At 35.6% G+C, this 144179-nt stretch overlaps 2 protein-coding genes across 8 annotated transcripts in view; one reads left to right on the forward strand and one right to left on the reverse strand.

The window, feature by feature from the left end:
* Positions 1-9151, forward strand: part of Lar (tyrosine-protein phosphatase Lar) — a 652517-nt gene extending 643366 nt beyond the window's left edge. For all 7 annotated transcript variants that reach the window (XM_069846106.1, XM_069846110.1, XM_069846112.1 and 4 more), the window contains 2 exons: positions 1000-1135; positions 6880-9151. In XM_069846106.1, the coding sequence (XP_069702207.1) occupies positions 1000-1135; positions 6880-6948 (205 nt within the window). In that variant the 3' untranslated portion in view covers positions 6949-9151. The remainder of the gene's footprint in view (positions 1-999; positions 1136-6879) is intronic.
* Positions 9152-39885: 30734 nt separating this feature from the next.
* On the reverse strand, positions 39886-114676 carry LOC138713963 (uncharacterized). The gene is made up of 5 exons (XM_069846543.1): positions 114485-114676; positions 106576-106688; positions 80401-82512; positions 45541-45806; positions 39886-40963 (listed from the first exon to the last, which is right to left on the reverse strand). Exons 1-5 carry the CDS (start codon positions 114674-114676, stop codon positions 40731-40733), a joined length of 2916 nt encoding a protein of 971 aa, XP_069702644.1. The 3' UTR covers positions 39886-40730.
* Between the last annotated feature and the right edge of the window lie 29503 nt (positions 114677-144179).

Below are 144179 nucleotides of genomic sequence, written 5' to 3' on the forward strand. Positions count from 1 at the left end.
TATAGAGAGTTAGTTGGGAGGCCGGAGGGAAAAAGACCTTTGGGGAGGCCGAGACGTAGATGGGAGGATAATATTAAAATGGATTTGGGGGAGGTGGGGTATGATGATAGAGACTGGATTAATCTTGCTCAGAATAGGGACCAATGGTGGGCTTATGTGAGGTTCCTTAAAAGCCATTTGTAAGTAAGTAAGTAGTTTTAGTATTCAAAATGTGACTAAAAGAAATGTCTTGAACGTTTGGAACCTCCTAACTTATTCCAGTGAGTAACTTCAATTCAGTAATTTAGCTATAGGCAGAGCAGAGTTCGATCCCTAGTAGATATCATGGAGATTTTTGGTTTTCTCCGATACTTCTATTCTTAGAGGATCAGCCTTAAAGAAAACTATTAATGAATTAAATACTATTATAGTCACAATCATGCCATGGTATGAAAGAAAAATTTCACAACCTCGAGCGGGAATCGAACCTGCGACTTCCTGTTCTCCGGTCAGGCGCTCTACCACTGAGCTATCGAGTTCGTCTCACGCCAAAGGCTCGGAATTATCCTTTCATACTGGCGACTCTGTTATAGAGTACTGTCCATAGCGTCTGATCTTAGCACTGCTTATGGATGGAAAGAAACTTTACAAATGTAATCTTCATCTTACGATGTTTGGATGATGTATATACGTCCGTTGATGTGACATATTAATGAATTAAATACTATTATAGTCACAATTATGCCATGGTATGAAAGAAAAATTTCACAACCTCGAGTGGGAATCGAACCTGCGACTTCCTGTTCTCCGGTCAGGCTCTCTACCACTGAGCTATCGAGTTCGTCTCACACCAAAGGCTCATTCTAGGAGTGGAGAACCTTGGGGAAAAAAATCTTGCATACAAGGGACTCGTTCCTTTCATAAAATAAAATTTTAATTTGAGGCTCCACAATATGTAATTGGACATTTATGTTCTGATTCATAATCTCTAACATTATTTTGTATGTTTCTTGCTAACAGCGCTGGAGTGGGGCGCACAGGAGTATTCATCACATTAAGCATAGTATTGGAACGTATGCAATATGAAGGAGTTGTGGATGTGTTCCAAACTGTACGCATCCTGCGCACACAGCGCCCAGCCATGGTCCAGACAGAGGTATGATATGCAACTATGATCAGACTTCCCAAGAACTCTTGTATATTTTTATTTATGTGTTATTCCTCCATAAGTATTTTGCCCATGCTTTAATTAGTTTTGATAAAACTTCATAGGAATTTATAGTACAGAGTGTCTGATTCAAGCCATTCGTAAAAATCAGTGGCGAAGCTCTTAAGAGGCTTTTGAATCTTAGCCTACCCAAAAAATTTGAGTTATTGTATCTAATAACAGTATAAGTTCGTAATAACGATGTATTGTAACACTTGATTTCACTCCCATCCTTCCATATGAAGAGTTTGCGGGAAAAACGATGAATGCCACAGTTTTCTTAAGATTGATGTCATTATCTAATTCAATGGATCACTGCGAAATTTAATGTTGTTCTTATGAAAGATGGTAAAAAGGAGAATTATCACCATGAATACAGTAATCCTTTCCTTTATTTTCTATAAAAACAGCACTACATCTTGCAGTTATAGACACAATTAGATCATTATCTAATCCTTAACAGAAATGTGACATTCATCGTTTTTCCCGCGAACTCTTCATATGTTAAATTCACTGTTGGCAGTCATTCCAGCATGGACAGTTCAGTGCCAGGCTTATGGCAGAAGCCTCATAGCGAGGCGTGATGGCCTCCCTCACATGTAGCAGCATTCACAAGCTTGAGGGGAGGCAGGGGAGGAGGGTGTAATGATTCGTTATGACTCACTAGTAGGAAGCGGGATTAGCCTCAACTGCAATATAATATGCTACTCTATATTGGTGTTCTGTAAATGTGCTGCATTGTTGAGTGTTAGTTTAATAAAAAGTGCATGCATGTGTTACATACTAATTTTGTGTAAAATGTCTCATACTGAGAGAACATTGAGGTTATTATTTGCAGAATTAAAAGAGAAACCGTTTTAAATTTGAGCATATGAAACAAAATGAGTTTACAAAGATAGGACATCGACACTTCATTTACATATTAAAATAGTGGATAGAGGAAGACAAAACATAACATTTCAATTGTCGTGGTATAAGAAATATCCTTGACTAACAGGGTGCTCTGAGGCAAAATAAGTTATGTTGTTATATCTGTATTCTGTTTGGAGGGTGAAAATGAGTGGTCATCATCACCTTCTGGGGTCTGTGTCACAAAAAAATTTAATAGAAAAGCCGAGAATGTTGGATATCTTTTGGGCACTTTAAATTATAAATTTCGTAAAAAGAATAAACATTTATCTTGAAAAACATTGATTTCGAATAAATTCGTGATAAAACAAACATATCATTTATACACAATATTTCACATTGTTTAGCGAATTTGTTGTTGTTTAGTCAACTGTCCCAAGACAGGTCTGAACCTCACAAGTGACATCAAGAAGGCACACTTACGAGGCAACTAGGCCAGGAGATAATGGGTAGGGTGGCCAGTTTCTTTCCCCCTCCATTGCATACATCGCCGACTAGATACATATTACACTAGTCAGACTTCAGATGCATACAAACTACAATTATTGTTCTTCCTCTGATACATATCAAGTGAGATGTACTGCCTGATAAATAATAAATGTACATGTCAGCCAGAACCTCAATCAGAGAATGTTCGCGAATTTAAATGTATGATATTTTGACCTGAAAAGGCTTGTAACATAAAAATTTTGCTTTATTAGCTGGAAAACCATTATTTCGCAAATCCGTGGTTTGAGAAAACTAGGTATCTCTAGTGATTGTATTGTACATCTCCAGTTCTTACTTTCAGTTGTAGATGGCTGTACTGACTAATTCCCAATTAAAATAATAATAATAATAATAATAATAATAATAATAATAATAATAATAATAATTTATTTTTAATTTATTTTTCATTTACTTATATTTAATGTGCTGTACAACAGCCAGAGGCCAATTACAGTTCAGCACAAACAATGTAACAAAAACATTAGCAATAATTTACAATAAAAGTACAAAGAAATAATTAAATTAATGGCAATTAATTAAAATGATCATTACAAATGAAATAATGGAATCATGAATGAAGAATGGAATCATATAAAATAATATTACAAAGATATACAAGATTATAATACAACGACAATAATGACAATGAATGGACGGGATAAAATGGATGACTAAACTACATAGCATAATGAGCGAGAATAATATTAAAATACATATTTAAACAAAAGATATAAATGAAAACTGATATAAAACTTCAAAATATATACTACACATTAAATGGATCCAAGCTTGATCCATGCAAATAAGCATATTTTATACATCTGCAGACCGGAGAGAGAGATTTAGAATTTCTATTGTAAAACATTTTATGATATCTGAAACCCTTAGCAGGAATACGAAGACTGATATTGCTTAGGAAAGATTCACAATCAATATCACCCTTAAGAACTTTACAAAAAAATAAGTAATCAAGATAATAATAATAATAATAATAATAATAATAATAATAATAATAATAATAATAATAATAATAATAAATGTATTGCTAGAACAAAGATAAATTTCGTTTTTTATATAAAAAATCTCTCTGGTACCCCTAGAAAGAGTGCATACTCGTACTCAGGGGGCATCCCACAAACATTTTAAAATAAATATTTTATTAATCAGCAGAATAAAAAGTAAAAAAGAAGAAGAAAACAGAGATATTACAATAATTTACTAAAACTTTATATTTTCTCTCTAAACAATCATTTTCAAATTGATTTTTTAAAGTACCTAAGGAGCACTAGCAATAATTGTATGTTTAGGAACTTAGCTATTATCTTGTTTTAAAGCCTTGGACCGAAGTTGCTACTGTGATTATAAGCTACAGTTGTAATACATTTAGGTTCTGTCAAGCATATGTTGTCTGATCTTTTAGTTTTATATTATTTATGTGAGTACAAATTAAATATATTTCGGTTTTTGTGTACGACATTGTTATAAATCTGATGGATATCAAATACTTTAAATTCAGAATACAACAGTTCTGAGGGATAATCAAAAGACTTATTAAGACATGTTTTTATTATTTTTTTCTGTAGCAGTGTTATTGGCAAGAGGGAGGTACTAAAGTACAACTCCGTACCATAATTCCCAATGGTGCCCCCAGGTATCTAAATATAAAAAATGTGGAAAGATATCGTGTATTCAAATTTGAATTTAGAATTCATTTTAATAAAGCTGTCAAATAAGTCGAATTACAATGAAGAAATAATATAATTTTAGTTTTGTTTCCGTCTTGACTTATTGTAATGTTAACCCAACAATATATTAACACATTTTAATACTTTACTTGTGAACGTTTTCGCCCATTTTGGGCATTTTCAGACCATAAAGATATCTGTACATAATTGCATAATACATATTGAAATTCTACAAACAATTAATGGAAATTTATAATTACACTAGAAACATTTTCAAAAAAATTACACTAAATACAGCAACAATTGGTAGTTGTATGATAAATATGCATATTTAATGTCATATTATAATCATTCATGACAATTAGAGATCGCGAACGAGTTATTATATTGGAACAATAAACTGTATAATGACTCAAAGATGAATACTTGTTTAACAATAAGGCTCTTAGGTTAAATGTGCATATTTTACAAGTATTCATCTTTGAGTCATTATACAGTTTATTGTTCCAATATAATAACTCGTTCGCGATCTCTAATTGTCATGAATGATTATAATATGACATTAAATATGCATATTTATCATACAACTACCAATTGTTGCTGTATTTAGTGTAATTTTTTAGAAAATGTTTCTAGTGTAATTATAAATTTCCATTAATTGTTTGTAGAATTTCAATATGTATTATGCAATTATGTACAGATATCTTTATGGTCTGAAGATGCCCAAAATGGGCGAAAACGTTCACAAGTCAAGTATTAAAATGTGTTAACAAATATATTGTTGGGTTAACATTACAATAAGTCAAGACGGAAACAAAACTATAGTCCCGATGCTGTTATTTCCGGCGTGACTCCGCCTCTCTGCTTACGTCTTAGAAAGTGAAGGCTCTATAAAGTCTAGGTAGGTAGTATCATGCGCCATTTTTGGTCTTACGTTGCCGAGCTACCATACGAGGAATCTATTTGGCACACCGTTAAACATTATCATGTCGTAGCTCCTATGATAATAAATCAAACGCAATGTAATTCAGCAAATTATTGAGCGGCAAATAACGTCTTCGTGTGCTTTCTGCGAACGCCAACAAAAGAGCTAAAATGGCGGGCGATTATATTAAGTATTTATCGAGCCTTAAGAAATGAATCAGCGAATCACAAGACGCACACGTTCAAATGTAGCCGACCTGCAACACAATTGGCTGCCAGAAATTAGAGCGACGGGACTATAGTCTACCACTGGTATTAGTGTTTAGAATTGATGAGAAAGACAATTTATTTTGTGAGGGAATTGCCTATTCGCTTGTCGATGTTTGATCTTCCTCCATAGCTAACAAAAGGAATACTGAAAAGACCGATGTATTGAACGTAGGATAGTACTTGTAGGACCACCCACTTTCCCTCTCTGCGTCTCGCCCCGCAAATAAACAGCTCAGGAAGAGAGACACGAGCAGTACAACCCCATCACTTCAGGTGCCCCCAGGTATCTGAATGTAAAAAGATGTGGAAAGATATTGTGTATTCAGTTATAGTCCCGTCGCTCTAATTTCTGGCAGCCAATCACGTTGCAGGTCGGCTACATTTAAACGTGTGCGTCTTGTGATTCGCTGATGAAGAAATTATGCATTTCCTAAGGCTGGATAAATACTTAATAAAATCACCCGCCATTTTGGCTCTTTCGTTGGCGTTCGTAGAAAGTACATGAGAACGTTATTTGCCGTTCAATTATTTGCTGAATTACAGTGCATTTGATTTATTATCATAGGAACTGCGACATGATGTATAATGGTGTGGCAAATAGATCCCTCGGCTGGTAGCTCGGCAACGAAAGAACAAAAAATGGCGAACGATACTACCTACCTAACCTACATTTCACACAAGTTGAGAGGATGCGAAGGCATTTCTTTCTCCTTCTACTTGCCCTGAGTCCGTCAGCGACAGACCAGTAGCTGTTACTTCTTATACCTGCACCCCCCAAACTGTACACAAGAAAATAAAATATTAAATAAAGTACATTAGTGAATATAAAATACAGTGACACAGATGTTTGACTATTATATGTTTGAGTATATTTTAGTGTCGTTCTTACAATATTTTCAACTAATAATTAAATTAAGGAATGTTAGTTTGTATTATGAAGTCAGGGAGGAGTGACACAGTCCAGATTGTTCCATTGTGTATGCTGTAGAGTAGCAACTAGCGGTGGAGAAAACATTTATCTTCTGCTCGTAGTAGCTTTTTAATGTGCCAGTTGATATAAACAGCAATAAAATTAAATATAAACGCTTAGTATAGACTTTTGAAATGTAGACTACCGGTAAACACTTTCGATAATAAAATTTGTCACTATGTTGAAAGTCAAGTAGTTGAACGTTTGTGAGCTGGACAGTAGCATCTTCCCCTTCACTGATGGTAGAGAGTGTGAGTAGAGGGGAAAGCCTACCAACCAAACTGAAATGAGGATTAGACTTTATAGAGGCTTCACTTCCTAAGACGTAAGCAAAGAGGAGGAGTCATGCCGGGAATAACAGCATCGCGACTATAGTAATAGATGAACACGAAGTGTTAAGTGCTGGACTATAACAAGAGGTGTTGATGGGTTTGTGTTGCTTTCAGGACCAATATCAATTCTGTTACCGAGCCGCCCTCGAGTACCTGGGCTCCTTCGACCACTACGCGAACTGACGCTAGTGCCCGTCCCGCCCCAGCCCACTGCCCGCCCACTGCCTGGAGGAGCGTTACCGACTCGAGAGTGTGCATGAGAGTGCGTTGTAGAGAAGTGATTGTTTGTGTAGTTGTGTTGTATCGGCAAATGTTAGGCATCTCGAGAGTACAATAGGAAAGAAAAAAAAGAAAAAGACAATATTTTAAATGACAGTGATGTGAAAGATATTACAAAAAGAAAGAAACAAATGCTGTAGTTTTTATGAACCCTGCCCTACCCTTTCTCCTCTACCCTCGAGCCCTTTTCACGTATTGACAATAACATGCCGAATCTTCATATTTTAAATGAAATGGATATTGATTTGCAAATTCAATCTGAGTCGGACATTTAAATTTTTTTTTTTATGTAATTACCGCCTCGAGAACATGGTGCCATCCGTGATATTGAAAGAATTACATAATTGGTTTCCATGACTCGCTCACAAGAACAGAAGAAGATGGAGAAGAAGGCTTCCTCACCCCCATTTGTTGGTTGCCGTGCGGCATATTTTTCCAAGGTGCCTACTTAAAGCAACAAGCAGCTATCCACACTCAACATGATTACAAGTGGGAAGAACATATTTGGAAAACAACGCACATCATCATCGTCGTCGTACATACAATCAGTGTGGAGGTTACAAATTCATAATTTTTTATTGACAGATTTTTGGTTTATTGTTGATCTTGCATTTCTGTACTTCATTGTATTTACCTTTGCGTTGTTTTAACTGTACATGCTCATGTAATGCCCATTTACAAGTTTAAAAGGCAGAGAAGAGAAGCTTCTGTAAGTTATGATATCGAGTTATAAAAATACATTTCATTATTGCATGCGTTTGTTTAAAAGTGTAACTTAAAATCATGAATCACAGATTTTTTTATATATATTATTTTATATTTAAATATTTTTTACAAGGATTTTTAGAAAAGTTGTATATTTTTTTGTCAGTTTTTAAATCAGACTAACTTAAATCTAGAAAATTCACTTGAAATTATTGGCAAATGAAATGTAATTCTGTGAACTACAAATGGCATCTTTTCTATTATTTCATTATTTTATATTATTATTTGTCTTTCTTTTAAAGAAGTGCTAATATAACTTTTTTAATATTCAGTATCAAGTAATAGATACTTAAGACATTTGCGGGAATACATATTTTAAAGACTAACAAATAAAAACATTTGTAATTTTTTGTGTAATTTATATATAAAATTGTATCTAATATTACAAAATCACTTCAGGACCGTGTCAATCAAGTATGACATAGAATTTAAGTATAATATATTTTTTGTCAGTTTTTAAATCAGACTAACTTAAATCTAGAAAGTTCACATGAAATTATTGGCAAATGAAATGTAATTCTGTGAACTACAAATGGCATCCTTTTTATTATTTCATTATTTTATATTATTATTTGTCTTTGTTTTAAAGAGGTGCTAATATAACTTTTTTAATATTCAGTATCAAGTAATAGATACTTAAGTCATTGCGGGAATACATATTTTAAAGACTAACAAATAAAAACATTTGTAATTTTTTGTGTAATTTATATATAAAATTGTATCTAATATTACAAAATCACTTCAGGACCGTGTTAATCAAGTATGACATAGAATTTAAGTATGATATTATTTTATTGAGCATGTTAAGTAATTTAGTAATTCCTCTGGATGAAGTACTATTATATTATTGTATTCTGACACCCGGGAGGTGAAATGAAGGGGGTTGCATTGTGTAGAGATTGTCTGTTTGGCAGGTATCACATTAAATTGCTGTGAAACGATGTGCATCTTTTACGTGAGCAAGTACAGTAACTTACTCCATTGTGTTTTATTAATTATTTGTGGTGCTTAGCAGTTACACTGCATGCGTATCTAAACACTGATAGCTATCTCATAAGGACATTATATTTTCTAAATGAGCCAAGAATTTAGACTGAAAAGTTATGATTTTTAAAAGAAAATATTTTTATTGACTCCCTCCTTTTTTATGATTATGTATGATTTTATTTTATACATTATTTTGTACTTGTAGATGAATTTGAAAACTTTTTATGGGATATTGATTTCAAGTATTGTTAACATATCGTGTCCAACATCCACACACCCATGACTTTATGTACATGTGACTTATCTTTCTGTGGAAACTCTTATTGTAGTAAATATGCTGTATGGTTTTCTTTGAGAGAGTTTATTTCTTTATAACCAATGTTCACACATTTTCCTCCATAAAATAAATTGAATGAATTTTTTCATGGAATTATTAATGGTAGTTACCAACACGAAATAAGATTAGATACTGACTTTTTCAATAGTGAGATAAACACAGGACCACATTGTATGAAATGAATACAACTCATAGACAGAGTCTTGCTTGTTTTATGATTCTTGTTGTACCATTAGCTTAATGTTTGTAATACTGGCTTTTGACACTGAAGATCTGGGTTTAAATTTTGTCAAGATTAAATTAAATTTGTGATGGACAAAGACGGTGTTGGGGGCAGGCTTTCTCAAGGCACTTCAGTTTCTCTTGCAACCATATCACATTTTTTTCATTGATACGAAAGTGTTGCTGTTATTCTTCTGTGCCTCTAGATGTATGCATCTATAGCAGCGGTTACTTTTCTTCAAGGACCAAATAGAAACTTTAGTGTTCAGACGTGAGTTAGAAGACGGAAACAATCATTTAATATACAGGGTGTAAACCATATAATCTGCCAAAAAAAATACTGGTGATAGAGAATGAATTACTGAACAAAAAAGTCCCATAAAATTTTTCTGTAACTTTTGTGGTTTCCCTAGAAAAAAATGTTATCTGTGAATCTGATGTATTTGGAAAAGATAGTAGACTGTCATTATTTACTTCGGTCCGCCACATACATTGCAACTGTGATGATTAGGGAGCGGATTCCTATGTAATTAAATATTATTTTTGCGTGTGATAAAACACAATTAACAAAGTTAAAAATTCCGAACATGAAGTTTCAAGTTTAAAACCCGAATTTTATTTCACATAAAAACACATATTTTCACAAAAAAAATTACGTAAATACATATTTTCAGGAAATCTATCATAAACACATAAATCTTGGAGTTTTTTTTACTTAAATAATTTTTTTACAAGATCTTTCAAATATTTTAAAACTAAATCAATTATGTCACTCAGAAGTACGTTATCTTTTTTTAAGAATTCTCCTTTGCTTCGTGTTTCTAAGCGCTGTGTGGTGTATCCATGATACATTTTCGTAATAGTATCGCCTCAAGTTCTGAGAACTGCTAGGCAGCATATCAATGTTATTATTAGAGAATAAATTAACATGTACAAGGAGGAGAGATCTTGTAACACATAATTAGGAATGTTTATTGTTGCTGAAGATGATTTCATTCCCTGCTTTGTTTGTGAAACACAACAGATAAGAGCTCGGGTATGAACATTATTTAATTTAAACAAATCTCTCGCCTCTCGCTCATGTCTATCAAGTAAGGCAATATATCTTGTTGTGATTCCCTGTTATTGGGCTTCGTCAATCGATATCCTTCAAGATGTACTGAAAGATGGTTATTTAAAAAACGATTTGGCCTTCCTATTAGCAAATTTAAGCTTTTTGTGTGACCCCATAAAAAAACCGGAAACATCCAAAAACCTGTTGTCTGAAACAGGGAGGTGCTTGCCGTGGAAATTAAACTAGACTTGCTACCAGGTTCAGAAGCACAATTACTAAGGGACAAATTCCAGAATGTGTTTGGGAAAAACAGTGGATATAAAAAAAATGTGTAAAGTTGGAGTATTGGAGGATGTGTCTGTAGGTGAAATTGACGTTGTATGTGTTTGTGACATTTCTCTCTTTAAATATGCACGTCTGACGTCCTGTAATGTGGAAAGATCGTTTTCACAGTATAAGTCGTTGTTCAGAGATAATCGGCATGCATTTGTGATGGAGAATTTGGAGATGACCTTTGTTGTTCACTGCAATTCTCGGCCAACTACTAGCACTCAAGTGTGGTTGGTGAGTACCTAGTAACATTTTTTTTTTCAAGCTAAATAAGGTATTTTGTCATACCGGTACTTAAAAAAAATATATATATTTTTTTATACTTAGCAAATATTTTCGTACTTTTTAGCACATAAAAATAAATATATTTAAATTTTTTAGCACATAAAAATCCGCTCCCTAGTGATGATATCCTTGTTTACAAATCAGGGTACTCTGTTGTCTCTATATTGTTGTGGTGTTAGCGTGTGTTGGCTGGAATGACGTTCACATTTACTCGAACAATAAATGTTAGATGCTCTCAATCCTAAAAACATGATATTTTAGGAACAAAAAACAAAAATGTAAGCAAAAACAAAATTTCACTGCACATCACGTTTAGTAGACCGAGATGTATAGTCTATATAATTTTGGCAGTTTATGTCGTTGACACCCTGTATTTATTTTATTTAAATGCTTGAGGAAAAATTGTTTGTATTTTTGGTTAATAACAATTTTGAAAATGTTTTTCTTCTCGCCTTATATTTATTAGAAATAACTTTTAATTCGATGTTAATAAGTTTGTTAACAAACATTTTTACATAGGTATTTAAATTGACTTAAAAGCATCTTACTCCGAGATGTAAACATTCTGTTCATTAGAGATTTTATGTAAGGGGTGAATAATCTCAAAACCTATAAAAGACAGCTGTCTGAAAGATCCATTTCTGTAACATTTTTTTATATTGCTCATGTCAGAGAAGCTTGATTCGCATCTAAGTTGATGCAAACATTAACAAAACGTAAAATGTAAGTTTCTTGCAATTTGGAAAATTATCCACCTATTTTTGCCCAAAAACAGGAATATCATAAATTTAAAATTGTAAACTACCTTGATCAATTGTAAATAACATTGTCTTGCTTCTGCAGAAACATTGTTTATCTGTGAGGGTGTTAAAATGTCTGCCAAATTATTTGTGCCAGTAAAATGAATTTGAAAAATTATCGGAAGATTTTCACTTAACTTCGTAGTTTTGGAAACAACTTCATTTCGAGTCTCTCCATCATCTGACTTTCTCTCTTCACAAATGCTTGCTGTGTAGACTGGAACTAAACCTTTGGGAATTGCTTATCTAAAGTACGAGGGGGATCCAGGAAATAACGACCGTTCGCGCATACCCGCCACGCAGCTGACTTCCCTTCCTTGTTTGAAGGTCAACTGGCTTCCTTAACATGTGTTCTCATAATGTTGTGAGTACTGGTTGCAACAAGTCGCTATTGTGCATTTTGTGTTACTTCAAAATGAACAACGTGATTGATAATCCCGCTGACTGTGAGGTGAGGAGTGTGAGTCGATTTTTGAATGCCCGACATTTGAAACCTGCAGAAATTTACCGGAAATTGAAAGAAGTGTATGGTGATACTGTAATGAATAAAAGAAATGTGAGAAAATGGTGCGAGTTTCATCGTGGACATTTGTTCGCCCATTGTTGAACACCATTTTCTCACATTTCTTTCATTCATTACAGTATCACCATACACTTCTTTCAATTGCCGGTAAATTTCTGCAGGTTTCAAATGTCGGGCATTCAAAGTCGAATCACACTCCTCACCTCACAGTCGGCGGGATTATCAATCACGTCGTTCATTTTGAAGTAACACAAAATGCACAATGGCGACTTGTTGCAACCAGTACTCACAACATTATGAGAACACATGTTAAGGAAGCCAGTTGACCTTCAAACAAGGAAGGGGAGTCAGCTGCGCGGCGGGTATGCGCGAACGGTCGTTATTTCCTGGATCCCCCTCGTATATGCAGCAGTTTTTTTTATCATAGGAAGGCTTTCAAGGTGTGATTTAATATGTCGTGGGTGTAAGTTTTTTTTTTGCAATTTTTTTTTTTAACACATAGCTCAGTTACTCCATGAGTGCGTTGAGGGTATGACTTTGGCAGCCTCTCTTTTAAGGTTCGAGAACGAGAAATGGAGAGTAAAATAGACAAGTAGGCCTACCGGTAGTACACACAAAAAAAAAAACTGAGAAGTCTGCACTCGCAAATTTCGTTGTCATGACGTCACATAACATTTACGGAGGCAGGCTCCTGCCCCCAAATGCACTTGTTTCCAGGTTATAGGAAAGATTTTCCCATTTCCTTTCAGTTGAGAGCGATGATTTATTAGTTTTACTCGGAAAATATGCATGTTTATGTGTTTTTTATGAGTGGAGTAAATGATAAGGAACTGGGATATAATTTTTTACATGATGAAAAAATTAAGGGAAAAAGACATTTTGAATTGTGGGCGGCCCACTGATATTCTCGATATATCGGTTAAAAGAGAAAATAAGAAACCCGGAAATGATGTAATATAACGTTTAAAAAATCTTGGTTTGTTGAATTCACTTGACTGTGCAGTGGTCACAGCTTGCAAACATTGTTCTGTTGGCCTTGTTCACTGTTTAACAATAAAAACAAAGTGTTGAGCAAAGAAGGGTTTGACTTTATTAATATAACCCTTTCTCTTCATAAGTTGTTGTTTTCTAATGCCAGGCGTTTGACAGTAAAGTCATTTGACCTCTTGCACTCCAATATTTTTCAAAGATATTATCATGGTCAGCCACTGAAGCACAGATTTTGAGGTGTTCCGAATCCATTTCTTGGTTTGAGTTGTACAATGGGCAGTTAGGGGACTGATATATTCCGATTCTATGCAGGTGTTTGGCCAAACAATCATGGCCTGTTGCCAATCTAAATGCAGCTTCTCTTCATAAGTACGAAGATTCAATTGAGGATTTTAAGTGCAAATTTCAGCTGAGCGTTTCTGAGAAAAACATACACACTATATAGTCCACACCTGTGGAGTAACGGTCAGCGCATCTGGCCGCGAAACCAGGTGGCCCGGGTTCGAATCCCGGTCGGGGCAAGTTACCTGGTTGAGGTTTTTTCCGGGGTTTTCCCCTCAACCCAATACGAGCAAATGCTGGGTAACTTTCGGTGCTGGACCCCGGACTCATTTCACCGGCATTATCACCTTCATATCATTCAGACGCTAAATAACCTAGATGTTGATACAGCGTCGTAAAATAACCTAATAAAATAAAAAATACACACTATAGTTGATATCCCGCAGAAAAATAACAGACTTTTTCATATAAAGTTCAATCAGAATGTACGATTAAAGACGTTTTTACTTCAGTTTGTATCTGATGTTACAGTGTATTTCTGCGAAAATTTGAAAGGGAAATCATAAGGAAAATATATGGCCCAGTGAAAGAAGGCAAAACTTGGAGAATTCGTAATAATAATGAGATAAACACGATATTACAGGGCAAAGACATTGTTAGATTTATAAAGTCAGCTAGACTCTCATGGTTGGAACACGTACATAAAATGGACGATACAAGACTCCCAAAACGTATGTTGAATGGAAGAATATTGAGTGTGGCTAGACGTGGTGGTTCCAAGATATCTTGGATGATTTGAAGAGGTTACGTATATCTGGGTGGTGGGAGAAAGCGAAAAGAAGAGATGAATAGAGGCGGATAGTTGAGGAAGAACTTCACCAGTCTCTTCCTTAGTTCTTTTGCCAGAGATCCGCAGAAGATGCTCCTTTTTCTATTAAAAGCTTCCTTGGCCATTGCTATCCTTTTGACTTCCTGGCAGCATCTCACGTTCCTGCTTATAGTACACCCCAATTATTTGAAGCTGTCCACTTGCTCTACTACCTCATAAACGCAAATTTGTTACATGGTGTAAATGTAATATCAGGACACAATCGGACTGCAAAAATAATTTGGGACGAAGCATCTGAAATAATTTTGTGTGTTAAATTTGGGCCTCAAACAAAGTTATCTTATTTTAAAGCGTCGTATAATTTCTGTGAGTGTTAGTGGCATTCCAACAATTTTTCATAGTTTGGCGAAGCTAACACACGTGGTTTTCAGTGATAATAATTTTAGCTTAACTGATCTTACGATGAAAGAGTAATGGAACAGAGAAAAATTCTCTCCGGCACCAGGATTTGAACCCGGGCTTTCAGCTCTACGTGCTGACGCTTTATCCACTAAGCCACACCGGATTCCACCCCGGCGTCGGAAGAATCGTCTCAGTTTTAAGTTCCAACTCTTGGGTTCCCTCTAGTGGCCGCCCTCTGCACTACGTCATAGATATCTATGAACCTAGGACTGAAGTCCACACATGTGCTGAGGTGCACTCGTAATGAGTGACTAGTTGGCCGGGATCCGACGGAATAACTGAGACGATTCTTCCGACGCCGGGGTGGAATCCGGTGTGACTTAGTGGATAAAGCGTCAGCACGTAGAGCTGAAAAACCCTGGGTTCAAATCCCGGCGCCGGAGAGAATTTTTCTCCGTTCCATTACTCTTTCATCGTATGATGACGCAGAATATCTGCATGGAAATATCATATGTACTTCGGTACATTAAAATAATATATTTAACTGATCTTACTTTCGATATTATTTACCAATCAATGAACATCAGTTACCGCAACTAGACCCAAGAGTATGAACAATATACTGAAACTAGAGAGTAGAAAGGCTAGGAATAGAGCTATTGCAGAACGTTGTTTGAAAACGCCGCCAATATCACCAGTGCATCTACGGGAAAAATATTTTTTCGCAATTATAAGATCTTATATCCATTGGCAGACCTCAAAAGAGGTGGCCAGATATCAGGATGATGATGATTGGTCAACTGTCGGAATACAGGTCTGAACCTCACAAGTGGTACCAAGAAGGCACCACTTATGAGGCAACTAGGCCAGGAAATAATGAGGTAGGGTGGCCAGTTCCTTTCCCCCCTCTTGCATACATCGCCGACTAGCTACATACTTTGTCAGACTTCAAATGATAAGATCTTATATTCTTAAGACAATATTCTGATGAAAATAAGTTTGCGATTTAAAGAGAGTAAAAAATTGCAGTTTAAACAGTATAGTTATTTTCCGGGATGTGTCGTTACGACTTCCCATACCTTCCCCAGTCTTGCATTTACGTGACGTCATGTGTTACGTAATTTGTGGCGGAACATGTGTTCTAAGTACCGATATGTGTCGTGTGGTGGCGGTACATGTTCGTCCACGCAGTCTAGTATATACAGTCACGAAACTTGAGTTGTTGAGGGTACTAGGAACAATAGACTGTGCCGGTATTATTTCGCATTGTCTGTAATGGGGCGATAGTAGCGATCCTACTGGTTAGCAACTATCTATGGATGCATATTTACTACATATTGAGCTTCGTGACTGTATATACTAGACTGTGGTTCACGTCAAATGTGTGCTGTGCTGCTAGCTAGAAGGTTGGGGTAATAGACAGCACCGTATTCGATGAAATTTGTAAAGTTACGGTTTGTTAAGCTCTTAGCGACAGAAATCTAGTTATGGAACGGTGTGTTACGAACGGTTTATTGCCTATTTGAGATCCAAATAGTGTTTTGTGTGATACTGTAAGAACAGTTACGTTAGTTGCCAAAGAGATTTAGGAATCTTAATTTTCCGTAATGTACGAAGTGCAAAGCTTAAAATGGAGACATCACTTGTGAAAGACGTTTGATGTGAGAATATTAGGCTAAATTGACTGTGTTACAGTGTTTATCGTTGGCTTATTCATGGTTGATAGAGGTTAATGTTGCTAATGCGTGCATTAAAGCAGAAATCTCATGGTATAATAGTTGATTAACACATTAATTTACTCAGAATGTTAGGAGAATTTGAGTATCTTTAACAAATTATAAAAAAATGACGATCGACCCAACGAAAGTGATGATTTTTATAATGTTTGAAATTTGGACTGTCAAATGGAGGGGTTTGCTTGAAGATCTACGGCAGGAAATATGTTCATTGCATTCGTTAGTAACATCGCCAAAGTCTACCCAAGATACGGCTTGGAAGCTCTAGGACCGGAAACTTATACAGGAGGAACAAAAATTAAGGTATGTTTGTTGTCTATGATGTTAACAAGGTGCGAGGTGTATCCTCATAGAAGTTTCTTAGTCTGCCGCATTGAGATTTGTGAGTTGCTAGCTGTGGGTTTGGGAGTGATTTCTGTTGTTTAGAGACGTCCTATTCAACCATTATGACCCGAATTTTAACGTCTATGTTAATTGATATTGAGAAACTAAAAAGTCTTTAAATATATAATGTATAACTGTCACTATTACTAATAATAATCATGCAAGTATAACATTAGGCCTACTGGTATGTAAAACAACTATTACATTACGGACACCAGAATGACTATTGACCGCTATTGTTGTGTTCCGATGGGGATGATGGGGAGGAGGGGTGAAATTGGTTACGTTTTGTCAATTTGACAGTAAATTGATACTATGAATATCAGTTCTTTACAGGATTTTCCAGTTTTATTACATTGATAATATAATAATTATTATCCTGATAATGTAATAATAATTATTATTATTACCGTCGCTATTAATATTAATATTTTTATTAATATTATTATTATCATCATTATTATTTATTATTTATTATTATTATTATTATTATTATTATTATTACTATTACTGTTATTGGCCCCTGGCTGTTGTACAGCACGGTAAATAAATAAATAAAATTATCATGATTATAGGCCTAGTTACTAATATTATTAATAATAATAATTATTATTATTATCCTTACTATTATTATTTATTATTATTATTATTATCCTTACTACTATTAATATTATTATTACTATCGTTACTATTATTAATATTTTTTATTATTAATAATATTTTTATTAATATTACTGTTACTATTATTAATATTTTTACTAATATTATTACTATTACTATTGTTATTATCATCATCATCATCATCATTGTTTATTAATTCATTTAGTGTTCTGCCCAAGGACAGGTCTTTCACTGCAAATCCAGCTTTCTCCAGTCTTTCCTATTTTCTGCCTTCCTCTTTGTCGCATATGATCCATATATTTTAATGTTATTATTATTATTATTATTATTATTATTATTATTATTATTATAGGACTATAAAATCATATTTTTGTATACGCGATTTAGAATTTCAGTGGGGGTACAAAGAAGAATGTTAGCCACTTTTATTCAGCTGGCCAGTGTTAGATATTGCCGTTCCTGTTACGTTTGAATTTATACACAAGCCGTTGTAAACAGATGGGGTAGCGGTGGGAATGTGCTATTCGTGGTTTTTAGATTAATGTTCAACCATTATGTTCATATGCACTATAATCTGCATTCTCTTGAAAACGGCTGACCGAGCTCGTCGATCAGCCCTCAGTTGTAAAGAAGGCAGCCCAGAAATGATACGTTGTAGCGCGAATTTGTAACCGTTCGGTTGAAACGCTTACTCAGTCGGTCGCGAGCGTTAGTGGTTGTTGCATTACAATTATTACGTCACCTTTTAATGCTTGATACCCAAAACAGCATACCTAAAAAGATTACCATTTTGTTTTTATTTCAGTTAGCACGAAAATTAGGAAGTATTTGAACATTTAAACAAGGAAACATAATTTTTAAATAATACAATTATTTAAATGAAATAATGTTTTATATTAAGCCTATCAATAATGTTATTCAGCATCCAACTTATCTAACTCATTATATCAGTAACGAAAATGTTTAATGTAACTTGGTAAATATATGATTATATTAAAAAAAGATATAGATTTTGTGATGCATGTCAAATTCCTTCAAAAGCATACATATTTCAGTCACAGTATTTAATAAGAATAAATCTAATCTACATGTTCACTTTGCTTAACAGTTTTGCAATAATGTATAGTATTAAGAGATGCTTAATCGCAGATGATTGACGTTAGAGCTACTTACGGTAAGGTGGATGCATATTCTATTATTCCACATTCAGCGACATATCACGAAATATCAAGGATGCAGCAAACAAAATTCATGCAGAAGTTATTTCAAACTTAAAAGACTCAATGGAAAAATCGCCATTTGATTTTAAAATTAATAATTTTTGTTCAATCTTGTCTAGAATTTCCTTTAATGTAGACCTATTTTCTTTTGTCCTGTGCCATTACGAATATAACACTGTTACAAAATATAAGTTAGCTGTTCCGTTCAACTAGAGAATAAAGGCTAACATATTTTTTAATTTTTTTTTAGTGCTGCTTATATTTTATATTTCTTATAGACAACATAGTTTGTTCAAATTTTATTTTATTTTATTGATTTATTAATTTTTTATTTAAATATTTTATTGTAATTTTTATGCAATCTGATAACCTGTATACCTACTAGTTCACTAATCAGGTGATAGGTCATCATACAGTTTAATAATTTCCATAGTGCATACTGTAAACACATCGATAAAAGACAGTTTTCAGTCTATGATACCCTTCAAACGATCGAAATGATCGGTCGGCCGTGATGCGTCATCGGGTGTTTTGCTTTCTGCGGAGTCAGGACACGCGGCAGCCAGCCTGCTGCGTATAAGGCTACGTACACGTTGGAGCAACGATAAACGATAAAAGAAACGATCTAGCGACGCTTTGGTATTAGCAAAGAATCAAGTGTTTATATCGGAGCAACGACGACGCGGGAAGCGAACATTTTGATTTAACAGTAGAAGATATTCTATGCATTCACTTAATGAAAGAAGATATATAGGAAATATCAGCTGCTAAGTTCAAGGTTAATATAACGTAAATACGTACAAAATTAAACCAGTTTCTCATCCCAAAGATAGTATAAATTCGTTGTGTTGTGATTGGTTCTTGTGATCACATAACATATGACGAATAAATGCACAACTGATCAATTTGCCAATATCTACAATAATTAATTTAATATGCCGAAATAATAATAAATCAATTAATATTCGGATATATTGATAACCACCGGTAATTATACAGATTAATATTATCTTAATCAGAGATCATATGAACGACAAGAGCGAAGAAAATGAAACTTTTCTTTTTCGTCGCTTTTATCGTGTATCTTCGCTTTTATCGTTACTCCAATATGCACACCTCAATAACAATGCATGCCTCAATTCTCTCTGATATAGCATCGCTGCTTCTTTTATCGTTTATCGTCGCTCCAACGTCTACGTACCCTAATACGAAGCGAGAGACCGACCGCGCGTATATCATGACTCTCGGTCGGTGGTTCTTAATTAAATGCAGGGCTCCAATATGCACACGTTAAACCAAAAACCATTTGTGGTATGTGCAAATGGTTAAACATTTAATTTATATAATTATATCCTGATACACTGTGCGTTCTAAAATAAGATGTTTCACTTTGGACTTGAAAGCGTTTAAGGTAGGGCAGCCCCTAACATCTTGTGGTTTGGTCAACTGTTCGAAAACAGGTAAAATTCTATGTAGCACTGATTTGCAACCGCCTAGCTTTTTTTGTTTTTGTATGTTCATTGAACAGCGAACTTTAACTAAGTAGAGTTGGATGACGTCAAGCTATACTCCATATATACCTACATCGTTATGGGTTGCTTGGAGGCTTTAGGCAGGGTGCGAATTAAGATTTCTGATGAGGGGGGGATAGAATCCTAAATAGAGAATTCCATACATAAAATCATTATTATCCTCATTTAATACGGCTCAACGCTTGGTCGCACTGAGTTGCTTGTCTTGCATCTTGATCATAATAATAATAATAATAATAATAATAATAATAATAATATTCATGAGCAGGCTTAAGATAAGATGTGTAATTCGTAAGTTATTGATTATTGTCAGCTTGCCGGTGATGATAATACATCAATATTATTTTCTTTGCTTACTTTATACTGTACTTCATAAAGTATACTTGTATTAAAACAATTATATTTTGTGAGAAGGGATAGAAGTTATCCCTGGCAGGGATGTTAATATGAATTTATGAGAAGGGGATAACATTCCAATAGGGGGGAAATCCCCCATCCCCCCCGTTAATTCGCACCCTGGCTTTCGGTAACCAAACGCAGGACTCTTAGTAATAAGATTATAAGATACTAGAACATGTTGATTCGCCATTGATCCAACTCAAGATAAATCAAAACCTCTAGTGAGATTACTTACTTACTTACTTACTGAATTTTTAAGGCCGCCCTCACATAAGCCCGCCATTGGTCCCTATCCTGAGCAAGATTATTCCATTCTCTATCATCATATCCCACCTCCCTCAAATCCATTTTAATATTATCTTTCCATCTACGTTTCGGCCTCCCTAAAGGTCTTTTTCCCTCCGGCCTCCCAACTAACACTCTATATGCATTTCTGGATTCGCCCATATGTGCTACATGCCCTGCCCATCTCAAACGTCTGGATTTAATGTTCCTAATTATGTCAGGTGAAGAATACAATGCGTGTAGTTCTGTGTTGTGTAACGTTCTCCATTCTCCTTTAACTTCATCCCTCTTAGCAGCAAATATTTTCCTAAGCACCTTATTCTCAAACACCCTTAACCTATGTTCCTCTCTCAAAGTGAGAGTGCAAGTTTCACAATCATAAAGAACAACCGGTAATATAACTGTTTTATAAATTCTAACTTTCAGATTTTTTGACAGCAGACTGGATGATAAAAGCTTCTCAACCGAATAATAACAGGCATTTCCCATATTTATTCTGTGTTTAATTTCCTCCCGAGTATCATTTATACAGGGACATCATTTTATTTTTACTAACATATTTAATATTAACCTAGGTATACCTTTCTATTAACGATTGAAACAGGAAACACCGTTTGCTACCCCTTCCACTACTGCAGTTCGATGATACCGGCGTAAAATACAAATCACTTTACTAGGTATAGGAGGGAAGAAAAGTAGTTCATCCATTTATGTAAACTAGGAAATACCGCAATTTTTGAGTTTGATAATTTTCATTAGGTTTTTGTTTAATCAAAATACAGTACTGTATTAACACTTAGTGCTTTTACTCACGAATTGAGCTATCCATTCGGAAGTATTCATTATGCAGTGTATATTGTACTGTTACAGCACATTAGCGTACATTATAGAGAATGGATTTAAATTGAAAAATAATCATAATATGGATATTTAAACACATTTTTGAAAATGGTGGCCGTTTATTTCGATACAGGCTTCAGTTCTTTTGTGCATATTATCGCATTACCTAATTCCAATTACCAGTTTCGTCCTTCGTACGAGTAACTCATGTTGAAATAATTCTGTACCTACTCTATAAAAGAATACCTTACGTACTGTAAATTCAATCTTCACTTCTGCCCGATTCGAAAAGTTAAAATTACTCAGAAATGCTATCTACTGTCCGTTCAAATGATTTTGTCGCAGGGTCGTGGAAAGGGGGGGGATCACGTGACAGTTAATTACTTAACGAGGCCCTTTTATTTAAGTTATTTTAAACACTTGTATAATATTACATAGACGTCCAATTCCTAACAGAAATTAATATTTTCAGAAAAGAGCTAAGATAGCCCAGCTACTAGACTTGACAGAGGGGCTAATTGAAGCAGGTGGTGGAAACCGGGATGCGACGTAGGCAAACGGACGACAGTACCTGTACGAAAATATGATTCAATATTGAAAGCTCTTTCGTCACTGGAAAACGCTAACATATTTCTGGAACGTACTATACTCACTAACTCAGTACTGCTTACGCGCCCTCGGCTCTGTGTCGTGAATGGTTGGAAGTTTACCAGTAGAAGGGGTGGGAGTGAAGTACATTAAAAAACTCAGGTACAATAAAAATTGAAGTAAAAATAAAATGATGTTCCTGTATTTGTTACTGTTGCTCTAAGATATTTGAACTTCTCCACCTCTTCAAAAGATAAATTTCCAATTTTTATATTTCCATTTCGTATAGTATTCTCGTCACGAGACATAATCATATACTTTGTCTTTTCGGGATTTACTTCCAAACCTATCTCTTCTAGTAAAATTCCCGTGTTTTCCCTAATCGTTTGTGGATATTCTCCTAACATATTCACGTCATCCGCATAGACAAGCAGCTGATGTAGTGAAATTACTGTAGATAAAAACAAATGTTTGCATCCTTTTGAATGTTTATGAGTAGACTTCGTGGAATTGCCACGAGAATCGCAAGGTTTACTATGCTCGCGGTATAGACTGTATGAGAAGGGGACGTGCAACGGATGGAGTATGCCTCTGATGTAAACACTGAGGAGTATACTGCGGTTACAATAAAACCTGTATCCTGTGTTCAAGAAATATAATGAATGGTCATTGAAGTAGGAAATGTCTAAACATGTAAGTACACAATTATTTTATAGTGAGATATATTAACTCTTAAAATTTAATGTAAGATAAATCATTCTTGAATATGTGCATTGCAGTGAAGAGTTACGTACATTTTGAGCGACTGCAAAGTGAACCTCCTCCGATGGCCAATCAAACAGTTCTTACATTGGGAAAATGTACGTTTAATATCATACGATGTAATACGTGCAGATTTGAAGAACGGGAAGTCACTACTTTTTAGTACACCAACTTCAAACGTCTTGTCATAACCTGATAGCACATCATTTATAATACGAAGTTGTAAATAGGAGAATTTTTAGCAATAATGTTTCCCAACTTACATTTGACTTTTTCTGAAATTAGTGAATTGTTATTTTGGATAACGGTTTGTGATACGTTATACACTATATTAAGGGCTTCTGAGAGTTGTAGTTTAGACGATTCTAACAGGGTGATGCTTTTGGACACGATTTTAAAATTAGAATCAATGAACAGAATATCTTCCAATAGCTGTTCAGAAGGCAATGATTTTACAGCTGCAACAGCGGAGCTGTCTGTGCTATCCAATGCATCAATTACCTCCATTATTTTGCCGTAATATTCTGCATAATAATTAACAGCATGCAACCACGCTATCCAAAGGGTCAAGACTGGCTGCGGGGGTAAGGGTATTCCAGGGGCAATTGTTTGGAACAGCAACACTCTCATTGTAGTATGTGTGTTTGAATTCTTGTCTGTACTGAACAGATGTTAAGCGTTGACTATTCCAACCACAGTTTGCAAAACAAGTGCTTACATAGGTATATATTGGCTGTAGTTGATCTGTTTGGACCGGTCACAACTCTTAACATGAATGCTTATACTACGAGACCGGGAGGTCGCTCACCTCCTCTATAATACCGTACATCGGCAACCTGATTGCATGCTGCGTGTGGCAATTCAACGAAGTCTATTTATGAGTGTTGATAGGAACATATAGGCCTACTGTACATGCCACCTACTCGAAACACTTACCTACATCTGAATTACACGTTCATAAGTACCTGTAATAGAACAAATACTACATCTAATTATTCAGAAGGTATTAACTACAACAATTACAGAATTTTAATTGCTTTATTTGTCATTTCCAAACATCATATTCACATAATTCCTTAACCCATGGAAGTATTTGCAGTATAGAATGCAATAAAGGTTAATCTCAAAGTTTCGTCATTCTAACGACATTCATAGGATAGTTCTGCACAAAATTTCTCAAAGATCGTTTTAAAGGAATTGGCAGTGTAGTCGCTTCTCTTGATGGCAGCATGTTAGGGGATGTAAAAAGGCTGATGACACCTGACTACACTCAACTTCATATTCTCTCATAATATTGAAGGTTTATATCTCATATTGCGAATATTTAATATTCTGATAATAATGTAACATTACCTTGTTATAATAACTCTCTACATTGACAACGTTTTCATAATATGATAATCTCTTTCCTTTACAGTAACACGGTAAACACCTTTTTATACGAACAATGTTTTTCATACCATGACATTCTCTTGTTATTAACAGTAATTCTATATTTATATGAACGTTGAGCAGAAAGCAACAAACACTGCAACAATTATGTTACAATATAAATTTGACCATCAAATTATTTCCACATTGAAATGTCTTGCCTTCTGAGATTTTTCACTTTTCATTTACAAAGCAATGCAATAAATTTCAAATGCAACGTGTAAATGAAACACTGTCACTGTAAAAACAAAACGTAAGCAGTATAGACAATGTCTTTGAAAATTAATCCAAATCTGTCTAAATGAATAATTTTCAGTTCAGTGTTTCTTTGACACAACAAATGGAATCCATACTACGCCATAAATTGCAGTAGAAGTTTTAATTCGGTAGAAAACGTTGGTCAATATGGCGGACACCATCAAAGAATCAGGTTCGGTTTGTTCAGGCGTTTGGTATGTCTACCAATAAACGTATATGCAAGGCGTACCAAAAACCTTAACAAACCAAACCTAACCTGTCACTGATCTTCGATGTCATTGTTGTCGGTTGTATTGACCAACGTTTCCTACCGAATTATCAATATTTCTTACATGAAGCAAGTCAAAATGTCTCAATCTCTTTTACTGGAAACCAATGGCTTCGCGACATAGCATTAGGGGAGAAGTCTCCAGTAATTTAGGTGTATTTAGTTTCCTACCGAATTATCAATATTTCTTACATGAAGCAAGTCAGAATGTCTCAATCTCTTTTACTGGAAACCAATGGCTTCGCGACATAGCATTAGGGGGGAAGTCTCCAGTAATTTAGGTGTATTTAGTTTCATTTAATAATTATTATTTCAGATTATGATGATAGAAATTATGCATTTAAATAAAAAAAGAAAATATAATGTACATTGTAAAGCGGATTTATACTGATTACAGTATAAAGGCCCATTCACAATGAAAATTAAACATAACCGTAACATAAACACAGAAGTTTGCGCCCAGGCTACCAAATGGGATCATTCACAATGATTCACATAAACATTGACATAAACATTACCGTAAGACGTTAACTTGAAAGTTTGCAAACTCCAAACTTTCATGCTTATGCTTACGTGATTTACAAACAGAACACAATCGTGGAGCGCTGAAGTATACGACAGAATATGAGGAAATGGCGTCGTTGTTATGTTTTCATGGTTACCAAGTATGTTTGCTGTTATGTTTATGTTCCCATCGTGAATGATGGTATGACTTTTTGATTTTACCGTAACGTTTATATTCTTAAGTTAACGCTTACGACGTTATGTTTAATTTTCATTGTGAATGAGCCTTAATTCTGAATGTTGAGGCTTTAATGCTCCGCCAAGCGAAAAAGCTTCTTTAACTCGCTGTGACTCGGAAACCAGTAAATATTATGAGTAGCGACACTTTTAAAAGTAATTTCCATTCTTTCTCAACATTTATTTCTTTTCGACCCTCATCTAAAGTGAAAAATAAAAAAGGTTTGCCGCTTACCAACTTTTAAAGGTGTAAATGTCTAATCTGAACAGATCGAAGTTAGTATTTTTTCTCACTTTTCAAAAAAGATTTTCATTTCGAATTTTTTTCTATGCTTTCATTAGATATTGAACTATCAATTAAAACATAGAGTACGATTGATTATCATAAGAGATACGACATGATAAATCTTTAATGAAGCAAGAGATATATTTACGTTAAAGGAATATGTGCGCCAATCCCTTACAATTTTTTCCGAAGTTTTACATTAACATACGTCACCAAATAAGGCACTACTGACGTCAATACAGCGTTAGATGCTTAGCCGATGACGAGGGCGCGAAAATTCTCTATTATTTTGAAACGTAACTCAAACACTGAATTAGAGAGGCTTAAAGACAAGGTTACGTGAAGGTTTCGAAATACAGTTTAAAACGCATCACAGTATACTGAAATTTCGTGGCTGTGTTGGTAGTGCATAGCCCAGGGATGCAAAACTGTGCTACAATTGTGGTGCACGTAACAAACCGTAAAGGCTGGTTCACAATAAACCGGGAACGAGAACCAGAATGAAAACGAGAAGCAGAGGGCGTAATATGAAAATTTTTTACTCACAATAAATCGAGAACGTAGACGACTATGCATATCGATATTCATGTCAATAACGATATCTAAAGTCGATATTACGCATTCTGACGTTATTTGTGTATAATTGACCAATGGCGTTCTCTCATGAGTCAAGGCAGCCAACATAAACACAGGTTAACCAACTTCGAAATTTCAACTGAAACAATTAATTAGGTACGGTACTATAAATATGCCCATGCATCTTTATTATCACAACCTATTTTAAGTCTACCATAACGTAAAATAATTATAGAAGAAACATTTGTAATAGAACAAAAATGAACACAACAGTAGTTATTGAATTGAAGCATGAATATGTAGTGTGTAATACAACCAATACAGTAATAAAATATGATTCACTTACGATCGGTGTTAAGAGACGTATTCTCCTTCATTTTCTCATCTTTATACGAGGCGCGCCGCTTATCGTAAACGTGAGGATTTTCCTCAACACTCAATATTAGAATGTCATCAAATAAAACTTGCTCCATGATGCACAGCACAGAACAAAATAATGCATAGGTTATGTCACGGTCTTCTTGCTACAAAATATACGATGACAAAATAGCTTTTAGATGGCAATAGAATGAATCTAGTGGGCTGTGATCGGAAACGTGAACGCCAAAGTTGAAACTTGACCAACTCTCCGTTCCCGATCCCGGGCTCCGGCAAGCTTTTAGTTAATTGTGAATGCTCACGTTTAAATGTACACATTTCAACAATGTTACCGTTTTCGTTTTCGTTCCGATTCTCGTTTCCGGTTTATTGTGAACCAGCCTTAACACGTCACTCATCCCTTCCTTTCACCTCACGCGTCATTGGACATGGTAGGAGGAGAGAAGATATGAAATCAGTGTGCTTGCGGTACGTCACAGATACGTAATTCAAGGCCGGGGGATTGTGGACGGGGAACAAACTCTTTCCCCATGCTTCCACCCCTCTCTTTCCCTGTTCTGCATCCTTGTTATAGCCTGTAGCTTGGAATCTTCCCGCTGTTGAGCTAACGTACATTACGTCAATGTAGTAATTACATTGCTTCTAAACCTCGGTAAGCAAGACACAATTCTCTATACATTACATTCTACGAATTTACATCTTTTTGAACTGAATATTACGGTTTCACAATTGAGAATGACAGGTAATGAATGTAACATGTTGTTGGTGCAAAATTTCTTGACCAAGTTTATATCTTGATATTCTGTATTAAAATATCAGAAATTCTTCACCATCTTTTCTTAAGTTCAATAAACGGTATTAAATCCTATATGCATTGTCACAATTGAGGCGTTCTTTGGAAGAGGAGGACTAGTTTTACTTAGAATCTTTTTGGAAGAACTTTATAAATTACACTGAACAACAAATTTACTTTTTGTCTTGCTCCGAAATAAAAATAGGTGAATATTATTAAAGTGTGTTCCCCAAATCTGAATTTAAAATACAAAATTGCCCCATCACGTACTATTTTCCGGGGAAAGTGAATTGAATATTTCATGAAAAAACTTATTATTTTTTTTTTCACTGGTACTGGTAAAATTACAACACACTAGGGATTCAAAATGCTTCATGATACTTGAAAAATGTGCACTGGATACAAAAATGACGTTATATAGTTTAAAACACAACAACAATAAAAATATTTCATGCGTAGGTATAATAAAAAAAATCTCGGTATTTGAACTTACATTTAAAAGAATTTTCTGGATGACTTCTGTTTATAACTAGACCCGGGACTGTCTTTTACAAGCAACCCAACAATAGTCTGCAAGCATGCTGGATGATAATCTTCCTTTATATCGCCTTTCCATTTCAGATATTTCTTGATGAAATCTTTTCCCGCGCTCGTCGCTTACCGCTCCAAGGTTAGGAAGAAAGAAATCCAAATGAGAATGTAAAAAGTGTATTTTGAGATAAATATTACACCCAATTTTCTCATATTCTCTTGGCATGGTTTCCACAACAAGTTCTATATACAATCTTTTCGCTGTAAGAAAAATCCTAATGTAAACAATAGCACGTGACTGAAGTGAGGCTTCATTGGCCACTGTTTGGCGCCATAGATTCTCAGTACGTGTTCCCGCCTACAGTTGTACATTCTGTTCCATGTTAAAACATTTCCCGTTACTCGTCAAGTAGGCCTAACCTCACTACTATGCATTCGTTTGCTTAGGAAACATTTAATTTATAATTGCTGCAATTAAATTATTTTTAAGTATTATGTCTTCACAATGGACAGTTGAGGAACAGAAGCTATATTTCAGTACCACGTGCTTACGTAAACTACTACGAGCTCAAGTGACGCCAGCTTGTTACAAGAACAGACTACGTCGGTATTACTGTTGGTATTCATCCGCGTTCATAGTACATAACAAAATATAAAAGTAGCTTTTCTTTTACATAGCGTTTACACATGAGTGAAGTTAAATGTTTCATCGTATTTAACAACTAGAATTCAATTTATTTTCAGATAATACAAGATTATGCTTTCCAAATACGAACTATATTTTCCTGCTTCATGTGAGTGTTTCGACTGAGAGCCAATCACGGGTATGACAGCAACGTGCTTATGTTTACATTAGGAGTTTTCTTACAGCGAAAACAGTATAGTTGTCTGCCCTAGAATTTCCAAGGAAATTTGAGCAAACATCTTCGAAAGCTCGCCATGCCATTTTTTTCTGTAACAAAAAGTTTTTCCTCAAACAAAAAGTCAGCCATAATTTTGTGAATTTGTGGACTGATGAAAATGCCCTCTTTTAATTTGACTTCACTCAAAATGGTAAACTTTTCTTTTAAATATTGAAAACCACACCCTTGTTTGTTCATTGCGTAGATCTCACTTTGAACTGTTATGAATTTACTGGATAGAAGGGACCAATATCTGTTTATTTATTATAAGTACAAAAGAATATGCCAACAACCATAAGAAAGCGGAAATAAAACCATAAACCCATAAAATGCATTAGCTTTTGTTTTGGTTTACAACCCCCAACACGCGCCAGATTTTCCTGGGGGAGCACTTATCGAAAAGTGAAATAGCATATCTTAAAAACTTACGTGATACGAAGAAAAGCTATGCATTTTCGGATTCAGCGCACACTAAACCATAAGGGACACATTATTTTAAGTCGGAGTAAAATTCTTGTTGTTCAGTATTATCAGAGTTATAAGACAGATATTATAAATAGACTGCTATAAATTAAACACAGAGACACGTAAATCTTTGAGGAGAAGAATAATTTAAAACAGAGGTCTCCAAAAAGCGTATCGTCATTCGTGCTCTCGATGCTGCCCGCCGAACACAGTGTGCTGTAAGGCTAGAGAAGGGGAAGAGACACGTACCTCAACAGATGGAAGCGGTCAGTGGGGGATCGCGGCAACGGTCTGCTTAGGTTTAAAACTAATAACATCAAAAGAATAAGACATATCATACGTTTGTATACTATTTTGACATACTATGAAGCTGGAGCCCCGTCTGTTGCTATTGACACAAGTCATTGCAAATTCAACCTTTTCTGTTCTATGGTGCCTTTCAGTATCTGGAAAAGATCTTCTCCAGTTATATTTTGTAATTACATCTAGAAGACATTCAGGCACAGTAAAATGTTCATTAACTCCTCGGATGAAAATGGCTAGGTGAGCTTCGTCATTTCTATCTGTGCTTTCGTCCAATGCAAGTGAGTAAGCTACAAACTGGTTAATTGTGGTTTCGACTTCGGATTCAATTATATTTACAATCTTGAAATTCCTTCTCTGAACTGTAATTGGAAACAATTTAATTTTCATAAACTTTGACTTTGTTCTGGACACAGTATTTTAGTAGCGTTCTGTATGCACGATTTTACAAATGATGCTTCTGTAAAGGGCTTCATTGATTTTCCAATATTCCAAGCTAGAACATAGCTAGCAAGAAGCTTTTTTTGTTTAAGACTGAGAACACGTGTTTGATTTGTGTTTGTATTTTCTTGTTTTATATTTATAAAAATATTTGTAGGCCTAAGCATTTCACCTAAAATTAAACAAAAAAACTGTAAGTATGTCATGCGGAGCTGAGTGCAAACGTATTGTAATATACTGATTATTATGTATAACCAACAGTTATACAGATAGCCCCAAAATGAATTCTTTTCACATGTCCAACATGCCTGTAATTGTATGATATTCTTTGTGAAGAGTCGAGTATTGTCCTCGCATGTTGAATTTTAACACACCCTTAAGAATTTTCGAACAAATTAAGCATTTCACATTGTCCCCACTAACACAAAATATTTCTCTTCCCTTTCATCCTTGAATGTACTACGTCCATCATTAGGAGACATTGTGAAACGGTGGAACACTCCGACCAACACAATGATAATGACAGTCCGCCACTGCTCTTCGTTTGCGCATAAACACTGAGTACAGTACAGTGGGGATGGGTGAGGCGGAGCGCGCTCGTTACGTACTGGCTTCGGTTCCGTTCAGGGGCTTACTCGCGAGTACGGTTTTGGAGACGTCTGATTTAAAATATCAAAATCGAAATTTTTTGCTGCAGCAAAAAAGTCAGTTATCAGTTCATTTAGTCATAGAACTCCTCAATTATTTCCTGCGATTACATTAATTTTATTATCATCATCATATCTTAATTTCTTTACTCATTAAAAATAAGTACTGCATAGTAACGTTAATATAATTCTAACGTATAATTTTCCATAACAATCATGATATTGTAATGTCTATTTACACAAACATCATCTCAACATTGCTCAACATGTATAGCATCCAATAGATTTTAGGTTTGTTGTAGGAATAGCTTCTGGAAGATGAAAATTCATACAGTTTAATGATGATTTCTTAGAACCTGGTGTCATAAGTGAATCTGCTGCCATGTTTATCATTGAAAACTATGTAAATGCACGTGAAAGGACAGCATTCAGTATGCCAGGCGGGATCTGATACATTAAGCTTCTTACGCATAATGTTACGATGTTATTAGGATGACACTCCGAATAAGATCAACGTGTAACAACCTATACAGTCCACAGGTATCAATAGAGGTTGGGATTTTGGCGTGTTATAGCTAGGTCATAAGATTTTTTTGTTGCTCTTTGATCTTACGATATTTTTTGTGACTGGTCATTACGCTATATTGTGATAGCTGATGGTGTATAGGAGTGTCAAGAGATTAGACTACAATAGGATGCTTTCAGGAAGTGAAGTTTGCGGCTTGTAACTGGTAAAGATAGCTCGTTTTAATAAAGGCACATCAACTAAGCTTAAAGTTGCTACTGTTTAGGGTTATGTTAAGTAAAATATAGTCATTTTTGTAGGAGACATACTGCTCAATTTCAACATAAAAGACTATCTTGTGAGACAATGTTATACAAAGTTAATTTACGCTTTCAACTAGTTTTGAACGTGAAAATTATAATTATTCTTATATAAATTATTTATTTTCTACACAACTAAGAACCTCGCATTTTGCCGCGTTATTGTAGCTTTCTTTACCACTCGAGTGGTTGTGATGTAATTGTATTTTGCCCGATATATAGTAAATAAGTGAAGATATTAACGTTATGTAGGTTATAACGCCATCTAATATTTTGTTTTTAGTGTGAGTTTAATAACTTGAAACTAAAGTTCGCGCTTGAGCTAAAGTAAGTACAGATAATTATTGAATCTGAAATATAGTGATTAATGAAATGTTACGAGAAATTCGTTTATACAGAGACATCATTTTATTTTTACTTCAATTTTGATTGTACCTGAGTTTCTTTAATGTACTTCACTCCCACCGCCTCTACTAGTAAACTTCCAACCGTCCTCCACACAGAACCAAGGCCGCGTATGCAGTTAAAGTCGCCTTACGGTCATAGTAAACAGTACTGAGTTAGTGAGTATAGTACGTTCCAGAATCATCTAAGAACCCCTTTCAGCACTTTGAACTACCCCCAGTTTGAGAACCACTGCTCATTTTTATTCCACACATCAGTGCAACATTCTCCGTGCATCTGTGAAAGTTTTACACTTAACTGAAGTATTAAAATACTTCAAATATTTTCGTTTTACGCCTCTTGAAAATTTCAGTAGAAATTTATTTTAACTCATTGAGAATACTATTGCAGAAGCTTGATTTCAATACATTATTTCCAAAGTTCGACGATAAGCTTCTCACGTCAGTTGTATTGGATGGTATCAGGTAATTTTGAAACGAAAACGAAGTAATATATATTAACACACATTTTATAATAATCCTTCTTTCATCGGTAATGAACACATTTAACGTGATAGAATATTGAGGCTATTATGAAGAAAATATAGTTAGCCAAAATTCGAGTCTGTGTTACCATAGCAACGCTCAGTTCATAAGAAAATGGCATATAAGTAATGAATTTGTTTCTATCTAGCGAGATTTAATTAGAAAAAAGTTATTAAAATCGGACGGAGTGTGAAGGTGGTTATAATCTGCAGTACTGTACAGATGTTTACTATGGACCGGATGCATTCTATATGCATCTATAATGAAATAGGAAAACCTTTCACATTACTTCTAATCTCGCTACTGACGAAAAGAATTCGTGGAGTAAAGTGTTGAACGTTTGTCAATGGAAGGTCACATAAGAGTAACATAGTCTTAAGAATAGATTTCACTGATGACATATGATCTGAATTCGCGAGATCAATAGATGTTTAAGGAACGAAATAATCCTTCGCGTGATTTTCCTCGGGTGTGTTACAATTTTAAGACATGTAAAAGAACAAAATTGTCGGCTAACTACTTCTTACTTCATCAACTTTCCTGCAACGAAGACATATCTCTGTAGGTCAGTGTCTATTAAGACTACAGATGTTGTTACAAGACGTCTCGTGACATTTCGGAGATCTATGACGGGATAGAGAAACAAAATGAAGTTAAATTGAATGCGATCACCAAAATGTTAGATACCTTAATAGGTAAATTGAGTCGGGATGTTCAGATGTACATTTTTTTACTTTACGCAATATTGTATTTATATACGTCCATTAATATTAGTCCTACATTTTATCAATAAATTAGTCTTTCTCAAGAATGGACATTATGTCTATTGGACATCCCACAAATACAATTTTTTTTGTGGACTCCAGAAATTATGAAGTTCTACTATATGTAGTTGACCTCATTTAAGAATCGAAAAAAACCACGTTCAAAACTTGCCAGAAAGCGTAAGTAAATCTCAAAAGAATAGCAAATTCTGTGTAATTCAATCAAAATATATTTGAGACAGATTAAAATCATAATATGACTGTAGTTTCTACATCAGTTACTGTTTTTTAACTAATAAATATGTCAAACTGGAGTAAAACTGCATAGAGCAGAACTTTAAGGCAACTGTCTTCGATTGGCAGTCATTGTGAAGATGGTTCATTGCTCCATTTGACTTCTAATAGAGAACATACAGTAGTTGATTGTACTGTGACGACACGAAGTTAGGCCTTTATACTAGAATAAGATCGAGGTAAAGCATCATTGTACCACATAGATATGAAGAGACAGGTTTCAGGTATTATAGAATCATTGTACAGATTATAACAAAACCATGCGGAATAAATCAAGGAATATTTTTAAGTTGAAGGAGATGCTATTAGAATTTGTATGCAGAAACACTTCATCTCCTAATAGGTCAACGTATAGAGCAATTTATAATAAATAATTTCAAGGGAAAAATTGTTCCGGGGCCGGGTATCGATCCCGGGACCTCTGGTTGAACGTACCAGCGCTCTCCCAACTGAGCCACCCGCGAACTTCACCCGACATCGTCTCAACTTTTCCCTTTATATCCACACAATTCGCGTGGGCTGACGAAACGCCAGAGACCCACATCGAGTGCACACAAACTTTGTGTGACTTGGAAATGTGGTTTTCTGTTAACGTACACAGTGACGTATATATTATGCAAATCTAGTCTTTCAGGTGAAGCTTCCTGTAAAGCAGATTTGAATAGAATAATTTCAAGAGAAAAATTGTTCCGGGGCCGGGTATCGATCCCGGGACCTCTGGTTGAACGTACCAGCGCTCTACCACTGAGCTACCCGGGAACTCCACCGGACACCGTCTCAACTTTTCCCTTTATATTCACACAACTCGCGTGGGCTGACGAAACGCCAGAGACCCACGAGTGCACACAATCTCTGTGTGACTTGGAATTGTGGTTTTCCGTTAACGTACACAGTAACGTATATATTATGCAAATCTAGTCTTTCAGGTGAAGCTCCCTGTAAAGCAGATTTGAATAATTATTAGTTGCATTTATTATTAATTGTCATTATTGAGTGTAATTAATTACCACTGCCACCGGGTATATACTCATTTGCAGTGTGAATAAATACATACACATATGGTCTTACTAATAAAAACTCTTTATACAGACGTTTAACTGTCTTATACTTATACAACGAGTAGCTCATTTATACGTCGTGTGTAAATTCCTTACTAATAATCACTCCATACATCGTGTATAACAGTATAACTGTTACACAGCTACGTCATAGTTTCGTCATTACTTCGTTACGAAAGGTAATAGAATATCTGAGGTTCTCTACTGGATCCGGTAGAGCGCTCTAGTGTGGCGTATTAAATATCGATAGTACAACTGGCTCTAATCGATTACCACACTACATTTTGGTCAAAGAGTACAAGCTACAGCAATATTATTCTAATAATTCTATGATCTTTGGTTTGTTCTTCTGTGGTTACAAGGTAAACATCATCATAAAATCACAGTCGATACGAACAGCTGTTAAAGGGGCGGCCATTTTTTTCCTATATACAACGCTTAAACAAGGGGTTTCGTGTATATAACTACTGCAAAGCAATTCCCATTGTATAGTTATAGCCTGTTTATACGTCCATAGCTTATTCACGGTTTATTAGTAACGTTTTCTGTCTCAACTCTGCATAAGTCTCGTATAAAAACTATACACGGTTTATTAGTAAGACTGATAATGTTTGGCCTAAATGGAAGAAGGAAAAAAATGTGATGGCGAATAGTGACGGGAAAATCAAATTGGTGAAAAAATATGGTGGTGACAAAAGTGAATCGGTGACAAAATGTTACAGTGGCAAAATGTAATATGTGACGAAATTACCGGTTGACGAAAAATCGGTGACGAAAATTTCGGACCCGTGGCTGAAAATATTGCTTTTTTAACTCAAAACCATGATTTTTTTTCAGTGTTAAGTTTTCATTCAAATTCAGCACCACAAATGCTTAGCCTACTTATTATAAAAGTTATTAAGCATCGTGTCCGTCAACTATTAAAACTTTGATACCCGGCCCCGGAACAATTTTTCTCTTGAAATTATTCAAATCTGCTTAACAGGGAGCTTCACCTGAAAGACTAGATTTGCATAATATATACGTTACTATGTACGTTAACAGAAAACCACAATTCCAAGTCATACAGAGATTGTGTGCACTCGTGGGTCTCTGGCGTTTCGTCAGCCCACGCGAGTTGTGTGGATATAAAGGGAAAAGTTGAGACGGTGTCGGGTGGAGTTCCCGGGTAGCTCAGTGGTAGAGCGCTGGTACGTTCAACCAGAGGTCCCGGGATCGATACCCGGCCCCGGAACAATTTTTTCCTTGAAATTATTCAAATCTGATTTACAGGGAGCTTCACCTGAAATACTAGATTTGCAGATTTGAATAATTATTATTGAAATCTGCTTTACAGGAAGCTTCACCTGAAAGACTAGATTTGTATAATTTATAATGTTTCGAAGTTAAACCACGTAATCGAAGTGAGATCTCGGTTATAAATAGTGTATAGTTTTTCGGAAAGATTTAGCCAATACAGCGACAGCGATACAGGTTATGGATGAGGAAGTTTAACTTACAGTTTCAACTAGACTCGAGGAACATTTCTCCTTACCGTGAATTTGTTAAGATCTATATATTCGTATACATTGTGTAGTGCGACTTATATTCGATAACCAAAGGAGTCATAGGATATGGTTTCATGCCTATTTTCGTGATACCCCTAATCCCGTGATACGTTTTTAAAATTGTATGTCAGTCAAAGCTTTGCCATTCGGCAATAGCACCAGATATCTTTCTCGAAAGATTGCATCTTTCGTCTACTTTTGAGACATCGGTGAACTTCCTAGCAAGATATCCGACCCCGTGACATTCAGTGAAAAAGAAACGTATCACGGAATTAGGCAACTTCACCCTACTTCAGTTTTCGCCACGTATCTTATTCCACAATTGCTCCAGTCTCAGTATCACGTTATAAGACGCTGAAGGAACAGAATAGTAGTACAGGGACATCATTTCATTTTTACTTCAAATTTTATTGTACCTGAGTTTTGGAATGTACTTCACTCCCACCCCTTCTACTAGTAAACTTCCAACCGTTCACGACACAGAGCCGAGGGCGCGTAAGCAGTACTGAGTTACTGAGTATAGTACGTTTCAGAAATATGTTAGCGTTTTCCAGCGACGAAAGAGCTTCCAATATTGAATCATATTTTCGTACGGATACTGTCGTCCGTTTCCCTATGTCGCATCCCGGTTTCCCCCACCTGCTTCTGTTCGCCCCTTTGTAAAGTCTAGTAGCTGGGCTATCTTAGCTCTTTTCCGAAAACATTAATTTCTGTTAGGAATTGGACGTCTACGTAATATTATTCAAGTGTTTAAAATAACTTAAAGAAAAGGGCCTCGTTAAGTAAGTAACTGTCACGTGATCCCCCCCCCCTTTCTACAACCCTGCGACAAAACCATTTGAACGGACAGTAGATAGCATTTCTGAGTGATTTTATCTTTTCGGATCGGGCAGAAGTGAAGATTGAATTTACAGTACGTAAGGTATTCTTTTATAGAGTAGGTACAGAATTATTTCAACATGAGTTACTCGTACGAAGGACGAAACTGGTAATTGGAATTAGGTACAATAGTCTATAGTGCGATAATATGGACAAAAGAACTGAAGCCTGTATCGAAATGAACGGCCACCATTTTCGAAAATGTGTTTAAATATCCATATTATAATTATTTTTCAATTTAACTTCATTCTCTATATAGTACGCTAATGTGCTGTAACAGTACAATATACACTGTATAATTAATACTTCCGAATGGATAGCTCAATTCGTGTGTAAAACACTAAGTGTTAATACAGTATTGTATTTTGATTAAACAAAAACCTAATGAAAATCATCAAACTCAAAATTGCGATATTTCCTAGTTTACATAAATGGATGAACTACTTTTCTTCCCTCCTATACCTAGTAAAGTGATTTGTATTTTACGCCAGTGTCATCGAACTCCGTCGTGGAAATTGTAGCAAACGGTGTTTCCTGTATAGCCAGGTTAATATTAAAAATGTTAGAAAAAATATAATGATGTCCCTGTAGTAGTAATACACACAGTTCGCTTACATAATGTAGGTCGACCGGACGGCGCGCGACCGGCACGAAAGCAACCATACAACACGTGACAAATCGTCTCCCGCACGTTAGGCAGTCCAGTTCATCTCTCTGTAAGAGTGGTTGTGTTGACGTTAGATTGCGTGTTATTCTTCTGACTGTGTTTTTTTAAATTTGGTTATTTAATGACGTTGTATCAACTACTAGGTTATTTAGCATCGATAGAATTGGTGATAGCGAGATGGTATTTGGCGAGATGAGACCGAGGATTTACCATGAATTACCTGATATTTGCCTCACTGTTGGGGAAAGCTTCGGAAGAAACTAACCGGGTAATCGAACCCACGCCCGAGCGCAACTTCAAGTCAGCAGGCAAGCGCCTCAGCCCACCGAGCTACGCCGGTGGCTTCTGGTTGTGTTAGTGAAGTGTTTAGATTTAGGAGTGGTTGTGTTTACGTTAGATTGCATGTTATTCTTCTGATTGTGTTGGTACATTGTTTAAATTTAGAATGATTTAGAAGTGGTCTTTTGCTGCTATTTTACGTGGAACGGTAACATTAGGAAATTTGCTTGCAGATCGTCTTTTTACTTTTCCGTAATCACACTTTTTCAGATAAGTCTCTACCATGAAAATAATTTGTTCTGATGTAAATTTCTGTGATGCATGTGTTGGGTTTAGAACATTTTCGGATTATCCGAAATCATTTTTGGAACATAGCAAGACTGTCCGAATAAGAGTCTTTTCAACATGTAGCTGGAAATATTACTTCTTAAAACAAGGGATCTGTTTAATGTACAGTACTAATGAACTCGTGTAAGTTTAAATTAGCGAGATTATTTAAACATGAGGTCGGCATAGCGTTAGAGCACCGAATGGGAGATGAACTCCAGTTTTCTATCCATTAATGGGACCTGAACCTGTTCTATTTATAAACACGAGCGCTGTCGCTATGAAAAAAAATTCAAATGAATGAATGAGTTGATGGGTGGATGGAATGAGTGGATAGGTGGGTGAAATGAGTGGACGGTGGGTGGAATGACTGGATGGGTGGGTGGAATGAATGGATGGATGGGTGGAATGAGTGGGTGGATGGGTGGAATGAGTGGATGGATGGGTGGAATGAGTGGGTGGGTGGATGGATGGAATGAGTGGGTGGATGGGTGGAATGAGTGGGTGGATGGGTGGAATGAGTGGGTGGGTGGGTGGAATGAGTGGGTGGGTGGGTGGATGGAATGAGTGGGTGGATGGGTGGAATGAGTGGATGGATGGGTGGAATGAGTGGGTGGATGGGTGGAATGAGTGGGTGGATGGGTAGAATGAGTGGATGGATGGGTGGAATGAGTGGGTGGATGGGTGGATGGATGGGTAGAATGAGTGGGTGGATGGGTGGAATGAGTGGGTGGATGGGTGGAATGAGTGGGTGGATGGGTGGAATGAATGGATGGGTAGATGGATGGGTGGAATGAGTGGGTGGATGGGTGGAATGAGTGTATGGATGGGTGGATGGATGGGTAGAATGAGTGGGTGGATGGGTGGAATGAGTGGATGGATGGGTGGGTGGATGGGTGGAATGAGTGGGTGGATGGGTGGAATGAGTGGATGGATGGGTGGAATGAGTGGATGGATGGGTGGAATGAGTGGGTGGGTGGGTGAAATGAGTGGATGGAGGGTGGAATGAGTGGATGGATGGGTAGAATGGGTGGGTGGATGGGTGGAATGAGTGGATGGATGGGTGGAATGAGTGGGTGGAATGAGTGGATGGATGGGTGGAATGAGTGGATGGATGGGTGGAATGAGTGAGTGGATGGGTGGAATGAGTGGGTGGATGGATGAAATGAGTGGATGGAGGGTGGAATGACTGGATGGGTGGGTGGAATGAGTGGGTGGATGGGTGGAATGAGTGGATGGATGGGTGGAATGAGTGGGTGGAATAAGTGGATGGATGGGTGGATGGGTGAAATGAGTGGATGGAGGGTGGAATGACTGGATGGGTGGGTGGAATGAGTGGGTGAATGGGTGGAATGAGTGAGTGGATGGGTGGAATGAATGGATTGATGGAGTAAATGGACGGATGGAATGGGATGGATGGTTGAATGGATGGATGGAATGGAATGAATGGAATTGACAAATAAATAAGTAAATGAATGAGTGAATAAATATACGTATATGTAACTACTTTTCCCCTCAATGCCTATAATAAATAAACCAATATAGGCCCTACCTCAATGTTTATAATTCAAATAATTGAAAATAAATAAACATAGAAATAAAATATAAATAACGTGAAGGGACTATTAGGCCTATACATAGATCTATTTAGATCTAATTCGTTGATGAAAGTGTTTCCATAAATTTCTTGTTTGAATCCTCTATTATTCCACAGAATTTTGTTATCTTCTGTACAAATAGAAAGTGAAGTTCTCTAGGAGCTGAAGTCTGTAACGATAAAATGGACAGACTCCCTATAGGTTATCCAGCTTCTTTATTTGAAGAAGGGACGTACCCATTAAAATCGTTGGACAGGGGAACATCGAGTAATAAGCGGTTGGTTCCTAGGAAACGTGACAGACTAGCACCAGTAGATATGAGGGGATTAGATGGAGGTGGGGGCGTCGTGCCACGGGGGCATCCAGTTGACATGGCCGCCGCCGCCGCCTCGCCGGGACTGCTGCTTGGGCGGGATGTCCAGGAAGTTGCTGCGCGGGATGGCCGTGGTGGCTTGCGAGTAGTGGTTGTTGTTGTTCAGGTCGTCCAGCACCACGAACGCGGGGTTGTTGTTTTGCTCCATCTGGTGCAGCGGGTACTGAACGGGTTGCTGCACCACGACTGCAACACACCAACAGCGCACTCGTGAATTCAACATCAAATCTTTGTACAGAGTAACCTGTCATTGCGTGAAACCAATATCCTTTTACTTTCCCATTATTAAAGACTGCATTTCCATGCAAATGCATGTTTATATTTTTTCCGTTCGTATTTAAATGCTTACCTTTTTAGTGACTATTTCGTTTATATGACTTCATTCCATTTTCGGCCAGTGAAGTGTAATGAAATTCTGAATTCCAACTAATCACAGTCATACATTGCGATAATTTCTGCAGCTCGATTTGTCACTATCAATTTAACGCATGGTGTTCTTTTGTTTAGTCAGTGTCGCATGAATCCATTGTACTAAATAAAGTGCGAAATCTTACTTCCACATCTACACCTTCATCTTCTAATTACATGTCCAATGTATCTAAAGAAAATGACACTTCTTCATAACAATTGTTCATTTAATTAATGTATTATTTAGGTTATTTGTTATACTATAAAATGTTTAAATTAAATTATGATTTCAGTAGATAATGAAAACGTATTTCTGTTATAATAACAAGAGAAAAGCGCAGTACATGTAATTAACACTTTTAAACCTGTATTTCGCTTTTCTCAATTGGCATTACTGAATAACATGCAATTCCTTTATTGCAGTACTCGTTATTCATCTATTTCGAGTTCACAATGTCGGAATAGGTTAAGAATTCATAAATATACAATTATGAACATTTTATGAGGGAATTTTAGGGATATATTATTTACATTTTTATTTTATTCTCGAAATAGTCCTAATAAATGTCACTCGACGTCTGAGATTTCCCAAATAAATCTACTCGCATCGCTCGTGGATTTATCGGCAAATCTCACACCTCTTGTGACATTACTATAGATAAATTCATGTACAATATAGGTCTTTAAGATTTTACGTTTAATAAAGCATACTTACAGGTTTATCTTGCATATTACGCCTATTTTTATAATTTTAGTGCACTTAGTTGTCCCGTAAGTGATGTCTTTTTGGTGTCACTTCTGAGGTTCAAACCTGTCTTTGGACAGCTGACTAAACAACAATATTGCATTTTATATTATATTGCACAGGGGCGTAGTCGTAAATAAAAGATGTACCAAAGCGCTTCACGAAAAGTTTATTATTATTATTATTATTATTATTATTATTATTATTATTATTATTATTATTATTATGGTAAAACATCGACAAGATGTTGGTCAAGAATCACGTGTAAGCCGCGTATTTACAGGGACTACGTACTGGGGGGGGGATATTCTAATTTTGACTTATACAGGATGAACGGTCAGTAATGTCATTAATTTCAAGGGACTCTTTGAAATATTTAAAAAAAAAGAAGTTTGATAAAATTTTTCTCGTGTTTACTTATTTTTCAAGATAAAAATTATTTTATATAAAACATTTCATTGCGTGTTTTGGGAAAGCCATTGATTTAATTCCCAATATGCTCAGTCAACTTAAGAAAGAAGTGTATGAAGATGATAAATGATTGAAAAAAAATAGTTTTGTCCTTTAAATATACAGAAATTTGATTCGAACAAATGCAACATTTTTAAATTTCTTTGCAGAACGAAAAGTTACATTTTCTCGGATCAAATTTCTGCACATTTAAAGGACAAAACTAAAATTCTTTCAATGATTTACTATCATAGAACACTGCTCTCCTAAATTGACTGACCATAAAGGGAATTACATCAATGGCTTTCCCAAAACACGCTATGAAATGTTTCATATAAACCAGTTTTTATCTCGAAAAGAAATCAAAAGCGAGCGAAATTGTATGAAACTTCTTGTTTCAAATATCTGGAAGAATAACCCCTTGAAACGAATGACATCACTTACGGTTTATCCGGTATACAATATATGTTATCATTTTCATATTGAATTACATGATTCATGGACATAGTATAGTGTTACCCCATTATGTAATACGTATTTATAATAGCCAACAAAATTGAACTGAACGTACTTGAAATTGACTCGCTTGAAAAGATTTGAGGATACTGAACCGAACATGATGCGTCTACTTGATCCTTTGTGAAATTAATTCTCTTTAAACAAAATCGGAAAAAGAAACTGACACTTAAATCAGGTTACTCGAGTGTGCACTGTCCTTGTTATTCTTTGCATTTCCAAGTCTAAAAAGAGAAAAGAAACGCAGCTGTTTTCGTTAGAAATCCGTTAACTCGATTTCATTTCCTTTCCCTCACTTCGTCTACCCCACCCACCAGCTTGTTTTTGCTCCTGTAAGTTTTCTCTGTTCAAGTACGGATTACTTACGTACAGAAAAATCGTATTTCTTAGAAGAGCCGCAAATTTCTTATATGTATTCTTATTTTCTTTAAGGAAAAACAGATTGCGCATGCAATATTCCCATTGGGTCAAGGTTAGTCACTGCGTTTCCAGTAGGTCTTACTCTACCAACAAAATGTACTGCTGATTTGAATATATTTATTGACTGATTTGGTTAAATGATTGATTGATTTATTGTGTTCATTTGCTCACTTGATCATCCGCTTACAACCCCACACAAACATCCGCAAGTTACACGTTAGTTCACACACTCATTGAGCCACTCGTTTACTAATACGCTTCTTATTTTCTCAAGCATCGCTCACTATTTATTCATTACACGCTGAAGTGTTCAGTAGTTCACTTGTTCACTTTTTTACACGTGAACTTAGGCCTAGTCATTGTTCGTGCTTTCACTTGTTCAATCGTTCATACGTTCATCGAATATAATTTGTCAATCTTATGCTCACTTGTTCAGTAGTCCATTCGTCATTATTTAAAAAGCGAAATGTTTATTTCTTCTATTCTTCAAACGTTCACTTGTTAATACGCTCATCTGTTCACTACTTGTTCACACAGATTCATTTGTACATTCGCTCATACGTTCTTTTGAGCAATCATTTGCATACGTCCTTGATTTATCTTTCACACGTTCAGGTGTTCACTTTCCCACTCATTCACTCGTTCACTCTCTCACATGGTCACTCGTTCTCCCTTTCACATGGTCACTCGTTCTCCCTTTCACATGGTCACTCGTTCTCCCTTTCACATGGTCACTCGTTCTCCCTTTCACATGGTCACTCGTTCACTCTTTCACATGGTCACTCGTTCTCCCTTTCACATGGTCGATCGTTCACCCTTTCACATGGTCCTCGTTCACCCTTTCACATGGTCCTCGTCCACCCTTTTACATGGTCACTCGTTCACCCTTTCACATGGTCACTCGTTCACCCTTTCACATGGTTACTCGTTCACCCTTTCACATGGTCACTCGTTCACCCTTTCACATGGTCACTCGTTCACCCTTTCACATGGTCACTCGTTCACCCTTTCACATGATCACTCGTTTACCCTTTCACATGGTCACTCGTTCTCCCTTTCACATGGTCCTCGTTCACCCTTTCACATGGTCCTCGTCCACCCTTTCACATGGTCACTCGTTCACCCTTTCACATGGTCACTCGTTCACCCTTTCACATGGTCACTCGTTAACCCTTTCACATGATCACTCGTTCACCCTTTCACATCGTCACTCGTTCTCGCTTTCACATGGTCACTCGTTCTCCCTTTCACACGGTCACTCGTTCACCCTTTCATATGGTCACTCGTTCATCCTTTCATACGGTCGCTCTTTCTCCCTTTCACATGGTCGCTCGTTCTCCCTTTCACATGGTCACTCGTTCTCCCTTTCACATGGTCACTCGTTCACCCTTTCACATTGTCACTCGTTCACATTGTCACTCGTTCACCCTTTCACATGGTCACTCGTTCTCCCTTTCACATGGTCACTCGTTCACCCTTTCACATTGTCACTCGTTCACATTGTCACTCGTTCACCCTTTCACATGGTCACTCGTTCACCCTTTCACATGGTCATTTGTTCACGCACTCACATGATCACTCGTTCACCTTTTCACATGGTCATTTGTTCACGCACTCACATGATCACTCGTTCACCCTTTCACATGGTCATTTGTTCACGCACTCACATGATCACTCGTTCACCCTTTCACATGGTCATTTGTTCACGCACTCACATGATCACTCGTTCACCCTTTCACATGGTCATTTGTTCACGCACTCACATGATCACTCGTTCACCCTTTCACATGGTCATTTGTTCACGCACTCACATGGTCACTCGTTCACTTGGTTACTCGTTATCCTCACTCTCTTACATAAAACTGAGAAAAGAAAACTCGAAAAAGTGCTTCATTTTATAAAATGATCAAAACCATGTGTTTTCCCGTGCAAATAAGTTGTAATAGTTGCTTTCATTATAAGTTACAAGTTTCATTATAAGTTTGATTAAGAATTAAGACAATTTGAACAATGCATGATGTAGTGACAGTGACAGTGAGTGTCTGTGAGCATGATAGTAACAACGCGTAAGTGTGAGGTGTTGATGATATGACGTGTGAGTTAGTGACAGCGAACGCATTTGACTGCTCGAGTGGCTAGCGAGTGTACTTGATTCAGAGTTGTATGAGTGAGATGAAGTGCATGGTAACTGATGCTACATGCAGAGTACATGATTCACACTAACACTGAGGCGCGCCTTCTGGAGATGGCGCTCTGGATGATACAATCGACGTGGACAGTATGGGGTGCGGAGGCGAACTCCTGGATGCCCTGCGTCTTCTCCCACGACGCCTCCTCCGCGCGAAGTCGTCGTTTTCCTCGCTCGTTTCGTCCACGTTCATGACGTGCAGACGGAACGTAGGCTCGTCGCTGCACCCGTCCGTTAGCAAGGAGTCCTCGGACTCGTTGCTTGTATCCTGCCTCCCAGCGCCTTTCGAGTCGCTCCACCTACTGGACACAATAGATCAACACAGGTGACGACCTTGGCAAGGCAAACGACACAATATAACACAGATTATATTATCAACCGAAATATACAGGGTGTTTCCAAGGTGGTGTTACAAACTTTCAGGGATGATTGCGAAGGGCACATGTATCAATTTGAGTTAAAGAACCATGGTCCGGAAATGACTGAGTCGAAAGTTATAAGCAAAAATAGTTGTGTGGAAATGGAATTGTAATTTCGCACCACGTGCCCTCCTTCCCTTAACCTTTGGAACAGTCGTGGAAAGATGGTATGGGCCGGATGTCTCCTACGTGGGTACTTGTTCCGATACAAAATGTGAGCTTGTCTACTGTTCCCATTGGCTCATCCGTATTCGAAAATCAGATCTGCTTATTCCGCTCTCGTGTACTCCTCCATTTCACTAGGACTGATCGACTGGACACTGCAACTTGTACACATACACTGCTGTCTACAGACGTGCATATCAGGACCGACCATGTCCGTTACACATTACCCTATCTGCATTGCTTTAGTGTAGTTTCCTGTCCCCATCCCTCAGACAGCGCACTGAATGGAATACTGTAAGTAGACAACGTAAACAACGTAAGATGTACAGATTAATACACATAAATAAGGTGTACAGAGAAATAAAAGTATTTTATTTCCACAGAACTATTTTTGTTTGTAACTTTCGAGTCGGTCTTTCCGGACCAGGGTTCCTTATCTCAAATTGATACATGTGCCCTTCGCCATCATCCCTGAAAGTTTGTAACACCACCTCGGAAACACTCTGTATACTCGAAAGCAAATGAAGAAAAGAGAAGGAGAAACTTGGAAGAATGGAAAAAGACAAAAAAATAGAAAATAGAAAATCGAAACAAAAGAAATGAAATATGTATGTGTGTGTATATATTTATTCACACTGCAAATGGGTAGGCCCTAAATACCCGATGACAGTGGTAACTAATTACACTCAATAATGACAGTTAATAATAATAAAAAATAAATAATAATAATAATAATAATAATAACAACAAAATAGGTTTTAAATTATAATCCAAAAGGTTATCGTGACGTAGGTCGTCCGGTAACCAGATGGAGAGATTCTCTGCGTCTGAACAGGCCATGAGACAGCCTACCATGAAGATGATGATGATAATAATAATAATAATAATAATAATAATAATAAACTAGTATAATAATAACAACAAGGAGCATCCTAAATTAAATGAAGCACGATCACTTAAAATATAATGGTAAATAAAGATTAGGAAGACGAGGAAAAATCAGATGTGAGTGGCGAAGGAACAGGGGGAGGAAATGATTGATGGTGTTTTGGTAAAGGGGGTTAAGTAATTTTTTGTGCAAATGGAGTTTTGTTTCTCAGGTGAATACACAAGTTAAATTTTACAAGTGGACGTGAAAAAAACAATATTACTAGTGTTTGATATGTTTTATTTGTGTAGAAAATTATTATTTGTAGTAAGAGTACGAAGTTTCATTTTAAAATAAAAATGAAAAATGTTGTTCAATCATATGACTTATTTTAATGTAAATTATACAGTTATAAATTTACATTTTATTTATTAAAACTATTAACGTTTTCTCTTTGCAATATGGCATCTTCAGACAATGATTAAAGATATCTTATGGACACAAAACATTGCAATAAAATAATGAAGAGGATACATATCAGAGTGTAGTTAATGAAAAAAAAAAGTTATGTTTTATTTAACGACGCTCGCAACTGCCGAGGTTATATCAGTGTCGCCGGTGTGCCGGAATTTTGTCCAGCAGGAGTTCTTTTACATGCCAGTAAGTTTACTGACATGAGCCTGTCGCATTTAAGCACACTTAAATGCCATCGACCTGGTCCGGGATCGAACCCGCAACCTCGGCATAGAAGGCTAGCGCTATACCAACTGCGCCAACCAGGCTGACTAGTTAATGAATGTCAAAGTTAAAAATATTAAAATAGTGAAACACTTAAGCGTACCAATTACAATCAAATTTTTTAAGTATACATATTTAATCGAAATAACAATGTCAAAATACGTCAAAATATATGTACTGTACATGAATACTACTTGTCAAATGGGTGTATCATAAGTAACTACATATTGAAAGATTTTTTGAAAAATATGCAGTGATTTTTGTTAGAGAATATAAGTATAGTTGTGAGCTGGTATCTATATATATATATATATATATATATATATATATATATATATATATATATATATAATTTAAACTGGTAATGGAAATTACGGCGAAACGGCTGAACGGATTTAATAAATGACCCCTCATTTTGAAGCTTGGAACTCAAAGTTTTCCAGAAAAATAGTAGTTTTCAGTGAAATGTCAATTTTTCAACATAATTTTCCTATTTTCCAAAATCCATCTGTCGTCAGTTTTGAGGACTAGCTAATTGCATTTCAGAATAAAACAAAACACACACTACAGTAAACAATATTACACGAAGGCCATGATCTGCAAGAATGCTGAAATATTTAGAGCTCAAATTAAGTTGGTTATTAAACACTTAACTCACTAAAAATAATTTACAGGTTCGATTCTGTGGTGTGTAATTTTCTGGGTACAGCTGTGTATTCGATATTAAAAACTACAAAACTTGAGGCGGTTTGATGACATTATTACCATTAGAAATAAAATATTATTGTAGTTAATGCCATGATGTGACTATTTTTCGTTAATTATACATATTAATGCTATATTGATGATATGAAAGTGAAACGTTTTGGGGTTATATAAGTAGATGTAGAGAAAAACTTAAATTTCATTTTGATTTCTATATTTTACTGAGTGGCGGCTATATAGTACATATAGTATATGTTACTGAAAGCTATAAAACTTACGTAAGATAATATTATTAAAAATCAAATATTTTTATAGTTATTAATCAAGTGGGGTTGGATCTTTTTCATATATTTAATGACGGTGTGGTGTAGATATTTATATGCGTGGTTCTCTTCAGTATTGGCTCGAGAGAGAGTATCTTTCATTATTATGGAAGCAAATAACTTTCAGAATGCCTGGTATTCTTCATTGAAAATAAATCTGAAAAAAAGTTTATTTGAACGTCTAATGAACTTAGTTTGCAGCATTTGCTGCACAAGCCACTAGTTTAAATATATTATAGAGCGCTGGCCTTCTATGCCCAAGGTTGCGGGTTCGATCCCGGGCCAGGTCGATGGCATTTAAGTGTGCTTAAATGCGACAGGCTCATGTCAGTAGATTTACTGGCATGTAAAAGAACTCCTGCGGGACAAAATTCCGGCACATCCGGCGACGCTGATATAACCTCTGCAGTTGCGAGCGTCGTTAAATAAAACATAACATTATATTATAGACTTATTAAATATGCATATTTTTGCAAAATATGATAGGACTGAATGACAATTAATATTTGAGAAACATGTAGGCTAAATTACTATAATTAAAGGTATTTTCGAATGAGTTAACGTTTTTTTAATCTATACCAGAAACTAATGATTGTGTCTCTAATATTGAGTTTGTCATTCCTTGTGAATTATTCACTAGAGAAAGGATCCTCCAAAATTAGGTAGCCCTAAAGTCATTCGGAACGGACTAGAAGTCCTTTTGTGGTTCTAGAACGTCCACGTAATCCTAGACTGGGCACTGCTCCACATGCAGCCAACATGGTCATTAATTTTTTAACTTAATTTTAGCTCTCGAGCGATAACACCACATCCAGTGTTCTGATGTAAATGCATGCGTCTCCTAGCAACGCATGCTATGTTATGTGTAATATTAGCACGGTAACGAACTGAATATTAATTCTGTACTGAATATTTCTCGTGTACAGTTGAATATTTCGTGCCGATTTAGTACACCGTAAGTGCATGTAGTTCGTGATTCAAGTAATGAATGAAAACTTGACCAAGTATTAACCCAGTGTTCATAATCTCTCCAAATATCTAAAATAACAGTTAGTAGTTTGTAGCCTACGGGGACGAGATACGGACTGTGAATATTTCCTAGAGTCCTCTGTAAGGAACAACGTTCTTTTATACTATCCGACCATTCTCTTTGTGGAACGGCAGCGTCCTGTACTAATACACAATGTGCCACTATTACGTCACCTATGCAGTACAGCCCATCTCTGATTCTAATGTGAAACTACTGGGTGTTCAGTTCAAAATGTGTCATGGCTCGCTGTATGCCGTCATGTGGTTAGCCGATGAGCCTAGAGAATTCAATCTTCCTACACTTCCGCAGAGGTGTATAACCTAAGAGGCAGAGAAGTTTCCTAGCAAGTACGGCGTTCATTCTGAAGAGTACGTACCGATACGTACGGTAACGCCGGTAGTGGCAGGAATGTGAACTGTTTGGAAATACGTACTGTCGGGATATGGGGAGAGGGTTAAGACGATTACTTACGTATTTGTTGACATTAACTTCGACGGTCTACATGGACACGGAGCATTTGATCTGTGTTGTGGAATGTTACCGTACGCAACCGATGATAACAAATACCCTGCGTACGACTTGCCGGCGCAAAACACATTTCAAAAGAGGTTATGGTAGCACACAGACCGTACAGACCGCCATCTGTTGCTACGACGTTCAAGTTATACCGTACACGTTCTCAAGTTCAGATTGAAGAACGCCTTAAATAATAGGCAACTTCTCTAAGCTGAAACTCGCTTCAAATCGGTGACCCAACAACAGTGACGTCATGACACACTTTGAAATGAATACCCAGTAGTAGTGTTTACATTGGAGATGAACAACGATCGAGAAAGCAAGACTAACAGCGCCCGCAAAGTCGAAAATCCACACGACAATGTTGTATACGTTGCGTCGTTGACGTAAAGACTGAGTATTTCGAGACTTCGAGATTGATCACTCCCGAAGTCCCGAACGTCAAGTAGCCTTGAATCGCCACAGTTGTTTATATCTGACTGAACTTTTATCTACTTTGGCAATTGTTATATATGTATAAACAATCAAGTAGTCTATTTGAAACATAATCTCTAACTTTCAGTGTATAATAATCCGTTCCGCAGTCTTTATTTAATTATTAGGCCCTTATTAAAAGGCTAGGAATTTTCTTTTCATATGTTTGAGATCAAGTTTGCAATCTCAAGTAAAAAGATATTAACGTTATGTTTTATGTTTCTTACAAATGCAAATTTATCTGAGAATTGTTTTTTTTTATAGTTATATAACCGTAGGTAATATCTAGACAGTGGATGCGGGATGACTTATCTTTGAATGTAGGTGCACATTTACTATATGTTACATTTTTTTATTCAGATCATTAGCTCAACAGGTTCTAAACGTAAACAGACGACGTCAACATGCTACTGTATCTCCGTATAGTCAGAAGGAACAGAAAAATAACGTACTGCAGTACATACCTTGCAAGTTCAGTCCTCGTCATCATTGGTGCAATTACCAGCGTTGCAGTAAACGACGATATATTCTCGTAAGTTGTCGAAGCTGAATCGTCTTCGCCTATCGCTTAAAGAGTTTTTGTATCGAGAGAATTTCTGAAGAAAACCTCTAAAATGCGGATCACTCAATTTCTTTAGAGGAATATTTGCACTGAGCATCATGTTGCACGCGTCGTTTAGACCCGCACAACTAAATGATGATGACGATGGTTCCTCAGATTTCATTTCAACGCATTTCCTGTGCGATGTACTGTTGCAATGTTTCTCTATAGCCTGAGTTGTTCTGGTTTTTATTTCAATTTTACATACATTACACACGATATTGTCTTCGTTAATACATAAAATGTCACTCTCATACTTCTTAATTGCATTTCGTATCTCTGAGCGAATTTAACGTTTTGACTTCCACATTATGAATGGATCAGCACAACACTATTCAACGCGTACTAAATACTTAAGCAGGATAACACAACTGCACACATTGCGTTGCAATGTTACTATGAACGGACCGGGGTTCCTTCGTTTTGTATGCTGCTGTACTCGCCAGGTACACAAAAGATGGACGGCGCGGCACGTGCCATATACTCCGATACGAAACAACTTCACTTTTCCTTAAGTTATCCCGCATCCACTGTCTAGTGATATTATATTATCATAATACAACCAGAGCATTTTGTTAACTAAGATACTGTTTTGTTTTGTCTTTTTATCTTATTTAAATATTTATAATGTTATTTATATGAATTATGTATGTTATTCAAAGTTACGAAATTTTTCCACGCCGACCAAATGCTATTTCGAGAATGATGAGCGAGACTCGAAGCGCACGAGAATGACGAGACGAGACTCGAAAGACAAATGCAACGAAAACAGCGAGAGAGAGCGGCAGTTAGTTTTGTTCATCTCTAGTTTATATGCCAAAGAAACAGAAACGTGTACTGTCGTTTTTACGAAGTCAAGCTAGGCGCATGGCCTATAATATAATATAATTATTATCCATCGAGAAACCTACTGAACGTGCCAGCAGAATGTTAAAACTGAGGAAGTCTATGATAAGCAAACAGCTGATAGAGGTTTAAGCAGCTGAAGTGAAGGGAGGTAATTTATTTTCTCTGAAAAAAGGTGATAGATATTCAACTTGTGAACTTGACGATTATGAAAAATGCACTCCAAGGTGCCGATTTAGATACTGTGTGTCCCATAGAATCACTACCACAAAGAAACCTGAATATCTCCTAAACTAATGGTGACTCCATTCATTCATTCATTCATTCATTCAGGTATTACAGTTGGTATAGTCAAGAGCAAACATATTTTCTTAAAAATGATTTATTAATGAAATAATGCATCTGCTTAGAGTAATTAAGAGGCATTAACAACTATTTTTTTAGAAGTACGTATGCATTTTGAGTTTACGAGTAAAGTGTAAACGTTACAATAGAATGTATGTACTTATTTTCTCTTCTGTTTAGTAAGTAATTGTAATAATTTATTATATTCTTGAATTTCTTTACACACCAGATTTTATATTGTGGATTACACTTATTTCCTTTCTTGTTACCGGTGTCCATTTGTTTATCTGTATATGTTATGAAGATAAATGTAATAAAGTATGCAATCAATTGTAGATCTATATTAAGGAAATACATTTTTTTTAATTACACATGGTAAATTTCCTTCAATTGTTACTCCGTTAAATGTGTGAGTACATACTCAGAAAATATTAGTGTTCTGTCTAGCCTGCAAAACATCAGGCCCAACCGGTTGAAATTCGAACATTCGTTCGGATCCTCTAACTCAGCCGTGGCGAGAACGTGACTCGCGAGACAATGTGGCTCGCAGTGATAGCTGTGCATTTCGCTTGCTTCCAACCTCTGCCAACCCCCACCCTCTCACTCACTGGAGTCAAACTCCGTTCCATTTGTATTTGTCTCTGACCTGCGAGTGGCATATGTCTCTCTCGAAATCATGTACGAAGGTTCCAAGTAGGATAGGAGGACGCATTTTTTTTTGCTGTCAATATGATGAGAATATTAAATGTATGATTTGTTCGCAAGTATTACGAGGAAAACGGTTGTATAACATAAAACGGCATTATACTACATGTTACTGATGAAACATTAAAAGGTTATCATCATCATCATCATCATCATCATCATCATCATCATCATCATCGCTGTACGTCGATCCTTTTTCAGCAGATGTACGAATAATGCGGTTAGATCTTCAATTTAAATTCACATATTTACAATGTGATGTTAAATGAAAGCTAGATGTAAGGACTTGACAAATGTTGAACTTTTCAAATCTTTGGCAAAAAATAAATATTTGAAGCTTCGTTCTTTCGCTTGCTCTGTTGAAGCCATGTTCGCTACAACGTACGTTTGTGAAAAATTATTTTCAATAATGAAAATAGTAAAAACCAAATTTAGATCACGACTGACAGACAAATACCTTCGTGATCAACTACGACTGGCAGTAAGTGACATAATTCCTGATTTTGAAACTTTGTCGCAGAGACATTCTGAAGACAGTTAATTTTAGGTTGTGATATTGTTCATTTATTGTTCACTTCTTTCTTCGTTACACGTACTAAACATTAGTTTGTAGCCTTGTACTGCATAAAATTATATTTAAGTGCTTGACGTAAGGAAAATGAAAATCCGTTAATAAGTCAGTTGCTTCACTTCCCCTTCGGGTGTCCGCCTCCCTCCATAGGTGCTATGCACGTTGCAGGTTACACAGTGGCTCGGCGCACGATTACATTTACGTCACCGCTGCTCAAGCTTGACGGATGCTCTCTGACCGGTCGAATGAAAACCGGTTGTAAGCCCTATTCTGCAGCTAAGGAGTGAGTCTACTGTCATTCACCTACGTAAATTCCCTACTACCCACTGTGTTCGAATGATATCTGTGCTACTATTTACAACTCTTCTGGCTTCTATTTCACGTTCTTACGATCTTCTAAATACATTGTTCTATTGGTTTCTAAAATTAATTCTGAAAATAAACACAAGCAAATTAACGGATTTTAGTTCCAAATACCATCCCTATCACCGCTTAAGTAACGGCACTCAATGCCTTTAAACTTTGTATACAAAAACATTGATTTTATCACTCACCGAATTATCAAACAACATGTTAATCCTTAAATTGACAAAGTATCCTATAGGATACAACAGGTTAATAGGCTACAGTATCTATATATCTATACTAATAATAAATCCAAAAATAATTGGTCCTAACATATATAATTAACCACCCTGAAACCAAAAATCGCTTTTTTGAAATTTTTGTTTGAATGTCTGTCTGTCTGTCTGTATGTTTGTTACCTTTTCACGCGATAATGGCTGAACCGATTTCGATGAAAATTGGAATATAAATTAAGTTCGTTGTAACTTAGAATATAGGCTATATTGCATTCAAAATACATTATTTAAAAGGGGGGTTATAAGGGGGCCTGAATTAAATAAATCGAAATATCTCGCTTATTATTGATTTTTGTGAAAAATGTTACATAACAAAAGTTTCTTTAACAATGATTTCTGATAAGTTTTGTTCTCTGAAAAATTTTGATAGGACTGATATTTAATGAGACTATTACACTCTTACTACGTCATACTACTTTTGACCAATAAAACGGTACGAAAGGACGTATTTCAACCAATCATGGCTGCTTATCGCACAATTTTATCGCGTCCCTAGCATTTGTTTAATTTTATCGCTTCCCTAGCATTTGTTTCTTTGTTTGCCAACATTTGAAACTGCGCTGGTCTGGACGTCAAAAATATATACAAAAATTACAAACCACTCCAGTCGATGCACAGCAGTTTCAAATATGACTCGCATTGGCATTCAAGAACAAGAATTAATAAAAATCACTGATCATACCTATGCATCTTCTGAAATCCGATTTACAAATAAATGAAGAGCACCATTCGGAAATCCTGAATAAGTTGAATACACCATGTAGACCTAAATCAACGAGTTCCACTTCTATTATGCACACGTCCAATATAACATCAATTGAACCACCAACCACATTCAAATTTGAAAATTGTACATTCAATAATTATTCCTTTTAAAATTATTCATTCGGAAATTCTGAATAAGTTGAATACACCATGTAGGCCTAAATCAACGAGTTCCACTTCTATTACGCACACGTCCAATATAACATCAATTGAACCACGAATCACATTCAAATTTGAAAATTGTACATTCAATAATTATTCCTTTTAAAATTATTCATGTTTATTTTTTATGTCATCGTCGTTAATTAAAACTTTTCTAACACTTGTGTATATTAGTTAGGTTATGTTATAGCTTCTGCTCTGAGAGGATAAAAAGAACTTCTGCTATATGATATTATGGATAGTCACGTATCAGAGATTGTTTAATATTAAGATTTATTGAATAGTAATAATTACAGTGACTGTATAAAGACTCTACTGCCATCTAGCATGCATCTAGCGTAATATTTGTAATGTTGAGATGGTACAATAATACATTTGAAGACAGTTGTATTTTCGTAAGTCAATTAATATTTTATTGTATTGGAGTACTTCGTTACTTCTAATTTTTATATACTTTCTTCTAATCGTGTAATAGTCAATTAAATCCCACTCGAGTTTTGATTTTCTCTAGATAAATCAAAACGTCTAGTGAGATTACTGTTGATAAATGAGTTTTAAAATTAAAATAACTGCCATCTAAGGCGGTGTATTGAAATAAAAAACAAATGACTTCGTCTATAAGGGGCCTTGGACACAACAATCGAAAGCTATGAAACATAACCTACAGAGAATGTTTCTGTGTTTGTATGAAGTAATATCAGAAGCTAAATTAACCGATTTGTATAATTAATTATTATTTCATCATTGGAAAGTGTAGTTTCTCTGGATGGACATAATGCTATAATGTTATTACAGTAACTTGTGAGTGAATTGAGGACAGGTAAGATTAAAATAGCTTCTTATGCACAGAAAACTTGATAGGTTATTCTGTATATTCATTTCCTATTTTTCTTATAATAATGTTTATGAACATATTCATTTTTATCTCAGAGAATTAACGAACAACGAGAGTGTATTGATTTAGTATGCAGTAATAGTACGTTAGCTTAGCAATCCATTATTTTATAATTCAAATTTTAACTATGCTCAATTGAATCGTGTTAAAATACATAAAATACATACGGTATGCAATAAATGCAATGCAAAAAAATTGGGTAATGAGCCAAGCAGATTATATTGCGCTGTTGTAAAAGTTGTTCCTCCTGAGATTCAAGAGCTCCCACAACAAATTAAAAACTTTCTAATTCGAGTACATCCCTTATCAACACACTTTTTCATAATATAATATAATATAAACATAATAAATCTGTAGCCAAAATTTTTCTGTTAATTTTCGCTTTTCCAAAAATAATTGGTAATAACAATTAAGAAACATGTTAAAGTAATTGTCATTGCACCAAATGTGTGGTCTCTGGATCAAAATGATCGCATTTTAATATTTTAAATACAATTTAAATTAAGTGACATATTAAACGATTTATCCTTCTATCAAACACGAATGTTCCCTGGATCAAATGTCCTATTTTAATTATGTAATTACGTTATATTTATTTCTAACGGGTGCAGCGGAGCGCACGGGTACGGCTAGTATATATATATATATATATATATATATATATATATATATATATAATTTGAAGTGATAATGGAAATTACGGAAAAACGGCTGAATGGATTTTAATAAATGATCCCTCATTTTGAAGCTTGGAACCCAAAGTTTTTTCAGAAAAATAGTAGTTTTTAGTAAAATGTCAATTTTCCTACATCAGTTTCCTTTTTTCCAAAATCCATCTTTCGTCAGTTTTGAGAACTAATTAATTGCATTTAAGAATAAGACAAAACATACACTACAATAAACAATAGACTATTACACGAAGGCCATGACCTAAAGGATTGCTGACATAGAGTTCAGATGGCTCAGATTCTTTCACATCATAATGCCAATATGTCGATCTTCATTTGTGTAGTTTTTTGATAACGTGTAAAAAATAATTTACAGATCTGGTCTGTAGTTTTCAGAGTACAGCTGTGTATTGGATATTAAGAACTACAAAACTTAAGAATGTTTGATGACATTATTGCCATTAAAAATGAAATATTATTATAGTTAATGCAACACATAATGTTATACTGATGATATGAAAGTGAAACCTTTTGGGGCTTAAGTAACTAGACGCAGAGAAAGAATATTTTATATTAGATCTTCATTTCTATAATTTACTGAGTAACGGCTATATAGGCTATATTTTACTGAAAACTATAAAACTTACGTAAGGTAACAATATTGTTAATAAAAATGAAATACTTTTATAGTTATTAATCAAGTAGTGTGGGTCTTTTTCATATATTTAATGATATAGATATTTATATGTCTGATTCTCTAATTTTCCTTGGTAGTAATTGAGTTATGCTTCCTATTTCAGCTACGTCTTTAAACTACATCAAAATTAATTTCATATTTCTTTGGTTTAATCGATTATATTTGTGATCGCTGCTAAGCATATTTTGTTGTAGGGAAAATAGCATGCCATATCACTTCTTGCTACCGTGATGAGTAAGTTTATTTTCCGCAACCAGCAACAAATGAAACACTGAAGCTGCTAACGATTTACGATGGACAATTTTATTTAGGGCGCATATAAGATTCTACAACTCTGACATCATTCGCCTCCTTTTCCGCATCTCAGCAATAGATTCCTCACAACAGTCTATATTACAGAAAATATACAGGATAACATTCATTTTTACACAAATTAATCCAGCAGTATTTGTTAGATCAGTATTATCTGGAGGAAGCGCAAAAATTACAATTCCTAAGAAAAGACCAAATGGTATTACTTACTGATAAAATAAGAGGCCTACAAGATTCCGTAGTCTCTTGATCACCTCAGCAAGATCTCTTAGCGGGAAAAAGTGATTCTGCCCTCTACATTTCAGGGTAGTTCACGAAACATGCACGGTCAGCGCGTCTGGCCGCGAAACCAGGTGGCCCGGGTTCGAATCCCGGTCGGGGCAAGTTACCTGGTTGAGGTTTTTTCCGGGGTTTTCCCTCAACCCAATACGAGCAAATGCTGGGTAACTTTCGGTGCTGGACCCCGGACTCATTTCACCGGCATTATCACCTTCATTTCATTCAGACGCTAAATAACCTAGATGTTGATACAACGTCGTAAAATAAACCAATAAAAAAAAACGAAACATGCAGCAGCTATACCAAGATGCTAAGTCTTTTGTTCAAAGAATGACAAACCTTACATTTTCTTAACTTTCACCTACAATCCGCAATGACCTGTAACAGCTACTGCATTACTCCCACATGAAAAACTCGCTGATCGTCCTGATATTGTTACTTGCGATTTCGCATTGAAACTCAAGAACTGAAGACAGATAGGTTCAAGGAAAAGTATTTGACATAAAAAAACATTCAGAGGGAGTATGTTTCACTATTATGGAAGCAAATAACTTTCAAAATGTCTAGTATTCTTCATCTCCTACTAATAATAAATCTGTAGCCGAAATTTTTCTGGTAATTTTCGATTTTCCAAAAATAATTGGTCCTAACATATATAATTAACCACCCTGAAACCGAAAATCGCTTTTTTGACAATTTTGTTTGTCTGTCTGTCTGTTACCTTTTCACGCGATAATGGCTGAACGGATTTCGATGAAAATTGGAATATAAATTAAGTTCGTTGTAACTTAGATTATAGGCTATATGGCATTCAAAATACGTTATTTAAAAGGGGGGTTATAAAGGGGCCTGAATTAAATAAATCGAAATATCTCGCTTATTATTGATTTTTGTGAAATATGTTACATAACAAAAGTTTCTTTGAAAATGATTTCTGATAAGTTTTATTCTCTGAAAAATTTTGATAGGACTGATATTTAATGAGATAAATGAGTTTTAAAATTAAAATAACTGGCATCTAAGGCGGTGTATTGAAATAAAAAACAAATGACTTCGTCTATAAGGGGCCTTGGACACAACAATCGAAAGCTATGAAAGATAGCCTACAGAGAATGTTTGTGTGTTTGTATGAAGTAATATCGGAAGCTAAACTAACCGATTTGTATAATTAATTATTATTTCATCATTGGAAAGTGTAGTTTCTCTGGATGGACATAATGCTATAATGTTATTACAGTAACTTGTGAGTGAATTGAGGACTGATAAGATTAAAATAGCTTCTTATGCACAGAAAACTTGATAGATTATTCTGTATATTCATTTCTTGTATTTCTTATAATAATATTTATGAATATATTCATTTTTATCTCAGATAATTAACGAACAACGAGAGTGTATTGATTTAGTATGCAGTAATAGTACGTTAGCTTAGCAATCCATTATTTTATAATTCAAATTTTAACTATGCTCAATTGAATCGTGTTAAAATACATAAAATATATATGCAATAAATGCAATGCAAAAAAAATGGATAATGAGTCAAGCAGATTATGTTGCGCTGTTGTAAAAGTTGTTCCTCCTGAGATTCAAGAGCTCCCACAACAAATTAAAAACTTTATAATTCGAGTACATCCGTTATCAAAACACTTTTTCATAATATAATATAATATAATATAATATAATATAATATAATATAATATAATATAATATAATATAATATAATATAAACATAATAATAAATCTGTAGCCAAAATTTTTCTGTTAATTTTCGCTTTTCCAAAAATAATTGGTAATAACAATTAAGAAACATGTTAAAGTAATTGTCATTGCACCAAATGAGTGGTCTCTGGATGAAAATGATCGCATTTTAATATTTTAAATACAATTTAAATTAAGTAACATATTAAACGATTTATCCTTCTATCAAACACGAATGTTCCCTGGATCAAATGTCCTATTTTAATTATGTAATTACTTTATATTTATTTCTAACGGGTGCAGCAGAGCGCTAGTTGAAAATAAATCTGAACAATTTTTATTTGAACTTGTAATGGACTTAGTTTGCAGTATTTGCTGCACAAGCCACTAGTATGTTATAATTTTAATAGAACAATAGAAACAATTGATAGGGAAATTAAAATTTCACAATACTATAATATTGTACAACGTATAATATATATACATTGCGATAGTTGTTTTCTTTACAGTCCGACAAAGTTTAATAAATTAGTGTGAGAAATGAAGTTTTGCCAATTTAATTGATTTAAGATGTATCACTTCTATATGACTTAATTCATCAAGAAAGTTACATTTTTAAAATTTGCTATTGTGGACTTGTTTATTTGTAATGGTTGTTATGAACTTTTATATAATACGTTTCCGTCTATGACTTGTGTTATCTTCTACTGGTTTACAATCAAGAGGATCTAAGTGTGTTTGTGAATATAATATAAACTTCTTCTTCTTCTTCTTCTTCTGCTTCAAGCTGTAGGCTTTAAGCCCGTTGCGGCTCCTTTATTTCTTGTATCCATCTTTTTGCTGGTCGGCCGATACTTCTTTTTCCAGTGGGTACATAGTCAGCGATTATTTTCGGGGTTCTATCTTGGCTCATGCGTTGTACGTGTTCCCACCATTTCTGTTTATACTCATGTACAGTTTCTAACAGACTGTTAACTTTTAGATTGTATCTTATTTCCTCATTCCTGATGTGATCCAGTCGAGTTACTCCTACTACACTTCGAAGAAATCGCATTTCAGCTGCCTGTAGTCGGCTTCAATCTTTCTCTTTTAACGTCCAAATTTCACTCGCATATAAGCCCGTTGGTATTGCCATAACTTTATATAGTTTAATCTGTGTATCTTTCCTAGTTTTATTACGGAGTGTTCTTCTAATGGTCCCACATATATTGTTAAATTTGGCAATTTTATAATCAATATCTTTTTCATGAGTATATGATAGATGGCAGCCAAGGAAGTTAAAAGTATTAACTTGTTCTATGATATAGTCTTCCACTACTAACCTTTGATCTTACCACTCTTTTGCCCATAAATGCCATTACTTTTGTTTTTTCTTTCGAAATAGTTAGATTCATATCTTTCGTAATTTTATATAATTCAAATAGCCCCCTTTGTAATGTATCCTCGTCACTAGCTAATATAACTTGATCATCAGCAAAGAGGAGGTTTTTTAAGAATTTTTTATTTTTAACGTTTTCTGATATGTTGCACTTCTGCATTTGCAACTTAAATTTCCTCATTGCTTCGTCAATATAAAGATTAAAAAGTGTTGGCAAAAACTTTTTATTTAAATTTATTTTTATTTTTTTTTTCTACGTTCGATGCTGACTACCCAAATTTTTCCTGCACTTTAGTGGTTATTTAGTCCCATTATGAACGTTTCTTCATGTACTAGTGCAACTGCCATATGTCCAGTTTGTAAAAAAGTCTGCAAATCTTCTGTTGTTGTCAATATTCACATCGGTAAAGATCACCCGCAACAACGACGGGACAAAATCGTGAGTCAATATTATTCTCCTTCTTCTTCTACTTCTTCCAATGATCTAGTTTCGGACATTCATATTTCTAATACTAATAGTAATGATCCTCCGCTGGTACTTGCAAGCACTTCACCTGAACAAGATAATAATTGTATGACTTGAGGCTTTCCCGGCGTTTGATATAGAATAACTCTTCTCGGGTTCTCAGCCAGGTGAGTTGGAGATTAGCTTCCAAGCTTTCGACGGCTAGCTCTGCCATCTTCTTCAGCGACGAAGTGATGTGGGATCACGTCTAGCCGGTATATATGCAAAAGTAGGGCTTCCCGCTGCGGGCCAATCAGGAGCTAGTTCCTAGTTCCGACCGCCAGGCTCATTCTGGTTGGTGGGCACGGCAGCCAATCAACTAGCTCCTGATTGGCCCGCAGCGGGAAGCCCTACTTTTGCATATACACCGGCTAGACGTGGTCCCACAGCACATCCTGCCTAAGGTTTTTCCGTGGTTTTCCTAAGGCGCTAAGACAAATGTCGGGATGAGCCCTAAAAGAAATGGGCCACGGACCTGCACTCATATCCCCATTAATCTCCCTAATTAACAATTACATCTCTCCCCCCTCTTCGCAATTGAGCCATCATATAGCCAAATGGCTGGTCTCGAAATTGAGACAAATCAACAAGGCTCATGACCTCCTACATAATAGCCAAATTGGCTAGTCTCTTATATGAGACAACTCATCCTGCCTAAGGTATTCCGTGGTTTTCCTCAGGCGTAAGACAAATGTCGGGATGAGCCCTATAAGAAATGGGCCACGGACCTATATGCCCTTCCCCATATATATTCCACCTTTATTATAAATTATGTATGCCCTAGTTCAGATAATATTAATAGTCTATTAAACATACGAGGTCACTCAATAATCGCAAATTGAAAGGACAGGGACCTCTCAAATTGCAGCTTAGATTTCACGGCGCTTCTTCCGGCGGCCTTCACCTGCTTTGTCATCGAACAACAGATGACGGCGTCTTGCCATCCTAACGGCAAACACCAGCCAACTCCTCCTCGCCCCGTTCCGTGATCAATTGATCAATCTCAGCCCCTCTCGCGTATGTGGTACCTAAGAGGTTACGTCCAATTTCGGCTTCCCCTTCAAAATTTTCTAGAGCTCCTTCAGGGGAGCAGCGTAACCCGGAGTGAGACTAGTGGCCAACAGGCTTGGAGCTCACATATTTAGTTTTGTACAGCCCCCAACCCCTTGCAAGGACGCGTTTTGCGTACCTTTTAAATTTTCCTCCCAATTCTCCTTCGATTTTTCGATTTTTTTTTTCGTCCCACAGCATCTCCTCCTCGTCCCGTCCCGTGATCATTTTGATCACATTTCCATCCCCCTCGCGTATGTGGTACCTAAGGGGTTACGTCCATTTTCGGTTTTCCCCTTCAAAATTTTCTAGAGCTCCTTCAGTGGAGCAGCATAACCGGAGTGAGACTAGTGGCCAACAGGTTTGGAGCTCACATATTTACTTTCTTACAGCCCCCAACCCCTTGCAAGGACCCTTTTTGCGTACCTTTTAAATTTGTCCTCCCAATTCTCCTCTCTTTTTCGATTTTCGATTTTTTCGTCCCACATCACTTCGTCCCTGAAGAAGATGGCAGAGCTAGCCGTCGAAAGCTTGGAAGCTAATCTCCAACTCACCTGGCTGAGATCCCGAGAAGAGTTATTCTCAAGATAATAATTGTCATATTTTCGATGCAGTGCCTCACAATAGTCATAATGACAATCCGATGCAGCAGTGGGAAGACCGTATTTCACATATTCTGTCGGACGGAAATACTGATGATCTGGAACTATTAACGAAATATTTATTAAATTTTTTTCTTGATGAAACCACTGAATTGCCTGGCCCTCAACATCCAGCTATACGACATTACAAAAATCGCAAATTAAACGCTTAGTATAAGTATAATTTTCAATCATCTAATAATCCTGTGAGAAAATCTATTCGAAAGAGGGAAGTAAATAGGAAAAAATACGAATATGAGTTGGCGCAGTATAATTTTTATAATCAAAGAAGGAAAATAGCCCGACAAATTTTGCGAAAATCAAGCAAACAACAATGCTGCAAAATTCCTCTTAATGTTATTTCTGATCATTTTGAAGATGTATTTTGTTCGGAAAATAATGTTTCACCACTTCCAATTTCGCTCCTAATAGTGATTTACCTGACAGCATTACCGTTTCTGAAGAAGACATTCATAAGGCTCTTTATGGCATTAAGATTGACAAGTCTCCCGGCCCGGACCGCGTTACTGTTCGCATATTAAGACATCTCAAAACAACGAAATTCCTAACCTTATTTACCAATGCAATGCTACACTTTTCTTTTATGCCTTCTCCTCTGAAACAGCTCGGACAGTTTTAATTTATAAGGGCGAAGAATTATTGAAAGAGTGTTGGATTCAAAATTGAGAAGTTATATTGCATTAAATCAATATCAGCGAGGATTTATGGCTCTGCCTGGCACGCATATAAATTCTTCAATTGTTAATGGCTGTCTTCAATCAGCAAAAAAATTAAAAAAAAATTGCTGTATCGTATTTGTTGATGTATCTAAGGCCTTCGACTCCATCGGACATGAACATATAAAAAGAGCCCTTCAGCACGCATGCATTCCACGGAATCTCTACAATTTAATTTCTTCTTCTTCGTTATCAGCAAATACTATTCAAATTGAATCAAATTTTCAAAAAACAAAACCTATAGCGTTAAATTGTGGCGTAGCACAGGGCTCTCCGTTATCACCCATATTATTTAATTTGGCAATCAATCATGTGATGCAAAATCTGACTGATTATGATATTTCTACTAAATATGGCTATTCTTTATCAGATCAACTACCTCATTTGTATGCGCTAGCCTTCGCTGATGACCTTGCTTAATTGGTGACACTAAAGCAAATGCTACATCTCTTGTTGATTTAGTTGAAAGTAGGTTAACTGAAATTGGTCTTCACATAAATCCAGCTAAAAGCAAGGCAATAGTTTTACAAAAGGGCAAGCTCTTTGCAGTTGACATTATCTCTCTACAAGGCCCCGTTATTTCTTCATTGCGTGATAAAAATGAGCGTATCCGATATCTCGGAATAGATTTCACAGACAAAATCTCCTTCAATAAAACCAAGACTATCAAAAACCTATCTTCAGACTTGGATGGATTCGTCCAAACAAAGTTATTAAAATCAGACCAAAAATTAAAAATCATAAACGAATATATATGGCCAGGTTTGATTTACCCTCTGCAATGTGCTCCATTACCTCAGTTATCAGATACATTCTTACGAGATCTTGACAAAATTATTAGAAGTACTGTGAAGGAAATTATGATGCTGCCCGATGATACGCCAAATTCAATATTATACGCAAGTAAAAAAGTCCGAGGTTTGGGAATTCTTTGTGCAGAGTGGGAGGCCAGCATTCAACATTACAACATCTGTAATCGTCTTCACCGTATTAATGATATGCATCTTAACTTTGTAAGGAACCTGCACATTGAACAGCAACTGAGTCTACGTAGACTAAACATCAGTAAGTCTTCTATTGCTCCCAACACTAAAGGTCGACAATTGAGGGAGATCTTGCGGAACAGAAGTTTTGAATCATGGTGTAAATTACCTCATAAGGGCAAAGGTGTTATCCTGTATTCTGAGTGCCCCAAGGCAAATTCCTGGATGTCATCAAAAGCAAATTTATCCATTTCAGAATACATTAATGCAATTAAGATGTCCAGCAATCTATCTGCGGTTAGATCTGTGCCCGGCAGAAGTTTCAACACAACCCGTTGTCGCCATCCTGACTGAATGAGACGGAAACTCTTGGTCACGTGTTGGGGTTCTGTCGAAAAACGAAGCTGCTGCGCAACAATCGACACCATAAGGCCAGGACCGGTATTGCTGATGTCCTCAAGCGTCGTGGATGGGAAGTAAACGAGGAGATCCACTGCGTTTCATCCTTAGATTCGAACAGAAGAGCAGATATTGTAGCCATCCACAGGACTCAATCTAAGGGAATCATTCTTGACCCTACAATCCGGTTTCAGAGGGATGTCTTGCAGGCACAACACGTTGATGAGGAGAAGAACTCCATTTATGAGTCCTGCATCCCGTACCTAAGTGAGAAATATAACCTTCCCACTAGTCAGTGGAGTGTTTCTGGTCTTTCGTTTGGTGCGCGTGGCACTCTTCCTAAGTTCACATGGAATATTTTAAAAGCACTCGGTCTCCGATTTTTTGAAATTCAAAAAATTTTATTGGATATTCTTAAGGATTCAATCCAATTATTGCATTACCATTTATATTTTGGCCATTGACGATTGTTTTGGGTTTGCATTTCTCTGGATGTTTTACTAAACAATTCCCGTATTTAATCTTTTTGTCTTTCTAAATTATTTCTGTAGTGCTTTTATTCTGGATCTTTATGGTCACCCTCATTGAGGGCAGATTATTTTGTTAAAAATAGTTGTTGTGTTGCGGTCTTACTAATAAAAACTCTATATACAGACGTTTAACTGTCTTATACTTATACAATGAGTAGCTCGTTTATAAGTCGTGTGTAAATTCCTTACTAATAATCACAACATACGTCGTGTATAACAGTACAACTGTTACACAACTACGTCATAGTTTCGTCATTACTTCGTTACGAAAGGTTATAGAATATCTGAAGTTCTCTACTGCATCCGGTAGAGCGCTCTAGTGTGGCGTATTAAATATCGATAGTACGACTGGCTCTAATCGATTACCACACTATATTTTGGTCAAAGATTACAAGCTACAGCAATATTATTCTAATAATTCTATGATCTTTGGTTTGTTCTTCTGTGGTTACAAGGTAAACATCATCATAAAAGTCGACCGGGTTGGCGAGTTGGTATAGCGCTGGCCTTCTATGCCCAAGGTTGCGGGTTCGATCCCGGGCCAGGTCGATGACATTTAAGTGTGCTTAAATGCTACAGGCTCATGTCAGTAGATTTACTGGCATGTAAAAGAAATCCTGCGGGACAAAATTCCGGCACATCCGGCGACGCTGATATAACCTTTGCAGTTGCGAGCGTCGTTAAATAAAACATAGCATTTTTTTCATCATAAAATGACAGTCGATACGAACAGCTGTTAGAGGGGCGGCCATTTTTTCCCTATATACAACGCTTAAACAAGGGGTTTCGTGTATATAACTACTGCAAAGCAATTCGCATTGTATAGTTACAGCCTGTTTATACGTCCATAGCTTATTCAGGGTTTATTAGTAACGTTTTCTGTCTCAACTCTGCATAAGTCTGGTATAAAAACTGTACACGGTTTATTAGTAAGACTGTTATTGTATGGCTTGACGAATAAGTTCTCAAAATATTGTTTCCAGTCATAGGTCTCTATTACATAGAACTCCTTATATAATATAAATATAATGAATATAATATACTATACCTTGAGAGACAAATACACTCTATTCTGCATTAAAGTCATCTAAATATTTTAAATCTACCCTAATTTGAATTTTAAAATCTACAGATAGCATAATTATATAGAAAAGTATATATTCTTAATGCAGTGCTTAATGCATGAAAACTGCACGCAAACTAGTTATAGAATGATATGATTACCGGTACCAACTTGAAACTGAATTGCATTGCGTTGTTAAGTATGAGTGTGGCGTGAATTCATTCACAAAAGCTGTGGTTTCTTTAGAAGTTAAGTATTGGTCTCGGATGTATATAAATCGTGTTGCGCACAATCTGATATGATCAGTCTATTTTTGTGCTGCAATAGCGACATAAAACTTCGGATATTTATGTAACTCGGTTAATGAATAACCCCAATAAAGTAGAAACGGAAAGCCGTAGAAACTTGACTTTGTGAACATGTTCCATGACTACCACTTCGTTTTGTTCTTGGTTGGCTTGTTATTTGATGTCTCGTGTTTTACTTATGTTTATCGATAGATACAGACAGTGTGTTCTGCCCAAGGACAGGTCTTTCACTGCAAACCAAGAATTCTCCAATCTTTCCTATTTTATACAGGGACATCATTTTATTTTTACTTCAATTTTTATTTTACCTGAGTTTTTTAATGTACTTCACTCCCATCCCTTCTACTAATGAAGTTCAACCGTCCTCCACACAGATCCAAGACCGCATATACAGTCATAGTAGCCATACGGTTATAGTAGACAGTACGTTCCAAAATATGTTAGCGTTTTCCAGTGACGAAAGGACTTTCAATATTGAATCATTTTCTCACAGTTACTGTCGTCCATTTGCCTACGTCGCATCCCGGTTTCCTCCACCTGCTTCTATTCGCCTCTCTGTAAAGGCTAGTGGCTGGGTTGTCTTAGTTCTTTTCTGAGTACATTAATTTTTGTTAGGAATTGGACGTCTACGTAATATATACCCATACAACTGCTTAAAATAAGTTAAATAAAAGGGCCGCGTTAAGTAATTAACTGTCACGTGATTTACCCCCCCTTTCTACGACCCTGCGACATAACCACTTGGAAGGGCATTCATTCATTCATTCATTCATTTTATTCCATAAATCTTACATGAGCAATGAAGCTTTAAGATGTGGAACAAGTCAAAATTTTACGATATTACAATTAAAATTTTTAAAAATTTTTATAGTTTTACAATTTAGTAATTTTCTACAATTTTTACAATTTTGTGCAATTTTTTACAATATTTTGGCGAGATGTAGTGAGATGAGGTGAGGTCCGAGGATTCGCCAAAATATTACCCGGCATTTGCCTTTTGGTTGGGTAAAATCTCGGAAAATCCCAACCAGGTAATCAAATCAAAGGGGGGTAATGAAATCAAGGGGTTGATGCCAAGGACTCGCCACAGTCTCGCCATAGACCATCCGGCTTCAGTCCCAGTAGATAGCATGTCTGAGTAATTTTATCTTTTCGAATCGGGCAGAAGTGAAAATTGAATTTACAGTACGTAAGGTACTCTTTTATAGAGTAGGTGCAGAATTATTTCAACATGAGTTACTAGTACGGAGGACGAAACTGGTAATTGGAATTAGGTACAATAGTACATAGTACAATAATATGCACATTAGAACTGAAGCCTGTATCGAAATGAACTGCCACCATTTTTAAAAATGTGTTCAAATATCCATATTATGATTATTTTTCAATTTCACTTCATCCTCTAAATTGTACGCTAATGTGCTGTAGACAGTATAATATACACTGCATAATGAATACGTCCGAATGGATAGCTCAATTCGTGAGTAAAAGCACTTATTGTTAATACTGTACTGTATTTTGATTAAACAAAAACCTAATGAAAATTATCAAACTCAAAAGCGTGATATTTCCTAGTTTACGTAAATGGATGAACACTACTTTTCTTCCCTCCTATACCTAGTAAAGTGATTTGTTTGTATTTTACGCCAGTATCATCGAACTCAAGTCGTGGAAGGGGGTAGCAAACTGTGTTTTCGGTTCTCAACATGGTATAGTCAGGTTAATATTATAAATTTTAGTAAAAATAAAATGATGTCCCAGTACTTTCCTCTTTGTATCCGAATATGATCCATATATCTTAATGTCGTCTGTCATCTGATATCTTCTTCTGCTACGAACTTTTCTCCTGTACACTATTCCTTCCAGTGCATCCTTCTGTAGGCAGTTTCTTCTTGGCCAGTGCAGTATTACTAGTACTATTATCGTCATAGTCATCGAATTATCATCACTATAAATATCAGGTAATTATCTCAAATTTAGTAATTTATTGATTTATTGCTTTCTTGATTGATATATTGATTGTAATGGAGCTAGAGCTGGATCATTACCGTCCCCACTACTAAGGTGTAGTGTCTTATATTCTTCGTCTGTTCTTTTACACGAACAGTTCGATTCTTGGAATCTAGTTTAGCAATTTTTTCAGAAAATTTAATTTTGGAGATTACATTCAGGGTTTTACTTCAAAAGCTAATTCTTCACACTAGAAGACGATTCGAGATAATGTTCCATTTTCCTCACTACTTCTCAGAAAATGGGATCATCTCCGTGGACACGTTTAACACTAATGATGACGAGCAAATTTTTAACATTTGCGAAACAAATAAACATTGAAAGCAAGAACCAAAGAATTCCATAATCTATAGTAGATCTAATGGCAATTTCTTTACATCTATGGGATAAATAGTTACACTGCAACAAACTACAAAGTAAAATGAATTAAAGAAGCTTAAATGTAATTTTTAAACACGTGCAAAATACAGTATACCTTTATGGGCCGAAAAGAAATCGAAAGGAAATTCCAAAAAATAACACATTATAAATAGTAGACCCGTATTAAACAAATTGGTTCAAACTTCCTAACAGAATGGACAAATGGCGTATCCCTACATTATTCTACAAATAAAAACCAATGCAAGAGGATAGGTGGAACGTTCGACACCATTGATGAATTGAAGGACGCCGTGCGATACACTTTCTAACAGATTACACCAGCAATGCTGAGGCGGATGTCACACCGAACCTGGCTACGTATTGTTTTGTGTGAGGAGAATGATGGGGGACATACTGACCCTTTGGACACACAGTTAGTGTAAAGTGGATGTGTCTGGACTATGAACGGAATTCCATAAATAGTGTGTATTTTGAGATGGGTATTTATAAGTAGGGACCGGATTTTTATGTAATATCAAGGTGTGAAATATGTACATATTGATGTAAGAAAAATAAGCTTAATATGTACCAAAATATGTAAAATCATGAAAATATTTAATATCATTATCTGGCAGATATAGGATAGATAAGCCTCTCCAGTTGTGATTTCATAGAGCACCCGACTTTTTTATCGCACACACTTGACACATTACTATTTTTCCATCTGTAGTGAAAGCTTGTTCCATCGCAAGCCATGATTTTATTTTTGTCGTTAGGGTTGAAGATACAGGGGTCATTTTAGTTGGTTAAAAGCAGTATATAAACTCACTTGCACTTTATACTGTAAGTACTAAAACTAGAGAACTGAGTGAAATGAATGACATAACAGAACTGCAAGCACTGTTTCGCTTTACTGGATTAGGAGAAAATGGGAGATGTGGGATACATGCATTTTAGCTGCTCCCTGTAAGAAACAAAGTACCTACTAAAACCTCAAATTATAGGTATTTACAAACTGTTGTTTGAAAAGTGACATTCCTGTCTCATTTAGAAGGGTAGGATTCCTATTCCAGCTGAGAACCATACTTTCTAATTGCTCGGAAAATCCCATTTCCGTATAGGTCTACTAAATTTAAAGTAAAGAGGTCAAGCAATAACCTGAAAAGCTATTTATTTTAATCTTTCAACATCTTTCCAGTTTGTTCCTTTCCTCCAGATTCTTTTCAAAAGTCGGCTACTTTATTGTGGCTCATGTCATATTTGATACGGGATTTTTTCCTGGAGAGATTACGAAGAGGGTGAGTAAGGTTGCAAATAGCATGGGAACGGCTTGTTAAGACGTGTGCAGAACAATTATAGTTCGAGACAAATCATGTCATCCTCATCCCACTCCACCGCAACGCTACATTCTGAGTGATTTTTTACAATACAAAGTAGTTGTATGAGAAAGGTTGCCTTTTGTTCACTCATATTTACAGTGGGCGGTATGGGGTGAGTGCCTCTATTACTTCCTGGAACTAAGGACGTTATGTTTCGTTCCAAAATATATCCTTTCTTGGGTAGGTAAAAAGGCTTTTTAAATCTGTGTATTTGAAATTGTAAACTTCCCCAGTAGAAGTTTTTTTTTCCTTTTAGAGAAGTAAAAATGAAAAAAAAAAAACCCTAAATATGTAGATTTATATAATACCAAGCCATAATATGTAATGTGAAGTAAATATGTAAAAATATGTAGTATCAAATTTTAATATATCAATAGTAATTACAAGTTTCGCAAATATTTGTTATTTATATACGGTTAGGTTGAAAGGATATAATATTTACAATTACATAAAAATCTGGCCCCTATTTATAAGGGGTAGCGGAACATTGTGCCCACTCTGTACTATAGAAGTACTACTTACTTACTTACTGGCTTTTAAGGAACCCGGAGGTTCATTGCCGCCCTCACATAAGCCCGCCAGCGGTCCCTATCCTGTGCAAGATTAATCCAGTCTCTATCATCATACCCCACCTCCCTCAGATCCATTTTAATATTATCCTCCCATCTACGTCTCGGCCTCCCTAAAGGTCTTTTTCCCTCCGGCCTCCCAACTAACACTCTATATGCATTTCTGGATTCGCCCATACGTGCTACATGCCCTGCCCATCTCAAACGTCTGGATTTAATATTCATAATTATGTCAGGTGAAGAATACAATGCGTGCAGTTCTGTGTTGTGTAACTTTCTCCATTCTCCTGTAACTTCATCCCTCTTAGCCCCAAATATTTTCCTAAGCACCTTATTCTCAAACACCCTTAACCTATATTCCTGTCTCAAAGTGAGAGTTCAAGTTTCACAACCATAAAGAACAACCGGTAATATAACTGTTTTATAAATTCTAACTTTCAGATTTTTCGACAGCAGACTGGATGATAAAAGTTTCTCAACCGAATAATAACAGGCATTTCCCATATTTATTCTGTGTTTAATTTCCTCCCGAGTATCATCTATATTTGTTACTGTTGCTCCCAGATATCTGAACTTCTCCACCTCTTCAAAAGATAAATCTCCAATTTTTATATTTCCATTTCGTACAATATTCTGGTCACGAGACATAATCATATACTTTGTCTTTTCGGGATTTACTTCCAAACCTATCTCTTTACTTGCTTTAAGTAAAATTCTCGTGTTTTCCCTAATCGTTTGTGGATTTTCTCCTAATATATTCACGTCATCTGCATAGACAAGCAGCTGATGTAACCCGTTCAATTCCAAACCCTCTCTGTTATCCTGGACTTTCCTAATGGCATACTCTAGAGCAAAGTTAAAAAGTAAAGGTGATAGTGCATCTCCTTGCTTTAGCCCACAGTGAATTGGAAACGCATCTGACAGAAACTGACCTGTACGAACTCTGCTGTACGTTTCACTGTTACGAATCCTTCAAATAGAAGTACTAATCTTAAATTATTACTTAAATTCAAATATAGACATTTCATGCAGTCATTATAATTAATTTCCTTATAATTATCCCCTGTAATATTCTAAATTCGCAAATTACGATCAGAAAGACGTGCCAGGTAATTCAATCGTACAACCTGCTTCTCACATGCAGACAGGCATATTTAACCACCGCAACCACTGGTATGAAAGGCGATAGTGTAATAGTAGGAATAATACAAGTTTATATTTTGACTGTGAAATCTGTATAATCTGAACGATTTATGTGAATTCTCTAAAAATACTGTTTCAAAGACGGCTCGGAAAGAAAACTTACTCAACTCTTAAACGTGTTGCGCCATACTTTCAAAACTATTTTATTTATGAGTTGAACATAAAAGTAAAGATTGCTCGTTCTGGTCCTCAAAGCGTAACGAATAGTTTAGAAAAGTAAACATAACCAATATAAGATTTTATTCTAAATGGTAGACCTATCGTTCTTTCTTAATCTGCTTTACCTTCCCTTTCATCCAACTTACACAGCACTGCGGGCAGACGAAGGAAGTTCACTGAGTCGCATACTAGATATCTCACAAATGCGAATCTCCTTGGTCAAGGAATCAATATGACGGTGGGCCACCCCTGAGACATCACAGGACAATTGCAAAACAACGGAGGAACACCTAATCCCGTGGACGAAAGATAAATTTCTTCAATTGCCTTCGCCGGGAATCGAACCTCGGATCGTTTGATTAGGCAGGAAGCGCATATTCTATTCACATAGCTAAAACGGCGGACCGATATAAACTCTATCTGAAATTATAATATCAGAGGTAAGGTTTCAGAAAAATGCTTAAAATGTCGGAATTTAGTAGCGTTCAAAAGCAAACTTATTAAGGGGACACTCAATTTAAAAATTGGAGGAAAAGTGTCATAGAAATGAAAAATTAAATTTCTACACTAATTTACGTGACAGAACTAAATGAATACGCAGAATTCTTCCCCTATTCATTGAGAAGTCACAGTCAAATGCACAAAGCCAAAAAATAAAAAATTATAATTAGAAGTGATATTTCAATTAATGATTGATTAAAAATTGAAATTTTTTTTTTATTTTGAAAAGTATTGGATCTAATGAGCTGAGATTTTTCATGTTACTTTCCATGTGTATATTAAACTTTTTCTCCAAATTTGAAAAAGATTGGTCAAATAGGAAAAAAGTTCCAGAATATAGTTGAGTGTCCCCTTAAGCATTTTCTTACTGCGTAGAGTAGGTTTCATTTTTACTTAATAAAAGAAATGCTTCTCTCTTCTTAACTTTTACAATATACAGTTAATCTTTCAGTACTTTGATTTTTATTGTATTTGTAAATTAATATTAATTGTAATTACAATTGTAATTGTATTCTTAATATTGTAGTTGTAATCCCCTTGTAGAGGGGAAGAGAAGGCCTGATGGCCTTATCTCTACCAGGTTAAATAAATAAATATTAAATAAATAAATAAATAAATAAATAAATAAAATAATTAATAATTAAAAAGGCTTGCTTTTTGCTGCGTAAACATAATGTCTTAAAAAAGTAGGTATTGTTAACGAATTTGCTTGTAATATCCGATTTACAAGAAGTAACTTTATATTTATTTATGATACAAGTTCGTAAAGGTTCTCTTTTTGGCACGAGTGTAAAGTTTGTGAAACAAGACGAAGCCAGTTTCACTAACACAAGAGGACCAAAAAGATAACTTTACGGTGTATAAAACTATGTTTTTGCTACGATAGCATAGATTTACATTAAATAAATATTTCAAGTTGAGAGGTTATAAGATCACTATTTCATGACCGTCTAAACTCAGAACCATTAAGAAATAAGTATCTATGGAATTATAGCCTGTTTTATTCATGTTCACGGTTTAATTGTTGGGTAAACCGGCCATATAATCAACAAAGCAGTTAGGAAAAGTTGAATGGTAAATCTTGTTGCAATGAGTAGTATAGATGTAAATTCAGAGTAATAAGGGCTAAAATGTAAATATCAATGTTAAATTTTGTTACTTGTATTTTGTGTTACGTTTAATATTTATATCTTATAAGATCGAAGTAATGCCACAGTCTAGTATATACAGTCACGAAGCTCAATACGTAGTAAATATGCATCCATAGATAGTTGCTAATCACTAGGATCGCTAATATCTCCTCATTACAGACCAGAGTGCTGCATTGGAGTTAAATCGCTCGCTTGCACTCGGTCGAGTGTCGCACCCCCGAGTGAGATACGATCGGTCGTGATACGCTCGTAATAAATAGACACACAGAACAAGGTCATCTCACCGACATGTCTTATCTTGTATGGAAGGCGACAGATAAGATACACATATGTTTTGCTCACACGGTAAAAATAAGGCTTTATTTTCTGCGTTTATGACAAACGTTTAATGGAACAGTCTAATGGAACGTACCGAAACAGGAACATGAAGTTATAAATAAAATAGTATGAAAAACTTCGATATACAGTTATTATTGCTAATTCATAATTATTCAATATTTGATTTACCACATATATAATATGATAGGTCCATACATAGTGTTCCGCCTATATACTGCGACAATGTAGAAACGTTTTACAAAATATTATTGATATAGCAGTAGATTAATAACAATATTAGTACAGAGGTAACGTCACAGAAAATATAACAAAACGGATAACCATGCTGCACAACTGTTACAGGCGCAAAGATTGATACACTAATTATTAGAGATTATTATTATTATTATTATTATTATTATTATTATTATTATTATTATTATTATTATTATTATTATTATTATTATTATTATTATTACTAGAAAACTTGATACAGTTCTTGCATTATCGTGATTGTGTTCTCCGTTTATAATAATTATATTTACATCCAATAACATCTATCAGATGTGGCAAAAACAAAATCACTCCTGTGTGGGGGGAGGGGGAAATACCTACAACATTTATATTACATTTTAAAGCAAGTTTTGTAGTTGTACTATGGAGAGGTTAGTTAAACACTGCAAAGTTTTGAAATGATAAACATCTATGATGTTACTACACAGTTCATCACTGTAACAAGGACGAATGTCTAACGCTCGGCTTATACCGTTCTAGGATTTATCGCTCGTGACAATTTTACCCATCATGCATGTGCGCTACCTATCGGATTATGCTATGAACTACTTGGCGCTCGAGCGAAAACGTCCGATGCAGACCTCTGTTACAGACAATGCGAAATAGTACCGGTACAATCTATTGTTACTAGCAACCTCACAACTCAAGCTTCGTGACTGCAGAGCAGTGTACATATTGGAGAGTACCGCATTCTTTTGATCCGATAAATGCCGACGCGGCGGCCATATTTACTCCTGCGGAGAGACAGTACAACGCAAGACTTGCATAGGAACACAGGTTTCTAGTGTGATATTCCATTGTTATCTTGAAGAATGCAGTGTTGTTGTGCAGTTAATCAATGTGTAATCAATTGTCGTTGTACAAAATTAGCATTAACTCACAAACAAGAGGAGGAATATACTTCAATGATTAGTTTTCTCAACGACATAATATTTTCACTGCGCGCTAAAGCAAGGGGATGCACTATCACCTTTACTTCTTAACTTCGCTCTAGAATATGCCATTAGGAATGTTCAGGATAACAGACAGGGTTTGGATTGAGCGGGTTACATAAGCTTTTTGTCTATGCGGATGACGTGAATATGCTAGGAGAAAATCCACGAACTATTAGGGAAAACACGGGAATTTTACTTCAAGCAAGTAAAGCGAAAGGTTTGGATGTAAATCCCGAAAAGAAAAAAGTATGATTATGTCTCGTGACCAGAATATTATACGAAATGGAAATATAAAAATTATAAATTTATCCTTCGAAGAGGTAGAAAAATTCATACATATATCTTGCTTGGAGCATCAGTAACAAATATAAATGACACTCGGGAGAAAATTAAACGCAGAATAAATATGGGAATGCTTGTTATTATTCGGTTGAGAAGATTTTGACATCTAGTCTGCTATCAAAAAATCTGAAAGTTAAAATTTATAAAACAGTTATATTACCGGTTCTTCTTTATGGTTATGAAACTTGGACTCTCACATTGAGAGAGGAACAGAAATTAAGAGTGTTTGAGAATAAGGTAATTAGGAAAATATTTGTGGCTAAGAGGGATGAAGCTACAGGAGAATGGAGAAAGTTAAACAACGCAGAACTGTACGCATTGTATTCTTCACCTGATATAATTAAGAACATTAAATCCAGCGTCTGAGAGGGGCAGGGCATGTAGCACGTATGGACGAATCCAGAAATACATATAGAGTGTTAGTTGGGAAGCCGGCGGGAATAAGACCTTTGGGAAGTCCGAGACGTAGATGAGAGGATAATATTAAAATGGATTTGAGGGAGGTGGGTTATAATGATAGAGACTGGAGTAATCTTGCACAGGATAGGGACTGTGGCAGGCTTATGTGAGGGCGGCAATGAACCTCCGGGTTCCTTAAAAGCCGTAAGTAATGACATAATATTTATAATTGAAAATATCAAGGTGGGCAAAAGCGGACGTTTGAAACCATTCCAAACTGGTATAATATTGGTAACAAAAACAGTTCTTGATTTTCAAGAAAGTTGTCTTAATAAAGAGATCTTCAAATATCTTACGCTAGATAGATGCACGCAGAATTCGATAGAAAATTTATTTTCTGCTTTCCGTTCCATAAATCCAATCCCGGATGCAAAATAATTCAGAACTGCATTAAGATTTCTCAGTTTTTCTCAAAAAACGAAGCATGGAAATTACGCAGTTTGCGATTCTGAACAATTAGTTAAATTTGTAGGTACATATGTAAGTCTAGTGAAGATGAATGTGAGCTACAGGAAATTGATATAGGCTAAATTGTAATTTAACTGAAAATATAAATATTGACTTGAGTGAAAAACAAGCTCTTTACTATTTGTTGGGATCACTTTTGTTCAAAATAAAACAAAATAAGTTATATAGTATTTGTGAAAACTGTTTTTCATCTCTAATAACTGATAACAGGGATGAATCTATAAAATTTATTAGCACATTAGTGACTCTCAAGTCGTACAAGGAAATGTCACTTGTATACCCTTGTAAATTCGTGTTTGATATAATTCTATATGCAGGAAAATGTGAAACGTTGGTAGAAAATGAGTTGATACTAAAGGATTTGAAGTCTTTATTCATTAACACTTCAACTCATACGTTCCCATCTTGTCATAATATTTTTGAAAAAGTCTTATCGCTGTATTTTAGGACTAGAATATATTATTGTTAAGAAAATTGTCTGTTATAGCAAATGCACTACAACAATCTGCTAAATGTGGCAGTGGAAGTGTTGGTATGAGAATTGCAGTAGAAAATTGCTGATGTTATTCCTATTGAAATGGACATAACATAAATAATAAAGTGTTATCTCTAATGAGTCATTTCATTTTGACAATAATGTTTATTAAATCTTCTCTCCTGTATTCAATAAACCACAACAACATGTATGGTATCGTCTTTAATGGCCTTCCTTCTAGCATTACTGCTTATGCTTCTGTGTCTAGCAAGGAGTAAATATGGCTGCCGTGCGTCGCCGAGAATGCGGTACTCTCTAATATACACTGCTCTGCATGACTGTATATACTAGACTGTGGTAATGCATTAATTTTTTGTTGAATGAAATTGGCAGTGGGTAAAGTCATTACTTAATTTTTTGTGAACTAGTGTTTTAAAGGGTTACTTTACGCACTTACACCAGTGAATAAAATGCAACTTTACGTACTATCGTAGAAGGAAAACATATTGTGATCAGGACTGTGGGAGAGAATTTCTAGATTTTAGAAGGTAAGCTCCGTTGCCAGAAATGTAGAGTTGACATTCCGGCGCAATTGTCGTACATGATCTCTTTATCTTCATTCTCTGTTTCATTTTCATTATTGCATTGTTCAAAATATTTATTTAGGGTACTGAAAATCCCGGTTTCTTAAAAATAATTTTGATTATACAGAGTGTTTCCGGGCTGGTGTTACAAACTTTCAAGGATGATGGGGAAGGGCACATGTATCAATTTGAGATAAGGAATCCTGGTCCTGAAATGACTGAGTCGAAAGTTATAAGCCAAAATAGTTGTGTGGAAATGGAATTGTAATTTCGCACCACGTGCCCTCCTTCCCTTAACTTTTGGAACAGTAGTGGAAAGATGGTATGAGCCGGATGTCTCCGACGTGGGTACTTGTCCCGATACAACCTGTGAGCTTGTCTACCGTTCCCATTGGCTCATACGTATTCGAAAATCAGGTCTGCATATTCCGCTCTCGTGTACTCCTCCATTTCACTAGGACTGATCGACTGGACACTGCAACTTGTACACATACACTGCTGTCTACAGACTTGCATATCAGGACCGACCATGTCCGTTACACATTACGCTATCTGCATTGCTTTAGTGTAGTTTCCTGTCCCCACCCCTCAGACAGCGCATTGAATGGAATACTGTAAGTAGACAACGTAAACAACGTCAGATGAATACAGTCTGTGTAAGATGTACAGATAAATATACATAAATAAGGTGTACAGAGGAATAAAATTATTTCATTTCCACACAACTATTTTTGCTCGTAACTTTCGACTGAGTCATTACCTTTCGTCTCGTTTCTACTATCTATACTCTAACCACGACGTAAATACCAGATCACTTATCTGTGGCACGCTAAGTATACCTCTTCATAGAACAACTTGTTATTCATCATCTTTTACAATATCCACCTCGCGTCAATGGAATTCCTTGTCACAAAGTATTAGGGGCTGCAAGACAATAAACACCTTTAAAACAGCTTAAAGGATAACCTTATTAGCATTTCACTCCAATCTTACTGATTTAAACTATCACTGACTACATTGTTACTTCATTATTTAGACATCATCCTGATAGTGCTGTATTTTCAAAATTGGTTCATAATAACCTCTTTCTATTATCTAATATTATTTGAAATATATTAACATTCTATGTATTTTAGTTTAATTCTGCTACACAGTTTATTTCAGTGTCTAATTAATAGTTCATAGTATTTTGTTGTTTAATTCGTATATAACTCTTGTATACATGTAACTCTCACTTAATCAAATTGTTGAATTTTTTTGTAGGTTCATGCATATGTATGTACACTTTTTGCTGGTTGAGTGGAAGAGAAGGCCTTGCGGCCTTAACTCTGCCAGCTAAAATAAATCATTATTATTATTTCCGGACCAGGGTTCCTTATCTCAAATTGATACATGTGCCCTTCCCCATCATCCCTGAAAGTTTGTAACACTAGCCCGGAAACACTCTGTATACATGGATTTTATTTTGGGGTATATTTCGGATTTAATTTGAATCGTATTGAAAAAAAAAATCGACCTCTTCAGTTATACAGGAAGACCGGACGTTCACTTCATACCACAATTTCTAAACATATCTATGGCTTATTTAATATTGGCATGCTTTTCTAGTGGAAGCAACGTAAAAGTATGTATGCACTAGATGCATCATGCTGTTGGTTGTCGTGACACTCACGGGCAAGTTCTGGGCCGAGAGTCCCCCAGCTCGAAGGTGACTGTCTTGGCCCTGGTTCTGGGCTCCGCCGTGTACGCGCCAGAGCTGTGCGTCACCGTGGGCACAATTCTGGTCGTGACGTTCAGTCTCCTGGACACGCGCGGACTGCTAATCGCGGCGACCAGAGACGTGCCGCCCGCTCCTTTGAGGTTGTCCTCCGGCCTCCTCCGTCTGCTGGGCGTCCTGTCCCTCGCCGTGAAGTCCACATACGTCCTTCTGCTCTCGGCCTCCACTTCAGTCAGCCGCCTGTGCCTCCTCTCTGACTGCGCTCTTGGCGTGTGGGTGTTCGAGTCTCCGTTCGGACGTCTGAGCTGTCCCTGAGGCCGCCTGGTGATCGGCCTCTCCCTGGGCATATCTAGAAAGGAAGACCTGTATTCCGGATCTGCTTCTATCCTACCCTCGGAACGGAGGTTGCAGTCAGGAGGTCGACCCGGGCCTCTGGGCCTCCTGAACCCTTCATCCGTGAGCAGCAGCGAGGTGTTGGGGTCGTGCTGTAGCTGCCCCGCAGGCTTCCGCGTCACTGGCCGCTCCCTAGGGAAGTTTACGAAGGATTCTTTGTACTCGGGGTTTGCACTCATCTCGCCTTCCAGACGCAAGCTCACCGGGGGCCTTCTCACAATCACGGATCTCTCGGCGCTCGAAAATGGAACGTACTGCGCCTCCTTCTCTGTCACCTTCTCGAATTCGCCTTCCGGCTTGAGAGACGCATCCGGTTTCTTTATTTTCGGCCTCTGCCTCGGAAAATCAATATACGTCTCTCTGTACTGCGGTTTTAATTCTATTTCGCCTTCTAAACTTAAATTCGTTGGTTTTCTAGCAAGATCCGGCCTCTTACTTCTTGATAAAAAATCTACAAACTGAGAGTTTTTCTCTGTGGTTGTGTCAAATTCTCCTTCCTGCTTTAGAGACGCAGGAGGTCTTCTTAGCACTGGTCGTTCTCTCGGAAAGTCTACGAAAGTATCTCTATATTCAGGAGCATATTGGACATCCCCCTCTAAGCTAAGATTATTAGACCTTCTTAACATTTCCGCCCTTTTGCCTTCAAGAAATTCGATAAAGTTGTCGGCATTTTCCGTTACCTTTTCCATTTCTCCTTCCAATTTTAGATTTGTTGGCCGTTTTTTGAGTCCCGATCTCTTAGGGGATGGAAAATAGACGTATTTTTCGTTTTTCTCAGTTAACGTATCCATTTCGCCTTCTAAAGTGAGTTGTGTTGGCCGTTTCGATAATTCCGCTCGCCGCCCTTCTGTAAACCCCACATATTTTTCCTTTTGCTCTGTGACAGTTTCGATATCACCTTCCATCCGTAGACTGGTTTTACGCCGAGCAAGATCGGCCTTTTTGGCACCTTCATGAGGAACATACCGTGAGCGAATCTCAGATTCTTTGACCAGCAGCTCTCCTTCGTTTCGAAGAGTGGTTGGTCTCCTGGCCAACTCAGCCTTTCTCGCGGAATCGAAGAACACGTACTGTGCATTCTTCTCCGTCAACATATCCATTGGCATCTGACGCTGGCTTTCTGAGGTTATGTGGGTGCGAGGTCGGATGACTTTCGGACGTTGTCGAGGGAAGTCAACGAAGGTGTCGTGGTACTCGGGTCGGAGGATTACTTCCCCCTCCAACCTGAGTCCGTCCTCCGGCCTCCTCCGCCTGCGGCCCTTCTTCACCAGAATATGGTGGTCTCCATCCCTGTCCGTGTTCACCGCCGTGACAAGGGACCCTTCCGACGCGCCCAGCAGCTCGACGAGGTGGTCCTCTCCGAAGTTCTGCTCCTTGTCGGTAGGCAGGAGCGCGGGCGGGATGTAGCGCCTGCGGTACTCGCTCGTGATGGACTTGAGCGAGCCTTCTTCCGTCCGCAGATTGTCTTTAGGTCGGAGGTGGCTCGGAGGACGTCGCCGTCGGTACAGGCGGAGTTCGTCAACGGTGAGTCCGGGTGGGAGGCCAGCCTCGTTTCCGATGATGGTAGCCCTGCTACCGAGTTCTGGGTCCGATGAAGATTTCTTTTCAAGAGTTGGCACTCCCAACCTTGAGCTGCCGAAGGCCAAGGTGCTGGGACGTCTGTAGTGGTTGCGGCTGCATAAGAAACACACAAAAATTTTTAACATGGGATCTCTTGCATTTCTTCTCCTTTTACATAACTTATTCCCGGAATAATTCCCTCCGTCCTTCACTCCTTGTAATCGTTTGAATTTTCTCTTAATTCAACAGCGATTTTATTTTAGTACATTATGCAACGAGCCTATAATGGTAATTAAGACGCTCGTATGAAAATTATGAGACTCGCTTGCGCTCGATTCATAAACATACTCGCGTCTTAATTACTACCATTATAGGCAAGTTCCATACGACTTTTTATGCTCGACCATATTTCTAACTTGAAATTATTCATAAGTATTCATATTATTCTTATCTGACTGGGGAGCGGAACTGACCTTGTGCAATATCTCGTAAATTGTGAGATGTGCGCAGACGCGAAAGTATTGATTTTTTCCGAGAAACAAATGTCATTGACCTTGATATAATCTAGAGAGTAAAATGAATATTAATCTTGATATAACCTGAAAATGATTTAGACATTGAAAAACGAGATGACAAATTGAATTTATTTGAATATTATTTAAAATTAACGCTAATTATTATAGTAACAGAACATAACCTTCTGCGACAGTATTGGATTTCCAGCCTCCGTGACGTTTCGCTAGTTGTCTTTCGATTGCATATCCGAGAATAATGGATACTTGCGCTTTCATATTTCTACAGTGGTGCTTTCTGATTGGTGGAAAACCTGAACTTTAATGAATAGGTGTACTTTAATGAGGGCTTCTACCAGGTGTATAATTACTACGTTTCGGCATGGTCAAGCATAAAAGAATATGTGGCGCCTAGTTTTCTAAGTTAAATTAAGCAGTCATACGGTCTTTCGGGGAACGCCTTCGAATGTGCATTAATGTGAATGGTCACCATTTGGAACATCTTCTGTGACTCTCAAAGCATAACATTATCACATTGGAAGTACGTTTTTGTTTCGTTTTGTTGTTGTTATTGATTACGAAGGTGACATTGTGATACATTTTTGAACTCATCTTAATGTGTGTAATCAATGTAACATGATTAAAGTATGTAGTGTTATTTGAAAAATTGATGACGTCACGTGTATCTTGTACTACTAGGAGTTACATAATGTAGTTACATGCACCAAATTTCTACACTCATGTTAGCCCCTCGTTCTAACATAACTCTCAAAAACAAACATTTCAATTCCTATCCAAACAAAAGAGTTATAATACGCGCACAAGATAAATGGGACACACTATATTTTATCTCTCTTCCAGTATTTATATTTGATATTATAAAATTACATTTCTTGAAGTTAAATCTTCTTATGGAAATTCAAAACTCATACGTTATGCTAGTTCCTAAACTTTTATTTAGATTTACAACTTTCCAGACTTTTATTACAGAATACATTTCATACTTACCCATACCATGTGCATTAAAATTTGTTCATGAGACATTCAATACCCTTGCATGCGGTGACGCATAAAATGTACTAAGAATTCCGTGTTAGGTGGCGCACTGATTTGGTAAACTTGAAAGTGTACGTGTCTGCAAGGAACTCATTGCATATTCATTGAGGTGAATCGTCGTCATCTCGAGAAACGGATCATCAGATAAACCTATAAGATCAAGTGGTCATCAGACATCGGACTTTCCCCTTACTAGACCTTCGCTGTTGCGTCATTGCATGAGATAGACGGGGACGTTCTGTATATCGCACCGTTGCAATGACCTGAATTGCTATTATTCCAGGAATAAGCTCGTAAAATGTTCTACTTGCTATGTACAGTCACTGCAGAATTGTTCTAGTATGTTGTCTTTAATAGTGTTTTGATATCTTGTGTGGTTTATTGACGCGAAGTGTGTAATATCACTTAAGTGCTCTTTAAAAATACTAATGTAAGTTTATGAATACATTGATCCTTCAGCTGCTTCAGGCAAATCTTTTAGGCCAGCAGCATATTGCATCGGACATTCTGTCTGGGACAGAACAGTTTTGTCTCGGACCTTTCGATGTGACGGAGGTTACACGCATTGTTATGAAGCTGAAATATACTGCATTGGACGAATGTCCGATGCAGTATGCTGCAGCCTCACAACAATGAGTGTAATCACTGTTACATCGAATGGTCCGAGACAAAACAATCCTGTCTGAGACAGAATGTCCGATGCAGTATGCTGCAGCCTCATAACAATGCATGCAGTCACCGTTACATCGAAAGGACCGAGACAAAACCGTCCTGTCCGAGACAGAATGTCCGATGCAGTATGCTGCAGGCCTAAGACGGGACAGTGTTGTGAGTATGTTTATCACAACGATATCCACGCATATTTTTGCCTCAAAATCTTAGTTGCCTCCTAAATCATTATTTGTAACCATATAAATGTGTATATTTACGGGAATAAATTTTATGACGATTTAAGGAATGCTTTTGAGAATAACTTCAGAGATTACAACTGTTTAATTGTGTTATTACTTAAAATTATTTTGTGTTGAGAAATTGTATAGTTGATCATAGCAGCTTATCATAGATTAATACATAATGTATTTACAAATGTTATATCGCATCACATAATTATTCCAAGAGATTGCAATTTCTTTGGTTGAGTGGAAGAGAAGGCCTTACGACCTTAGCTCTGCCAGAATAAAAATATTATTATTATTATTATTATTATTATTATTATTATTATTATTATTATTATTATTATTTTGACGGAAATGAACTTAATGTAGAGGAGACTGTTATATCTTTAAACACTTTTCACATTTTATTATTATTATTATTTTTTTTTAATTTTGGGAAATGAAATTTTTTAAATAAAAAAATGCTTGAAATAATTATTGAAGATTCCTTGACAACTTCCTGTACGTACGTATTTTCCACTTTTACAGGACTATTAAGGATGGAAAAAATAAAATGAAGGGAAATGTAATGTGTTCAAAGGTACAACAGGTTCGTGTACCTTGGAACATATCGTCGTTGTTCCTGCAATAACTCCTATGTGACATATTTATCGATTTTAAATTTTTGCTCTATTAAATAACTTAAATAGTGATACGGCAAATAATAAAATCTTCTATATATAATTATATTTCTTTGTTTCGAAAATGTAAGAATTCACAGTCTTCTATATACGGCTGCCATAGGATGAATAAATGTGTTTTTCCTTCCTCCTGGAAGATTTTACATTTTGCGCATAGGAGTTATTGCAGGAACAACGACGATACCCTCTTGTAAGTTGGAACACACGGAATATAGGTGGAAATATAGCTGTAAAAACTGACAATCGTATTTAAAATGCATTTGCCATCATAAACCAAAACAGGCTTCTTTGATTGACTTAGAAAGCATATTGTGATGATTCAGACTGTCAATGTTATAATACAATATAAAATTGTTTGTTTATTCAGTCATATGACAAATCAATATTACTAAAACTAATGACACTTATTCATGTCGGTGAATCCAGTCCAACAAGGTCGTCTCATGTCCTCATAAACACTACTTCACATCGCAATGAAATATCACACCTGCTTGTGCAATATACACGTTTAAAACATGGAATTCACCGCCCAAGTCGAACCTTTGAGACAAGATCTACACATATCAGTATTATGAAGTTTAAAATGAGGAACATCACTACATGTTCATAGTTTTCATAATTTTATGTATCATTGCAATGCAATCACAGTTTTAATTTTACGCACATAAGTCTGTACTTTATTTTATACATATTAATTTTTAAACAGTTCATTTCATTAAATTATCATTGTAGTTTACTACAGACACTAATAATGAGATATTATACACAGAGCCTGATGGTGCCCGAAGGGCGAAAACGTTCGTAATCTGCATTGTACAGAACATAATGACTACATATATGAATAAGTGTCATTAGTTTTAGTAATATTGATTTGTCATATGACTGAATAAACAAACAATTTTATATTGTATTATATTGTATTATTCTCTGATTGAGATTTTATTTCCTGGAGGAGCAATAACAGCTTCAACAGCTTTCTTCAAGACATCCGGATCAATTGGAGGTCTCTTAATACCAGACATACTTCGTGACATGATCTTAAGATAAAAGACAAAAAAAAAACCTATAGTATCTTGTACCTGGAACATGTTCCATGGTACAAGGTGTTTTGTGATCCAAGGTACAAGAAGATATACTTTTAAACAAATATGGCTCCCAAAACTAGAGATTCGAATAAATCATGGAAATTAAAATATGTTATTACTCACCAGATGATAGGAAAGACATTGTACTTGAAAGATATTAACAAATATAATCTGGTTTTGTGTTAGAAAACATAATAAGGTTCCTGAGCCAAATAACGCCATGTATACCTTTAACGCCACCCTATTAAAATTTGTTAACGACACAAGTTTTCGGTAGTGCACTACTATAGCCTGAATTCGCTTGCAATCTAGTGATGAAATGAGTTACTAGCTGTCCGATGACATTTACGAGTGACATTATATTCCATCATTTTCCTGTTGTGTGTTGATAGTGAATGGCTGATCTTATATCAAGGTAAGAGGCAATATTTTATTTTGTGTGTTGAGCAAATAATAACTATAGTAAACTATATATTTTCGTGATCCTTAAACATTCTTCTATGTATAGAAAGTATTTGCTATCTATAAAATTTGAAAATGTTAGAGAAACAGGCATGTCATGTTATCAAGTACTCAGTAGCGCTTTAACGCCATGTGGCGTTAAAGGTCTACAGACAAAATTTTAGGTTATGTTAGTACTAAGGCTGACAGTACAGCATCAGTGTGAAAACATCAGGAAAATCACTAAGCTTTAAACTTACAAATGTTGAGAATTTGCAATGATGATATTGGTTCAATTTCTTATCGAACTCTTATTTTTTTTATTTTACATAACTGAGTTTTTTTGTTTTACTTATTGGAAAACATTCATATTAAACTAAGGTAAATGCTTTTGTGTTTAATAACTTTCTACTATGTCACATTGTCTCTTATTTTTTTTAAAGTAAGAGTCACTGAAAAACATATTTTCCTAATCCATCTGGTGTTTCAGTTTCAGATCAAGAATCTTTCATTAGTATTGAGTGATTTTGTATCTTTTATTAACAGAAACTAAAATTTAGTCGCTTAGTTCTATTTGTGTTGCTTAGGAAAAATAATTCATTGACAATTATAAGTGTATAGATTACTAGGAAATAGTTGGCGTTAATTGGACAACCTATTCCTAATAACGCCAGTTTACAAAGTTTTCCTATTTGAGTTCTAATTCTTGTTCGGTATATAATATATCCATTTTCGTTGTGCTATTTTGTAAAGATAAAATTACAGTTTCTATTTCATAATTTTCGTGTTTGTACATAACTTATTTCCAGAGCAAAAATGACTGAAGTGTTAAGGTGGCGTTATTTGGTACGTGTACCTTTTATCAATGAACGAAATGTTTACTTTTGGTACTAAAAAACTTAGTTTGTCCACAGAACTCACACTTTGCAGTAAATCAAATTGACATTACGACATTGACTTAGGGGCTTTCTCTACAATCTACTTCAGTTTGAGTCCACTAGGTAGCAGCAAAAATTAAAAAAACAAAAAATGTTCAAAGGTACACTATGCTAAAGATACAACAGTCTCCCCTACTCTTACGTCAACATTCATTATTCAAATTCTTTCTTCAATAACAGTTTTCATTAAAAATGTTAACAACAAAATTGTCCTAATAATTCCAATAATAATTGGTGCATTTATGGTTAATTTAAATAAAAATACAAATCTTACTGGTGCTTAATGGGGGTGACAGGTGAAATTTTGGTCATTTTCAGTCAAAAATCGCATTTTCGTTTTCTTGTCAAAATGTATCAGCAATATTTGTTGTTGAGCAAGTTTCTATGCTCTGTGGCGCTCGAAAGCATAGAAATTACGCAGTATGTAAATGACTGCACCCTTGAACTTCAATTCCATGCAAATTTTGCAAGCTGTTTCTCGCACTTTTTTCAGCCCATTTCGTGAAGTTAAAAGTGTAAAGGCGTTTACAACTTTGATGCTAGGAACTTGAAATTCTTACCGCATGTCCTATACACTGTGATTAATAAAATAGCGCATGGATGTTATGATTAAATGAATACTTTTTGAAATAAAAAATGAAATATTTATAGTGGCAATGAAAAATTACTATTTCTAAGTATGCAGTGGTTAAAAAATTTTTCCCCATTTTGTAGTAAACATATAGGAAACTAATGCGTAATGTTTTCCTAATTATGTCACTGGTCTTGCAAAAAATATCCCAAACATTTTGCTGAAAAATTGAGCGACACATTTCATTTTAAAATACGCAAACTTTTCAAAATATTTTTTTTAGTAATTCAGAAATTAATTTACTCACAGAAATGAAACTTCACCACATCATTGTCTATTACACCGTGATTACTTATACATGAAATAAAAGAACGTAGCTTGAAAAATGTAGAAAATATAAATTTCACCCTTCACCCCCTTAAAACATTAATAGTTATTTACGATATGAGTTTCGTAAAGTTTCATATTACAATACGAGATTGGAAAGTTGTCAAACGAGGCCGCAGGTCGAGTTTAATTACCAGTAGAGTATTGTAATATGGAATTACGATAAATATATCGTACAACGTTTTATCCACTTCGATAAAAAATTATTTTTAATAAAAGTTTATTGTATTGTTTTTATTAGTTTCAAACGTGTATTTTGTGGAGATGCGATTGTATTATTAGTTTCTTCCTATGAGAGGCGATTCGTTTATGTTTGTCTTTCTAGTTTTAAACACGATAGGTTTTTGTTTATAACAGAAGAACAGCAGTACTAGGAGAAATAAACAAACATTGTTAAAATGAATTCAGATATTAAAAATGCTGCAAATTCTGCAATTGAATGTTTAGTACCATCGAAATCCCGCGTAATATATCATGAAGTAAAATATAAAAAAAAAAAATTAAGATTTATGTTCCAAAAAATGTAGAAAGTGTGTCGGAGAAGGTAATGCTGACATACTTTAGTGAGTATCATTACCTATTTGCGTAATAGAAGTATCATTACCTAACTAGTTGCGTAATGAATGTGTTTACAACATTTTTATTAGTGATGTAAAGACCACATTACGTAATCAAAGTGGATAAACATCTTCAAAGTTGAAATATTTAATGTGTTACGTGAATCATATTTATTGTGAGTTTTAGTGTGGTTACCTGTCATGTCGTTTGTTTCGATACATCATTGGAAACCTGAAATCACATGAAAATGTGTTATTCTTAAATCTGTAACTTAAAACATGACGAGAGGTTATCGTGCATAGTTCACCTCCCCCGCGACGAGAGAGGTTATTGGAGCGGTGCACGCAGGTGTTGGGAGGACTCGCTGGATCTCGTGATTCGAATTTCGAACATCAGTATTGATGCTATCTGTACTATAATGCTACGCTGACCTCCCTGATTCACCCATTGACTGACTGACATGCACAAACCACGATAGTAGGCCATCGCAACATTAACCCGAAAGTTTTGCTTCAGAAGAAGTGTTCACCGTTTTAGAAATTTGCACAGTTTCTATAGTGGCTACTCTGATATTTATCCTTTCACAATAATTGAAGACCTCTGTGCAAAAATCGGTCAAGTCCAGAAATGAAAATTTTACAGAAGATAAAAAAAAAAAACTTTCCACAAAAATTGAATTTGTGTTAATTTCAAACTGATTTTTTTACACGATAATTTAAGAAATTAGTGTTTTTTGTGTGGTTACCAGTATTCTTGGTCCTTCTCTTTCGTCCATAGATATTTTTTTTTAAATGGTGGACTTGAATGTTTTTGTTCCGAAAGTACAACAGATTTCTTTGTCATGTTTGAACTTAATTTATTTCTTGTTTGAACACAAATCTACGAAACTTACTTCAGTTTCAGGTGACTTTCCGTTGAGAGGTTAATAATGCATATATATATATATATATATATATATATATATATATATATATATATATATACAGTATATAATTGATTTATATGAAATGTTGTATAGCGTGTTTTGTGAAAGCCATTGGTTTAATTACCAAAATTCTTAGTCAGTCTAAGAGAGCAGTGTATTATGATAAATTATTGAAATAATTTTAGTTTTGTCCTTTAAATGTACATAAATTTGATCCCAACATGTGACATTTTTCGTTCTACAAAGGAATTTTACAGTAGGCTATTATATTTGTTGGGATCAGAATTTCTGCACATCTAAAGAACAAAACTAGAATTACCGGTATTTTAATCATTTATCATAGTAGGCCGACATTGCTCTCTTAAATTGACTGGGCATACTTGGAATTAAATCAATGGCTTTCTCAAAACACGCTATGAAATGTTTCATATAAAATGATTTTTATCTCAAAAGGAAGCAAAAACGAGCAAAATTGTATTATACTTTTTTGTTTGAAATATCTCAAAGAATAACCCACTAAAATGAATGACATTACTTAGCTCCATATTATATATTTTCAAACAAATATTATTGTTTGCTATATTGTAAAGCTTTAAGTGTTTAGTGCAGCCAATACGAGTAAGCTTATAATCGTTTTTTAACTTAGTTATTTAACGACACCGCATCAACTACTGGATTATTTAGCGTCGATGAAATTAGTGATAGCGAGATGGTACTTGGCGAAACGAGCCTGAGGATTCGCCACAGATTTTTTTACATTCGCGTTAATAATAAATCATTGACAAAGGTAAAAGTTTCCTCGATTGTGAATTGGAAGCAGAATTACATCTGTCTTAAAAATTTGTTATTTATAGTATGTTAGATATCTGAAATCCGTTTAGTATTATTATAATATATACAAGATTTTTATCTTGATATTTATTAAGAATAAAAGATTTTTTATAAAGGTATTAGTGCTTGATTTTCATGACTTCAGAATAAACCATATTATTTTATACTGTGATTATTTAAGTATTTTACATCCGTAATCTTTCGAAATTGTATTAATTTATATATATATATATATATATATATATATATATATATATATATATATATGAAAGAGTAGAACTCGTGCTCAGGGGAGGACTCCTGAACTGAAATTAAGAAGTATATAATACAATTTATCTTATGCCTACTACGCAATAAGAATAGACAGGGACATCATTTTATTTTTACTAACATTTTTAATATTAACCTGTCTATACCTTTAGAGAACCGGAAACACCGCTTGCTCCCCCCTCCAAGACTGGAGTTCGATGATACTGGCGTAAAACACAAATCACTCTACTAGGTATAGGATGGAAGAAAAGTAGTTCATCCATTTACGTAAACTAGGAAATATCGCGATTTTGAGTTTGATAATTTTCATTAGGTTTTTCTTTAATCAAAGTACAGTACTGTATTAAGAATAAGTGTTTTTACTCACGAACTGAGTTATCCATGCGAACGTATTCATTATGCAGTGTATATTATACTGTCTACAGCACATTAGCGTACAATATAGAGAAAGAAGTTAAATTGAAAAATAATCATAATATGAATATTTAAACACAATTTTGAAAATGGTGGCCGTTCATTTCGATACAGGCTTCAGTTCTTTTGTGCATATTATCGCACTATAGACTATTGCATCTAATTCCAATTGCCAATTTCGTCCTTCGTACTAGTAACTCATGTTGAAATAATTCTGTACCTACTCTACGTACTGTGAATTCAATCTTCACTTCTGCCCGACCCGAAAATATAAAATTACTCATAGACATGCTATCTACTGTCCGTCCAAGTGGTTATGCCGCAGGATTGTAGAAAGGGAGGAAATCACGTGACAGTTAATTACTTAACGAGGCCCTTTTATTTAAGTTAAATTAAACAGCTGTATAATATGACGTAAACGTCCAATTCCTAAGAGAAATTAATGTTTTCAGAAAAGAGCTAAGACAGCCTAACTTTTACAGAGGGGCAAGCAGAAGCAGGTGGGGGAAATCGGGATGCGACGTAGGCAAACGGACAGTACCTGTGCGAAAATATGATTCAATATTGAAAGCTCTTTCGTCACTGGAAAACGAGAACATATTTCTGGAACGTACTATACTCAGTAACTCAGTACTGCTTACTATCTGCGGTCTTGGTTCTGTGTGGAGTTGGAACTTCCTTAGTAGAAGGGGTGGGAGTGAAGTACATTAAAAAACTCAGGTACAGTAAAAATTGAAGTAAAAATAAAATGGTGTCCCTGTATAAATTAAATTTACGATTTTTAAATTTTTATAAAATCCAAACATGACTTTTTACATTTAATACTAGAACTATTAGAATTGACAAGATTAGGTTATTAAAATATAAATTTGTTATATATTCTTGGGCCTAAACTACTACTATGATTAAATACTGTAACTGTGTTGCATTTTGGTTCAAACAATCTTAAAGAATTCATACCTTTTGTTTCATAATTATAAGAATACAATTACAAATTATTTAGATCTTATGTATTAATTTTATTAATACAATATAAGAAATTTGTATTATTTTAAGAACATTAAAGTCTAAAAACAATTTTTGAGATGGAAAATCAATAGGTTTATGAAGACATATTTTAATCATTTTCTTCCGTAATAAATAAAGTGGATTAACATTGGATTTAAATGAGCTACCCCATCCTATAAGTCCATACATAATTACCGATTAAAATAAAGTTAAGTAACGTATATTGTACGTAGTAAACTTATTGACAAGGAATTCCTCAATAAAACAAAATAATATATTATTTTACGTAATTTATTACAAAGGTAATTAATGTGTCGGTTCCATTTTAAATGATTGTCGAAAATTATGCCTAAATACTTAACTTCAGAGGACTCCTTAATATCGGACATTTACACTGTATAAGGCAATAATTAGAATTATGTAATTTAATACTTTATATAGATGTAGGAGGTTTGTTACATTTTCAGATAATGAGAATGGATTAATTATGGTTTTATTTTCGTTCATAGATAATTTATGTCAAAGCATTTTTTATTAATTTAAGTCCATTATTTGAATTATTATGTGCATCATACAAGGTTTTTCCACCAATAAGTAAAACTGTGTCGTCTGCATAAGAATAATGAACACCATTGCATTGTTGTAAGTCAATTTTTAATAAGTCATTAATATATATTAAAAATAAAATAGGGCCTAGAACTATGCCTTGGGGAACACCTATATTAATGATTGAGATTTTTTTTATTTTAGTGGGTTATTTTACGACGCTTTATCAACATCTTAGGTTATTTAGCGTCTGAATGAAATGAAGATGATAATGCCGGTCAAATGAATCCGGGGTCCAGCACCGATAGTTACCCAGCATTTGCTCATATTGGATTGAGGTAAAACCCCGGAAAAAAACCTCAACCAGGTAACTTGCCCCGACCGTGAATCGAACCCGAGCCATCTGGTTTCGCGGCCAGACGCGCTAGCCGTTACTCCACAGGTGTGGATCTAATTGAAGGTTCTCTTGAATAATTGTCAATTTTCGTTATTTTAATTCTGTCGTTGAGATACGATTTTATTAAGTTTAAAGCATTACCTTTGATTACTAATAAGTCTAATTTCTCAATTAAGATATCATGTTTCATTGCATCAAATGCTTTTCTTATGTCCATATATGGGTAGCACATTTAATTATTGCTGGATATTTAGGCCTTGGGGATGATCCAGTTATATTTGAAATAACTATAGTCATTTTCGATTATATTAGTACAGATTCTTAATAGATATCGATAATAAAGGTAGTTTTATTTTGAAAGTTTTTACATGTTACAGGTAGCTCCTGAACACTAATTCAAATTTTGTATGATTTCTGAAGACTGTAAATAAGAATTTCTGAAAGGACATGGTGTTTTGTAGTGCCAGCGCTAATTTTTTATATCTGGCATCCTGCAGAGACATTCTATAGCTTTTATTTGTATAATTAGAGATATATAAATATTATGGAATAATCAAATAAGTTTATCTCTTTTCATTGGGCTTGAATGTGCGTGTAATTTTGAAGTGGTTATTGTTTATACAATACATATTATCATATTGATATTGTTGTTAATATTATATTAATGCTAATATTAATTGTAAAACTTTACCTCAAAATTCATAATGCAGTGTCTTCTGATCTTCTCGGTGTAAAAGTTCTAAATCATTTCATTCCAATAATTTGAAATTCTCGTAGAAGTCGATAGGTGAAGTTGATTTTTGTCATTCACCATGCGACATGTTTCAAACTATTACACTTTTCTCTGAATGTCACTTCATAATTAATACTCATACAGATATTTTATTTTATCTTTGCCTCTGAGCAGTGTCACAGTTTGCGATGGGGGAGAAAAGAGATAGCAAATCGTTGCTATGCTTTGTAATACGCTTAAGTTCACGACTAAGGTAAGACACTAGAAATTTAACGGTCACTGACCGGCAGAGATGAAAATGAAACATCTGTACAGTAAGGAATATCTAAGGTTTAACTGTAGCAATAATACTATTCACTGTTTAATCATACACTTAAAGTAATATTGCTTTCTTATTTTGATGGTAAATTATTTAAATAAACTAAATTCAAATAATATACAGTATAACTGTTATCCGACACAAACACTTTCCATTTTAATTGCACTTCTATATAGATATGTAAATTCTCTGCCGCACAAAATGCTAACTACGGTCTTCATTCAAGTTCTGACGTATTTAATAGGCCTATATTTAACATAACGCTCACAAAAAGAAAATAAACCATGTTTACGTATAGGTTATTAATGAACCGAATAATTGTACAAAATCACTTTAATTGCACTTAACGTAAGAGATTAAGAAAATTATAAATATTTGTTAATACACGCGATTTGATTATTTCGCACCCTGAACCCACGCCGAGTCATGCTGTTCAGTGAATCCAGACGTCGCGCCGTGTGTAGCAATGTGCTGCGCCTGAATGCAACCCGCCAAACTAAGACGGATTCCTCGAGGCAAGACGAACCCGATTTAATCGCGCACCTCCAGCGCGCAGCCCTGACAATATCAACAGATCCATCTAATGTTCAGCCGCTTCTTTGTAAAGAAGATTAGGCCTAATCAGGATGCACTGTAATGGGATTTTTAAAGTGTCCTAGATATCAGATGATGCACAACATTAAGATATATGGATCGTATGCGGAGACTTAAAACACGGAAAATAGGAATGATTGGAGAATGCTGAGTTTGCAGTGAAATACCTAGCCTTGGGCAGAACAGAATGGATGTATTATTATTATTATTATTATTATTATTATTACTATTATTATTATTACTATTATCTAGAGTATGCCATTAGGAAAGTCCAGAATAACAGAGAGGGTTTGGAATTGAACGGGTTACATCAGCTGCTTGTCTATGCGGATGACGTGAATATGTTAGGAGAAAATCCACAAACGATTAGGGAAAACACGGGAATTTTACTACAGACGTGGACAAATTATTAACAAAATTGAAGATTTTTATTATATATTTTTACAAAATATGATTCTTCAATTTAGGCTACAGTTAACATTTTTGTGTATTTCCAAATTATTAGCAAAATTGAAGATTTGTATTGTATATTTTTAGAAAATTTGACTCTTCAATTTGGACTACATTTGATATTTTTGCATATTTACAAATTATTAGCAAAACTGAAGGTTTTTATTATGTATTTTTACAAAATTCGATTCTTCAATTTGGAATACAGTTGACATTTTGGATATTTCCAAATTATTAGCAAAACTAAAGATTTTTATTTTACAGTTTTACAAAATTTGACTCTTCAATTTAGATTGTAGTTGACATTTTTGCTAATTTACAAATTATTAACAAAATTGAAGAGTTTTATTATATATTTTTACAAAATTAAGCTCTTCAATTTAAACTACAGTTTAAATTTTGCATATTTCTCTCTACTGTAATGATAGAAATATGCAAAATTGTCAATTGTAGTCTAAACTGAAAAGTCAAATTTTGTAAACAGAATTATCATAAAAATCGTCAATTTTGTTAATAATTTGTCCACGTCTGTATAAGCAAATAAAGAGATAGGTTTGGAAGTAAATCCCGAAAAGACAAAGTATATGATTATGTCTCGTGACCAGAATATTGCACGAAATGGAAATATAAAAATTGGAAATTTATCTTTTGAAGAAGTGGAGAAGTTCAAATATCTGGGAGCAACAGTAACAAATATAAATGATACTCGGGAGGAAATTAAACACAGAATAAATATGGGAAATGCCTGTTATTATTCGGTTGAGAAATTTTTATCATTCAGTCTACTGTCGAAAAATCTGAAAGTTAGAATTTATAAAACAGTTATATTACCGGTTGTTCTGTATGGTTGTGAAACTTGGACTCTCACTTTGAGAGAGGAACAGAGAACATATGTATGTTATGTCATATGGAAATTATACTCTATGTTTACTATATTTAACTTATATTCCTATATTCGCAGTTATAGATTATGATTAAACATAATGTCATGTATGATACCCCGCAAATTCAATTTGTCTGCATTTTAATACTACAATTGAGTACCGAATTATTGTAATTATCTACTACCTAAGAGATGAAGCAACACAATCGTACCTACACTAATATCATAGAAGTGGTATGGTAAATTTTCTGTCTACAATTAAGAAAGGTAGATGTGCTAAATTAAAATCATAATATAAATTCTTTTTCATTAAACCTCAAAATAGCTTCAATTCTAAACTTAAAATGTTGATGCGAATAGATTATGTTAACATGTAAAATTCTCTTCACATGAAAAAAAAACACAGTTTTTTTAATTATTTCTGCAACATATTCAACAAGACGTAAAGGGAACTTATGAACACATTACACTAAATAAAACTTAGCAATGATACGCAATAAAGTTATAATATAATATTTCACTGACCTCCATACACTGAAATAGAGAACCCGAACATATATCATAACCTGGTATAGATCGAAAAGGCATTGACTGTGCCTTATTTCCCAATGTTGTGAATAGTTGTGTAAACTGTGAAATGTTCGTTATGGGTTGTAATAACTGTAAATGGCTAAAATACAATAATTTGAATAATAATATGGGACAAGAAGGCGTTTGTAGCACTATAAATTGTAAGAAAAAGAGGTCAAGAGTTATCCTTCTTCTGAAAGATCCAGGAAGGTGAGTTTATAAAATATAATATATATATTTTATGAAAATAATATACTCGTATAAACCTTATGTATTTCATATTTCAATAGTGAATGGAAGGTGTTAATTTTTTCAAAAGAACACGATATCGAAAGTACAATACATTTTATCGTCTGCTAGGCAAAGGGTCTGTGATGAGGCGATAGTAGCGATCCTGGTGGTTAGCAACTATGTATGGATGCATATTTAGTAAGTGCTGAGCTTCGTGACTGTGTATACTAGACTGTGATGATACTTCTGAATAGTTCATTGTCTATTTGTAATTTACAATTCATTTTATATTTTCAGATATGTCTAGTAATATAATAAAATAAATGCATATAAATTTTAATCATAAGACACATCTGTTTGCAAATGAAAATTCTACACGTATCATCACAACCAATCGACAATATAAGATCCATCAGTCACAACACAACATCAACATTATATATAGTACCCCAAGACATTTCATTCTTCGAATATTCTGAATTTTAATTCATTCTCTTTTAAGCTAATTTATTTTATTCATTTTATTCATAATTCATTTTAACATTACTGACAATTCGTATAATTCTAATTGATTAATTTGTATTCATACTGTAACATGAGTTATATGTATACACAATTAATTTTAATTTTAAAATTTGCATCATATTGAAATTAATTATCCTCCAAAATTTATTTATAGTTTTATACATATACGAGGGGGATCCAGGAAATAACGACCGTTCGCGCATACCCGCCCCGCAGCTGACTCCCCTTCCTTGTTTAAAAGTCAACTGGCTTCCTTAACATGTGTTCTCATAATGTTGTGAGTACTGGTTGCAACAAGTCTCCATTGTGCATTTTGTGTTCAAAATGAACGACGTGATTGATAATCCCGCCGACTGTGAGGTGAGGAGTGTGATTCGATTTTTGAATGCCCGACATTTGAAACCTGCAGAAATTTACCGGCAATTGAAAGAAGTGTATGGTGATACTGTAATGAATGAAAGAAATGTGAGAAAATGGTGCGAAATGTTCAACAATGGGCGAACAAATGTCCACGATGAAACTCGACCCGGACGCCCATCACTCATCACAGAAGATCTGAAGACTAAAGTGAACGACAGAATCTTGCAAGACAGGCGCACATCACTCGACGAATTGCATATTGCCTTTCCTGACATTTCTCGTTCTTTGCTTGGTGAAATTGTGTCGCAACATATTGGCTACCACAAAATCTGTGCACGATGGGTTCCACGGCAACTGAGTGACCAATACAAAACTCAGAGAATGGCCTCAGCATTGACATTCTTAATGCGATATCAAACAGATGGAGACGCCTTTCTTGATCAAATTGTGACTGGTGATGAGACCTGGGTGTCTCACAACACCCCAGAGACCAAGCGCCAATCACGTCAGTGGCATCATCCCTCATCACCCAAGAAACCGAGAAAATTCAAACAGACTCTCTCAACACAAAAAGTCATGGCTACTGTCTTTTGGGATCGCAAAGGTGTTCTTTTGCTGGATTTCATGCCAAAAGGCACTACGATCAATGCAAATCGTTATTGTGAGACTTTACGAAAACTACGGCGAGCCATCCAAAACAAGAGGCGAGGAATGCTTTCAAGAGGAGTTGTACTGCTTCACGACAACGCCCGCCCGCACACTGCTGCTTCAACTCGAGAATTGCTGGATCAATTCGGTTGGGAAATCTTTGATCATCCGCCCTATAGTCCAGACCTTGCTCCTAGCGATTTTCACATTTTCACTAAGCTGAAAGACTTTCTGGGTGGTACGAGTTTTGGAAGTGATGAAGAGTTGAAGAAGACAGTGAACACCTGGCTTAATGAACTGGCGGCAGAGGAGTATAACACGGGAATTCTAAAGCTAGTGAACAGATACGACAAATGTTTAAATGTAGGTGGTGATTATGTAGAGAAGTAAAGGAAGCTTCAGTTATGTAACAGACTTTGTTTTTTCAAATAAATATATATATTTTTAATTATTACAACAAAACGGTCGTTATTTCTTGGGTCCCCCTCGTAGCTCATGAAGATCCAACACCATGTATAATATATTGATCATTTGTTATTTGCTTAATTTGATCAAGGTTCAGATTACACATTTTACTATATCTGAGGATGCCCAATAAGGCGAAAACGTTAATATATTCTATATTCATATAGCAAATAAACATTTGCAAACAGATGTGTCTTATGATTGAAATTTATATACATTTATTTTTTTATCTGTTTGTAATATTCTTTTACTCCTAAAGAAAAAAGGTATTTTACAAACAACTTCAAATTAGTGTAACTCTGAAAATATTAAGAATAGGACCCATGTTTATATGACATTTTTTTGCTCAAAATAAGGTCCAGAAGTGGCAGTAACTCCTCGAGACAGACAGACAGACAGACAGACAGACAGACAGAGAGGCAGGTCCAAGGACGCAGTAACTTAAGGCATCACTTGTATGAATCATATAAATCAAGAAAGTTTTGGAAATGAAGTTAATTTGCTAATAACACGATAGCTATGAGAAACAAACATAATTTCCTGTGCATTAAACCCTGTTATTAACTCTATTTCTAAAGAGTCTATTTATCTCAAGATGCAGGTGGTAGTGAAACATGTCAAGGTCAGTATTCATTCGTCGGTGACTTTGTGTGCAGCCCTAAAACTTGCTGATAGGTATGCAAATTGCGGAGTTGCGCATAACCTTGGTGCGTCAAGCGACAATAATTAATTGCACGTTGCTAAAACTGCAATAATAACAGCTGAGAATCGCGTGATGGCCGACTTCCACACATTCGTCTGCTGTTACTGCCTTGTGAACTCTTTGTCCGTACGGCACAACTTGATGTTCCAGCTAATGACTCTTTCTAATAAAAATTAGGAACTGTAATACCGCAAGACTTTATCTGTACGATATTTACGCCGTTATCACAAAGTTTAGGTCCTTTCAAGAATGCCTCCTATCGTTCTCAGTTGTGGAGTAATATATAGGATGATTCACGGGGATTTAACGTCCCTTACACAGATTATTTCCGAAGACATTCTGAGCAAAAAATGCCACATAAACATTTGTCCTAATCTCAATATTTTCAAAGTTACACTAATTTGAAGTTGTTTGTAAAATACCATTATTCTTTAGTTTTAAGGGTAAAAGAATATTACAGATAAAGAATGAACTATTCAAGAATATCGTTTCTTTAATTAGCTAATATTCTAAAGCTAATAGTAATATGCGTTACAAGAGCGGTATGTTGAAGTTTTCATGTTCGAGTAAAAGTTTGAAAAAGCGAAACGTAATTTCCAAGAATTGAAAGAAAACATACCGCTCGTGTATCGTACATTATTTTGTGTGAAGATCGTTTATTACATACCTGAAAGAGGAATTTCTAATTAGTTGCAATGAAATCTCCATCTTGGTTTCTGTTCAATGACAGCAAATTTGCATAACAAAAATATCTATCTTCAACATTGTTACTTTAAAATGTTATCTGTGTTTACTATACTCCAGCAGGCCGTGATATACGTCTGTCTTTTTTTCCCCCAGTCTATGACGAGTCTGGAATCTTGTTGATTTTTTCACGGCTTCCTTAATGTTACTTGCATCACGAATTCAGTAACTTTAGTGGAGTTGTAGAGTTTACTTGCAAATATTTAAAAACAATAATTAACAGTGCAATTTAGGTGAATTTTCATTGGTAAGTTTCCAATTTATAATTATTACTTTATTGAACGTCTCTAAAATAATATGTTAAAAGCCTAAAGCAGTAAAATCAATATGTCACTTAAGCGGTAAGAATAGGGAAATTGTTATGTGTGTTAGGTTGGGAATACTGGATGTGGAATTTTAGACTTTCCGCGGATTGGTTTTGTGCGGAAACCAAGCAAATACGCACGATCTCGCACAAAAATGTGTTGTGAATTTCATAGTTCTTCCGTACAGAATTTTTTCTCGATTTTTGACTACAGAATTACATTTTATTACGCATTTATTACAACAATGTGTTCACATCTCTGGAGTAACGGTTAGCACGTCTGGCCGCGAAACCAGGTAGCCCGGGTTCGATTCCCGGTCGGGGCAAGTAAACTGGTTGAGGTTTTTTTCCGGGGTTTTCCCTCAATCCAATATGAGCAAATGCTGGGTAACTTTCGGTGCTGGACCCCGGACTCATTTCACTGGCATTATCACCTTCATCTCATTCAGACGCTAAATAACCTAAGATGTTGATAAAGCGTCGTAAAATAACCTACTAAAAATCACAACAATTGTTACAAATCACGTCACTCTTGTAAATTCTTTAAGATTGTACATTTGGATGCATAATCAAACTGTAAAGAATCAAATTCCTAAAGTCGTATATTTGTAACAATTTTTTGTTCAGAATGTCGGTCTTGGCCCTTCATGTGCTGTAGCGCCACGAATTTATTTTTATTTTATTCTCTATCAAGGATTCTATCCCCTTCACATCAGAAATCTTAACCCGTACTCTGAACTTTTATCATTTTCACTATGCTGCCATCTAGCTCCACGTTCACGTCTTGCTCACTAGATGACAGCACATTGCAGTTGTCTGAATTAGTGGAAAATTGACGAGGTAAGAAATGAAAACGGTCGTCCTCTGGTGGTCGAATTAATTGGCATAATATACAAATATTAAAGTCATACATAAACTTGAGAGAGATGTGCATATAATGGTAATATGCGTTGCAAGGGCGGTATGTTGAAGTTTTCATGTTCGAGGAAAAGTTTGAAAAAGCGAAACATAGTTGGGCTTTTTTAATTTCCGAGAATTGAAAGAAAACATACCGCTCGTGTATCGTACATTATTTTGTGCGAAGATCGTTTATTACATACCTGAAAGAGGAATTTCTAATTAGTTGCAATGAAATCTCCATCTTGGTTTCTGTTCAATGACGGCAAATTTGTAAAACAAAAATATCTATCTTCAACATTGTTGCTTTAAAATGTTTTCTGTGTTTACTATACTCCAGCAGGCCGTGATATACGTCTGTCTTTTTTTCCCCCAGTCTATAAATGCGAGCTTAAAACAAACGGTAAGGTTATGTAATGATTTATTTTTCATTTTAATATTTTAACAATATTATTTATATAACATATTGCATTAATAACATCGGCATCTGGAATCTTGTTGATTTTTTCACGGCTTCCTTAATGTTACTGTCACGAATGCAGTAACTTTATTGGAGTTGTAGAGTTTACTTAATTTTTGCAAATATTTAAAAACAATAATTAACAGCGCAATTTAGGTGAAATTGCAGTGGTAAGTTTCCAATTTATAGTTATTACTATATTGAACGTCTCTAAAAATAATATGTTAAAAGCCTAAAGCAGTAAAATCAATATGTCACTTAAGCGGTAAGAAGAGGGAAATTGTTATGTGTGTTAGGTTGTGAACACTGAATGTGAAATTTTACACTTTCCGCGGATTGGTTTTGTGCGGAAACCAAGCAAATACGCACGATCTCGCAGAAAATAAATTTGTGTTCTTTCCTGATGTTTCTAAATTTCAGTGACTGAAAATGTAAAAAAAAGCACCTTTTTATGTTTTAGATTACGAGTTTGAGTTTTTTTTTTTGCATTTTTCTGTAGACCTAAATTGATATTTTTAGAATTCAGGTACAATTTTTTTCTTAAATGATTAGAGATTAAGCAATACTAGTCTTCGTACCCATATGAATAAATTATGAATAAGTTGGTCGGTTTAAGTTCAAATAAGAACCATTATTTCGATTGAACTGGAGTGGTAATTACAATAAAACCGTGGCGCTACAGCACATGAAGGGCCAAGACAGCCGGCTGCTGGCCTCATATTCACATGTCGAAGGAGAGGTGGACGATCATCCAACCAGAATGGAGGTATCATGTGGTTAGTACGATGATCCCCCCCCCCCCAGCCGTCATAGCTGGTTTTCGAAACCGGATTTTCGCTACCTATCGTAGCCTAGATGGAGAATACCATACATAAAATTATTATTATCCTCATTCGATACGGCTCAACGCTTGGTCGAACTGAGTTGCTTAAGCAGGCTTAAGACAAGATGTGTAATTCCTAAGTTATTGATTGTTGTCAGCTTGCCGGTAATAATAATAATAATACATCAGTAGACTATTATTTTTTTTTTTGCTTACTTTATACTTTATAAAATATACTCGTATTAAAACAATTATATTTTGTGATGGGGAAAGAAGTTATCCCTGGCAGGGACTTTAGTGCAAACCCTCGTATTACCACTGTTTGACTATTGCGACATAATACTTACAGATTTGACAACTGAACTTTCGAACAAGCTACAGCGTGTGCACAATATGTGTGTCAGATTCATCAGCAATGCTCGCAAATTTAACCATATTACACCTTCGTTCAGATATTTATCCTGGCTGCGACTCAATAACCGTAGATCACTTCATTCGCTGTCTCTTCTGTTTCGAGTTCTCCACACTTCTACTCCAAATTATCTTCGTTCCCGGTTTAACTACTTATCCTCCAGTCACAATCTAAACACCAGGTCACAAGAGAGCCGAATTCTAGCAATTCCTGTCCATAGAACATCCCACTGTTCATCCTCTTTCACTGTCTCCGTCCCTCGTGAATGGAATTCTCTACCTCAGAAGATTAGGGGCTGCCAGACAATAACTACTTTCAAGACAAAGATAAACAATTTCTTACTGACGCAGAGAAATTGAAGTTGTAATTATAATCATCGAGTTTAATTATTTAATTATATTTAGGTATGATGATTATTATTAATAATGTTATTATTAGTACGTAATTATTTCATTGGAGTGTTGGGAAGGTAAAAGAATTGTTATGTATTGTATTGCATTGTGTTAATTATGTTTTGCTCCTTAGCAATATAGTAGTTTTGTATTTTTGTATCGCACTGGTTGAGTGGAAGAGAAGGCCGAATGGCCTTAACTCTGCCAGTTAAAATAAACCATTATTATTATTATTATTATTATTATTATTATTATTATTATTATTATTATTATTATTATTATGTTAATATGAATTTATGAGAGGGTGGATAACTTTCCAACAGGGGGGAAACCCCCATCCCCCCGTTAATTCACATCCTGTAAAAGTTGTTGCCGTCAAAGCCTATAAGTATGAGCAATCTGTTATATACTGTACGTCCTCTTCACTTACTTTCATATCCATACTCTGTCACTTACTTTTCTCGCACTCTTCATTCTCACTTTTTTCTGTCATATGTTGTCATCAAGCTCATTCTGTGCCTCCCATATCTAGTTATCGCTCTCCTAATCTCAGCCCCTTTCTCAGTATCATACTCTTTCTCATTCCATTCTTATATCTTCTCATTTTACTCCCATATTCCCTACCCTCTCTCGCTCTCATAATCCCTCTCTTCGTCAATCTCATTTTCTCATAGTCTCTCTCCTACTTCGGTTTTGCCCGGTTTCTGGTACACCTCAGTTAACTGTCAGTTACTTAACTGCACTTATACATTTAACTTCACTGATAAATTTGATGAGTTTCCGAAAAGTTAAATGTAGATTTATCAGATCTTATAACTAACAGTTGAGGTAACTTGAAGTTCAGTATATCTTGTTGTCCATAGATGTCTCCACTAGTATTTCGTTAGTGATTTTTTTTAGTTATTTATAGTTATTTTTATTTGCAGAAGTTTTCAGTAGTAATATGACAGTGAGCTCTGTACTAGTAGGAGCAAGGCTTTTTAATTAAGGAACCGTGTGATAAACAATAGTGCAGTGGCGGTGCGTCAATAAGAGCACAAGAGCACGTGAACACCTTGTTTCCATTAATGCGCGACTAGTTTTATTATTTAATATCGTATTGACGTAGTGGGGATATATAATATCAGGATCGAGTATTTTAAACTTCCCGCATCTTGCATAAACTTCTTATGTAAACTTGACAACATCCGTTCATGTACAAGCCGTGCTCTTTTCAAGAAGGTTACAGAAATTTCACGCATGCGCGGGAAAAAAATTGTCTTCCGCTGGCCGCTTATGACTCATGAAGAGCACAAAGCGTTAAGTGAACAGTGAATCTATCCTACAGATGTCAGGTGCATCGATGCTATCGTTCACGTGCTATATCTCGAGGAGAAAATTTAATAAGTCTGTATTTTAGCCTGCAGGTGTCAGCATCTCACTGTCTGAACGTTTACTTTATGTGGATGTGTGCACAGTGCTGCTACGAGAGTGTAGTTTGTGAATTACTATACTTCAGTGTCGGCATATAGCATAGTTTGGCTTTCAAAGACGTGCTGGCTGAATGTGGTGGTGGTATGAATTTAAATATCTGTATGGTGGTGTATATTATTTAAGAATAATATTTACTGGCATGTATCTATAGTAATCAATCTATGCGGATGGGATTACAGTACTGGTATAGGCTATAGTGTATCAGTGTGTTGTGAGTCAAAATACGGTATATGAACACACGCTTTTGTAAATTGTTTTATGTATTAATTTTTAACAAACGTAAACAATGAACTCTGTTCAAGTGATTTTGAAGAGTGAAGAACTGGGTAAACTGACTTTCCAGGAAAAATTGGAAATAAAAAGACTAGGTTCCAATATTATTATTGTTATTATTATCATTATTACTATTATTATTATTATTGTTATTGTTATTATTATTATTATTATTATTATATTATGTCGTTTTGAATTTATATACGGTTTTTTCGACAGTGAAACATTGGAATCATGACATTTCATATTAGGCTAAAAACGTACGATTTCAAATTCTCTTCGATTTTGGAACACAAAATTCTGAACACACATAATATTTTATCACGAGCCGCCACTGCAATAGTGTACATGTATACTTCCATCTCAATCGTTATATGATTAAAAAAGCAATAGTTGTTGGTACTTGGCGTCATCATCGAGGTAAACAATACTAGTGGAGAGAGGGCTAGATGTAATTTCTGCTACAGAAATGCAACCACCGTCAGCTGTAGTGGTTATGGCAGCCATATTGGTAATCTAAAAATATGTTGCATTCGTCCATATGAATGCTTTCATGTGTTCAAATGGACTTTTCGGAGACCGAAATACCATTGGCATTGGTAGAGCACCCAAGAATAAAATATTCCTTGACTGACGATATAGAATCTGAAGTTTATGACGAAAATTAAGTTTAAGATATTCGAAATTGTCTTTACAAACACACATCATTATCCTAATATGTCATCGAAAGTAGAATATTTACCATAAGTTACGTAAATAAAACGCCAAATTTTTAAACTATACGATAATATAGTAAATTAATTTATTGTGGTCTGTATTATTACTTAATATCAGTTATTATAGTTTACGAAGCAGTAATGCAGTAGCGCCGCATGTCGGTATTTGTTCGAATCAGTACTAACAGCCAGGTAATTAAAGCCGAGACACAGTTACCAGTTGAAGCACAGATAACTGTAATTGATGTAATAGGTCTGATGGTGGGAGCACGAGGTACCATACCCTCCTTCTTTGCCAATAAATGTAAAAACCTGGGGCTAACACACAGCATTGTGAAGGAAATAGCCATTAGTGCCCTCAAAGGATCGGTTCAGATATTGAGAAATCATTTGTATGGGAGTGATAATGGAAATTTCAAGTTATCTTAACCGATGGCTGTTGATTGGTTTAGATATCAATGCCAATGAATCCGTACTATTATTTTTCTCGCGGTTTATCTGATGATATTTTTTCCCCTCTTTCTTAACTGTAAATGAGCATAAACGCTACTTAGGTGTAAACTTTCTGACATTTTGTATATTCGATTCCCTAACCGTTTCAAATGTATATCATTTTATCTTTTATTTATTTATTTATTTATTTTATTTATTTATTTAACCTGGTAGAGATAAGGCCATTAGGCCTTCTCTTCCCCTCTACCAAGGGATAACAACTACAATATTAAGAATACAATTACAATTATAATTACGATTAATATTAAATTTACAGATACAATAAAAATCAAAGTACTAAAAGATTAACTGATTAATAAAAGCTAGACAGTTTATTGTGAAAGTTAAGAAGAGAGAAATATTTCTTTTATTGATTAAGTAAAAATTAAACCTAGTCTACGCAGTAAGAAAATGCTTAATAAGCTTGCTTTTGAACGCTACTAAATTCCGACAGTCTCTGATGTCACTGGGTAGGGTATTCCACAAGCGCGAGAGCGAGATTGTCTATGATGATGAATACGATGATGTCTTATGTGTTGGTATGGCTAATATGCGGCTATTTTGCGTGCGTGTGAAGAGATTATGATATGATGACAGGTAGGCTAACTGAAACGGGAGGCAAGGTAGGTAGGTGTAGAAGTGTGAAGGACTTGGAAAAGGAGAACAAGAGAGTGAAAATTTCTACGTTCGTTAAGCCGTAGCCAGTTTAGAGTTTGGAAGGATGGGGTAATGTGGTCAGCTCGACGGACATTCAGACGAAGCGAACACAAGAATTATGAACACGTTGTAATCTTTGCGACTGGTTGACATTGAGGTCAGTCAGTAGAAAATCACAATAATCAAAGTAAGGCATTACTAGTGTTTCCACTAGTATTTTCTTGAGTGAAACAGGAAGGTGTGTTTCCAAATTATATGTATGTAATACGCTTTGTCAAATCTGGCAACCTTTTCATAAGGGAAGCTAAATTTATTATTATTATGACGATAACTGTTGTTTCGGAAACTCGTTTCAAACATATCAGCACGTGAAATCATAGATAACTCTTCATGTCAGGTATGCTCATTCTCTGACTCCCGATTACGTTCTGTAATCACAACCTTCCAATGTAGAGCGTGCTGCTCCTCGTTCGAAGCTCGACGGATGGCTGCAGAAGGCAGTTCAAGTACTTAGTAACGTACGAATAGTGCGGGACAATGACACAGTCAAAACCTTCTGTAAGCAAACGATCATTCCGTACAGTTTGGGAGGAAGACTATTTTTGTTGTACGTTCGGTGAAAACGTAAAGTGTTTACTATGTTGTAAGGTACTGTCAGGAATACTACTGAGCAACATAAAACGACATTATAGGCTCTGCCACCCAGAACATGCCGAAGTGACAGGGAAGCTGTTTTCTGTAATATTATTATGTATTCATATACCAACGTTTTTATTATTATTATTATTATTATTATTATTATTATTATTTTATTATTATTGTATTATTATTAGGCCTATTATTATTATTATTATTATTATTATTATTATTATTATTATTATTATTATTATCATCATCATCATTGTTATTGTGGTGATTTTATTCCAACAGAAATACATGTTATGATAAAATAATTTTTCATGGGTGCAACGTGCACTATAGCTTCAAGAATTGAAAGCACTTCATGAAAGGCCGAACATTGAAGAGAGTCTAACAACTCAGAGTCTTTGTTTAGGAGCAAGTTGTGTAGTATGTTGGGAATTAGCTAAAGCACTAAAACTCTTCACGGGAGGAGAACTTGTAAAGAGATCTATGGTGCGTGAACAAAATATAGTTAATTGTATCTCTGTACTGGAACAGCTCGAATGTGAATTCAGAGAACATAGATTTAGTGATTTTAGACGTATGGAGAGTGATATTAATGTTTTTGTTAATCCTTTCAGGGGCGGACGCAGGATTTCTTTTCGGGGAGGGATTTGAGGAGATAGTAAAAATGGAGTAATGAGAAATAAGTTTATATACTGACAATTTGTTTCCGGGTCACAAACATTTACAAGTTGGCCTGAGTAGCGTAGTCGGTATAGCCTTCTGTGCTCGAAGTTGCGAGTTCTACCCCAACCCAGCTCGATGGCATTTAAGTGTGTTTAAATGCGACAGGCCTCATATTAGTCGATTTACTGGCATGTAAAAGAAGTCCTGAGGGAAAAAATTCCGGCACACCTGCGACACTGATATAACCTCGGCAATTGCGAGCGTTGTTGAACAAACTATAATTTTTTAATTTTAACACATACAACGACTGCAATACAAAAACAATGGCAGAATGACATTTACAGAAGAAGGCGACGAGGCTTCTTAGACATTTCACCCAGTACTTCTTGAGCTTTTACTTCTACATTTTTATGCATATACATCAAGGCCAGTCCATTTAATCTGTCTGCTCCCATCGTGCTCCTCAAGTAAGTCTTCAAATACCGCAGTGTTGAGAACGACCGTTCTGGTGTTGCTGTAGTTACAGGCAACGTGCAGAAAAGTTTCAGCGCCTTGCGAGTGCAGGGAAAAATAATTTCATTGCACCTGTTCAAAGATGATATAAAATCAGTAGGTATTAGGTGAAGATTTTTCTGATCAAGGAAATTTCTTCTCCACATCTTCAATCCATTGAAGAAAGACTCTGGTGATGCATCAACATCATTGGGCCACTGATTTACTATAGCCTCAACAGCAGTTTCTAAATCTTCATCTGATGCTCGCACTATGTTTTTAGGCAGCAAAATTTGTATGGACTTTAGGATTCCCTTATGATTTAAAAACCTGTCCTTGAGCTGACTAATGAAATAGTCTAAGAAGAGAAGGAAAATTAAAAGCCTAAAATAATCTTCATGACTCTCTGTCTTGAAGTAAGAACGCTGTGTTTGTCTTCCTGCAGTTCTTGGAATTTAACATTTTAGCAAAGAGAATTTACGTAGAAAACTCTCTAATTCCTATGTACATTCACGAATTAAAATTAATATTATTTTTGTTTCTTGTTTCGTATTTTTCTCAAAATTTCGGGAGGGGATATAGGCTATCCCTTTAATCCCCCCCTTGCATACGCCCCTGAATCCTTTCATAGTAAATTTGGTACAATCTGTGAGAGTGCAGTTCCAGACGAGTTCATTGATTTACAAATTCATAACTAAATGCGCAGCATATGACTTTTCAAGCATAGAAGTATTAAAATATGAACAAAACGAAATATGCCAAGTTGAACTTATTCGCTGTCACTATATTAGCTATCTTTGCCTCAACATATTTTCGAGAATGAAGGTTGCTAACTCCGAAAATCCAAACATAGATCCCGATTAACAGATGAGCATCTTTCGCGCATTGCAGTAAATTCTTTGGAAATAGATTTCCGATTACTTGCAGAAAAGAATGCACATGTTGAATAGACTGCAATGTATAGTGGAATATGAAAATACCATTATCTATGATATAATAGTATCGTAACTATATACAGTCTTACCAATAAACCGTGTATAGTTTTTATACGAGACTTATGCAGAGTTGAGACAGAAAACGTTACTAATAAACCATGAATAAGCTATGGACGTATAAACAGGCTGTAACTATACAATGGGAATTGCTTTGCAGTAGTTATATACACTAAACCCCTTGTTTAAGCGTTGTATATAGGGAAAAAATGGCCGCCCCTTTAACAGCTGTTCGTATCGACTGTCATTTTATGATGATGTTTACCTTGTAACCACAGAAGAACAAACCAAAGATCATAGAATTATTAGAATAATATTGCTGTAGCTTGTACTCTTTGACCAAAATGTAGTGTGGTAATCGATTAGAGCCAGTTGTACTATCGATATTTAACACGCCACACTAGAGCGCTCTATCGGATCCAGTAGAGAACCTCAGATATTCTATTACCTTTCGTAACGAAGTAATGACGAAACTATGGCGTAGCTGTGTAACAGTTATACTGTTATACACGACGTATGTAGTGATTATTAGTAAGGAATTTACACACGACTAACAAACGAGCTACTCATTGTATAAGTATAAGACAGTTAAACGTCTGTATATAGAGTTTTTATTAGTAAGACCGATAAAATATAATAAATAATGTAATAACTGAATATTACAGTGTATGCTCTTTCCTTTTTCAAATTCAGTTTATTATCCTTATTTGTAAGAGAGTGAGAGCGATGACATGGGCGGTGCTGCAATGTAGTTGCGGAGCCCAGTCCGTACACTGTGTGTGTTATGCAGTGCAGCATCATCCGTGTAATCGGGGCTTTTACAATTTTGAGCATACCTGCTTTATGTACAGCTGTCAAAAAAGAAAGTGGCCGCACTCGTGAACAGCGAATATTTTCAAAGTCCACTTCTAGTCGCGGCGATGTTACACGATGCATGTGCTTGTACAAGCAGTTCCGGAACTATGAAAGTGTTCGATATCTGCGCCTCGTAGACCAGCGGTAGAGTGCTTGTTTAATGATTCAAAGGTCGTGGGTTCGGGCCTTCTTCAAGTTTTCATTTTATTTTTTAATCGTTCTTTAGCGATGTAAATGATATTCAAATTATTATTTATATCCAGTTATCGTTCTTTATGGATATCACGTTATTTATATTTTGTTATCGTTCTTTAGAAATATGAATGAAATTCAGGTCATCATTTGTATTCTGTTATCGTATTATAACGATATGAATAATAATTATTATTGTATCTCCAATGGGGGTTAGCCCTATTTTACATATGTATGTTAGGGCTATAGTTTTATACACAAAAAAGATAAGCATAAAGAGGAATGGAAAAGAAAATTAAATTAGCTTATGCGATGTAAACAAAACATAAACAATCCGTAAATTAGGCTTTGCGATTGCAAAACAAATATCAGGTATCAATTTGAAACATACAAAAACATTAAAAACACATATACGTAACACTTCTATAACACAAATATGCAGCTTTCCGTACCATACATCATAAATTAATACACAATAGTCACACAAACACAATCAAACTATAATTACGACATTGCGACGACATCAAGCATCCCATAACTGACTCACATACATAACAAATCAAGCATCCGTTGCAACACATACACTTCAACATAGTAACCACACTTTTAAAAGTTACAAATTTGGCTCCAAGAAGAATAAATAGGACACTGTTACTAATTACTGTTCTTCTACAATTTCTTAAATACATCTGTAATAAATCTGTGAAATTCCGATATGAATAATATTCACGTTTTTTATATTGTTATCGTTCTTTAGCGATTTAAATAATATTCAAGTTATCATTTATATTCTGTTTTCCTTCATTAACATTATAAAACAATATTCAAGTTATTTATATTGTTATTGTTCTTTCGCAATATATTAATTAAACAAACCGATATTTATCATTTATATTCTGTTATCGTTCTTTAGTGATACTGTATAAATAATATTCAAGTTATTTATATTGTAATCGTTCTTTAGCGATATAAATAACATAAATTTAATATTAGGTTTGGAAAAATCCAGTTGCATAATACTGCTATTAGTTTTTCTTTTTGTATTATTACATTATACTATCTTGAACCACAATAAAATGAAAAGGAGTAACGAGGAATTGAACCTGAGACGTTGACATCTAAATTCCGATGTTCGTCCGCTGAGCTACGAGAGCAAAAGTGTGGAAACATTTTCGGAAAAATTGGCCCAATCACACTCTAAGATTTTCTGATGATTCGTAGAAGCTAGTCCAGGATGCGGGGGGCAAAGGCTAATTGAGATTTCCCGGTCTCTGACCGGGTCAAACATCCTGATAGAATTAATATTTAACCCTTGCCGTGACCTTCGGTGAAGTCCGGAGGGCCCAATTAGTCAAATCCACTCTCCTCATCTCCACGCTTGGGCCCCCTGGAATTTAATAAGATGCGAAAGAGATAGTGGTGTGCGGAAAGCAACGGGATGTTACCGCATTTAGGTCTATCCTTCCCAAGAAAACTGCAAACATGAACAAAGGAAGCTTTTAATAGGAGAACAAGGATCTTCTGCGGACCTCTGGAAAAAGAATTAAGGAAGAGACTAGTGAAGTTCTTTGTGTGGAGTGTGGCATTGTATGGGGAAAGAACATGGACATTACGACGAAATGAAGAGAAACGAATTGAAGCATTTGAAATGTGGATGTGGAGAAGAACGGTGCGTGTAAAGTGGACAGACAGAATAAGAAATAAAATTGTATTTGAAAAAGTGAGTGAAGAAAGAATGATGCTGAAACTGATTAGAAAGAGAAAAAGGAATTGGTTGGGTCTCTGGTTGAAAAGAATAATAGACGACATTAGGATACGTGGATCATATGCGGAGACTAAGAGGAAGGCAGAAAATAGAAAAGATTGGAGATTGCTGGGTTTGCAATGAAAGACCTGCCCATGGACAGAACATTTATGTGTGTATGTTCAGAATGCCTGGAATATCGTGTCTAAGAACAGTCGCTATTTGCAAAGACTAGTCAATTCCATGCCCACTCGACTGCAAGATGATCGAGATAAGAGGAAGATAGACTAAATATTGAATTGTGGCTTTTTGTTTTGTTTTTTGAACGCTTAATTTTTTGAATGTTTTAAGGCCGACGCCAGTATATTTGTTATGTTTATGCCACGAAAGATATTTTATTGAGAATAAAATCTTTTTTCTTTCCATTTGCAGCCACAATATCATAATGATAATGATAAAGTCATGGCATAATATATTAATGAACCTGATGTTAATTACTAAAATAATCATAAAAGAGAAAGGAGCCATTATGTCTAGTTTGTCTCTCTCAAAAACAGAACAAAAAAGGACATAAAAAGCACGAGGTTGTAGTCGAACGCAGGACCTCATGAATAAGAGGCCTGAACGCTACCATTATGCTATCGAATAACACACAGTATACTTCAATTATAACTGTAGATATCAGGCAACGTGGTCCAACAACATGTAACATCGCCTGTCTCCGAATTGTAGCGAAGATACCCGAATGGAACTTTGTTCCAGGAGTGCGGCCACTTTTTCTTTTGACAGCTGTACAGAAACAGGGCATTAGAGTTCTACATATCTTCTTTCTCTTTGCTCCCCTCTTTTCTTTCTTCTCACCTCGCCTAGCTCTACTCTTTTTCGTCTCTTGCTCATTTGAGAGCTACAGCCGATGTTCTCCCAGCAGCGTGGTGCATGGAACAGGTGAGACGCATAGTTGTGAGCCGCATTGATCGGCGGAGGAGTTATGCCAGGCAGTGACAGCGGTCTCGCGATGTCAATCCTCCACGGGGCTCTGTGCACGTTCGACATCGCGCCTCGGCGGTACTTACGAGCCTACCGCAGTGACAAACTTGCAAGAGAAGGTCGATATTCAAGTCACTTACGGCCGTGGCACTGTTAACTGCCTCCTTTATCGTCACGTGCTTCTAAGGTTTACTCTCATATATTTCGTAGCGTTTTCATGCACAGCTTAGTGCAGAATCTTTCTGGCGAGTTCGTATTAAAAAAAAAAAAATGTTACTCGGTCTTCATTACTTCGCTATACCGATATCACTTTCTACAGGGTGATTTACCGTCTCTTAGGGAGCTTATTTCCGATGACATTCTGAGCAAAAAAAATGTCATATAAACGTTTGTCCTAATCTCAGTATTTTCAGAATTACACTAATTTCAATTTGTTTGTAAAATACCATTATTCTTGAGTTTTAAGGGTAAAAGAATATTACCTTACAAAGAGGAATGTATACATTAACAGTCTTACTAATAAATCGTGTATAGTTTTTATACGAGACTCATGCAGAGTTGAGACAGAAAACGTTACTAATAAACCGTGAATAAGCTATGGACGTATAAACAGGCTGTAACTATACAATGGGAATTGCTTTGCAGTAGTTATATACACGAAACCCCTAGTTTAAGCGTTGTATATAGCGAAAAAATGGCCGCCCCTTTAACAGCTGTTCGTATCGACTGTCATTTTATGATGATGGTTACCTTGCAACCACAGCAGAACAAACCAAAGATCATAGAATTATTAGAATAATATTGCTGTAGCTTGTACTCTTTGACCAAAATGTAGTGAGGTAATCGATTAAAGTCAGTTGTACTATCGATATTTAACACGCCACACTAGAGCGCTCTACCGGATGCAATAGAGAACCTCAGATATTCTATTACCTTTCGTAACGAAGTAATGACGAACCTATGACGTAGCTGTGTAACAGTTATACTGTTATACACGACGTATGTAGTGATTATTAGTAAGGAATTTACACACGACTTATAAACGAGCTACTCATTGGATAAGTATAAGACAGTTAAACATCTGTATATAGAGTTTTTATTAGTAAGATCGTAAATAAAATATTAAAAGATTTTGGGGTGGAAATTTCAGCACAAAAATAAAAAGTAATGGCATTTTTAGGACAAGACCCAGTCAGAAGTAAGATAATACACAATAACCAATGCCTCGAACAAGTGCAAAATTTCAATTATCTGGGTTGTGAAATATCTTATCAAAATGAAAAAGATGTGAACAAGAAAATAACCAAATTTACACAAATTCTAGGAATAATAAACAATACATTAAAAGATAAATTAGTACAAAAATCTACAAGAATAAAAATATATACATAATACACTAGCATTACCCTCCCTTTTATACGGAAGCGAGATTTGGACATTAAAGAAAAAATACATGAACAGAATCAAAGCAACGGAAATGAAATTTTTCAGGAGGACAGCAGGATATACTCTTTTAGACCGAAAAAGGAATGAAGAAATTTTAGAACAATTAGAAGTAGAGTCAGTAGAAGAAAAAATCAGCAGATACAAATTCAATTGGCTAGATTATGTAAGAAGAATGGAAAATTCAAGAATCCCAAAAATTATGATGCAGTATAAACCTAGAGGATATCATCGACTAGGAAGACCTTTAAGAAGACTGCTAGATGGGGCCGAAACAGGTCTACAGAGGGCTAATTCGTGAAGGATGATGATGATGATGATGATGATGATGATGATGAATATTACCGATAAAGAATGAACTATTCAGGAATATCATTTCTTTAATTTAGCTAATATTCCGAATATAGAAATGTGTTGGGAATTCCATAGTTGCTTCGTACATAATTCTTTTTTCGATTGTTAACCACAAAATTACATTTTCTTACGCATTTATCAACATTAATCTCAATATAGAGAAAATCAAAACTCGAGTGGGATTTAATTGACTATTACACGATTAGAAGAAAGTATATAAAGATTAGAAGTAACAAAGTACTCCAATACAATAAAATATTAATTGGCTTACGAAAATACAACTGTCTTCAAATGTATTATTGTACCATCTCAACATTACGCTAGATGGAAGCAGTGTTTTATGATTATGTTTTCTTGTTATCAGTTGTGCCAACTATGGAATCTCCATTGAACTCTATGGATGGTTACTAGTCAAGAAGGCTTTGTTGATTTAGTTTCATTTTTATTAAAACAGTTGCATTCCACTTCAATCATCCGGATCCCAGTAATCAACGTCACTTGACACATGATTTTCAATAAATCTTAGTATTAAACAATCTCTGGTACATGACTATCCGTAATATCATAATAGCAGAAGCTATAACAAACATAACCTAAATAATATAAACAAGTGTTAGAAAAGTTTTAATTAGGGAAGATGAAATAAGCAAAAAACGTTTTAATTAACGATGATGAAATAAAAAATAAACATGAATAATTTTGAAAGGAACAATTATTGAAAGTACAATGTTCAAATTTGAATGTTTTAGTGGTTGGTGGTTCAGTTGATGTTATATTGGACGTGTGCGTAAAAGAAGTGAACTCGTTGATGTACATGGTGTATCCCTCAACTTATTCAGGATTTCCGAATGGTGCTCTTCATATATGACCAGTGATTTTTATTAATTCTTTTTCTTTAATGCCTATGCTAGTCGTATTTGAAAGTGCTGTGCATCGACTGGAGTGGTTTGTAATTTTCTGTTTTTTGACTTCCAGACCAGTGCAGTTTGAAATGTTGGCAAACAAAGAAACAAGTGCTAGTGTAGTGATAAAAATAAACAAATGCTAGGGACGCGGTAAAATTAAACAAATGCTAGGGACGCGATAAAATTGTGCGATAAGCAGCCATGATTGGTTGAAAGACGTCCTTTCGTACCGTTTTATTGGTCAAAAGTAGTGTGACGTGTAAAAGTGTAATAGTTACAATAATTGTTACAAATCACGCCACTCTTGTAACTTCTTTAAGACTGTACATTAGGATGCATAATTAAATTGTAAAGGATTCAGTTCCTAAAGTGGTATGATTTGTAACAATTTTTGTGACAAGTGCGTAAGGATGATGTAAATTTTAGTTAAAAATTGAAAAACAAAATCTGTACAAAGCAATTAACAACACAATTTAAGCGTCTTTAATACATCTGGATTTCATGTAAAGGAAATGTAACAATTTTTTTTTAGCAATTCGCCCCACTCTTAGAGCGTAGTCCATGAAGTCGCCAATGCAATGCTTAAATGTGCAAAAATATCATCTGCAAGAACGTAAAAATACAAAGCGTCAAAGCAACGCTGCCAAACAACAAAAATTAAAGTAGTCATTTTCTTCTAACTTCCATCAGATAATGACGATCTTGGCTCTCAACAGGTTTTTCCCACGATAGGCTAGTACCTTTGTTTTTATTGGATTAATTGTTAGATTGTATTCTGCAGCAATCTTACGAAGTTCAAACACACTGTACTTCTGTGCATCCTCGGAAGAACTATAATTGCGTGATTATCAGCAAACAGAATTATATCTATAATATCTTCATTCATATTAAATTTTGGTAAATGTCTTGCCATTTTTGTATGAAGTCGTCAATATATACTATAAATTAAAAAGAGTGGGTGATAAGGGATACCCTTGTCTGACCCTTTGATTGATTAAAATTCCTTTTTCCGATCTTCGATAACCACACTTTATATTGATTATTGTACCTATATATAAGCTTTGAGTTGCCCTAATAATATGACTTGAGAAACCTTTCTTAACCATTATATCCCACAGTATTTCCCTTTTTAATATATCAAAAACTTTCACATAATCAATGAAAGTTATATTTACTTACTTACTTACTTACTTACTTACTGGCTTTTAAGGAACCCGTAGGTTCATTGCCGCCCTCACATAAGCCCGCCATTGGTCCCTATCCTGAGCAAGATTAATCCAGTCTCTACCATCATATCCTACCTCCCTCAAATCCATTTTAATATTATCTTCCCATCTACGTCTCGGTCTCCCCAAAGGTCTTTTTCCCCTCCGGCCTCCCAACTAACACTCTATATGCATTTCTGGATTCGCCCATACGTGCTACATGTCCTGCCCATCTCAAACGTCTGGATTTTATGTTCCTAATTATGTCAGGTGAAGTATACAATGCGTGCAGCTCTGCGTTGTGTAACTTTCTCCATTCTCCTGTAACTTCATCCTTTTAGCCCCAAATATTTTCGTAAGAACCTTATTCTCAAACACCCTTAATCTCTGTTCCTCTCTCAAAGTGAGAGTCCAAGTTACACAACCATACAGAACAACCGGTAATATAACTGTTTTATAAATTCTAACTTTCAGACTTTTGACAGAAGACTAGATGACAAAAGCTTCTCAACCGAATAATAACAGGCATTTCCCATATTTATTCTGCGTTTAGTTTCCTTCCGAGTGACATTTAGATTTGTTACTGTTGCTCCAAGATATTTTAATTTTTCCACCTCTTCGAAGGATAAATCTCCAATTTTTATAGTTCCATTTCGTACAATATTCTGGTCACGAGACATAATCATATACTTAGTTTTTTCGGGATTTACTTCCAACCCTATCGCTCTACTTGCTTCAACAAGAATTTCCGCGTTTTCCCTAATTGTTTGTGGATTTTCTCCTAACATATTCACGCCATCCGCATAGACAAGAAGCTGATGTAACCCGTTCAATTCCAAACCCTCTGTGTTATCCTGAACTTTCCTAATGGCATATTCTAGACCGAAGTTAAAGAGTAAAGGTGATAGTGTATCTCCCTGCTTTAGCCCGCAGTGAATTGGAAAAGCATCAGATAGAAAATGGCCTATACGGACTCTGCTGTAAGTTTCACTAAGACACATTTTAATTAATCTAACTAGTTTCTTGGGAATACCAAATTTAATAAGAATATTATATAAAACTTCTCTCTTAACCGAGTCATACGCTTTTTTGAAATCTATGAATAAATGATGTACTGTACCCTTATACTCCCATTTTTTCTCCAGTATCTGTCGAATACAAAAAATCTGATCAATAGTCGATCTATTACGTCTAAAACCACACTGATGGTCCCCAATAATTTCATCTACATATGGAGTTAATCTTCTCAAAAGGATATTCGACAAAATTTTGTAAGACGTCAACAAAAGTGATATTCCTCGAAAGTTACTACAGTTAGTCTTGTCCCCCTTCTTAAAAATAGGTACGATTATGGACTCCTTCCATTGTTCTGGTACAATTTCCTTTTCCCAAATTGCAAGTACAAGTTTATAAATTTCGCTAGATACTGCCCTTCCACCCTCTTGTTTTAATTCTGCAGGAATTTGATCAATACCTGGAGACTTGTACTTTTGTTAGGGCCTATATATACTAGGAGATTAAATTATCTTTTCTTCTCAAGAAGTTGCGTCACTGTGAAGATACAATCCATACATGATCTTTCTGGGCGAAATGCATTCTGGGTTTCTGACAGCATACATTCAACTATAGTTTTTATTCGGTTTGCTAGTATTTTAGAATATATTTTGTAACAGAAGTTAATAGACTAATCCCCCTATAATTATTGTAATCTTCCTTAGAGCCTCTTTTGATTAGGTATTGGAATAACCATAGCTGCTCTCCACTTTTCTGATATGGTTCCTCTATGTAATAGTAAGTAAAGAAAAAACTGCGTCTTAGGGTCATGTTCATAGACGAAACTTTGGTCCAAAGTTGACTTTGGAAAGTACAAAGTCACCATTTTCGTATTTACAGTCGACACTTTGACGAAAGTAAACTTCAACAAGCAAATACGCACGATCTTCGAAGTCGCCGAAAAATGTAGACTTTGACTTTCGTTCGTAGACGTAAGGAAAATGGCTGATATTTGGAAAATTGTTGGATTTGCCGAGAATATTGAGGACATTAGGGGATTATTAAAGCTACTCATGTTTCTTAGCGTATTATTATAGATTATAAATTCAAATCAAGGTACTGATTTGTTAAGCAGACAGTATTAGATATCCTCGTTATGTTTCAACTTCCATTGATGAATAACAATCTGTTCCACCAATAATACAACTTATTTCATCGCTATCTTACGCTGTAGGGAAGGATTGATAGCTTAATATTGATTCTGATTATTTAATTCTATAGAGGATAGGTTATACAGTTGGATGTGCAGTTAATTTATAATCTTGCTGTCGTCATAATGTTTTCTGCATATCGATTTCAGATAATTTTTAAGTAGTTTCTGCAGACATGCAGGGAATGACTCTACCAACTGTCAGCAGGATAAGACGAGTACCGTAATATGTCTCTTTCATAGTCTGTCATTTGTGACATCTTTCTTCCATATCTTCAGAATAAAATTATTTTATAATGAAACAATTTGAGGGCTTAATGTGAAACTAGCGTAACTACAATCGATGTTTTATTCACAAGACAATTCTGAACAGGCAATACTATTTCCGATGAACTCTACCATCATGTTTTGTAGTTACGAATTGTGTTATATACAAGACTGTTCGAAACTGAACTAGGATTTTTGTGAACAAGCAGAAGAACAAATTATTATCGATTGGTGTAAAAACCTAAAAATGTCTATTTTTGTACTTACGTTAGTTTCACACTAAACCCTCGAATAATTCTTTGATGGGCGATCATAAGAATACAAGTCAAAAAACCTTATTTTACAGGAGAGCAAAAAAACTGTTTAACATCGTACATGATTTTGAAGATACTGTTATGTGTATTAGAGAATGTGGCGTTCTACAGCAGGTTTTGACTTGTACTCTTTTTACCAGACATACTCGTAGATATCGAGCTGATGATGACAAAACTGTATATATCTCAATTTCGCCAAAAATTGGCTTGTACTCTTATGATCGCCTATCAAAGAATTATTCTTATGTAAAGCTGCAAGAACAGTTAACAATCGCTTAACATGTATCATTGTTCAATTGTTTCATTGATTTGTGACTCAAAAGATGGCTTTGATTGTGGTAATGCCTACTCTACTTCAACTATCTATTAATTTAATTCTTTTAGAAGGCAGTGACTGTGATTGCCAACTTTAGAACAAGATTGTCAAGTCTCGACTTACCAAACTCAAAGTCTCAGAAGTACTGTCTATGAATAGGACTTTTAACAAAGTTAACCTTTACTACGAAAGTCGACTTTGTGAAGTCTTCATCCAAAGTCTCGTTTATAAATACGGCCCTAAAAGTTATGTCTTACATATTAAAATATTTATAATGATTCATTATAATGCTAAACAACAGCTATTTTTAACAAAATAATCTGCCCTCAATGAGGGTGACCATAAAGATCCAGAATAAAAGCACTACAGAATAATTTAGAAAGACAAAAAGATTAAATACAGGAATTGTTTAGTAAAATAACCAGAGAAATTCAAACCCAAAAGAATCGTCAATGGCCAAAATATAAATGGTAATGTATTATTTGGATTGAATCCTTAAGAATATCCGATAATTTTTTTTAAATTTCAATAAATCGGAGATCGAGTGCTTTTAAAGTATTCCATGTGAATTTAGGAAGTGTGCCACACGCACCAAACAAAAGACCAGAAACACTCCACTGACTAGTGGTAAGGTTATATTTCTCACATAGGTACGGGATGCAGGACTCATAAATGGATTTCTTCTCCTCATCAACGTGTTGTGCCTACAGGGCATCCCTCTCGAACCGGATTGTAGGACCAAGAACTAATCCCTTAGATTGAGTCCTGTGGATGGCTACATTATCTGCTCATGTGTTCGAATCTAAGGATGAAACGCAGTGGATCTCCTCGTGTACCTCCCATTCACGACGCTTGAGGATATCAGCAATACCGGTCCTGGCCTTATGGTGTCGATTGTTGCGCAGCAGCTCCGTTTATCGACAGAAACCCAACACGTGACCAAGAGTTTCCGTCTCGTTGCAGCCGGGATGGCGACAACGGTCTTTTTCCCTCCGCTCTCCCAACTAACACTCTATATGCATTTCTGGATTCGCCCATACGTGATACATGCCCTGCCCATCTCAAACGTCTGGATTTTAAGTTCCTAATTATGTCAGGTGAAGAATACAATGCGTGCAGTTCTGTGTTGTGTAACTTTCTCCATTCTCCTGTAACTTCATCCCTCTTAGCCCCAAATATTTTCCTAAGAATCTTATTCTTAAACACCCTTAACCTATGTTCCTCTCTCAGAGTGAGAGTCCAAGTTTCACAACCATACAGAAGAACCGGTAATATAACTGTTTTATAAATTCTAACTTTCAGGTTTTTGGACAGCAGACTGGATGATAAGAGCTTCTCAACCGAATAACACGCATTTCCCATATTTATTGTCCGTTTAGTTTCCTCCCGAGTGTCATTTATATTTGTTACTGTTGCTCCAAGATATTTGAATTTTTCCACCTCTTCGAAGGATAAATCTCTAATTTTTATATTTCCATTTCGTACAATATTCTGGTCACGAGACATAATCATATACTTTGTCTTTTCGGGATTTACTTCCAAACCGATCGCTTTACTTGCTTCAAGTAAAATTTCCGTGTTTTCCCTAATCGTTTGTGGATTTTCTCCTAACATATTCACGTCATCTACATAGACAAGAAGCTGATGTAACCCGTTCAATTCCAAACCCTGTCTGTTATCCTAAACTTTCCTAATGGCATATTCTAGAGTTAAGTTAAAAAGTAAAGGTGATAGTGCATCTCCCTGCTTTAGCCTGCAGTGAATTGGAAAAGCATCAGATAGAAACTGACCTATACGTACTCTGCCGTATGTTTCACTGAGACACATTTTAATTAATCGAACTAGTTTCTTGGGAATACCAAATTCAATAAGAATATCATATAATACTTCCCTCTTAACCGAGTCAAATGCCTTTTTGAAATCTATGAATAACTGATGTACTGTACCCTTATACTCCCATTTTTCCTCCATTATCTGTCGAATACAAAAAATCTGATCAATAGTCGATCTATTACGCCTAAAACCACACTGATGATCCCCAATAATTTCATCTACGTACGGAGTTAATCTTCTCAAAAGAATATTGGACAAAATTTCTATTACAACTATAGAAATATAAATAATATAATACAATCAATATAGAAAAGGAGATACAGTAATAACTGCAACATTTTGTGCATTTCCACTTTATATACTAGCAAATTTGTAATGATTTTTTCCATGCGTCCACATACAAGTCCATTAAAGCACTGCAGTATCATTTCCGATTGATGATACTTACTTTGTCTTTTCGGGATTTACTTCTAAACCGATCGCTTTACTTGCTTCTAGTAAAATTTCCGTGTTTTCCCTAATCGTTTGTGGATGTTCTCCTAACATATTCGCGTCATCTGCATAGACAAGAAGCTGATGTAACCCGTTCAATTCCAAACCCTGCACGTTATCCTGAACTTTCCTAATGGCATATTCTAGAGTTAAGTTAAAAAGTAAAGGTGATAGTGCATCTCCCTGCTTTAGCCCGCAGTGAATTGGAAAAACATCAGATAGAAACTGACCTATACGGACTCTGCTGTATGTTTCACTGAGACACATTTTAATTAATCGAACTAGTTTCTTGGGAATACCAAATTCAATAAGAAGATCATATAAAACTTCCCTCTTAACCGAGTCATATGCCTTTTTGAAATCTATTAATAACTGATGTACTGTACCCTTATACTCCCATTTTTTCTCCATTATCTGTTGAATAAAAGAAATCTGATCAATAGTCGATCTCTTACGCCTAAAACCACACTGATGATCCCTGATAATTTCATCTACGTACGGAGTTAATCTTCTCAAAAGAATATTGGACAAAATTTCTATTACAACTATAGAAATAGAAATAAAATAATACAATCAATATAGAAAAGGAGATACAGTAATAACTGCAACATTTTGTGCATTTCCACTTTAAATACTAGCAAATTTGTAATGATTTTTTCCATGCGTCCACATACATGTCCATTAAAGCACTGCAGTATCATTTCCGATTGATGATGGCAAATTACAATAAATCTCCTCTGTGTACAACCATAGCGAGGGCATATTTACATCACCGCACACAAGTTTCCAATAAAGTTTGTGTGTAACACTTTTTTTTGGCTGCGTGAGAACACGACTTAATTATGTTCCAGAGGATAATGGCAATCCTCCCACACCGTCCCCTAGCTTAACGATTGTGCGTGCCGGCTCATGGCACCCGGAGTAATCCGCGCCAAGCGCTCGTCACCTCCGACCATCCCTGGTTCTGTCCCAATGCCCTACAATTCCACACGCCATGCTTCTGAGGCAAACATTCAAGAGTTTCTTTACTGACCTGAAAGCGCTTTCCTGTTGTTTTTGCTTTGACATTGAACTATATAAAATGCCATTCTGTAACCGGAACTTTATTAATAGCGAGTGAACTACATTTCTACCTTCTTATTTGCTATATTATATACCGTATCCGTGGTCTGTAAGAAATCCTAACAGCGATTAAAACCAGCAAGTTATATACAGACTGAACAATAAAAAAATTAAATTACGGTTTATTTAACGACGCTCGCAACTGCAGAGATTATTATCATCGTCGCTCGTGAATAGTAAATATTGTTATTAATTTCAGGGGGTTATTCTTTGAGATTTACTTACTTACTTACAAATGGCTTTTAAGGAACCCGCAGGTTCATTGCTGCCCTCACATAAGCCCGCCATCGATCCTTATCCTTGTGCAAGTTTAAGCCACTCTCTATCACAGCGGTGGCGAAAATGCTATCGTGCGCCGAGCCACTGTGTAAGCTGCAACGTGCATAGCACCTATGGAGAGAGGCGGACACCCGAAGGGGAATTAAAGCAACTGTCTGACATTAACGGTTTTTCATTTTCCTTACGTCAAGCACTTAAATAAAATTATATACAGTACAAGATTACAAACTAATGTTTAGTATGTGTAACGGAGAAGGAAATGAACAAAAAAACATAGGACACATTATCACAACCTAAAATTAATTGTCTTCAGAATGTCTCTGCGACAGAGTTTCAAAATCAGGAATTACGTCGCTTACTGCCAGTCGTAGTTGATCACGAAGGTATTTGTCTGTCAGTCGCGATCTAAATTTAATTTTTACTATTTTCATTGTTGAAAATAATTTTTCAGAAACGTAAGTTGTAGCGAACATGGCTTCAACAGAGCAAGCGAAAGAACGAAGCTTCAAATATTTATTTTTTGCCAAAGATTTGAAAAGTTCAACATTTGTCAAGTCCTTACATCTAGCTTTCATTTAACATTACATTGTAAATATGTGAATTTAAATTGAAGATCTAACCGCATTATTCGTACATCTGCTGTAAAAGGATCGACGTATAGCGATGATGATGATGATGATGATAACAACAACAATTAACCTTTTAATGTTTCATCAGTAACATGTAGTAACTTATAATGCCGTTTTATGTTATACAACCGTTTTCCTAGTAATACTTGTGAATAAATCATACATTTAATATTCCCATCATATTGTCAGCAAAAAATGCGTCCTCCCATACTACTTGAAACTTTCGTTTTTATAGAGGTACATGGTTTCGAGAGAGATATTGCGACGATACGCCACTCGCAGGTCAGAGACAAATATACATGGAACGGAGTTTGACTCCAGTGAGTGAGAGGGTGGGGGTTGTAGGTAGGAAGCAAGGGAAATGCACTGCGAGCCACAATGTGCTCGTGAGTCGCATTTTCGCCGCGGCTGCTCTATCATCATATCCCACCTCCCTAAAATCCATTTTAATATTATTCTCCCATCTACGTCTCGGCCTCCCCAAAGGTCTTTGTCCCTCCGGTCTCCCAGCTAACACACTAGATGCATTTCTGGATTCGCCCATACGTGCTACATGCTCTGCCCATCTCAAACGTCTGGATTTAATGTTCCTAATTGTGTCAGGTGAAGAATATAATGCTTTCAGTTCTGCGTTATGTAACTTTCTCCATTTTCCTGTAACTTAATCCCTTTTAGCCCCAAATATTTTCCTAAGAACCTTATCCTCAAACACTCTTAATCTCTGTTCTTCTCTCAAAGTGAGAGTCCAAGTTTCACAACCGGTAACATAACTGTTTCATAAATTCTGACGTTCAGATTTTTTGACAGCAGACTAGATGACAAAAGATTCTCAACCGAATAATAACACGCATTTCCTATATTTATTCTGCGTTTAATTTCCTCCCGAGTGTCATTTGTATTTGTTACTGTTGCTCCAAGATATTTGAATTTTTCCACCTCTTCGAAAGATAAATCTCCAATTTCTGTATTTCCATTTCGTAGAATATTGTGGTCACGAGGCATAATCTTATACTTCGTCTTTTCGGGGTTTACTTCCAAACCTATCGCTTTACTTGCTTCAAGTAAATATTCTTTGAGATTTTACAAACAAAAACCTTTAATACAATTTTGCTCGTTTTTTGCTTCCTTTTCGGGATGAAAATTATTTTATATGAAACATTTCATAGTATGTTTTGGGAAATTCATTGATTTAATTCCCAATATACTCAATCAGTTTAAGAGAGTAGTGTATTATGATAATAAGTGATTGAAATAATTTTAGTTTTGACCTTTAAATATGGAGAGATTTGCAATTTTTCAATTGTAATTACATTTCTGTTTCAATTTCTATTTTTATATTATTTTTCATTTCGAATTTCACTTGTTTTCATTTCACGTTTTACTACTGCTTCCGTTTATCTTTCCATTATAGTTTTCATTTCGATTTTCACCTCTTCTTTCAATTCTAGTTTTGTTCCTGTTTCCAAGTCTGCTTTCACTTCTCTTTTCATTTCTATTTTCATTTTAGTTTCTACTTTCCTTTTTCTCCGCACTTCTGGTTTAGTTCCTGTTCCCATTCACATTTTCATTTGTGAATCAATTCTTCTCTCCACATTTTTACTTGAGCCGTTGTGTTTTCATTTCTGTTTTTCTTTTTAGTTCTCTTTTTTGTATCAGTTTTCTGTCCCTTCTATTTTTTAGTTTAAATTATTAGTTTTCGTCATTTTTCTTTTTATTTTCATGTCTTATGCATTATTCTTTCATTACTCAATGTTTTATTATTTTTACGTTTAGCAACATTTTGTTTTTATTTTTATTTCCTTAACCTCTTTTACTTATTATTTATTTTCTTATTTCTTCTTTCTGTCCCTTCTTATGTCCTTTTCTTTGTCTTGTTTTTATTGTCGTTTGTTTAGCCTACTTCTGATCCTTATAGCCTAGATCATATACACCCAGATTGCTCGGCTTTGACAGTAACAACTTTTGTCAGGTTTACTATGCTGCCATCTAGTTGTTACATAAGGAGTCACGTCATAACTCCCATTTGAATTGCATTAGCGACTGTACTGCTATCTCGTGTTCGTTTACGGTGGACGAGTAGCGATCCTGGCGGTTTTTCTCTTCAAAGTGCTACCGATTTTAACATAGGGATGAACAATCTGTTATATAAATGATCTGGGCTTTTAGTTTGTCCCATTAACTCTCATGTTCTTTTTTATCTTTCCATTTATTCTTATTTGTTTCTCTTTTATTTTCTTCACTGTAGCTTAGATTGTTTTTTCGTACTTCTTTTGTGTACAAGAACACAAGCACTCATACCGTGAAACGACGCTGCAAGACTGAAGTTAATGCAGATCCAGCACGTGTCAAGTCCTTGTTAAACAATAAGGTCACATTTTTATGGACCAGACAGATACCATCTTCAGGGCTTGTGCTGACGCCATCACTGCCCCTGATGCATGGCATCTTTTGTTCTGGCCCGGTCCAGCGCAATCAGAGGGGGTTGGGTAGTAATTGGGGTGAATTCGCGTGAAGACTTGATGTCGGTCGATACGGGATCAGCTGATAAGCAGACACAAGGCTGCTGAGTCTATTCTAGGAGGCAGTGAACACGCGACTTGACTTGGAGTGTCGTGAATTCTTGGAGGGCTTGAGTGATGGATTCGTTGCTACCAGCGGTGTTCAAGCATTGAAGGTGCTTCGTAGTTTGTGGGGGTTGGTGAGGAGGAATTCATACTCAAATTTCGTCTTCCTAGTCATGCTTTCTGAATGTTAAAATATGTAATGCGCTTCAATTCTCGCATTTAGAGTTTTAAAAAAGAAAGAAAGAAAGAAAGAAAGAAAGAAAGAAAGAAAGGAAAGAAAGAAATTTAACGAAGCTGACTAGCTAAGGGTCGAAGTCGACTGTCCGAAAAGCTGTTTTGGATTAAATTAGTTTTGGGTGTTGTACTCTCTCCACAAAAACGCAAAAACATGTTTTTCTACGATAGTTCATAAAGTTACATTTTATCCACTGTTATCAGTCCATAAAGTGCGCCTTTAAAACACTAGTGCGTAAAAAAGGAATTAATCCTTTACGGACTGATATTCATCTTACGCACTGCCAAAGAAAATGCAATATTCAATGTACAAACTTCATTCAGTAAAAAATTAATGCATTAACTTGATATTTCATGACGTAAATATTATTTATTCAGTTATTTGTTTAATTAATTATTTATTTATTTTTTATTTATTTATTCGTTTATTCGTTCATCCATTTCATTAATTCATTCTGGTAGAATTGAGGCCATGAGGCCTTCTCTTCCACACTACCAGAAGTGAAATATACAATAGCTATACCTAATATTAATAGTCATACTTATATAATATAAAATCATTTTCATACACATTAACGAGCTTACATACTTACTTACTGGCTTTTAAGGAACCCGCAGGTTCATTGCCGCCCTCACATAAGCCCGTCATCGGTCCCTATCCTGAGCAAGATTAATCCAGTCTCTACCATCATATCCCACCTCCCTCAATTCCTTTTTAATATTATCTTCCCATCTACGTCTCGGCCTCCCTAAAGGTCTTTTTCCCTCCGGCCTCCCAACTAACACTCTATATGCATTTCTGGATTCGCCCATACATGCTACATGCTCTGCCCACCTTAAACGTCTGGATTTAATGTTCCTAATTATGTCAGGTGAAGAATACAATACGTGCAGTTCCGCGTTGTGTAACTTTCTCCATTCTCCTGTAACTTCATCCCTCTTAGCCCCAAATATTTTCCTAAGAACCTTATTCTCAAACACCCTTAAACTCCGTTTCTCTCTCAAAGTGAGAGTCCAAGTTTCACAACCATACAGAACAACCGGTAATATAACTGTTACGCAGTGCCATAGAAAATGTAATATTCAATGTACAAACTTCATTCAGTAAGAAATTAATGCATTAACTTGATATCACAGTCTAGTACATACAGTCGCGAAGCTCAGTACGTAGTAAATATGCAAACATTAGGTAGTTGCTCACCACTAGGATCGCTAATATCGCCTCATTACAGGCAATGCTAAATAGTATCGTTAAGTCTATTGTTTCTAGCACTCTCAAAACTCAAGCTTCGTGACTGTATATAGTAGACTGTGTTGATATTTCATGACGTAAATATTATTTATTCAATTATTTATTTAATTAATTATTCATTTATTAATTTTTATTCATTCATTCATTCTGGTAGAGTTGAGGCCATGAGGCTTTCTCTTCCACCCTACCAGAAGTAAAATATACAATATACCTAATATTAATAGTCATACTTATATAATATAAGAATCATTTTCATACACATTAACGAGCTTACATATAAATAAATATTAATTAAAAATGATACATAAATAATTAAGTGATTTACAATTCATATTCTAATTCTACTTTATGATAGGTCTAAATGACAATTTATACAAACACACAGAGTAACCCATAAAAATCGCCTAACGCTCACAAATCAATTTCATGTAAAAGTGTGTAATTTTTAATAAATTACACATAACACAAATAAGTAACAAATTTAATGTACATATTTACAGTTTAGCTCGTATTATTCTCAAGTTATATAATATGTAGTACTCATTGCAATAAAATGTAGCATTCAACTTTTCCTAATCGTTTTGTTGGTTGTGGTCGGTTTAGTCAATAATGAAATCGTGATCATGAAATAAAACAGATTGTCACTTTATGGATACTTATTTCTTAATGTTTCTGAGTTTAGACGGCCATGACATCGTGGTCTTATATCCTCTCCAACTCGAAATATTGTATTCATTCATAGTGTTCTGCCTAAGGGAAAGTCTTTCACTGCAAACCCAGCATTCTCCAGTCTTTCCTATTTTCTATCTTCCTCTTAGTCTCCGCATATGATCCACGGATCTTAATGTCGTTTAGCAGCTGATATCTTCTTCTGTCCCGAACTCTTCTCCTGTTCACCATCCCTTCTAGTGCATCCTTCAGAAGGCAGTTTCTTCTCAATCAGTGACCCAGCCAGTTCTTCTTTCTCTTCCTGATCAGTTTCAGCATCATTTTTTCTTCATCCATTCTTTCCAACACTGCTTTCGTTTCTTATTCTGTCTGTCCATTTCACACGCCCCATCCTTCTCCATATCCACATTTCAAATGCTAGTCGTTTCTCTTCACTTCGTCGTAATGTTCCTGTTTGTCGCCCATACAATACCACAATCTACACAAAGCATACTACTAGGCTAGTCTCTTCTTTAGTTCTTTTTCTAGAGGTCATCAGTGTCGTTAAATGGCCAACTAAAAAAAGAACAAAGATTCTCTTTGAATAATTTATGCTGTCGTAAACATATCCCTTAAACCATACCTGCACAAACAGCTCTCAACTAGCGCGCGCGCTCCTTCCGAGCGGGAGAGCTGTGTTTACCGCTCGCCGAATCGGAGAGGAAGATACGTCAGAATGACATAGACCTGCTATAGATAGAGGAGAGGGAAACGACCACTCAGCTATCTAGTGGAGTGCAGTACGTATTCTTAGTAACTGTTTTACGTTGCTTATCTACTGTATTAATCTTCAACAATTTTAATATCTCTCTTCAGGGAAAAGGCCAGCTCATTGTTGATATGTTGAATAAATTACGGGATTTCAGTCGTAAACTTACACTTTTCGTAAGTCAGTTTCGGGAAGGTAATATGGCTTACTTTCGAACGATAGAAACTGCTCGTGATGAAGCCATGTTAAACGATTATGTGCAAATATTAATTTAAATTCAAATTCAAAATGAATTTAATTCTAGGTTTCAAGATCTTATCTTAAGGTCCACACCTGTGGAGTAACGGTTAGCGCGTCTAGCCGCGAAACCAGGTGGCCCGGTTCGATTCCCGGGTCAAGTTACCTGGTTGAGGTTTTTCCGGGGTTTTCCCTCAACTCAGTATGAGCAAACGCTGAGTAACTTTCGGTGTTGGACCTCGGACTCATTTCACCGGCATTATCACCTTCTTCTCATTCAGACGCTAAATAACATAAGCTGTTGATAAAGCGTCGTAAAATAACCTACTAAAATCTTGTCTTCATTGGAAAGAAGTTTAAAGTTATCATAATAAATTCCTTCAACACCATTTGAAACAATGTCATATAAGTTACAGGTGGGCCTGGTTGGCGCAGTTGGTATAGCGCTGGCCTTCTATGCCAGAGGTTGCGGGTTCGATTCCGGGCCAGGTCGATTGCATTTAAGTGTGCTCATATGACCTCGGCAGTTGCGAGCGTCGTTAAATAAAACATAACATTTAACTTTACAGCTCGGACTTATTGATCTTCAATGTGGCCTGAGGTCTAAAGATCGTTTGACTAATACTACTAGCCTGGTTGAGTTTTACAAGACTAAACATTAGCAATAATATCGACGCCTACACAGGCTGGCTGTGAAAATGATTGCTATGTTTGGCTCAACATTTATATTTGTGAGCAACTGTTTTCTATAATCAACTTTAATAAAGGCAGACATCGATCATCTGTAACTGATGTTTCATTACGATCAGTAGGCTACTGTTCCTTTCAGCTGCCAACAGCATAAAACCTCGTTTTCATGTACTGATAAATAAAAATATAACGAAATGATATTGTACGTTTAAGTAGGTATAACATTTGTATTATTCCTGTAAAATAAATATTTCTGTATTAATTAATAAGTCCAAGATAGTTTTGCAAACACTGAACGGGAATTTATTTCATAAACACTCATACTAGTGCTTCCCTTTTGTGTATATTTTGTTCGAGATCACCCCTTCTTCCAGTCCACCCTATACTGAGCGCAGCTAATATCTGCATTCCGCTCATGAGCTGTGAGCCGGCTCGGAGAGCGCAAACCTTGTGTAGGCCTGCCTTAAACGACGTTTTGAATATTGTATTAAATTGTAATTGGTAAAATTTTCGATACTTATTGTTGTTTGTGGTGGTATTTCTGCAGTGTGATGAAATTAACACAGAATGAGACACAGAAAAGGGAACTAGAAGTTCAATCTTATTATTCTAATGACGTTCTCTATTACTGATGATTTCATCTGCAGACTTATCAATCACACTTAGTCCTGTACTAGAGGTCATTGTTCAGCGCAGTCATTGTGTTCGTGACTACAGACAAACATTACCGAATACCAATTACACACGTGCTGCAGCATTCCCTGTTCACAACCAGCAATTTCACTCTTTTTAGTTCCACAGGGTATTGAGATCTTCGATAACATTATCATAGTGAGAATATCACTGTTTGTTAGATAGTTCATTGTACTCCACACCATTAAAATGAAATTATATAATTGGGAGTAACCATTTTATCAAGTTCATCATGTTATTATTTTCTTTCTCTAATATACTGTACACCTATAATATGTCGAAATTCTAATATTTCTTTAATAGAATATATCACATTTTGTCAACGCTTCAAACCCATAAAAAATAGAAGGATAGTTAGCATATTGACACAATTTGTAGGCAGTTTTCGGTTAATAAAAATTCAACAGTGTGAAGAATTGAGTCGGTTAGTTTTAAAACCTCATATGTCACTCATTTTATAATTTTAGTTTTATGTGAAAAATGACAGTCGCAACCTAGACGCATCATTTTATGTTGAAACACCGAAAGTCCGGTGTATAGAATGCTTGTGAGGACAAAGCATATATAGTTGCTTTGGTTTTGAAACCCCTTAATTCACGGAGTTACGCTGTTTTTCGACGTAACCATGCTTCACCGCTATAGAATATGTGTTCCCTATACGCAACTGTGATAATATGCAAGTGACTCATACAGTAAAGCAAGTCATATTTAATTTGTTGTAGCCTAGTATTTATTTGTTCTGATTGTTTATACTATGCCAACATGTTTTCAGCGAGAGATAAATACGTTAAAAAGATAAAAGCAATAAAAATAATCATTTGTGTAAGTGTGAAAAGATTAAGACTGCCATTGTGATGCCAGAAAAAAGAGCATACTTGCACAGTGTTCTAATAAATGTAAAGGAAATTGAAGATTTGATAATTAATAACTGGCAATTGCAGTAGGAGGAGAAATAATAAGTAGGAACTGGAGTAGGAGGAGAATTAATAAGTGGGAACTGGAGTAGGAGGAGAATTAATAAGTGGGAACTGGAGTAGGAGGAGAATTAATAAGTGGGAACTGGAGTAGGAGGAGAATTAATAAGTGGGAACTGGAGTAGGAGGAGAATTAATAAGTGGGAATTGGAGCAGGAGGAGAATTAATAAGTGGGAACTGGAGCAGGAGGAGAATTAATAAGTGGGAACTGGAGTAGGAGGAGAATTAATAAGTGGGAACTGGAGTAGGAGGAGAATTAATAAGTGGGAACTGAAGTAGAAGGAGAATTAATAAGTGGGAACTGGAGTAGGAGGAGAATTAATAAGTGGGAACTGAAGTAGGAGGAGAATTAATAAGTGGGAACTGGAGCAGGAGGAGAATTAATAAGTGGGAACTAGAGTAGGAGGAGAATTAATAAGTGGGAACTGGAGTAGGAGGAGAATTAATAAGTGGGAACTGAAGTAGAAGGAGAATTAATAAGTGGGAACTGGAGTAGGAGGAAAATTAATAAGTGGGAACTGGAGTAGGAGGAGAATTAATAAGTGGGAACTGGAGTAGGAGGAGAATTAATAAGTGGGAACTGAAGTAGGAGGAGAATTAATAAGTGGGAACTGGAGTAGGAGGAGAATTAATAAGTGGGAATTGGAGTAGGAGGAGAATTAATAAGTGGGAATTGGTAGGAGGAGAATTAATAAGTGGGAATTGGAGTAGGAGGAGAATTAATAAGTGGGAATTGGAGTAGGAAGAGAATTAATAAGTGGGAATTGGAGTAGGAGGAGAATTAATAAGTGGGAATTGGAGTAGGAGGAGAATTAATATATGGGGACTGGAGTATGACGAGAATTAATAAGTGGGAATTCGAGCAGGAGGAGAAGTATTAGTGTGAGGAGGAAAGTGAAATGGAAATGGACGTACAAGATGTATGGAAATGGTAGAAAGTGAAAAGTGGGGAACTGTAGGAGAAAGAAGAGGTGAAAAGTGAGGGAGGATCGAAAAAGTATAACAAGAAAGCGTGAAAGAGGAAGTGAAGGATGAGAAGGATATATGAATGAAGGATTGTGGAGAAAAAGCAGTCGTGATAGAAAAGAAGATGGAAGAAGTATATGTGGAAGAAGAGTACATTGATGGTAAGGCATGAGATGAGAATGTTGAGAAGGAAGAGGAGAAGTAAGAAGAAAAATAAGGACATGGAAAAGGAGAAAGGACTGAGATGAAAAGAAGAAAGAATTTGGAGAAGACACGGAGCATGTAAAGGAAAAGGAATTCGGGAGTATGTGGAAGAGGAGAGAGAGTAAAAGAAAGGGAAAGTAAATCGTAGGAGCTAAACGGTAGGAAATTGCCTCTGGACAATGAATGTATACGAAAGAAGAAAACACAAACCCAAGCTTTCTCCCGCATTCCGTCTTCCTTCCACAAGCATGAATGCTAAACCACAGAGTCGGTTTATAAAGTTCACAAGCAACAATAGATGCCATTATCAGCGGTCGAGTTGGCGCGGAATAGAAGTTTTAATTGCATGCGAGTTGGTTGTGAGTTGTGTGCGTCTGGGGCTCCTCAGGCCTCGTCACTTTAAACTAGAGATTTCAAGTTACTGCACGACCCCCATTCACGGCGACGTGACGTTGCAGCTCTTTGTGTGGCTTCACAACAGACTGTAGCGACATGAGATTAACCTCCCTTTGAATTTGTTTTTCACAGAACAGTATTAAGGATTCTTTTGTCTGATGTGTGTACGAGTACATTTTCCGGAATACTGACGTCAGGAAAAAAAAAAAAACAGTTCTGTCGGGTTTTACAATCAAATGTCGATATATCGAACAGCACTTTAATTGCTTTTGTGCGAGATCGTGCGTATTTGCTTCTTTTCCGCACAGAACCAATACGCGGTAAGTGTGAAATACCACATTCAGTATTCCCAGAGTAACACACAACAATTTCCCTCTTCTTACCGCTTAAGCGCGACATTCACTTTACTTCTTTAGGCTTTTAACATATTATTTTTAGATACGTTTAACATAGCAATAATTATAAATTGGAAACTTACCACTGCAATTTCACCTAAATTGCACTGTTAATTATTGCTTTTAAATATTTGCAAAAATTAAGTAAACTCTACTACTCCACGAAACTTATTGCATTCCTGATACAAGTAACATTAAGGAAGCCGTGAAAAAATCAACAAGATTCCAGATGCCGATGTTATTACTACAATATGTTATATAAATAATATTGTTAAAATATTAAAATGAAAAATAAATCATTACATAACCTTACCGTTTGTTTTAAGTTCGCATTTATACTCTGGGGGGGGGGGGGGAAAGACAGACGTATATCACGGCCTGCTGGAGCATAGTAAGCACAGAAAACATTTTATAGCAACAATGTTGAAGAAAGATATTATGGTTTTCCGAAGTTGCCGTCATTAAACAGAAACCAACATGGAGATTTCATTGCAACTAATTAGAAATTTGTCTTTCAGGTATGTGATAAACGATCTCCGCACAAAATAATGTACGATACACGAGCGGTATGTTTGTTTTTATGTTGTCGGAAATTAAAAAAGCTCAACTACGTTTCGCTTTTTCAATCTTTTCCTCGAACATGAAAACGTCAACATACCGCTCTTGTAACGTATATTACTATTTTCTATGATAGTGTGTAAAGCTGCATTTTACCCACTGTTGTCAGTATGTAAAACACTAGTGTTTAAAAAAGTAAGAAATCACTAGGGGACAAAATTGAGACACCAAAACATTGCCTAGAGGCGGCTACAGGTTTAAGGAAGACAAGATAGAGGATGAAGTTAGCTGTTTACTTTACTGATGTACAGGAGTGGCAAAAAAACCGGACCGACCCTTGTAGCAGATTTCAGAGCATTGTTCACTCCAGAGCACGATAGACTGGGAACTAAGATTTTCGTGGTTCGAATTCTGCCTGGGAAGGTAACTTTTTTTTGCTCCTTATTCAAATTTATTCCCAATACTTTTCGATTGCTGGTAAAATTCATGTTTTGGGAATAATAAGTTAATTAAATAGTAAAATATCTCTGCAATCGAAAAGTATTGGGAATATATTTGAATAAGGAACAAAAAAAGTTTCCTTCCCAGGCAGGATTAGAACCACGAAAGTCTTAGTTACCAGTCTATCGTGATCTGAGTGAACAAGGCTCTGAAATCAGCTACAAAGGTCGGTCCAGTTTTTTTGCCACTACTGTACCTTCAAGTTCGTATGCAAAGTGAAAAGCGTCACATGAAGGGAACTCTGTTCATTCGGAATTTATTGGGTGCGGGTTTTGTATTGTTTACGGCATTCTATTACAGTAGAGCATCGATTATCCGAAACAAGTGGGAACGGGGGGTGTTCGGATAATTGATTTTTCTGATAACCGATCATTTACGAAAACAAATTGTGCCGGTGATATAGGAGCAGTATGAAACAAAGAAACACTGATATTAAGCACAAAACTGTACATACAGTACATATTTTGTATCACACGTCTTATAAAATAACACAGACTGACTAGCCTAGTTTGACAAGTTCAAAACGGTTATTAAAGTAGGCCTACAGTTTATGAAAAGAAGTCCAAACTTTTTTTTTATGCTTCAGAGCTGAGACTCTTTTTTTTTTTTTTTGCCGCTAAATCTCACAAACAGCGCTTGTGAAACTTCTATATGGCGCGCGCGCAATTTCAAATTTTCCGACTGGAACGGCTTTCGGTTAACCGATGTTTCGGATGATCGGTATTCGGATAATCGATGCTCTACTGTAGTTTGTTTCGACACAGAATATCTATTTTTTGTTTAAAAAGTAAATCTTTCGTCAGGAATTCAGTTGTGATGTAGTAAGATAGGTACTGTGAAGATAAATTAAAATGGCGCAAATAAAATCTGTAACTTTGCCTGTGCCTTAAGTGCGGATACGATTATTTTTCAGCGAAGGACGAAAACATGGTATAAAGTGTGTCAGTTGGACATAACGGTTAAAAATCGTTATGATTTATAAAAACATTGTGACTCTTAAAAGACACATGGAACATCTGAAGTTGTTTAGTGATTCGATTTTGAATCAGTCCACGTTTTATTGTGACTTGTATCTGATGCTGATATGTGCGAATATTCCGCTTCATAAACTTGATAATCCACATTGTAAACATTTGATTGAAAAGGCAACAAATAACTGATATTTCACGCGTTCAAATCTCCTAATATGTACAGCATTCCAGCAAGTTTATCGCACAAGATAGGTACGTTTAGTCCGTTGAAATGATAAAAAATACATTAATGCCATAATAATGCCTGCAAAAACATAATTATATTTATGCTCGACCATGCCGAAATGTAGCAATTATACACCTGGTAGCAGCCCTTTAATGGACCTCATTAAAGTACACCTATTCATTAAAGTTCAGGTGTTCCACCAATCAGAAAATACCATTGTAGCAATATGAAAGCGCAAGTATCGATTATTCTCGGATATGCCACGGAGGCTGGAAATCCAATACTGTCGCAGAAGGTTATGTTGAAGAATCATTCCAAAATAAAATTGAAATCTCAAATACAATATTAAACTCAGTCGAAAAAAACAACACACAAATTAACATCAATTCACCGTCATCTTCCAGCCTTTCACAAAGCACATTCCCGCAAATTCATTTCACCAATTGCACAATAAATCACCTATATTTGAAATAAAGTCAGTTCTGTTACTATAACAATTAGCGTTAATTGTAAATGATATTCAAATAAATTCAATTTGTCATCTCATTTTTCAATGTTTAATTCAATTTCAAGGTTATATCAAGATTAATGTTTATTTTACTCTCTAGATTATATCAAGGTCAATGTCGACATTTGTTTCTCGGAAAAAATCAATACTTTCGCGTCTGCGCACATCTCACAATTTACGAGCTATTGCACAAGATCAGTTCCGCTCCTCAGTCAGATAAGAATAACATGAACACTTATGAATAATTTCAAGTTAGAAATATGGTCGAGCATAAAAAGTCGTATGAAAGTTGACTATAATGGTAATTAAGACATTTGTATGAAAATTATTAAATTCGCTTGCGCTCGTTTCATAAACATACTCGTGTCTTAATTACTACAATTATAGGCTCGTTGCATAATGTACTATTTATATACATTGTAAATAGAGTTCGAATATTTAGGCCATCAACAAACTTTTAAACACCTCAACTAGGCTTCATATTGATCGAAAGTAGGCATTAAAATACAGTTTTAGGGACCTAAAACGTTACTGCAATTACAAATAATAATAATAATAATAATAATAATAATAATAATAAAACGGATATTTTATTAGGTTAAGAAGTGCTTATAGATACATACTTAAGATTATGTGCACCACACGTTTACCGTTATTAAATGTTAAGAAGCGCTTATAATACAAAATTAAGATTATGTGCAGCACATTTTTTCCGTTATTAAAAATGATAAGAAGTGCTTATAATACAAATTTAATATTATGTACAGCACAGTGTTTCCGTTATTAACTTCACACTATAATCAAACAGGAATCCAAGATACGAGTACATACCTAATGCCTTTGTTGTTTTGCTGACAGTTAAATTTTATGTACTTTTTCAAATGAGCGCAGAAAATGCACGAGTTTTAACAGTGTAAAATCTTAACCTTAACTGTACCATCCCCACTTGTCTGTTAAATTTTGCAGCGGAGATGTTCGGCAAGAGAGCGGAAGACTATTCCATCAATTTAGCTGTTACCCCGTTATTCGTAAATTAAATATATGGCAATTTTAAAGGTGTAACACAATTTTAGCACACGAAATCGATCTAGTTCTCAATGAAATTATGTTCTATGAATTAAATGAAACTAATTAATTCCTAGTTCTCAAGAAAAATACTTATCAATAGTTGCTGTGGAATCTTCTATAGAATATTGTTAACAACCATGCTGATATAAAATTCAAAGGTCAAAGTCGCCGTAATTCCTCGGCAACTTCTCTGACAGATGTGAGTTGCGGGTGAATGCATTAAGCACACAGGCGCCATTAACTTTGGTACACATGCTTTGGTACTAACTCTAACTCCCCTACGGCGCACAGTGGGGTATTTGCATCAAAAAGTTGGCCAAAAGTATTAATTATCATAATAAAATTATTATTGTGTTCCAATCGCATTTAATTGGGATAATATATTAAATTAGGATGTAATAAGGAGATTATGGCACTTGGAGAGAAATACAAAATATGTTTTATGTTATTTATTGATTTATCCAAGTTCTTTATTTATTATTTTAAATCGCAGCAACTTCAAGGTTTTCGACTAATATGACTACCTATATACATAATTACAATTACAAAAAGATAATCAGTAGTGTCATTAGAGTAGTTTACATTAGTAGTGAAAATAAACTATTATTGCATCATGTATAAACTTACATTCTATGAAGCCAAAAATCAAAACGAAATTGTTACATTTTAATGATACATATTTTATAATGATTAGGCTATGTAATGTTTGCAATTTTTACACTTAGTCAATCAATTAATATAGGCCTAATGGTCTTAAACATATATTCTTCATACAGCAGATACAGGTAAATTTATATCTCTGTAGCAAAGATTATAGTTCATTTACGTAAATCTGATTTCGTTATACAGAAGGCAACAACTCAACTTAAATAAAATTTAATTTCTTCTAATTAAAGACATAAATATATAATAATATACGAGTACTTTGAAAATAAGTTAACACTAATTATATAATATATGTAATTATGTAAGTATATAAGATATTGATCTAAAAATACGTAGATGGTTTCCATGTCATGAATATATAAGTTTATTACTAATTTTTGTTTACCTAAACATTTAGCTCACTTTCAGTTTGTTAGATACTCTATTAATCAGATTATTCCCAAGATTCCTCATCAGAAGACTCTTCAGCTTCACTTGCAGATTCATCGTCTTCATTTCGATCAGCAGAAATCGTAAATAAAGAAGGTAGTAGCATTTCTGTGGTTTCCTTTAAAAATGGTTTCGTTCTCTTTCTCTGGGTTGGTCTCATGCTTGTGAGCAGAGGATCCGAGCTACGCAGCAGCCTGTTTATGATATCTAGGTTACATGACTCTCTAGAAAACTTCCTGGCATAATTTTGGCGATAGGAACGGAAGTGCTTATTCCTTGCTTCAGCTGCTTCCTCTGACAGTTGTCCAATCGGTAAAAAGGGGATTTTCAATTACAGTTGGGCCATGAATTAAAATCTTATGCATTGTGGGGGTCATTGGATGCCATGAATACAGCTGAACATATAGTTTTGCTGTATCCATAGCGTAAGCAGCGAATTTTAGAGTATCAACTTTATGTCCACTTGATATAACTTCTAAAATGACTCTGAATCGATAGATCAGTTCAACATTCATACCTGTTATTTCAGCGGACAAAGCAGGATCCATAAAAAATCTTCGGCTAGTATTTCCATCATTGCTGTTTCCAAACCCAGGTTTAGGAACATCTACAATAATGCCCATTCTATTCTTAAATTGATTTTGAATGTCCGTCTTCCTCTGTTTATAAATTTCTTTGTCATTGTTGTTCTCAGTTGCCATTTTTTGAGGGGTAACTTATAAGACAAGTGCAGTAGACTCTCAAATAATCGAATTCTTGCATGCAAGATGGATAATCCAAATTTGAACGTGTTTGATCAGCTTCCCTTCTATTTGATAAACTGTCAAATTCTTTTGATGTGGCTCCGCAGATATAACATTTCATAGTAGATGTAGTATTAGTGGCCGCATTGCATATTTTGGCATCGATCATAGTATCAGTGTGTGTTTTATAACCAAGTTTCTTCCATTTATTTCAATTTTCGTTTCATTTAAAGTTACTATTTTTGGTTCCAAGTAACCGATTTCTTCTCTAGTTAAATCAGCTGACTCTTTCACAAATCTAATCTTAATGGGTCGACAATATCGAGGAGAAGAAGGTGTAGGAGTTTTCCATATTACCTTCTTTATATCTGTACCGCAAACTAACTGTAAAGGTACTAGTGAGCTTTGAAATATATTGGCATCTGAATCTATATCAGTTTCAAATTTCTTTTTAAATTGAGTCTGTTGAGATCCGTCGCACCCCCATTTGGTTATTAATTCTAATGTATTGCACTCATCTTCACTCAAAGTTTGCACAACTTCTTGCAAATATAACAATAATCGAGCAACAGTGTGGTTTAATAAGTCTTTCAGATTTATTTCTGCGCAAATAGCTGTCACTTGATAAGATTCAGGTACAGGGTAACAGTCTTTCTCAGCTTTCTGCAACACGGAGTAGCATGGGTAAGCGTTTTGTCGCTGGCTCTTACGATCTCGTACTGTCTTCTTGATAAACCTATAAAGAAGTACATAAAATAAATATTTTTCATTTGTTTGTGTACATCTGAAGTCTGATTAATGTAATATGTACCAAGTCAGCGATGTATGAAATGGAGGGGGAAAGGAACTGGTCACTCTACCGTATGCCTCTTTGTTGGTATCACCTGTGAGGTTCAGACCTGTGTTTGGACAGTTGACTCAACAACAACAACAACAATGGAAATAGAACAGATAATTAAGGAACAATAAGACATAAATAGCAGGTGATAAAGTAAATTACCTGCTTCCACAAACATAGAAAGAGCTTGTAGAGGTGACAACTACCCTCTTTTTTCTTGTAGACTGCTGGAGTACGCCTTCCTGTATTTTGTCGCTCGCTTAGGAGATTTAGTAATTTCCTTAAGAACTTTTGATGCGTCTGGTTTTCCACAAGCTCGCAGCTCCATCTGGGTGGCAAAAGTCAATTCCTCGGTATCTACTGTTTCTCTAAGTCCTTGAGTCTTCCTTGTTTTACTTCTTTCACTAGAGTCGCTGAAATATTTTTGTGGCCGTCCGAATACAGTCGTAGCCGCTGTCATTGCTTTGGGTAACTCCAAGGTCCCTTGAAGCCAGATTTCATTCTTTTTCCTGAATAAATTATCTTTTCTATTTGCACTCAACCATCTCCTTTTTAACTCTGCCTTTGTATACGAAAATGTATGTTTAAAAGCCTTAATTTGTTCCTCTGAGTAATTCTCTTGCATCAGCAAATATTTTTCGAGATATTCTAATTTTTCGTTGATATCACATTCTTTTTGCTCTTGCATGATATCATATAATTGTTTCCTTGACAAAATTTTGATCCGAGATGGCCCTAGTAAAAGAAAATATATATATATTTGTAGCAGAGTAAAAAATTGAGAATTAGTATTTGTTACAAAAATGTATGAAAATAAACAATTCGCACGAGATCGCAGCCAATTTCTTTTCTATTACACACCCAAAGATCTAGTCTTTGTAATAACATAGGAAATAACATCGGGACTCACCCTGAAGTACACTAAATCATTAAACAAAAACTTGGGTTCGTAAAATAAATACTGAAAATATAGATGGTTTTCTAACCGCAATAACTCTGTAAATATATTTTATATAAACACAAAGAGCCCTCAAAAGTGAAGTACATACCTTGCTGAGAAGGATCCATCCTGTAACAGGCCACACTGTTTCTTTAAAACGTAGAAAAACAATAATAAACTTGTCAACTTGCTCAGAGCGTCAATAAGATTCACGTATACTGTCACAAACATTCAACTTTCGACTCAGCTGACGACCACATGATGAAGCAGATGAAACACAAACTGTTATCTTATCGCTCCCCCACTATTTCTTTTTGTCAGGGAGCAAGAATTTCAGGGGTAGGACAATATTGAAATATCGACTTTTGGCCAGCTTTTTGATGCAAATACCCCACTGTGCGGCGTTAATGACTTTCCTAACCGCAAGGAGGGATTGGGAGAGGCGGAAATGAAGGCACACCCGCTGCAAAATTCTGTTCCTAATGTTAAAGTGATTATGTAAGTGACAGCTTGCAAAGGAACAAATGACTGATATTTCGCGCGTTCGAATCTCAAGTTGATTTTCTGTCTTTGGAAATGCTGGTTCATTCTGACTCTTTGACTGTGCTGTATCTACTAATTACGCCATCGTTGACGGACGTGTAATTGATTTTGAAAGTAATCTGACTGATATAGCGCTAGATTGCCGCAGGGGAATTAATGTGTAGCTAGTAATTAAAGTTAACTCCTGCACTGG

Source organism: Periplaneta americana, chromosome 14 (assembly GCF_040183065.1).
Source record: "Periplaneta americana isolate PAMFEO1 chromosome 14, P.americana_PAMFEO1_priV1, whole genome shotgun sequence".
Lineage (NCBI taxonomy): Eukaryota > Metazoa > Arthropoda > Insecta > Blattodea > Blattidae > Periplaneta > Periplaneta americana.

What these genes read in the sequence shown, in the direction of transcription:
- LOC138713963 (XM_069846543.1), bottom strand. Translation starts at nt 114,676, where the DNA reads ATGTCGAACGTGCACAGAGCCCCGTGGAGGATTGACATCGCGAGACCG. An exon ending in TCTCGGCCCAGAACTTGCCC is followed by an intron (nt 45,807 to 80,400) that starts GTGAGTGTCACG and finishes TATTGTGTCCAG; the next exon opens with TAGGTGGAGCGACTCGAAAG. An exon ending in TCCAGAAGGCGCGCCTCAGT is followed by an intron (nt 40,964 to 45,540) that starts GTTAGTGTGAAT and finishes GGTGTGTTGCAG; the next exon opens with TCGTGGTGCAGCAACCCGTT.